This window comes from Hyperoodon ampullatus (assembly GCF_949752795.1).
Source record: "Hyperoodon ampullatus genome assembly, chromosome: 4".
NCBI lineage: Eukaryota > Metazoa > Chordata > Mammalia > Artiodactyla > Ziphiidae > Hyperoodon > Hyperoodon ampullatus.
In genome coordinates, this window is record NC_136917.1 from 4,327,461 (window position 1) to 4,471,639 (window position 144,179).

The window sequence follows — 144,179 nt, forward strand, 5'->3', positions numbered from 1 at the left end:
TTAATCCATCTTCTCACAGTCTATGACTTGTTTTTTCATTTTCTTGATTGTGTCTTTTGATGAGCATTAAGTTTTTAACTTTGATGAAGTCCATTTGATCTTTTATCTTTTACAGTTAGTGCTTTATGTTTTGTATCTAAAAAAGCTTTGACTTCTCCAAGGTTGTGAATTATTTTCCTAAGTTTTCTTCTAGAAGCAGTAGAGTTTTATTTTTTATATTCAGATCTATGATTCACTTTGAATTATATTTTTGACCATATAGAGGTTAATGTCTTTTTTTTCCCAGATGTTTATCCAGTTGTTCCAGTGCCAGTCCATACTCTTTTTGAGCTGCTTTGGTGATTCTTTGAGGGATATTAAGCAGAGAAGGAATGTGATGTATTTTTTAAAATTAATTAATTTATTTATTTTTGGCCGTGTAGGGTCTTTGTTGCTGCGCGCGGGCCCTCTCTGCGGCGAGCGGGGGCCACTCCTCGTTGTGGTGCGCAACCCTCTGTGGTGGCTTCTCCCGTTGCAGAGCATGGGCTCTAGGGCGCGCAGGCTTCAGTAGTTGTGGTGCACGGGCTTAGCCACTCTGCGGCACGTGGGATCCTCCCGGACCAGGGCTTGAGCCTGTGTCCCCTGCATTGGCAAGCGGATTCTTAACCACTGCACCACCAGGGAAGCCCGAATGTGATGTATTTACTGATGTGAGGGAAGTGGATGGGAAGCAGTGGGGAGACCCATGAGGAGGCTACTGCCAGAAGTCCAGACTTGATATGATAGTGGTCACAACCAAGGCAGCAGTAGTGAAGACAGAAGAACTAGAACTGTTTGCCTAGACTAATAGTGACTGATTTGTATTGATCCTGCGTGCTTCCGACTTTTTCCCATCTCTACAGTTTCAGCACACAAAAAGGGACAGCATAATATGTTAGACAATAATGAGTCAAATGTCAGGAGTTTTTTGTTCAGGCTCTGCCACTGAGACTTAACTAATCTTGTGATTTCTCATTGAAACCTGTTTTCCTATTAAAAACTAGGTCATCAATGATGTCCTCTTCTACCCTAAAATTATGATTCTCTGCTGTTCTCTGAATACTCCAGGAAAGGTGGCCAATGAATTCCTGATGTCAGTAAACTCTCTTTGATCCTTACCGTATTTGAGCTCTCTGTGAAGTGTAAACTTCATTAACTACTACTTTCTTCTTGAAACTCTCATCTTGCTGGGCTGCAATGCCTCCACTCTCCTGATTCTCCAGTTTTCTCTCGGGCCAGTTTTTCTCAGTGTCCATCAGTGCCTCCTCTCCCTTTGTTCAATTTCTGAATGTTGACTTCACCACAGTTCTTGTTATGGCCATCTTCTTATTCTGTATCTCTTTTGGGCTGTCTCACTTATATTCATGACTTCAGGTGACTGAGATGCTATTGACTCACAGATTTCTGTCTCCAGGTAAGGGCTTCCTCTCTTGAATTCTAAACTTCGTCATCTTTTACATGGTCATCTGTACTCGACTATCTCCGAAGTCCAAAACTTCACTCATTAACATCTCCCCCTAAACCGTCTTCCCTCTTAGATTCCGTGATGAATGACACTTATCCAACCTCTCAATTTCAGATGCCTGCGAGTCATCCTAGACTCCTCTCTCCTTGACTCTCCACAGCCAATCCCCCAAACCCTTTCTTTCCTTTCCTTATTATTTTTCATGCTCCTGTCTCAATTGGAACACTTCAAGAATGAAGGGGGCACAGTTAGTAGTTAATCCAGGACTACTGGTGTAAATCAGGACTGCTCTAGGCAAACAGAGATTGTGATTAGCCTAGAGCTGAGACACAGGAAGAATTTCCAGAGTGGTATGAGAAAGCACATTGCTTTCGAAGAGCTGCAAGAATTGCAGTCTGGCTAGCCTAGGGTGTGTGTGTGTGGTGGGGGCGGGTAGAATAATGAGAGATGAAGCTGGAAAGGTAATTGCAATGTCAGGTTCTGCAGGTGTAAAATGTCTTTTACCTTTAGAATTAACCATGAGTGGTAGATGTTATTGGGAGCCTGCTTAGCATTCTTTTCCTCCCCTTCCTAACAACAGCCATTCCCATGTAACCGCATGCTTCAAGAGAAGCTGATCCTACCCCAGCTCCACTGGTGGATTTAATTGGTCTAAAGGTCACAACTGTCCCTTTGCCAGGATTTGTTTCATGGAGCACATGACCCTACTCTAGCCAATGGTATACTAAGGGAATCTCTTGAAGGGTTTCCAAGGAAAGTTTTCTCATTCCTAACAGAAAAGCAAAGGAATTGCCATGTCTCGATGTCATGCCTGTAATGGCTGCAGCCATTTTATTTCCAAGTCTGAGGTTGAATCAGTCATTGATGGTAGAGTGAAGAGATGGAAAAAAAGCAGGATTCTGGATGACTGTGTGAGCTGCTAAGCAACCAATCCCTTCCCTACCTCTGGACTTCATTAAATATGAAGTGATACTTGCTTTATTACCTAAGTCCTTTTTGAGTTGGAATTTTCTGTTACCAATAAAAGAATAACCAATAATGCTCTGAGATTCTGAGAAACTTAAGGATGTGAGATAATGGCCTTGATTTTGTGAGAACTGGGGCAAGTGTGACCTGCCTGTCACTTCCTGTCTCTGTCACTTGTTTGACAACTATTGCTGCGATTTACTTTCCCTGGTATTGTTGTCTTTCTGTTATTTTTTGAATAACCAATAGTCTGAAAACTTTTTATTTTTTTTTATTTTTTTTTATTTTTTTGTTACGCGGGCCTCTCACTGTTGTGGCCTCTCCCCTTGCGGAGCACAGGCTCCGGACGCACAGGCTCAGCGGCCATGGCTCACGGGCCCAGCCGCTCCGCGGCATGTGGGATCTTCCCGGACCGGGGCACGAACCCATGTCCCCTGCATCGGCAGGCGGACTCTCAACCACTGCGCCACCAGGGAAGCCCCTGAAAACTTTTTGAATCAAGGACAGAGATAAAGCCTTTTACTACTTTGTAGCCCAGCAGCCTTTCACATAATCCACACATTTCTGTTTATTTATTCCACTCACACAGATTCTTTCAGAAGATGACTAAAATGTTACCTCTAAATGGAGATAATAATTAGCCTCATCTTCACTGGCTTCCTCCTGAATGTGGAGGGAATTACTGGATGAAAGAATAGGCACGTGGTGGCCATGTGGCCTATTGCCCCGGAGTACTATTTGGAGATCAGCCTGGTATGGAAATGACCAGATGTTTGAAGTGAGCCACTGGTGAGTGAAAGAAATAAGTTAGCTGTCATACTTCCCATTTGCATGGACAGTTTCTGCATTGCAAAGCCACTGGTGCCAATTATGTCACAAGCCTGCAGCTGATCACTTAACCTCTTCCTAAACTTGGAGCTGGAAGACCCTGGAAGGTCAATTAGACCTCCTGAGTGTGGGTACACTAGTGTCCATCTGTTACAGGCATTCCTGGGAGCGGTGGCTCAACTCAAATCACTACCCAGGTACACAGGTGTTCCTGGATCTGATGGAGTCACCTGTAGTGCATGAGGAATGGCCAGGTAAAGGTAACAAGCAGGGAAGTAGAGGGGTTTATTAGGCAGCTCTGAAGAAGCAGAGGAAAGATGATGGTCTAAAATTTGGGGTGTACCAAAAATAGGCATCTTACAGCTTAGTTGAAGACAGAAGCAGAGTCTCTTTCTTCCCTCCTCTTTTTCTTTGGACATTGATTATTTTTTTTGAGGATACTAGTAATATACTTTTTTTGTGAAAAATTTGAGAAATGGAAGAATGTATAAAAAGAAAATAAAAATCACCTATATACTTACACCTATACCTAATGTTTCAGCATATATCCGTTTGGGTTTTTTCCCTAATTGTGTGCTCACTTATTCAGTCAACATTTCCACAAATATTTAATGCTTCTGTGTGTACCAGGCACCTTGCTAGGCACTGGGAATACAGTTGTGATGAATACTATGCATGATCTTTTACCTCATGAAACTTTGGGTCTAGCAGAAGTGACACACAACTGCACTAAGAAGTATTTAATCTCGGGCTTCCCTGGTGGCGCAGTGGTTGAGAGTCCGCCTGCCGATGCAGGGGACACGGGTTCGTGCCCTGGTCTGGGAGGATCCCACATGCCGCGGAGCGGCTGGGCCCGTGAGCCATGGCCGCTGAGCCTGCGCGTCCGGAGCCTGTGCTCCGCAATGGGAGAGGCCACAGCAGTGAGAGGCCCGCATACCACAAAAAAAAAAAAAAAAAAAAAAAAAAAAAAAAAGAAGTATTTAATCTCGAATTCGGCAAACTCGACAAAGGACAAACCCTGAGTCTTTTGAGAAGGTGGGGGTCCTAACCTAGCCTGTGGTGCATCAGGGGGATCACCTAAGGAAAGGACCCTGAAACTGAGACCAGAATAGTGAGAAATTGCTGGCCAGAAAAGGCAGGCATGTGTTGAGCCAAGGAGATAAGGGCAGTGGGCAGGCAGGAAGCAGAAGGGAACAGGAAGACTCTTTGTGGAGGGAACAGCTTTCCTGGGGTCCTGATGAGGAGACAGTGACTAGATGGGGGATTTGTGGAAGTTGGAGAGGGAAATAGGAGTCAGATCCTATGGGGCAAGTGTCAGCAAACTACTGTACTTGGGCCAAATCCAGCACACCACCTACTTTTTAAAATAAAGTTTTATTGGAACAGAGACATGAGTACTCACTTATGTAATGTCTATGGTTGTTTTCATGCTGTGATGTCAAAAATGTATAGTTGCTACAAAGACTGAGTGACCTGCAAAGCCTAAAATGTTTACTGTCTGGCATTTACAGAGAAGTTTGCTGACCTCTGCTTAAGGTCTTGCAGTTGGGAATGTGGTGAAATTTTTTAATCACAAATACAGTGGGAAGGCTTTGAGAGGAAAGCAGGGAAGGAGCCTAGTCAGATTTCCTTTTAAAAGGAGAACTCTATGCACAGTGGTGACCCTTTGCAGATACAGGGAACCTAAGAGTGTCCAGGAGAGAAGAGCTGGTGGTTTGGACTAGGGTCCGGCCAAGTGGATACTGGCAAGTGCACACAGAGAGAAGCACATGCATACCTTGGGGACGTTGGGTGTTTGGTTCAAGTACACCACAGTAAAGGGAATATTGCAATAGAGAGTCACATGAATTTTTTGGTTTTCTAATGCATATAAAAGTTATGTTTACACTATACTGTAGTCTAATGCATATACTAAGTTTTCAGTAACATTATGTCTAAAAAAACAATGTACATACCTTAATTAAAAATAGGTTATTTCTAGGGCTTCCCTGGTGGCGCGGCGGTTGGGAGTCCGCCTGCCGATGCAGGGGACACGGGTTCGTGCCCCGGTCCGGGAAGATCCCACATGCTGCGGAGCGGCTGGGCCCGTGAGCCATGGCCGCTGAGCCTGCGCGTCCGGAGCCTGTGCTCTGCAATGGGAGAGGCCACAACAGTGGGAGGCCCGCGTACAGCAAAAAAAAAAAAAAAAGAAAAAACACATTTTTAAGCTCTTTGATCTGTATTACTTAATTGCTCTCCAGAAATGTCATTTTAATTTATACTTCTGCCCATCTGTGTGGCTGAGGCCAATTTTGGTTCAATAGGCACCATATTGCCCAGAATTGGGTGTCAGAATGTGTCCTATGACTTAAAAAAAAAAATCTATATTGCTTCCAGCTCAAGGTATTACTGCTTGAAAAAATTTCCATGTTTGAAGGGATGTTTGTAGTGCTGGCCTGTAAGTTGAACTTTCTCTGGTAGAATAAGAGCTGTGGTTGACATCCAAGGTAGGAATCCTGGCACATGAGCCTTTCCTGTTTTACCTCTCCTTGGTGTGATAAAAGTTAAGTTACAACCTGAGTCACTTTATACCCCTAGTATTTGTTAGCTGGTGTTCTGGTCCACATCTCCTGCCTCCAAAGAGGCTTTTGTTTTATGTGGCACTTCCATCTCCTGCCAAGCTCAATAGCCTTTATCCAGCCTAGCAGTTTCAGCTGCCACCCACTAGCAGCTGGACTAATGAAAAATTTGGCAGAAGGAGCAGGTTTATATCATCAAGGAAGCTTTCTGGGATCATAGTGTAGTGAAGTGGGAGGTCTGGCTTTGGAGCCAGGTAGCCCTGGACAAGAACCCCAGAATCACCTATTACTGGTTGTCTATCTTGAGAGGCCACGTGACTATTCTGACTTCACTTTCTTATCTGTAAAATGGACTTTTAGTAGCTAGCTCATGAATTTTTGTGAGGGGTAGCAATGAAGCTGGTCAGGTACTGAGTCCAATGCCTGGCCCTGAATGGGATAAATGATACTTTGTTAAAAAATAAAGCAGGAGTGGTGGTGTCTGTGGAATTTGAGGGGGCCGCTCAGCTCCCTAAACTCTGAAACTGTAAAATCTCTTAACGCACCAAATTGATCACAGTTCCTTATTTAAGATTGAGGAATGATGTCTGAGAAGAGAGAAATGATAAGTGAGGTTAATTTTCCAATCCCTGGTCAGCTCCCAAACAGAAGTAAGATAATCATGGATAAAGTGCAGTGCAGGACCTGTCTTCCCCAGATGCCTTTCTCACCAGCTGGATGTACCACCTGAAATTCCTACTGCATATTTAGGTTAAAATGTTACTCCTGTTAAAATCCACGTATCTTTTATGGGAGGTGGAAGATGAAGTGGATGTAAGCTCTGACACTTATTAGCTGTGTGACCTTGGGCAAGTTACTTCATGTCTCTGTGCCTCAGTTCCAGCATCTGTAACAATGGGAATAATAAAAGGGTTTGGGGAGGAATAGATAAGATAATGCGTGGGACATAAGTGCTCAATAAAAGTTTGTTTGTGTTAGAAGCTATTACTAAACTCAGAAGATGAGGAGGGTGATGAATGACTCTACTGGGAATATATTTAAGTTGCTTTCTCTTTCATGTAGGTCAGCCTTCATAGGCTTTCCAAAATAGTCACTGTTTACCATTCCTGTTTCACCTAGGAGGGCAACTCTCAAAGAGATTAATTGGACCTGAGTCACATAGCTTCTGCAAGATGCCCTCAAGAAACAGGATATAATGCCCACCCCCTTTCAGCTGTGATCCTCACAATCCTCCCAAATAACTTTTCAGCCTTCGCAAGAGAGAGCTAGAGGTGGTAGCCCTTGAAATCCACCTTGGCCACTTTCCAAGACAGTCGTATTGGAGAGCTCCCAAATGCTCTCCCTTTTGTAGGAAGACAGGGCCCTTGGCTTGCAGAGCAAACTGCAAAAGCAAGGTCAGATCCTAAACCCAGAGGCCATAGAGATTTTACATCTCAGCTCCTATGGCTATGACTTGGCATTTAGAGATGAAAAATCATCTCCAAAACTACGTAGGCGACTTATTTACAGATTATTGATCCCATTGTGTACTATGGCCAAATCCACTTCTGGCCTTACTCCTGGTAATGTGGGGGAAATACCATGGTTGCTGTATCTTGGGTACATTTCCATCTGCCAGGCATTCTCTTGGTTCCCAGGGGCAGTGAGTCAACAGTCTGTCAATACTATGGATTTAGTGTCTTGATGTGGGTTCTGGTATGAGAGTTTTTATAATGCTTTACACACTTTCACCCCCACTGGCCACAATTATGATGTCAAACCCAGAGGCCAGACACAGAAGTCTTCACTCTCCTCCAGCTCTAGATCTTCTGCCTGATGGAGTCAGGGTATCCTTATTTCATTCAACAGGTAGTTTATGAGTTCCTACTCTGTACCCAGCACTGTCCCAGAATAGAAGAAAGGAAGTCTCCAGAAAATTTGGTGTAATTCAGATGAAACTGAGCTTAGACAATAATAATTATAATATCTCCTATTTATTAAGTACTTACTTTGTGCTCTCCACTCTGCTGGGAACATTAGAGTTCATCCTCCCCAAAGCCCTCAGTTGTATGTCTACTGTCATTCCCATTTTACTCTTAATGAAAATAAAACAGGTTAAAAAGCTCGCCCCAGATAGCACAGCTGGGCAAGTGGTGAATTGGATTTCAAACCCAGTACAATTGATTCTTGTTATTTATGATAGTTATATTCTATAAAGTCTCCAGTCTCTTAGTGAATACTGAACCATTGCTTTTAGGGGAAATACAGAAGTAGGGTCCCCTTGTTGTCCCACACCAGCTGTAAATGTGTGTGCTGGGTGACTCAAATTGGTCACTGCTTTGCACATGTCTGTAAACAACTGCAAAGTGCCATGAGTATTGATTTTGGAGTTATAAATAAATTTTAGCAAGCTGGCAAATTCAGAAATATGGAATCTGTTAATAATGAGGATTGGCTGTAATCTTATTCCAGGGCATCTTTCTGCTCTTCTTCACACTTCACACTGCGGTGGTTGACAGCCCCTAAGATAACCCCCAGTGGTTCTCACCTCCTGGCCTTCATGCCCTTGGTAATCCCCTACCCTTGAGAGTGTCCTAGACCTAATGATTGATTTCTAATAAATAGAATGTGGCTTAAGGTAATAAGATGTCACTTTCAAGATTCAATTACAAAAAGACTATGGCTTCCGTCTTGGACATTCTCCCTCACTCTCTTGTTTACTCTGTGGGAAGCCAGATACCGTGGTATGAGCTGCCCTATAGGGAGGCTAACATGTCAAGGAATTGATAGTTCCAGCAGAGAAATGAGACCCTTGATACAGCAAAGAACCAATTCCTGAGTGAGCAGATCCCTCCCCAGTCAAGCTTCAGATGAGACTGTAGCCCTGGCCAACATGTTAATTGTAGCCTTGTAAGAAATCTGAGTATCAGAGGCAATAAGCTAAGACAATTTTTAAAATATTTTAAAATGTTTTATTAAGCCACTAAGTTTTAGGGTAATTTGTTACCTAGCAAAAGATAACTAATGCAACCAACTGCTTGTAAGCTAGATTTGTTATATTGCATAACATTACCTACTATGAGCTGAGTTCTTTATCTGCTCTATTGCATTTGATATTCACAGTGACCTGGTAAGTAACTAATGCTACTCTCATTTTATAAATAAAAGCAACTGTCCATCAGAAGGGTTGGGTAACTTGTCCAAGGTCACACAGCTAAAGGTGGAACAGGTTTTTGACCTCAGATCTGATGAACCCCAAGCTAGACTTAATTTGCATAATAATGTGGAGCTGACATTGGAATGCAGGCCTCCTGACTTCATTTTTTCCACTTACTTGTCATAGAAACAACGACCAGGTCCATCAACCCACAGTCTAAATAAAGTTAAGATAAAACCGAACAAGACTGGGGGTGAAACACAGTGATAGTACTCAGTGTCTGCCACTACTCCTTCCTAATCTTCATCTACTGAAAAATCCCTTTGAGCCAAGGACTGTGTCATTGTTATTCCTTACAAAGTCACCAAGCGGGGCTTCCCTGGTGGCGCAGTGGTAGAGAGTCCGCCTGCCGATGCAGGGGACGCAGGTTCGTGCCCTGGTCCGGGAGGATCCCACATGCCGTGGAGCGGCTGGGCCCTTGGGCCCTGGCCGCTGAGCCTGCGCGTCTGGAGCCTGTGCTCCGCGGCGGGAGAGGCCACAGAGGTGAGAGGCTTGCGTACCGCAAAAAAAAAAAAAAAAAAAAAAAAGTCACCAAGCCTGGAATCTAGCTGTATTAGTCTGCTAGGGTTGCCATAACAAAATACCACAGAATGAGTGTCTTCAGCAGCAGAAATTTATTTTCTCACAGTTCTGGAGGCTGTAATTCCAAGATCAAGGCACCAACATGGTTGGTTTCTGGTGAGGTCTCTCTTCCTGGCTTGTAGACAGCCATTTTCTCTCTGTGTCCTCACATGGCCTTTCCTCTATGCAGGCATGGAGAGAGCAAGCTCTGGTATCTCCTCCTCTTCTTAGAAGGACACGAACCCTATTAGATCAGATTAATTACCTCTCTGAAGGCCTTGTCTCCGGTACCTCACGCTGGGGTTAGGGCTTCACATACAAATTTGGTTGGGGGTAGGGGACATAATTCATAACACTAATCAACACTTGTTTAGTGTTGATATAATGACCATTATGTCCAAAGGTAGAGGTTAAGAATGCCATTCCCAGAGCATGAGCCTGAACCCTGATGCTGAAAGGAGCCAAGGGGATATCCAGTAATCCAATCAACTCCTTACCTCTCAAGTCCTTTGTCTCTAACAGAAGCATAAAGACTATAACCCCTGCATGGAATGCCTGTACTTAGCGTATGTTTAGCATTAGTAAATAGCCCTATGATCCCAACATCCTCATTTTACAAATGAGGACCCTGAAGCTCAGAAAGATACAATGACCTGCCCAAGGTCATAGAGCTGGTTAAATGGCAGGGGCAGGACTGAGTCTAAGTCCTCTGGCTCCCAGCTTTGTGCTTCTTCCCTTTGGCCAGACTGGGAGATGGGTGTCCTGAGAAACCCTTAAAAGGAGAATACTGAACAATCTCCTGGAAGTGGGTGGTGTACTGTGTGGAGGGGACTGTGGACGGTGTCGGAGGAATGCACTTCCATCTCGGTTGGGGGAGTGTGTTTTGTGTGGAGTGTGTGGCATGTGTATGAGACGTGGGATGTGTGTTGGGTGTGTGGGGGCATGTGGAATGTGTAGGAGTGTCTGGGGAGGTGGAGTGTTTGCAGGTGTAGAGGCTATGTAGTGGGTTTGTGTGTGTCACGGGTAGTAAGCGTGGGGTATGTTGTGCTTGTGTGTGCAGGCACATGTATGTGTGGTCTGTGGTGTGTGTGGAGTTTTGGTGGGCGGCACAAGTCAGCTCAGCCTGCACTTTTGTCTTCCTCGTTATTCAGTGTCTTCTCTTGGGCCCCCTCTTCTGGCATAAAAGCCCCTCTTGCAACCCACAAGGGTAGGGATTGGCAAACTTCTTCTGAAAAGGACCAGACAGTAAATATTTTAGGCTCTATGCACCATATGGTCTCTGTTACAACTATTCAACTCTTCCATTTTAGCTTGAAAGTAGCCACAGACAAAATGTAAACACATGGGGTGGCTGTGTTCAAATAAAACTTTATTTACAAACAGATAGGCTCGATTTGACCTAAGGGATACAATTTGCAGAACCCTAGAATTAGATTCCAAACCCAGATTCTCAGATTCCAAACCCAGGACTCCTCATGGCTTTGTCAGCGACCCTTCCTTCTGGCTGTGAGCCTCAATGTCACCACCACCGCCGCCAACACTGTCATTATCCTGCTCCTTTCAAGCACTGTACTCGTCACCTTGCAGGCATTATTACATTAATCCTTTCAAAAATACCAAGAGGTAAGTATCACTCCCCATCTAACAGATGAGTGGACTGAGGCTTAGAGAGTTAAGTAACTTGTCCAAGGTTACTGTAACTACTTAGTGACAGATTTGGATCTGGCTCTCCTGAGTTATAAATCCCAAGCTCTCAATAAATTCTCTACTAGCTCTTAATAGATGGTTTTATTCTAGCACAATGAGAAAAAATCACCAAAGTGAAAAAGAACATAAAGTAACAAGTTAAATCTCTTGATCTCAGTTGTAGGCTTAGGGATCTAGAGCCGTGATTACTAGGCTAGTGGTTACCTGAAGGGTCAGCATCAGACTCCCCTGGGGAGATTGTTAACATGCACACACATTCCTGGGTTGAACCCTCAGAGATTTTTTTTTTTTTTTTTGTGGTACGCGGGCCTCTCACTGTTGTGGCCTCTCCTGTTGCGGAGCACAGGCTCCGGACACGCAGGCTCAGCGGCCATGGCTCACGGGCCTAGCCGCTCCGCAGCATGTGGGATCTTCCCGGACCAGGGCACGAACCCGCGTCCCCTGCATTGGCAGGTGGACCCCCAACCACTGCGCCACCAGGGAAGCCCCCAGAGATTTTGATTTCATAGACATAGGATGTGGCCTAGGAATCTGCCTTTAGACCAGAACCCACAGTGATTCTGGTCTAGGTATCCTAGGTCCAGTGGGAGGCATCACAACTTCTGAGATTCTGCTGGAAAACCCTGTAATCAGTGTTGTAACTGAGATGCTTTGAGATGTCCATCTCTGGGTCTCTGGTCCTGTTGAATGACTCAGTGGCAGCACAGTTTTTGCTGATATACTGCTGATAATGACCTGATATTACGCCCTTAGCGTAACTGTTCCGCTTGAAGTCTAGCCCTCGGAGGACAAGAGACGAAAGGTCTGTTGTTCTTTTTTCCATTCCTGTGTCCTCTAGACCAATTCCTGGCATGTCTGTGCATACCAAATGAGTTAATTTTATCAGAAACCTTTAATACCTTAATGTGGACATCTCTAGCTGCACTGTGGCTTTGGAGGGGGAAAAAGGGGATCATCTGCATTTGAACCTTCTATAATATCACTAATACAAATAAGTAAGGGATGACTCTACTTAGCACACAAAAGTTTGGCATTTATGGGAATGTGGAGGTTAATGCAGATTTTGAACAAATGATTTTTTTCCTGCTTGGTGATTTAAGCACTCACATCTATCTCCTTACAGCAGCATCTTAGCTACAGCGCGAGGCAGTGAGAGCTCTGTTTTGGAAGGTGGTCCTATCCTTTCAAGTTGACAACTTGCTTGCCTTTTGGTCAATCCCCAGTGGCCTGCTCCAGGCCCATTCTTTGCAGAGGTGTCCCACTCTCCCCATGAATGAGAACTGATTGTGCCATTGCGGTCTTGCAGGTGCTGTGCATCATTCTGAGCAAGTGCAGGGCTCCTTGGCTTCCACTTCAAGCATGCCATGAGTGCTCAGTTGGGACCACTGGCTTTCTCCCACCTGACTTCTCATCTAGTGGATATTGCTTGTGTAGGGGTGGTGGACAATGAACAATGTCCTGTAGTTTCATGAAGATACTTGTTCTAATCAAATATTTCAAGGTCCAGAGTTCCGAATCGCATTGCCATATGTGCTGTGGGAAGAAATTATGTAAGTGTGTGTGTGTGTGTGTGTGTGTGTGTGTGTGTAAAACAGATCAGGTCTATCTCCTCATCTGTTAGAATAACAGAAAACAGCTCAGGCAGAAACAGGAAACAGAGGTCAAGAAGTCCCATTTGTGACACAGAATAACCTCTGCCTTCGGGTATTTCATGTAATGACTTTAAATCACAAATGCTGGGTGAATCTTGGCTCCACCACTCACTGCTCTGTGGTCTTGGCCACCTGCCATAACCTTGCTAAGTCTTAGTCTCCTTATCTGTAAAATGAAAGCAAGAAAAGTGCTTCCCTCATTGGGTTGTTGCAAAGAAGAAATGAAACAGTATTTGTAAAAGTGCTTACATGCCTGGCATGCAGTAGGTGCTCAGTAAATGTTAGCTTTCTATTCATTGGATTTTCATTCACAAAATATTTATGGGCTGCCTTTTATGCACCAAGTACTGTTTTTAGGTACTGAGGCTAAAGCAGTGAACAAACAGATAGGAATCCCTGCCTTTGTGCCTAAAGGGTCAGACAAGTAAATGGAACTTACATGGTAATAAGGGCTATCGCAAGCACAAAGCAGGGGAGGGTGCTGTGGAATGGTAGGGTGGGCTCGGCTTAGTTTTCTGACCTCCCACCTGGGAGCTGTGTGAGGACTGCAGTGGGGGATACAAGGAATGGCTTGGGAGTATTGGCAGGTTGTGATGACTGGAGAAATCTTGAATAGGAGGCATAAAGAGATTAGTTCTGACCTGACAGCGTTGAGGCAGAGAGCATTCGGGGACGAGATGGGGGTGACGGTCTTTCAGGAGCACACAGAATTCTGGGGCCCTCTCTTTATCCCTACGATTAGTTAGTGGAGGCTAGGGAATGGGTGCTTTTATAGTCCATGATTATTATCTTAGCTATAAAAGTTTCCTAGCTTGGGATCAATGGATGGGGGTGAAAGGGGCTTCTGGAGGTCCAGAAGTTTTATGCCAAATCATGTACGTTTGTGCAGGGAGAAAGTTCATAAATTTAATCTCATACTCAAAGGGGTCTGTGACCAAAACAGGGTTGGAACTGCTTGTCTCCATGATTCGTAGGAAGGATGAGCACACCAGACAGTGCCAGTTTATGGCTGAGGTCCTCACGTAACTATGAACAGTGCTTCCTTTCACTCTCCAAGCTGTCTAGATGACTTTTTGGTCTTTCAAGCTTTCAGGCCCCTACCTTACTTCTTTGTCTAACATAACGTCTACATCTCTCAGATGACTTTCAGCCCTGGATTGAAAAGAAGAGTCTAGAACTCTGTTCAAGGAGGTTGGGGTTACTAGTTATACCACTCAGTAACTGCCTAGGCTGATGTCCCCAGGTGCCACCTGCCTGGAGAGGAAAGAACATGAGCGGCTCTAGTTTAGGGACCAGCGGTAAGCTTTCAGAGGGCTCCTTCCAACGTTGTGGAGGGTGTGTTTTTGCTCTTTTCCTTAAAGCCCCTCTCCCTTGCTTCCTCATTTGCCACAGACTGTGATAACCTGACATTGTGCCGATTCAGGCATTAGACAGGATGAAGCAAAAAACCCAAAGCACCTTGGTAATCAACAAGATAAATGATTAGAGCTGACAGCCCCTAACACTGGGGACTTAGGTGGCGAAAATCCTTAATCTCTTTCCACTGAACTGAGCTTGAGATATGTGTCTGCATGTCCGAGGGGCTTAGCTACAAGGGTGGCTGAAATATCCTTCCCTTAAGGCACTGAAAACATCTGAATTTTGCTTCCTAATCATTAAAACCAACAGAAGTAAAGGGAAAGTAAATGTTCAACAGCATAAAGAACCAACAGAATTAAATATAGTTGATTGAGTTAATTTTAGAATGCCCACCCCCTGATTTTCTACCACTTATTTATTTATTTATTTATTTATTTATTTATCTATCTATCTATCTATCTATCTATCTGGTCTGTTTATGAGTTTACCATTTTCTCTGCACAAGAAAAATTTTGGCTAATGATTTTGAACTCCTTTGGGTCTTCTAACCTTGGAGAGCCAGGAAATAGAGTTGGGTTCAGGCTAGAGGGAGAGAAAGAATAAAAGATCAAGAAACTGGGAATCAGAGTGTCCATTGAGACACGTACTCCAGCCTCATTTCTCTTTGTCCTTTTTGTGGGGCTTGCTGCTTAGGTTTGGAGGTCTAAGGCCTTCTGTAAATAACATTACATTTGCTCCATGGTTTTGGAGTAATAAGAGGAAAACAACTGAGGTATGCTTTCCAAATGACTCCTATTTCTTATAAAATTATTGAACGTAACAAAAGATTATCCAATATGAAACTATCTCATTTAAACCAAACCTTCCTCTTAAGGTACACCGTCACATAGGCACATACACATTCCTTTGGGACAGGGGGAGGCCACAGTACCTCAACCTTTCCATGGGAGCTTGCTACGGTCCATGTGAGGGTGGATTGAAGCTCTCTTTCCAGCAGTCACCTAGCCTAGCACTGGGGATTGGATCTAGGGTGAAGTCCAGAGTCCCCAGGCAGAGACAGGACCCTCAAGCACCAGGAGAGCATCAGGACAGCATGAGCCCTCCATGGGGAGCAAGTGTCATGGCGCTATGGAAGCTCAGGGTTCTCATACTTGGTACACCCTACTAGTTTGGCTAGTATACATGCTGGCTCCATCAGTTCCACCTGTCAAGCTGTAAAGGCACAGACTTTACATTTATGCAAATCAGGCAACTCTAATGTGTATATCCTGGTAGTACATGGTGGCCCTCCTGGCAACATTGGTATGATAAGGTATTACATGACTTTGAGTCATAATTTAACATGTAAACCATACTTTGAAAAGGCCGTGGTTCATGTTCAGTCTGCAGGCATACTTATTTGTTGTTGTGTAATTTTTGCCCTGAGAGTGTTTGGGGTTTTTTGTTTTGTTTTGTTTTTTTGTTTTAATCTTTATTGGAGTATAATTGCTTTACAATGTTGTGTTAATTTCTGCTGTATAACAAAGTGAATCAGCTGTATGTATACATGTATCCCCATATCCCCTCCCTCTTGAGCCTCCCTCCTACCCTCCCTATCCCACCCCTCTAGGCGGTCACAAAGCACTGAGCTGATCTCCCTGTGCTATGCAGCAGCTTCCCACTAGCCATCCATTTTACATTTGGTAGTGTATATATGTCAGTGCTACTATCTCACTTCGTCCCAGCTTCCCCTTCCCCCACCCCATACCCTCAAGTCTGTTCTGTACATCTGTGTCTTTATTCTTGCCCTGCCACTAGGTTCATCAGTACCATTTTTTTTAGATTCCATATATATGCATTCGCATATGGTATTTGTTTTTCTCTTTCTGAGTTACTTCACTCTGTATGACTCTAGGTCCATCCACCTCACTACAAATAACTCAATTTCATTCCTTTTTATGGCTGAGTAATATTCCATTGTATATATGTGCCACATCCTCTTATCCATTCCTCTGTTGATGGATATTAAGGTTGCTTCTGTGTCCTGGCTATTGTAAATAGTGCTGCAGGGAACATTGTGGTACATCTATCTTTTTAAAATTTAAAATAATTTTTCACTTATTTATTTTTTTAACATCTTTATTGGAGTATAATTGCTTTACAGTGATGTGTTAGTTTCTGCTTTATAACAAAGTGAATCAGCTATACATATACATATATCCCCATATCTCCTCCCTCTTGCGTCTCTCTCCCACTCTCCCTATCCCACTCCTCTAGGTGGTCACAAAGCACCGAGCTGATCTCCCTGTGCTATGCGGCTGTTTCCCACTAGGTATCTATTTTACATTTGGTAGTGTATATATGTCCATGCCACTCTCCCATTTCGTCCCAGCTTACCCTTCCCCCTCCCTGTGTCCTCAAGTTCATTCTCTATGTCTGTGTCTGTATTCCTGTCCTGCCCCTACGTTCTTCAGAACCACTTTCTTTTTTAAGATTCCATATATATGTGTTAGCGTATGGTATTTGTTTTTCTCTTTCTGACTTCATTCTGTATGACAGACTCTTAAGTCCATCCACCTCACTACAAATAACTCAATTTTGTTTCTTTTTATGGCTGAGTAATATTCCAATGTATATATGTGCCACATCTTCTTTATCCATTCATCTGTCGATGGACACTTAGGTTGCTTCCATGTCCTGGCTACTGTAAATAGAGCTGCAGTGAACATTGTGGTACATGACTCTTTTTGAATTATAGTTTTCTCAGGGTATATGCCCAGTAGTGGGATTGCTGGGTCGTATGGTAGTTCTATTTTTAGTTTTTTCAGGAACCTCCATACTGCCCTCCATAGTGGCTGTATTAATTTACATTCCCACCAACAGTGCAGGAGGGTTCCCTTTTCTCCACACCCTCTCCAGCATTTATTGTTTCTAGAGTTTCTGATGATGGCCATTCTGACAGGTGTGAGGTGATACCTCATTGTGGTTTTAATTTTCATTTCTCCAGTGATTAGCGATGTTGAGCATCTTTTCATGTGTTTGTTGGCAATCTGTATGTCTTCTTTGGAGAAATGTCTGTTTAGGTCTTCTGCCCATTTTTGGATTGGGTTGTTTGTTTTTTTTATATTGAGCTGCATGAGCTGCTTATATATTTGGAGATTAATCCTTTGTCAGTTTCTTTTTTTTTTGGGGGGGGGTACGCGGGCCTCTCACTGTTGTGGCCTCTCCCATTGCGGAGCACAGGCTCCAGACATACAGGCTCAGCGGCCATGGCTCATGGGCCCAGCCGCTCCATGGAATGTGGAATCCTCCCGGACCGGGGCATGAACCCATGTCCCCTGCATCTGCAGGTGGACTCTCAACCACTGCGCCACCAGGGAAGCCCCTGTCAGTTTCTTCATTTGCAAATATTTTCTCCCATTCTGTTTGGGTTTTTATTGTTGTGGTTGTTGTTGTCTTTGACACTTACTTTTTAAAGGAGTGAGATTTCACATGATGATCTGACTTTTGTTGTTTGTTTTTTTAAATATGTTGTCTTTTGCCTTTTTAAAAAAATTTATTTATGGCTGTGTTGGGTCTTCGTTTCTGTGCATGGGCTTTCTCTAGTTGTGGCAACAGGTGGCCACCCTTCATCGCGGTGCACGGGCCTCTCACTATCATGGCCTCTGTTGTTGCAGAGCACAGGCTCCAGATGCGCAGGCTCAGTAATTGTGGCTCACGGGCCCAGTTGCTCCGCGGCATGTGGGATCCTCCCAGACCAGGTCTTGAACCCGTGTCCCCTGCATTGGCAGGCAGGTTCTCAACCACCACACCACCAGGGAAGCCCTGTTGTTTGTTTCTTTTATCACAAGATCTAGTTTCCCTAAGTCCTTATTAGCAGCAGCTAAACAGGAGCAGCCATTTGCTCTCCATTTAGCCCCCATTTCTGCCTGGCACAGTTCTCTGTCCTTGCAGCCCTGTCACTCTGCCACCTGGATTTGGAAGCCCCTGTTCTTCTCCTTGGTAAATTTGGTAGCCCCTAAGTCCCCTCCTGTAGAGTCTGGCTGGTCCAGACTGGTGATATCCAAGGCTGTATCTAAGGAAGGAACTTCCCAAGGACCACCTCAACTCTTCCCAGATAGTAGATCTGTACTGGTGGCTGCCATCTACAGAGCTTGGCACACTGCGAATGAAGTAGACCCGGGATGAAGATCCAGGTTCTCTGATCTTTGGCCCAGACTATTCTCTGCTCCTTTTTATCTTGTTATCATTTTGAGTGTGTTACCTTGGTGTGACATCTATTTCTCCCCCTCCCAGTGGAGGCCCCTTAGTATGTTTTCACTCTCCCAGCTAGTCAGTGGTCATGAATTTCACAAGTACTGCAAATGTGAATTGTCTGGGTTGCATCTCCCAGTTGGAGTCTATGGCAGTCAGTATTTTCCCAGGATGTTATCTCTCAGCAAGACTGAAACCAAAAAGTGGCAAGCAGGCAATCAACAGGTATTTATTAGTCCCCTCATCTTTGTTCCACTTTCTGAAGAAGTATTACATTTAATTCCTCTTAGAGCAGGTGACAGACATCTCCTTAAGTAAAGGGAGAATTTATTGGCTCCAGAAATCCAAGCATGAATATCAAGTCATGGGAAGGGCAGGGTCACAGCTGGGCCTTGGAAAAACTAGAAGCAGAAACTCAGCAATATCAGGACTCTTTGTTCGGTCCTCGCATCTACTATGCCCTGCGTTGGCGTCATTCTCAACATGGTAGAAAAATGTCCACCAATGTTTCCTCATTTTACACTTTCTGCTTCTGTCCCTGGGGAATGACTTCCTCATTGTGAGTTCTCCAGAGCCTATGAAAATTCTCTGATTGGTCTAACCTAGGTCAGGTGCCTGTCCCTGAGCCAGTCAGCCATGGTGTGGGTGGGGAAGGAGGGAGGTACTCATTCAGTGTGAACCAGTCAGCTGTGACCTGGGATAGCTTCTGTTGTACTATGAAGATAGCTTCCCCTTGTGGAAGGGGGTAAAAATGCAGAGCATAGTCCCAGAAAAGGAGGGAGGGAAAGCCTTGGAAAACTGTCTTAATCTGCTGGTGTTGCCATAATGAAATATCATAAACTGGATGGCTTAAACAACTGACATTTATTTCTCATGGTTCTAGAGGCTGGAAGTCTGAGATCAGGGTGCTGGCATGGTTGAGTTTGGGGGAGAGCTTTCTTACTTAATTGCACACAGCCACCTTCTCTCCGTGTCCTCACCTGACTTCTTCATTGTGCGAGAATCCAGGAGGGGAGTGAGAGAGAGCACTAGATCTCCAGTGTCTCTTCTTATAAGGGTACTAATCCCATCATGAGGACCCCACCCTCATAACCTCATCTAACTCTCATTACCTCCCAAAGTCTCCATCTCCAAATACCATCACATTGGGAGTTAGGGTTTCAACATATGAATTTGGGAGGTCACAGACATTCAGTCCATAACAAAGAGTAAACATTGCATCCAGTGTATCTGCCCACAGGATCTTACAGTTGAGTGGGGGGTTAAGATTTATGTATAGAAGCATTGGTGATAAAAGACTGCACTGCATATAGCTGATGTGTCATTGATTATTTGGAGGCGGCATGTGAAGAGGGAGCTCGTGTAATCAAGGATGACACCAGACACCGTGCTGGCCTTCTCAGATTGGGATCTTGGGATAGAGGGAGCTTGAATTAAAGCTGATCATTTTTCCTGGTGCCTCAGTTTTACTCAGAATTGGGTGTGGGAGGAGTACATTAAATCCAACGTACAACACAGATACGTTATAAAGGATAATATGAAATTTGTATAACCTTTAAAATAAAAGTACAGTTTACAAGATGAAGAAATTCAGGCTTTTTGGCCTGGGGTGCCAGTCCCCTTCCCAATACAAATTGATACTCTACTGTGTCAATAAAACTTTGTTGAAGAAGTTTAAAAAGCCTGGAGGGGGGCTTCCCTGGTGGCGCAGTGGTTGAGAGTCCACCTGCCGATGCAGGGGACACGGGTTCGTGCCCCTGTCCGGGAGGATCCTGCGTGCTGCGGGGCGGCTGGGCCCGTGAGCCATGGCCGCTGAGCCTGCGCGTCTGGAGCCTGTGCTCCGCGACGGGAGAGGCCACAACAGTGAGAGGCCCGAGTACCGCAAAAAAAAAAAAAAAAAAAAAAAGCCTGGAGGGTAACTGGGAGTTCTTGAACATTGTTTATTAAGAACTATATGTTCTTGGAGTACTTAGTAGCTCCTCTGGCCTAAAAGAATTTGAAGTGGGTGGGGAGGGATGAGACAGGCTATAGAAGGAGATCCCTGAGTTCCTTCTGATGACAGCATACTGTGTTGATTTTGTTTTCTGTTTTACTCTGGGAAGCAGGATTTCTGCAGTGGCACGGCAAACCAGATGAGGTTTAATTAGCTTATAGTTCTATAACCTCAGTTTTGGGATCTCCAGACTGTCCTTGTGATTTGCATATCACCTTCAGGACTTCCTAGGTAAATGTTGCTTAAGTAATGCAAATGAGTAGAGCTATTTTGCTAATTAGAGGGATTAGATTTAAGGACACCAGGCCTCAAAAAAGACAGACTAGAGAGACGGGTAGCTTTTTTTTTTTTTTTTTTTTTTTTTTTTTGCGGTACATGGGCCTCTCACTGTTGTGGCCTCTCTCCTTGAGGAGCACAGGCTCCGGACGCTCAGGCTCAGCGGCCATGGCCCACAGGACCGGGGCACGAACCTGTGTCCCCTGCATCAGCAGGCGCACTCTCAACCACTGCGCCACCAGGGAAACCCACGGGTAGGTTTTTTAGTGGAGAAAGAATTAGTTTGGAAACTTGAAGATCTCCCGAGGATGGCTCAGCAGCACCTACTTTGTTGTTTTTCCACCTATTCCAGTGGAAGCCACAGCCTTCTCATCTAAGGCACACCTCTTCACATGTGCCCTGAGCACCTTCCTCCCATCCTTATGTTGGATCAGTTGATTGCCGGTAATTGTCACTTCTCTTGTATACTTGCAGCCTCTCCCTCTCCGCTGGTATCTTCTTGCATCTACATTAAAGGTGGAGAGGCTCTTCTCAGCTGTCTCCCATGCTCTTGTTCATTCCCCTCCAGCCACACTAGCCTCCTTGCTTCCTGGCTCACTCCTGCTGCAGGACCTTGGCAGTTACTGCTTCTTGCTGGAATGCGTTTCTCCCAAATATTCATAAGTTTCCTTTCTTCCTTCAAGATGTTGCTCAGTTGTCATCCTCTTGATGAAAACTTCCTTGGCCTTGAAATCAAAAATTTCTACTCTCCTTCCTCCAACTTATACACATTCCCGCCTTTTTATCTCCTTGGTACTTATTATTATCTGCTTTACTATATATTTTTCACTTTTTAATCTTTATTCTCTCTCTCGCCCACTGGAATATAAACTACGTAGGACAGGGGTTTTTTTGGTTTGTTTGTTTGTTTTTGTCTTCTGTTTACTAGTGGATTCCTAGGCCTGGCACATAATAGGGACTCTATAAATGTTCACTGAATGAATGAATTTAATCATTTGAGTATCACCGCTACCGTTTTTGCCATTATGTTTATTTTAATTGGCTCACTTTTTAAACTCAAATTAATTTTCTTACATGGAAACTTTATATCACTGTTATTAATGGAAAAACCAGTATCATTTTTTATAAGTAAAAAGTATGCCTCAACATGTTTATAATAAACACATAGCTATTAAATAAACAAAAGTTTATTTCTGTATCACCCAAACTAAACTTAATTCCAGTGGTATTGAAATGACATTTTGGGGAACATTGCATTAAATGCCCATATTTCTTGAGGTTCTGCCCTAAGTGGCCTTTTCTATATAGTATCCACGGGTAAACTTATCAGTAGCAAATGGTCTCATTTTCCACATTGTTCAGACAGCAATTCTCTGATACCAGCTGGGTGTCCTGCGATTTATTTCAATTCTGACCCTAACTACCTGGAGTTAGTGCAGACCCCATACGTTAAGGGCAAAGTCTTTGAGAGACTGCCCCCACTTCATACACCAGCCACAAGTCTCAGGGACTACCCACACTTCTGAATGGCTGTAAATTTAGGGGTTCCCATGACCCCCTCATATTCAATAATTAGCTAAAACAAATCACAGAACCCACTGGAAGTGCTATACTTATGATTGTAGTTTTATTATTAAGGCTATAACTCAGGAACAGCCAAGAGATGCATAGGGCAAGATCTGAGGAGGGGGGAGGGACACAGAGCTTCTATGTCCTCTCCTCATGGAATCCAGGCACGTCAACCCCCCATCACGGCAATGTGCTCACCAATCAGGAAGCTCCTCTGAGCCTGGGTGTCCAGAGTTTTTTTTTTTTTTTTTTTTTTTTTTTTGCGGTATGCGGGCCTCTCACTGTTGCGGCCTCTCCCGTTGCGAAGCACAGGCTCCGGACGCGCAGGCTCAGCAGCCATGGCTCACGGGCCCAGCCGCTCCGCGGCATGTGGGATCTTCCCAGACCGGGACACGAACCCGTATCCCCTGCATCGGCAGGCGGACTCTCAACCACTGCGCCACCAGGGAAACCCGTCCAGAGTTTTTAATGGAGTTTTATTATGTAGACAGGATTGAGTAAATCACTGGTCATGTGATTGAACTCAGTCTCCAGCCCCCTTCCCTCACTGGGGGTTAGGCTGGCCCAAAGTTCCAACCCTCTAATCGTGTGTTTGGTCTTTCTGGTGACCAGCTCCCATCCTGACACCATCTAGAGCCCACCAAGAATCACCTCATTAGCATAACAAAGACATTCCTGTCATTCAGGTAATTCCAAGTTTTTTTTTATTAATTTTTATTGGATTATAGTTGATTTACAATGTTGTGTTAGTTTCTGCTGTACATCAAAGTGACTCAGTTTTACATACAGCCATTCTTTTTTAGATTCTGTTCCCATATAGGTCATTACAGAGTATTGAGAAGAGTTTCCCTGTGCTATACAGTAGGTCCTTATTGTTATCTATTTTCGATATAGTGGTACATATATGTCAATCCCAATCTCCCAATTTATCCCTTTGTGCCAGGAACTGGGGACAAAGACCAGATATATTTTTTATTATATCAGACACCTATATACACATGAATCACAAATTCATTATCTCAGCTCATATCTCTCCTCTGAAATTGAGACTCTCAGATCCATTTGCTACCTGGGTGTCTTTTTTAAGGATACCACGGTTCCTCTAATCTATCAATGTCTAAAAATAAAGCCCTCTCCCCATCCCACCACCCTATCCAACAGATATACTCTTCCTCCTGTATTTCCTCTTAGTAAATATCATATTGCCATCCACCCAGCTGCCCAAATCTGAAACCTGGGTTTTACCCTTAATTCTTCTAGCTCACATTCTATACTGTTCACTCATCTTTGAATGTTAATTCTCTGTCTCCCTTTCCTGTCCTACTTATCTAGATTTCAACTGAAAAGTCATGGTGCCCAGGAAACCTTTGCTGGTCTACCAAGACTGGTTAGGTGTTCCCACACTTCCACAACCATGCCACTTATCACTCAGTGTAATACTTTCCTGTTTGTCTTTCTTGCCCACTAGCTTGGTGAGGGCAGTAATTGTGTCCATCTTGCTCACTTTTGTATCCTTGCATCTGGCACATAGTTAGCACTCAGTAAATATATACTGAATGAATGAATGAATGAATGAATGAAATGATCCAAAATTGGAGCATTTCAAAATAAGATTTCTATATAATTATTTTCTATACTAGTGATTACCCACTTGCTATAGGTGATGCTCTGGTTTAATCTTATTTTGAGAATTAAATGATTTATGTATTTCATAATACCTGGCTTATAAGTGCCTTCACTCATACATTTATTACTTGGCTATTTATTGAATATCTGCTGATGGGGGAAGCAGTGCCCTGGGGCTGGGGATGAGTGGTGACCCCGTCAATCTACTAGGAGAATCATATGTAAACAAATTGGAATAAAATATGATAGATCCTATGAAAGAGATACGAGCAAATTGCTATGGGAAATACTGAGTGTGGTAGATTGGATTATTATTCCCATGCCCTCTGCCACATAGTTTCCAGTGCATGTCACAAGAGTAGGCAGTATATATATTCTCATCCCATTCACTTGGGACTTGGTTATGTGACTTGCTTTGACCAATTAATCTAAGCAGAAGTAAAGTCACAATGTGCCAGTTCCGAGCAGACAGTTTAAGAAAATAATAAGTTTTTGTCAGATATCTCACAATTTGCCCATAAAGAGTAAGTTCCAGGTAGCCATTGCTCTCTTGGCCTGAGTCCTGGAATAAAGACACATGGAGCAGATTTAAATTTAAGCCATAGATTGCAGTTTAGCTTAGGCTAGCTGAGAGGAGCCACTCCTCAGGCAACCCACATTCCCATAAACATGAAATAGATACTTTTTGTAAGCCAATGAGATTGCGAAGGGTGGTGCTTTTTTGCACAGCATTGTCACAGCAGAAATCTGACATACACTGAGTATTCATCTAATGACTTTGGTGAGGGTATGAGATGTAAGGAAAAGGCTATGTGGCTGTAGATATTTCCCAGGACACAAAATGCCCCCAATCCCCTGCAGGTTGCAGACTGTTAAAGAAAAAGTCAATGCAGTGAACTCAATACTTTATTCCATACACCATGAAGCCCGGGATCCACACATGGCAAGATTTAAACAAGGGGGCTTCCTAAAGGGATCTGACCTATTCATACTGGAAAATCTATCTTGTGTTCACAGATATTTCTCCCACAGCTTGAATTTTCATAACGCAAACTAGACGGTGTGGCATTGATCAATTAAAACATACTGTTTGTGCAGAACATTAGGGCTCTGATGTAACCACAGGGGAATTGGTACCACTTGAATGAGAAAAGCTGGTCTCCCAAGGCAGGGAAGCACATTGCTACTGGTCAGGATATTGAGTTTCTCAGTGTGGGTTTTCTTTTGTTGGCCCTTCATAGTTGTGAATTCAGGTACAATTTATTTCATTTTGTGCTAACAATGGATAGCAAGGGGATAAAACTGTGTAAAAGAAGCTCTTTAATTCCTAATCACTTTTTCTCCACTGCTACAACTTTCTTGTGTCTTTGTTTTTTTTTTTTTTTTTTTTTTTTTTGTGGTATGTGGGCCTCTCACTGTTGTGGCCTTTCCCGTTGTGGAGCACAGGCTCCGGATGCGCAGGCTCAGCGGCCATAGCTCACGGGCCCAGCCGCTCCGCGGCACGTGGGATCCTCGCAGACCGGGGTACGAACCCGCGTCCCCTGCATCGGCAGGCGGACTCTCAACCTCTGCGCCACCAGGGAAGCCCGTGTCTTTGTTTTAAATGGGAAGCAGGGGAAGCAGTCAAGGATAGTAGTTATGAAAAAGCCCTATGAATTAGACTTCTTTGAATTAGACTTTGAATCCAGGCCCCATCAAGAATAGCGTAAAAATAACTTAAGCTCTCAGCATCTGTTTCTTCATCTGTAAAATAAGGATAATAATAGTGCTTATCTTGGGATTATGAAGAGTCAGTGAAATAATCTTGTGAGGTTTAGCACAGTGCCTAGCAGACAATAAACAGTCAATAAATAATAGAATTTATTATAGGGAGAATTTTGTTAGTGCAGTTTTTCTTAGGAAAACAGCTGTTCATTATAGAAAGACAGGCTGTGGCATGGCATTTACTTTGACTTTTTTACTATCGAAGAAAAAAACCTCAGGACCCAAATCATGATTAGCTTTCTCCACTTTGGTTCTCTGAGAGGAATAAGGGTCAGTGACACAGAAAGTTTGGACTCACCGCAAAATGAACACTTCCGGAAGCTTCACTTGATGGAGATCAAAATAGACTGGGCTCTCTGGTAACGAACTGTGGGCAAGTTTCCAAGTGCACTTGGGATTCTTCCACACATACCACACTGGAGTGACAGCAACTGTGCTGTGGAGCGGCCAGGGTGAAATGTTTCTCCAGTGAATTTGCCAGGAAGATAGGAAGAACATTCCAACAGCTAATGTGTTGCCCAAATGGCAGGTCACCTCATTCTCAGGTCTACTTTTTTCCTGACTGCAGAGAACACCAGGGTGGACAGCCTTGGGTTTATGGAAAATGTGGTTGCCAAGGAAAGTTAATTCTCTTCAGAAACTACAAGTTGATAACGGTTCAGATTTTCAAGAAAGAATTTGTTATAAGACATATTTGACTGTTTATCTCGAAAGATTCTACAGCGTGTGCAAGTGTGTGTGTGCGTGCATGCACATCGCTGGTACCTCTTGTTTGAAATGACCAAGCAATTGTAACTTACAAATTACATGAATCAGCCATTTGAAATATGTCTCAAATTCCTCCCCTGGAGAAATAGATATTTTTCCCACCACCCAGGCATTCTGTTTCCAATTCCGTTTACTTTCTCTCAGCCACTTCAGAATGCGTTGAACTCAAGTGAAGCTAGAGAAATTTACAAATTTATTGTCTTTAATACAGAGCTTGGGACTTGCTCTCATTGCGGGGGGAAAAGTATGTATATGTGTGTATGTATGTGTGTGTGTGTATATATATATATATATGTATGTATATATATATGTATATATATACACACTCTTGAGTTCACTCAGAAAAGAAATAATTAATTTAATGTGTAATCCTAGAGCAAAGATGAATATGACTCACCTGAAAAATTAACAAAGGGTCACAGTAAAATTCCACTTTATTTTTCTAAATGAAAATGTAAGACATTTTACCTCTCCAAGAAAAAAAGGATATATATGTATATATATATATATATAATTATTCAATAAATAAGATAAATTTAAAATATATACATAGTAAGCATACCTCATGGAAGAGAAGTGGGAGAGAAAGTAAAGAATAAAAGAAAAAGAAAAAGTTAAGAATAAAAGAAAAAAAAGGGGGAAGAAAAAGGCATAGGGAGAAAGAGTAAAAGTGAAAAATGAGATGGATACAGATGACACAAATGCATAAATGTAACACCAGACGTTTTCAGAGGGTAGCATTACTCTCTAATACTATTCTAAGGCAGCTATTAAATTTTTTAATGCTGGGCCCCAATTAGGACATTTAATTTGGGGCTCATGCTCTGTGGCCTGATGAAATTTAGTAAGTGGTCAGACCCAGTCCATGGTCCAGGGTTTCTCCTGCTCTGCAGTAGAATCTGATTGGAGATGGATGGTATTCTCTGAATTTAGTAACTGAGTAGGGCCGAGAGCAGTTTGTATCCGTCTTTAAAGAGACCGGACTGAATGGCAGATGAGATTAAAATTTCTTTATACATAACCATTTTGTTTTATTTGTTACAATAAGCAGGAATTTCTCTTAAAGAAAATAAACGTATAAAACAAAAGCATCTCACACATACACACACCTAGAAAGGCAATCAATCGGAGAAGACCTCATAAAAGAGACTAAGAAGGAATGTCTGGGGTCGAGGCAGGAGGAAATCCAGAAGGAGTGGTGTCACCAAGGGAATAGTTTACCTACATCACCTGTACTTCTACTTAATTTTTTCCTGTAGTTTTACTGAGGTATAATTTATACATAGTAAAATGCACACATCTTGAACATACAGCTCCATGTCTTTTTATCAAGTAAACCCATGTAACCACCACCAAGATCAAGATGTCGAATACTTTCATCTCCCCAGAAAATCATCTCATGCCCCTTTCCAGTTAATATACTCTCCCCCTCACTCCCCAAAGTAGTCAATAGTATTCTCACTTCTATCCCAATAGACCAGTTTCCTCTGCTCTTTAGCTTCATGTAAGTGGATTCAAATAGTGTCTAATCCTTTGTGTTTCACTTCTTTTGCTCACCCTACACTTAAAAAATTCATTCCTGTGGCTGCAGGTATCAGTACACTCCTTTTGCTGAATAGTAGTCCATTGTATGAATATGCAACATTATTTATTCTCCTGTTAAGGGACATTTGGGGATGTGATGAATAAATGCACTATGAACATTCTTTTACGTCTTTTTATAAACAGTATTTCTCTTTGGTACAGACTAAGAGTATAATTACTAAGCCATAGAGTTGGTGTCTGTTTACCTTGTGAGAAGCTGACAGTTTTCCGCAGTGTTGTGTTAGTTTATGCTCCCATCAGCAATTTGTGAGCATTCCAGTTGTTCCATGTCCTTACCAACATTTGGTACCATTAGTCTTTTTAAGTTTATAGTCACCCTAGTGCCTGTGTAGAGTGGTTTCTCATGGTGGTTCCAATTTGCATTCCCTTGATGGATAATATCACTGATCACCCTTTCATCTGCTTATTGGCCATTCAGATACTTACTTTTGTGAAACGCCTGCTATAGTTTTTTTCCTATTTTAAAATTTTGTGTTTTTATTTTTAAATTATTCATTTGTTGGAATGTTTACTACATTTATGTTAATACAGTTACCAATAATTTATTATCTTGCTATTTGTCCATCCACTTTTCCTGCCTTCTTTGGGGTTGGTCAAGTATTTTCTATTTTTCCATTTCATCTTCTCTAGTGGCTTTTGCCTATATGTCTTTGTATTATTTTTAGTAATTAAGTCATCTAGAGATTATAATATTTATCCTTTAGTTTATCACAGTCCACCTTAAATTACTAGTATACAAATCTGTAAACAATGTGAGAACCTTATAAAACTATAATTCTGTTTATCCCTCTTCTGCCTTTTGTCATCTATTTTACTTCTGATATAAACCTGAGGCTATATTGTTATACATGCTTTAAACAAATAGTCTTATAGAGAAAAAATTTTAAATCTTCCTCTATATTTATGCACATATTTATCCTTTTAAGCACTTTTCATTTCTCCCTGCAGCTGTGGACTTAATCTGGATCATTCCTTCTTCAGCCTGAAGACTTATTCTAGCTTTTTGTACTGCAGGTCTGCTGATCTGCTGATTGTAAATTCTCTCAGTTTTTGATTATCTGAACATGTTTGAATTTTTCCTTCATTTTTTGTTTGTTTTAAATTAATTAATTTTTTTGGCTGCGTTGAGTCTTCATTGCTGCGCGCGGGCTTTCTCTAGTTGCGGCGAGCGGGGGTTACTCTTCATTGCGGTGCGTGGGCTTCTCATTTTGGTGGCTTCTTTTGTTGTGGAGCACGGGCTCTAGGTACGCGGGCTTCAGTAGTTGTGGCTCACAGGCTCTAGAGCACAGGCTCAGTAGCTGTGGTGCACGGGCTTAGTTGCTCTGCAGCATGTGGGATCTTCCCAGACCAGAGATCGAACCCTGCATGGGCAGGCGGATTCTTAACCATTGCGCCACTGGGGAAGTCCCTTGCCTTCATTTTTGAAGGATATTTTCACTGAGTAGAACATTTTAGATTCACAGTTTTCTTTTTCTTTCAGCACATTCAAGATGTTGTTCTATTGTTTCCAGTGAGAAATCAGTTGTAATTGATGTTGATATTCCCATAAATGTAATGATTTTTTTCCTCTCACTGATTTTAAGATTTCCTACTTATTTTAGATATTTTAGCAGTTTGACTATAATGTACCTAAGTGTGGTTTTTCTTTGTATTTATTCTGTTTTGTGTTTGTCATGCTTTTAAACTGTATGGGTTGAAGTATTTCATCTGTTTTGGAAAATTTGGGGCCATCATCAATTCAAATATTTTTTCTTCTCTGTTCTCTCTCTTTACTCCTGAGATTCCAATTACACTTATGTTAGTTGAACTGATATTTTTCCACAGGCCTTTGATATTGTTATTTTTTTCTCTTTATTTTTCTCCCTTTACTTAAGTAACCTCTGTTGACTTACCTCCAGTTCACTAATCCTTTGTTCTGCTCTTTCCAGTCTGCTGTTAAGCCCATCCAAAATTTTCCTTTTCCTAAGATACAGTATATTTTAGTTACAGAATTTCTATTTGGTTCTTTTGTAGAGTTTTCATTTACTTGATGACATTCTCAATCTCTAACCCCATTAACTCATTTTTTTCCTCTAAATTCTTTAACATATTTGTAATAATTATAAGTCCTTCTCTGAAAATTTCATCACATGGCTCATCTGTGGGTCTGAGTCTGTTGATATGTTTTTTTTTTTTTTTTTTTTTTTTTTTTGCGGTACGCGGGCCTCTCACCGCTGTGGCCTCTCCCGGTGCGGACCACAGGCTCCGGACGCACAGGCCCAGCGGCCATGACTCACGGGCCCAGCCGCTCCGCGGCACGTGGGATCCTCCCGGACCGGGGCACGAACCCGCGTCCCCTGCACTGGCAGGCGGACTCCCAACCACTGCGCCACCAGGGAAGCCCTGTTGATATGTTTTTACGTCTTTTAACTATGCACCTTTCCCTGCCTCTTCACATGTCATAGTTCTTTTATCGTATGCCAAACATAGTAAGTAAAAGACCAGGAGAGACTGAAGTCGATGATCATTTCCTCCAGAAAGGGCTGACCCTTTTGTTTCACATGCAGCTGTTATTAGAGGCTGACCTCATCAATCTAATTAACATTTGAGCTGAATTGGGACTAGATAGCCGGTAGAATGTTTTAGTTCACCTCTGGTTTAAATGTCTTCAGGGAGACTGGCACCCCCACACACTCAAACAGGGTTTGGGGATGTAAGCACTATAAGACCTTGGGATCTCTCTCTGCTTTCCTCACTTTATTCTAGGCTTTCTGATAATTCCACTTACTGAATGAAATGCCCATGGGGGAACATTGGTGGTGGGGAGGGCTAACTCTGAGTCTGGGGCTCTTCCAGATTCCAGTGTGCCATGCCAGCCTTTGCACAGCCTTTAAACGCTTGCCTGATTTCTCCTTGTTCCCACAAAGCTGCTCTGCCTATAGCAGTCCTGCTTCTCCCCCAGACTCAGCAACTCCCTATAGATCGAAATGGTCTCCAGTCTGTGCTCATCTAAGAAAAGTTTTTCTCCCTGTCTGCATTTCAGTTTATTTAGATCTTTCTTTTCATTTACAGACTTCACAGGCTTTAAAGAGAAGTAAGTTTTTTGTTTTTTTTTTTAGTATACCTGGGTTTTTGTTGTTGTTACGGAGAGATGGTATTTTATGAGCCTCAGTATGCTAACTGATAGTCGAATTCTCGTATTTGATTCTGTTGAGTTAAACAACAGACTCCTTTAACAACACATTTTATTTTAAAAATAAGGTGATTAATGATATATGAAATTATAATCCACTTGCAGATGATTTTTCCCAACTGTAGTGCCCAAAGCCAGCTAACCTTCAAGATCGTACTTCCTTGCCTCCTTGAGAGGTTGACATAGAGATGATATGAAAGACCTAATTTATAGAAGGACAATGAAGGGTAACTAATATTTGTTAAGTGCTAGGATGTCGTGTGTCCCTAAGAGCTCTGCTTGGCCCTTTACATACAATACTTAAATTTTTTTAATGCAAAAATGTTTATTGGGCATTTACACTGGGGTGGAGGAAACTGGTAGCGCTGGAGTTTGCATGGGAACCACAGGATCAAGATTCCAGCCAGGGAACACGGATAGAGACGAGGAATAGGTCTTTCTGAGGGGGGAGGGGAGCCAAGTAGTTAGTGCTGGACTTGGGAATGAAGTGACTTGTTCCTGATTTAGCGTGTACCAGGAGCCAGGAAATGAGGCATCTGGCCCCCACACGTATGATGTACATGCTGATGCCTGCTTCCTTGTTCAAAAATAGGACCCCGTAGGCGCCACCACAGTGGGAATCTCAAACGTAGGACAATCTCACAAATGTGGAATGCTTAGCCACCCTGAATTTCTCACTACATTACGGACATTTCCCTTACTTTCTCTCTTCTGTTTCCTGGGAAAGATTTTGTTTGTCATGGAAATAATGACACCACATGGCAGTGCCCTAAGGTGAAGGGCTGACTTCGATGCTTTTAATGCAGCTTGGGCACAACTGATGAAATTGTGGGGAAGCTACATTATTCTCGGTGGGAAATGGTACATTCTGAATGATGTTCTCCCATAGTTACAGTGATGCCTGCTGAAGAGAAAATGAGCAGTTTCTTCCTGCTCTTGTCACTTAGCCCTTATTTCCACTCTGCAATTTCACTTGAGGTACATTTTCTCTCCTCTCCTCTTCCTTTTCTTCTGACGTCCCACCTCCTTCTCTTCCCTTTCTTTTTTTCTTTCTTTTCCTTCTTTCCCTATAATCATAAGTCCTGTTGGTTTCACTAATATTCCTTTATTCCTAACTTGGGGTGATCAGTGTTATCTTATTATCTTATGTTTTCCATAGTGCACTTATATTTTTCAAAGCCCTTTGAGATGTAATAATAATAACTATGATGATGATAGCTAATACTAGTATAGTGCTTACTTCTGTTGGTTGCTGTTTTAAGTGCCTTACATGTATTAAGTCATTAAAGCCTAACACATCCTTTTGAAACAGGTATTATTTTTATCCTCTCTTTGCAGATGGGGAAACTCAGACACAGAGAAGTAATTTGCTCATTCAGTTTACAAGTGGTGGAACTGTGATTTTAACTCAGGCAGTCTAGCTCCAGGGTACATGCTTCTTAGCACCATCCTAAACCATCTCTCATTTAAACTACCTTATAATTCTTATCCTAATCCCATGGGAAGATGCTACTCTCCTTACTTTAGAGATGAAGAAACTGAGGCTAGAACTGACCACAACATTCTGAAATGAGGGACTTGCAGTAACTTTCTGAGGAGAATAGGTCTTCAGCCTTGGGGGCGGGAGGGAAGTATGTGTGTGTATGTGTATGTGACCTTGGCGCGTTAGTTGTTAAGGAAAGATCACTCCCTTACATCTTTATTCCAGGCCAAATGTAGCAGTTGGGGTACTTTGGTCTGAAAATAATAGAAAACCTAACTAACAACAACTGAAATCATAGTCAGATTTATTTCTCATGGAAAAAATGTGGAAGTCCCAGGGATGGTTGGTAACTCAACAAGGTCATTAGAACTCAGGCCTTTCCATCCTGCCATCCTCAGCATTTTACTTTTTCACCCTCATCCTGGAGGCCTCATGAATGTAAGGTGGCTGCCTCAGCTACAAGCATCACATTTTCTTCTAACCATACAAAGACAGAAACAAAGGCAGCTAAGATGTTGAGAAATTGCCTTGTGTGTCTCCCTCTCTTTATCAGGGAGAAAAGTATTTCTCGGCATACTTCCCCTTCCATTTCATAGACCGGTACTCGATTATGTGGCCTCAAGGAGAGGCTGGAGAGTATCTGACAAAAAGAGGCTGAGTTTGCCATGATTGAATTAGCAGAAGCAATCATGATTCACTTCTCATGGCTGGGTACTTCACAACCCAAACAAAATCAGGGTTCAATTAGTGCTATATTGTGTGCATGGTAATTTACTTTAAAATACTTCAGTATAAGTGGTGTGATGTATATGTGTGCAAGTTAATATTAATCAGCACTCTAGGAATGAGTGGTTAATTAGTATATGAAGAGTCCTTATCTGAATGATTACCTTGGGTTAGTTAATTAGCATAAGGAATGTTAGGAATAATATTTTATTGGTGAAGTGAGTTGTGTTTAAGATCAGTTAGGAGTGAGGTAGCAAGACCCACAAACTGTGCACGAACAAGGTAGAAGAAATCAACATGCTCAGCTGTCAGTACCAGAGGTGGAAGTTCTGGAACCCCTTGGCCTGCATCCTCCTGTGGAGGAGCCCCCTACCTGGTCTGGTAATGAGGCCTCTGATTATGCTTGAAGGGCATCTGTTTCTGAGGGAGTCGCTCCTGCAAAGGGCTTGCCAGGGAACCTAAAGGCAGAGAGAGGAGTAGTCTCTCCTTAGACACAGAGTGTTTGCCTTCTCGCTAATAAACATCTGCATGCTTGGTGATTTTTGCCTGAGACTTGGTTTTACTTGAAGATGCCACCATGGAACAAGGTTGCAGGAATTGGATTATTTCACCTCCTCTGGCCTCTAACCACCAGAGGCTACCAACACGCACTAAAAGGAATCTGATATTTGCCAAACGGTCAAATTAGCTTAGGTCTGTTCACTTGAGTCTGCCAGGGAAGAAAAGGTGATGGCTGTTGACAAGACCACCAGACCAATATGTCATATATAACAAGGTTTTAAACAGAGATCATTTCAAGGAAGGACCACAATACAAGAGAAATGAAATTCCAAAGTGAGATGATAAACCAAAATACAACATAAAAAAAATAATCGGTTTCAGGGTACTGAATGATCAAGAGTAGAGTTGGAAGAAACATTTGTGACAAACCATCTTTGGATTGATCTGACGCTATTTGATGAGTCCCACCTTCCAGAGGGAGAGGTGGGGGGTGATTTACCCCTTACCTCAAGTGTAAGGAGAGAGCTTTGTCAGAACCTTTTGGCATGGTGGTGTATGTCCCTTGGAGATGTGGTAGGCATGACAGACTAATGTTTGATACACACTTGAGAGATCTGAAGGATTTCTAGGGGGAGATGTCAAGGCAGAAGGAAATGGGAGTTGCTACTGTTTTGGGAGCAACCGCTGTCTCCACCGTTGGCAGGTGAAAGGCACATGGATACTGGGGACCAGATGTAGAATCCATGGTAGGAATGTTTGCATGGGGCTATCGAAAAAGGAATCTTGCCCCAAAAAGCTTCTTCCAGAAAGTAAGTTACCCCAAAAGAGAGCCTGTATGATGTGTCCCTTCAGAAAATAAACTGAAGCTGAGGAGGGCAGTGGGGAACAATCACATGAAGGAGAGAATTTGCCTGAATCATGAGAATAGCAGACAGAGGGACACAACTGGAGAACCAAAGTGCTCAGGAAATAATGAATGGGTGTAAACCTCTGGCAGGCCCAGAGATCCCAGAGTCATCTTACAACAGTTCCAGAGAAATAAGTACTTTCCTTCTTCTCCTCCATCTACCTCCTTCCATCCCTTTCCATACTCCAACCGTGGGGAAAACAGAAGCCACGGTTAGCCGTTTGAGGAAAGAGAAGTAGAGAAAGAAATGAAAGGGTGACCCCATGCCTATTCAGGAGGCAGGAGGCTGGCCTGTGGCTGGCCCCATCTGAAGGAAAGGAGAAAGAAACCATGTCTCGTTTATAGTCCACTTTTGATGATCACAAGGGAGTAGGCATCTTAAGTACCCAAATGAGACCATGTTTTCTAGTTAAGGTGGTGTTAGGACTTGTATTTACCCAAGAGTGTTACAAAAAGTCATGGACCTGCTGGAGTTTCCATCTGGGTCACTGAGTATATTTAAAAGGATAGAGGGAGACTCCTCAGATGGCATAAAGGGACACCCTCTCCTATTCCTTCCCCAGGTCTTTATTACCTCCTTTGCTCTTCACCCCAGCCTTCCATTTCTTCTTTGTCTTGGTTTCTAGATCAGTTATCTATTGCTGTGTAACAAATTACCACAAACTTGGTGACTTAATAAAAGCACATATTTGTCATCTCATCATTTCTGTGGGTCAGGAGTCCAGGCCTGGCTTAGCTGGGTGCCTTTCACAAGGCTTAAACTGAGGTGTGGCGGGGACTGTGATCTCTTCTCAAGGTTCCACTGAGGAAAGATTGGCTCTTAAGCTCATGCAGCTGTTAGCAGAATTCAGTTCCTTGTGGCCTATTGGACTAAGGGCCTCAGTTTCTTGCTGGCTGATAGATGAAAGCTACCCTCAGGATCTAGCCATTTTTTTGTAGAACGCTGCCCTCAATTCTTTGCTGCATGAGCCTTCTGACCATGGTCACTTGCTTCACAAAGCCTGCAGGACAGAGTCTGTTTTGCAAGACTGGTGTTACAAGCTTTTGTAATGTAATTGCAGATTTGACATCCCAATACCTTTGTCATAGGTTCTATTGGTTGGAAGCAGGTCACTGGAGAGCTTATACAGGGTGTGAATACCAGAAGGCAAGGATAGTTGGGGGGACATCTTGGAGTGGGTCCACCACAGCTTCTACTGTCTGTATCTTGTGCAGCAGTAGCTTGGGAGACAGGGATGGGAAAAGTTGCTAAAACAGCTTCAAGGTGGAATGTCTATTAGTCAAGTATACTGTCCTATTGTTGAGGCCAAACAACTCATGCAGTGCAACTCCAGTGGATGATTATGGTAGAAAGTGTCTGTCCCATCTCTCAGTTTACTCCAAATCTCCTGCTGTGCCAGCTTGGAGTATTCCAAGGCTCAGAAAAGGCTGGGTGTGGGCTCCAGTCAAAGCAAGGGCTGAGAGGGTAAGAAAAACCATCCCAATACACTGACTTGTATGAAGCACCTGCTAAAGGCCAGGCTTGTACAATGCACTTTACGTGTATTCTTTTAAATAGTCCTCATAACCTGATGAGGGAGGTACTCTTATTAGTCCCATTTTACAGATGGAAAAAATGTAGGCTTAGAAGGTCTGAGTAACTTGCCTGTGGTGAGTGATGGAGCCAGGACTTGAAATGAGGTTAGTCTGCTTCCGAGGCTGCTCTTACCACAGCCTTACAGAAAGTGCAGGCACCTCGACAAGTGGAGGGAGCATGCAAACCGCTCTTGACTGAGAATCGGGAGGTCTGGGTTCCCATGTAGCCCAGTCTCTTATAATCTGTGTGATTTGGAGCTCCTTACTTGGCCTCCTTGGTTCTCTTTTTCAGTCTGTATAAAGGGAATCATAAACAATTTCATTTTCCATATGCAGAATAATGAACCTTGACCCTTACCTTACACTATGCAAGAAAATTAACTTAAAATGGACCAAAGTCCTAAATGTAAGAAATAAAACTATAAAACCTAAGTCAGGCAAAAATTTCTTAGATGTGCTATCAAAAGCAAAATCTATCAAAAAAATTGATAAATTGGACTCCATAAAAATTAAGAACCTTTGCTTTTAGAAAGACACCATTAAGAAAACAGAAAGATAAGTCACAATCTGGGGAAAATATTTGCAAAATATATATCTGATAAAGGACTTGAATCCAGACAGTATAATAACTTCTTATAGCTTAGTAATAAAACAACCCAGTAAAAAATGGCAAAAGATTTGAATGGACACATTACCAAAACAGATACTGGAATAGCAAATAAGCATATGGAAAGGTGCTTAACATCATTGGACATTAGGGAAATTCAATTAAAGCTGCAGTAAGATATCACCACAAGTTCACTGTGCCATAGATTAATTATATCTTTGACTCTTTACCAAGACCTTTTAAGTGAAGCTCTTTTTATTTCCATTTTACAGATAAGGATACTTCCTTGTGTTAAATGGAGACTCAAGTTCACATAGCTAAGATGCAGGGCAGCAGGCTTAAAACTCAGCAGTCTGGTTCCAGTGCCCAAGTGCCATCATGACTCTCTTATTCCACTGCAGTGTCAGTTCCTAGAGGACAAGGACCTTGTCTGTCTTGTGCACTGCTGGAGCTCCAGCTCCTTGCAGGTAGTAGACGCTCAATGTTGCTTACTGAATGAAAGCCGGTCAGTGCATATGGTGGGGCTCAGGCAGCACTGTTTCCTACCATCAAAGAACCTTTGTGAACAGGCAAGTCATACCCACTATGGTTTGTGATGCCCTTTTATGATACTGTTTGTTTTGTCTCAGAAAACTCTATACCTAGTCTTGGGTACAGACTTTTCCCTTCCTCCCCCTGCGTTCCCCTTCATTCATCTTCTCCTTCTTCTTTTCCTTACTTCCGATGGGGTAGTGTGACTTCACCTCACTCTGTCCATTGGCAGAGGACGCATGGTGACTCTAACCTGCAGGACCAGCCGTGGGGCTCCCTGGATCAGCACCACCAGGGAATAAGTGTGCATACCCTTGAGACTGCCTGGCCTGCCCCGAGGCCCTGTTCCACGCGTGGCAAGCCTCTGTGGGCCTTCACTGCCCTGAACTATGAGGGAGCTGACTGGCCCATCTCTTTTGATCCAAGGAAGGTTTGTCAGCTCAAAGGCCATCCAATGAGGAGCACAAAATGCTCTTTTCTAAGAGAGGGCACAGAAGGGTCTAAAAACAGCCCTTGTGGAGAAGGGAGGCAGCAGGATCCAGGTCAGGTGGGACCTGGCACCATGCAGCTAGCTGGGAACTGCCTTTATCTGGCTGAAGATAGGAGAGATGGGAAACAAAGTCTGCTTCCTCCCCTGCTAAGAAAGGAGGATGGGGGTTAAGCTGGATTTGCTTTTAACTCTTGAATCAACATTGAGGCTGCCTTGTCTGCCAGGCCATATGGTTTGCAGAGGGACAGCCGCAGACTGGGTTTTGGCAGATGGAGGGAGCTATGCTGAAAATGACAGAGTCTAGCAACTGGGGAGACAAGGGGGCTGAAAGGCGAGAACGTGGGGAGGAGGCTGGGAGCAGGAGGAAAACCTCAGGGAGAGGCAGGAGACAAAGCAAAAGGAAACATTTTTGGATAAAGCTGGTAAAGAAAGGGGGAAAATTTTATTTGTCTTAGAGGGGAGAATATCAAGGAGCCCTGAATAAGGATGCTTGCATGGCTACACAATAATTCCCAAGCTGCTGCTGCTTTTTTTTTTGCCACATTTCTGTGCTACCTATACTATATTTCGTTAGTTTGTCTTTATACTGACTCGTGAAATATTTAAGTAAATTTATTTAAACAGGAAAATGTCATCACTGCCACATGTGGAAAGTTTGTTATAATTGGATGGTGATCATAAGGAAAAGGAAGATAATAGAGTAATATTAAATTCTAACTAGATACTGTTGCCTGCTGAAGACTCTGGTCTTGGACCTCCTCTTCCTTAAAAAAAAATGGGGGGTATTACAGTGTTAAAAACAATAGCATCAAACTGGGACTTCTTCTCTGATACGATCAGAAAGTTTGAAAAAGTAACAATTTTCCTCACTGTGTGAGTCAGTGTTGTTTAATGCAGTAGTATATCAGTGATTCATGTTTCACTGGAGCCCTAGGAATTAGGACATGGGGGTTTCAGTTCTAGCTCTGTCACCATCATCTTGGACACATTTCTTTACTATGGGTCTCAATTTTCTCATCTGTTGGGAGGAATAGAGTTGAATGTCCCAAGAAATAGCAAATTGGTTTCAGCTTTTGGAGTTACATATTGAGAAAGATTCTGAAGCTATATCCAAACTTAGTGTGGGAAAGAATGCCATAATAGATTAGTGATGTCTGCACAGGTGCAGAGCTGGAAATGGTGAGATGCATGTTGGCCATCTGCTATTCCTAGGTTAGAAGATCTCTAGGGTACCCCCCGGTTCTGACAGCCTGTCACTGCATGATTTATATAATCAACCAAGAACATACTAGGCTTGCTTATTTGCTCATATTTGATGGCAAAGTATGAAGTAAGACAATTTTTGTAAGTGGTAGTCACACAATTCAGTTCAGTCCAAAACTCGTTGAGCACCTGTATTATGCCGGGCCCTGAACTGGGGATATAAAGATGAATAATAAGATTTAGTTCCTATCCTGGAGGAGCCCACAGTCCTGCCCAGTGTAGGGAGGGTTGGTGACAAGACACATAAATAGATTTCATGTAGGTTTCAACATGATGTAGTAAGTACTGTGTTAGAGGTACATGGGAGCTGCTAGAGCACCTCAGAGCACTCGATCAAACGTTCCCTAGAATCATATCCTGACCTGAGGGGTAATGAGGTCAGCACTCTGGCAGTTCTCAGGGGTTCATGGAGTCTGACTGTTACAGGTTGAATTGTGTCTCTCAAAAAAGGTATGTTGAAGTCCTAACTACTGGTACCTGTGAACGTGACCTTAATTGGAAATAGGGTGTCTGTAGATTGTTACGAGCTGAATTGCTGTGCTCCCCTCCCGTCAAAGAAAAACAAAAAGGTATGTTGGAGTCCAAACCCCCAGTACCTTAGAATGTGACCCTATTTGAAGATAGGGTTTTTATAGAGTTAATTAAGTTAAAATGACATCATTGGGGTGGGCCCTGATCCAATATGACTGATGTCCATATAAAAAGGGGAAACTTGGACACAGAGACAGACATGTATAGAGGGAAGATGATGTTAAGAGACACAGGGAGAAGATGGCCATCTAGAAGCCAAAGAGAGACCTAGAATATATCCTTCCTTCATGGCCCTGAGAAGGAACCAATCCTACTACCAACTTGATTTTGGACTTCTAGTCTCCAGAACTGAAAGACAGTGCAATTCTGTTGTTTAAGCCACTCAGTTTGTGATACTTTGTTACAGTAGCCTTAGCAAATTAAAACACTAAGACTGGTGTCCTTCTATGAGAGGAAATTTGAGAGACACACACAGGGAAGAATACCATGTGACAGTGGAGGTAGAGATCACAGTGATGCATCCACAAACCAAGGAATGCCACTGATTGCCAGCAGCCACAAAAAGCTAGGAGATAGGCATGGAACCAATTGTCCTTCAGAGCCCTCCAGAAGGAACCAGACTTGCCAACACCTTGACGTCACACTTCAAGCCTCCAGAACTATGAGAGAATACAGTTTGTTTTAACCCACCCACTTTATGGTCATTTGTTACGGCAGTCCTAGAGACGAACACACCGACCCTTTATCCTGCCCTCTCCTTCCACGCCATCCCACCTCTTATTCCTCCTCTTCCTTTGGAAAAGGTACTCACAGCATAGATTATGCAGGCCATCAAGATGAACACAGTGTTTAGTAGATGAGAATGTGAGGAGATTGTACCTTCGGAATGTTGATCTATAGTTTTACCCTGTGTTTTATGTAACCACTACCACCTTTCCCTGTGCCACCCCTCACATTTGGACAGCTGGATGCCAGCTGTCATTGCTTCAGAAGAGTGCACAGGTAGGTCTTGGTTTTGAGTTTACAGGGTGAAGCAGAGAAGCCTTACAATGGGAGGAAGAGAACAGAGCAGTGATCTGTGTGGGCAAATAATCAGAGATAGATGAGAACAGGGCCCTCTCAGTGGGTGCCACCTGGGTGCCGGGCTGTGGCGCTAGGTTGAGCTCTCCTCAGCCCTCCTGCGGCCTGTGCAAGACCCCTGAAGCTCAGACACAATCCAGGGGAGACCAAGGGAGGAGACAGATGCAGGCTTGACTGATACTGCTTCCACCTCTAGCAGAATGAGATGTGTATTGGAGGGCAGGGTGAGAAGAGGGACCCAGAATACAAATGAAGTTCAGTTTAGAAAACCCAAAGTGGCCTTTTTTACACTCAAAGATTGAGCAGAGAGATGTATACCTGCCACAAGAAAGTGACTCTTTTCTTTCCCCAGAGGGGAAATATGCTCAGACATGATTTGCATATTTGAGCTTGTATTTATTTATTTATTTTTTTGGTAAATTTATAGAAGTAGAACATGTATCAAAGCAAAAGTACACAACTCGACTAATATTCACAAAGTAAACTCACCCATGTAACCAGCACCCACACAACAGAACATGACTAGCATTGCAGAAGCCTTCGCACACCCCCTTCCAATCACACTAATTCCCCCTAGTGGGTAACTACTCTCCTGACTTCAAACAATCGTTCAGAATGTTTTCTTTTCTTTTCTTTTTGGTTGCGCCACACGCCTTGTGGGATCTTACTTCCCTGACCAGGGATTGAACCCATGCCCTCGGGAGCGGCAGTGAAAGTGCGGGGTCCTAACCACTGGACCACCAGGGAATTCCCTAGAATGTTTTCAAACTATGTATACATGAGATCAATCAAAAGGGTAGTCTTTTGTGTCTGACTTCTTTTGCTGGACATGTTTGTGAGGTTCATCCATGGTGTCACACGTAGCTGTAGTTCATTTCATCCTGTGACTATAAGGTGTTTCTTTGTATGACTATTCCAGGATCTGTGTTTCCACTCTTCTCTAGAGAGGCATTTGGGCTGTTTTCAGTTTTTAGCTATTACATATAGTGCTGCTATGAACACTCGTGTACGTATCTTTTGGTGTACATAGGTGGGCATTTCTGTTTGGGATAATATGAGGAGAGGAGTTGCTGGGTGCTAGAGTATGGTTCCATTTTAGAAGACACTGCCAAGCAGTTTCCAGACTGATTGTATTAATATACAAGAGTGCCATTGTCTCCATATCCTTCCCAATACTTTTATTGTTTCTTTTTCATTTTAGTCATTCTAGTTTATGTTAGGATTTTAGCCAGCTTGTTTCTTGGGTGAACACAAGTAGTGAGTTCTAACACACATTAGTGAGGTACTAATTCCAAGACTGCGTGGCATTTTCCTGGTCACTTCCTGTTGTAGGTGGCCCCATCCTCTCCTCTACTGCCTCTGCTGGGGAATTTGGGAACACAGGGACAACTCTGTTCTCACCATCATAGAATATTGGAACTGAAAAGGTATCTTTCAAGATCATCTATCTCACTTCTTCTTTATACAAATGAGGAAACTAACTGAGCAGGAGGAGATGAGTTTTCCAGAATTTTCCAGCCACTAATACCTGAGGCAGGACTAGGACTCAAGCCTTCTGATCCCGAATCCACTGGTTTTTCTGCCTCCCTGTGCTGTTTCTTCATTATAATTTCCAAACTTAACTACCAAACTGGACATTGGATATTCCTTGGAGAAAGAAATAAATGCATATCAGACAGTGTCTGGACTATGTATGAGCCCATCCCTTTGGGTGGTGAGGACAGCCAGGGTGAGTGTTCCTAGATAGAATGGATGAGCTGCATTCCTCAGCCTAGTCATCTGCCCGGGGATTGAGATGAGATTGCATTTCAGAGCTTCCAGAAGCCTCCCTAATCCTCATTTCTCATCAGCCTTGGCATCTGCCCTCAAACTCTGTGTCCTAGTTCCCAGACAGAGCCATGACATCAGTCAGGACAGAGTGTGGTGATTGTGCTTTCTCTCCCTGTCTCCCCATGTCATGTGTCTTTTTATGTCAATAAACTGATTTAGTCACTTGTTCTTATGTGAGGAGAATACTAATACTTATTGGGTGCATGATCACATCATCTAATTCTCACAACAGCCTTGTGTGGCCAGCACTATTTTATCCCTATTTTACATATGAAGCATGGAAGTGTTATAGAAGTCAACTTGTCCAAAGACTCAAGAAGTGACGTGGTTGAGTCAGGACCTGGTCCCGAGAATTCAAGGCCACACTCTCAACCATGGCTCTGCAGCCTCCATTGCTGCAGACCATTAACATGGGAGTGAGTAGGGAGAAAATGATGCTCAGGGCATGCCTTTCTTTAAGAAAGCCATGTAAAGGAAAATCTGAAGCTGTAAGGTAGATGTATTTCCTTGTAGTAGAAACACAGTGTTGTTTAAATCCAGCACTCCACTGGGAGCACTTAAAGTGTTTGTTTTCATGGAATTTACTACTTGACTTAGGGGTTTGGCAGCGTCAGAGAAATTCAACTAGAGTGTTAGGGAACTTCTAGCCTCCAGTGATCGTTGGGAAATCTCTTCATCGGAAGAGGGCAGGGAGGCACTGTGTAATCATAGATTTTGGAGCTGCTTCACAGGCAGAAATACCTCTGGGTATAAAAGTTAGTGGGGAAAGAGAATTGCATTACACAGGACAAATTCAAGAGGACTTCCTTCATCAAAATGGAGGTATACCTGCCATTCTTTTCCTGAGAGTAGAGAGGAACCTATGTCAGAAATAAGGTTCTACAGGGAGAAGTCCAATGTGCATCTTGCTCTGATAGGGGAATAGAGAAATAGTCAGATCAACTTCCATTAATTAGAGAGGATGTTTAGGAAACAGAGTCAAAAACATATAAAATTTACATGGAATTTTGCTGAGGGTAGAGTTCAGTGTTGGATATTTTGATTTTAAACTTCTAAAGTCTGCTTCCCACAGCATCCCTCATTTCACTGTCCCCACTCTTCTGCCTAAAACCTGCCAATGGTCTCCTGCTACACTTAGAATAAAACTTAAACTCCTTCCCATGGCCTACAAGTCTGTACCTGAACTGGCTACCGTCTGCCTTCCCAGCCTTTTCTCATTCCACTCTCCCCTCTATTCCTCCAGCCACACTAGTCTGGTTTCTGTTCCTTGAACATGCCATACTTGTGCCCAACTCATGTCCTTTGCATTCATTGGTTCCTCTACCTGGAATTCTCTTTCTTGGCTTTTGCATCACTGGCTCCTCATCTTTCCAGTCTCAGATCCTGTTCCTCAACTTAGACAGCTTTGCACTTGTCAGGTGATCCTACTTCCTTCGTAGAACTTAACATAATCTCTAATTACCTTGCTTATGTGTCTCTTTATTTGATTATTGCTTGTCTTCACCCACTAGATTTCAAGCTCCAGAGGTGAAAAGAACTTGTCTTTTTGTTTGTTTTAAACTTGGTGTCATTAGCATTTAGAACAGTGCTAGGGATTGCTGGACATTGGACATCAACTTGCTAAATGAACAAATAAACTGCTGGTAGAACTAGATATCTCACTAACCATGTAAAGAATATTCAGACTCCTGGTTCCTACTAATAAACCCAATTTTAAAAAAGAATAGAATCAGTCCTTGTTTGAAAACCAGCCTAAGTCTTCTCTAATGATTAAGAGTACCATATCCTAGATGTAAACCCATCAAATACAAAGATCTGAAATGCAGATGGGATCTGTTTCTTTAGTGGCAGCATGAGGGGCTTTGTGAACTCACTCCCCAGTGAATCTGGTGAGAATTATTTGAAGACAACCATTTAAAGCCTCTGGAAATGGTCCTAAGAGTATATAACAAATGAAGAAACACGTGTTCAAGAGAACCTATGAAAATTTTGTAAGAACAGTGAGAATCTTTGGTTTTTGGAAAAAAACATTGCCTCTATCCCCATTCCAAGGTCAGTGAAACTTCACTCCAGACTGGTACAGCCAAGAACCCAGGACTCCTTCTACCCCCATCTCCCAGCTGGAGGGCTTTCTTCCTGGGAGGAGCATTTCAACATTTCTTACCGTGTCCCCAGTGACCTGTTGCTGAGACTAAGTCCCAGTGGAGTGTGGTATAGAGGTGGAGGTTCCTCCTTCCGCCCTTTCCCCACTCAAGGAATGAAGCTCTAGCTTGGGCATGGTGTGCACCCTGGTTGCCCTTGCCCTGGCTCATAAGTTTGGGGTTTCATGCCAAGAGACGCAAACTGAGAAGACCTGAGACTGTGGTACCCCTCCACTGAGTGCTCAGCGCCTGAAGGGGGAGTGTTACTCTGAAAGAAGCATGCCATTGTCTCTATTCCCAGCTCCAGAGCTCTGGTTTCAAGATTCTCCCTGCGGTAGAAACAGGCTCTAAAACAGATAGCATCTAATCTCTTCCCAAAGGAATCAACTTTGTTTGCAGCAAAGTGTGGCGTTCAAGCCAAAGGGTCCTCTGAAAAACAGTGGAGGTAGTGGTGAAAAGCAATTGGGAGGAGATTTCTAGATTCAAAGAAGATATAGGCTAAACTGTAGGCTGACTATACCTAGTGGGAGAAAGCTAGGCAAGGAGGCAGCTGGGAGGAGCCATCCTTTCGTCAGAACAAATATCAAACACTGACCTCAGGAACTGTTGCTTCAAGGGAGCCCACATCTGATCGGATTAGTCTGCAGAGCGATTTATGCCCAAGGGCTTTCTTGAAAAAGATAGAGTAATCAGCTAGCAATCAGTAGAGCCTTACTGGGCATGGTCAGAGAAGGAGATGAAGAGCGCTCTGACAGATCATAGTCATCCAGCGTGACTGTGTGTGTACCCCAAACTGTGCTTCCCTGAACTGTAACATCAGAGTCTTCACACTATGACAGAGTCGGGGTACAGGGGGATGGACTTCACTAAAGTAATCCAGCCAATCACTAAATCAATAAATAAGTAAAATTAATAGCACCAGGGGGTAAGGAAGTACCCAGAGCTATTACAGTGTATTATCTAAAATGTCCAGTTTCCAATAAAAAACTATGAGACATCCAGAGAAACAAGGAAGTGTAGTCCATTCACTGGAAAAGAAGGCAGGCAATAGAAAGTACCTGAGAAAGTGACCAGATGTTGGATTTAACTGAAAAAGTCTTCAAAGTAGCTACTGTAGATGTGTTCAAAGAACTAAAGGAAACCATAATTAAAGAAGTAAAGGAAGATACGACATTATTGCACCAAATAGAGAATATTGATAAAGAGGTAGAAATTATAATAAAGTACTAATGGAAATTCTAGAGCTGAAAAGTACAATACCTGAAATGAAAAATTCGCTAGAGGAAGCAACAGTAGATTTGAACTGGCAAAAGTAATAGAAAACTTGAATATAAATCAATAGAGATTATGCAATCCAAAAAATAGAGAAATGAAGAAAGGTGAATAGAACTTCAGAGAAATGTGGAACACCATTACGTATACCGACATATACAGGATGGAAGTGTCAGAATGAGAGGAGGGAGAAAGAAACAAACATTTGTTGAAGGATAATGGCTGAAAACTTCGCAAATTTACTGAAAAACACTAATGTACACATCCAGGAAGGACAATGAATACGAGCAGGCTGAACACAAAGAGAGTGACAAACAGACACATCATAGTAAAAATGCTGATGGTCAAAACCAAGGGGAAAATGTTGAAAGCAGCAAGAACAAAATGATTCTTACTTACAGGGGAACCACAGTAAGATTAACAACTGTTAATCAGTTGTTAATCTACTGTTTCTCAGCAGAAACAAAGGAGGCCAGAAGACAATGGGATAACATATTCACAGCAGTCAAAGAAAAAACTGTCAACAAAGAGTCCTATAGTTAACAAAGCCATCTTTCAAAAAGATGAAGGCAAGATAAATAAAATGCTTAAACAGTCCCAGATATACAAATATGGAGAGAATTTGTTGCTAGAAGACTCATAAGAAATATTAAATGAAGTTCTTCAGGCTGAAAGCAAGTACATCTTGAGTGGTAATGCAAATCCACACACAGAAAACCAAAGAGCACCAACAAAAGTAATTATGTAATTATCAGAGACAGTATAAATGCTGTCTATTTTCTCCTTTCTTCTGTTAACTGATGCATATTGAGCAGGACAATCCAACTACCAATCCCAAGTAAGGATTCCTACTGTGTGAAGAATGGCAAAGACCGTAACAGTGCCAGTCATCAGTAGTAGGAGCCCACAAATCTTGGCCCACTGCATCTTCTATGTGTTTGGAGTCATCAAGGAGGAGTCAGTACAAGTTCTGGTTGAAACAACACTTTACTCACAGAAAGGAGAAGAGATGCAGCAAGATCATCATCTGCAGTCTGCCCTGTCTTCCATGGCCAGTGGGCCCTCTGAGTAGCTGATACAGAGTGATGGCCTACATGCACACCTCTCATGCTTCAGATGAAGACCTGTTCTCTCCCCTGGGGGAAGATATACTAGGGGAGCGTTCCAGGTGCTATATGATGTACACACTTAATACAAGGAAGTTCACTGTATAATCAGAAGAAAAATTTCTTCTCATAAGGAAGAAGAATGTGAGGCCAAGCAATAGCTTGGCACCTGGCCACCATGTAAGGGAATGTTCCAGACTTAGGGCGTTGTTTGGGAAATCCCAGGGAAGGGCAACACATCAAGCAATGGCTGCTTTCCCAACAACTGAAAAAGCAGTTGTACAGCCTAATATGTATATAATGTATTCTTGGCCTATAATATATAGAAATGTAATATATTTGAAATATATTTGCCAATAACAGTACAAAGGAAGGATGTGGGAGCAAAGCTGTATTGGGCAAAGGAAATGACTATAGATGGTAAAGTAATAATTATAATAATATATTGTTAGGTTTATAACATTAACAAATACAATGTATATAATTCTAGAGCAGGATTTACCATATAAAAGACAAAACTCAAAAAAATTAAAAATCATTAAATGCTTCATTAGAAAATACTTAATGCAAAAGAAAGCAGTAAAAGAAGAAGAGAGGAACAAAAAGACATGAGACACATAGAAGATAAAGAGTAAAATGACAGACATAAATCTGATTATATCAACAATAACCCTAAATGTAAATGGATTAAGCAATCCAATCAAAAGGAAGAGATTGTCAAATTGGGTAAAAAAAAAAGCAAGATCCGGGGCTTCTCTGGTGACGCAGTGGTTGAGAATCCGCCTGCCGATGCAGGGGACACGGGTTCGTGCCCTGGTCCGGGAAGATCCCACATGCCGTGGAGTGGCTGGGCCTGTGAGCCATGGCCACTGAGCCTGCGCGTCCAGAGCCTGTGCTCTGCAATGCGAGAGGCCACAACGGTGAGAGGCCCATGTACCGCAAAAAAAAAAAAACAACCAAAAAACAAAAACAAGATCCAACTGTATGTTATCTATAAGAGGCACACTGTAGATTCAAAAACATAAATAGATTGAAAGTAAAAGGATGGAAAAATATATGTCATCAAATAACAACCACAAGAAAACTGGAGTGGCTATACCAATGTCAGACAAAATAGACTTTAAAACAAGAAATGGTACTAGAGAGAAAACAGGGACAGTTTATAATGGTTAAAGGTTTAATATGCCAGGCAAATATAACAATTGTAAACACATATGCATGTAATAACGACACAAACTACATGAAGCAAAAACTGACAAAAATGAAGGGAGAAACAGACAATTCAATAGTAATAGGTTAAGACTTCAGTTCTTCACTTTCAATAATGAATAGGACAATTAGACAATAGATCAACAAGGAAATAGAAGACTTGAACAACATGATGAACCAACTAGACTTAATAGGCATCTATACAGCACTCAACCCAACAGAATATATATTTTTCTCAAGTGTACAGGGTCCATTTTCTAGGATAGACCATATGCCATATGAAATTAGAAGTCAATAACAGAGATTGGTTCAAGATGGCGGAGTAGAAGGATGTGCGCTCACTCCTTGCAAGAGCAGCGTGATCACAACTAACTGCTGAACAGTCATCAACAGGAAGACACTGGAACTCACCAAAAAAGATACTCCACATCCAAAGACACAGGAGAAGATACAATGAGAGGGTAGGAGGGGCGCAATCACAATAAAATCAAATCCCATGATGGCTGGGTGGGTGACTCGCAACTGGAGAACACTTACACCACAGAAGTCCACCCACTGGAGTGAAGGGTCTGAGCCCCACGTCAGGCTTCCCAATCTGGGGGTCCGGCAACGGGAGGAGGAACTCCTAGAGAATCAGACTTTGAAGGCTAGCGGGATTTGATTGCAGGACTTCGACAGGACTGGGAGAAACAGAGACTCCACTCATCGAGGGCACACACAAAGTAGTGTGTTCATTGAGACCCAGGGGAAGGAGCAGTGACCCCATAAGACGCTGAACCAGACATACTTGCTAGTGTTGGAGGGTCTCCTGCAGAGGCAGGGGGTGGCTGTGGCTCACCGTGGGGACAAGGACACTGACAGCAGAAGTTCTGGGAAGTATTCCTTGGCGTGAGCCGTCCCAGAGCCCTCCCAGAGTCCGCCATCAGCCCCACCAAAGAGCTGAGTAGGGTCCAGTGCTGGGTCGCCTCAGGCCAAACAACCAACAGGGAGGGAACCTAGCCCCACCCATCAGCAGACAAGCAGATTAAACTTTTATTGAGCTCTGCCACCAGAGCAACACCCAGCTCTACCCACCACCAGTCCCTCCCATCAGGAAGCTTCCACAAGCCTCTTAGATAGCCTCATCCACCAGAGGGCAGACAGCAGAATCAACAAGAACTACAGTTCTGCAGCCTGTGGAAGGAAAAACACATTCACAGAAAGACAAAATGAAAAGGCAGAGGACTTTGTACCAGCTACGAACAAGGTAAAACTGCAGAAAAACAACTAAATGAAGTGGAGACAGGCAACCTTCCAGAAAAAGAATTCAGAATAATGATAGTGAAGATGATCCAGGACCTCTGAAAAAGAATGGAGGCAAAGATCGAGAAGATGCAAGAAATATTGTTTAACAAAGACCTAGAAGAATTAAAGAACAAACAAACAGAGATGAACAATACAATAACTGAAATGAAAAATACACTAGAAGGAATCAATAGCAGAATAACTTAGGTAGAAGAACAGATAAGTGAACTGGAAGACAGAATGGTGGAATTCACTGCTGTGCAACAGAATTAAGAAAAAAGAATGAAAAGAAATGAAGACAGCCTAAGAGACCTCTGGGACAACCTTAAATGCAACAACATTCACATTATAGGGGTCCCAGAAGGAGAAGAGAGAGAGAAAGGACCCGAGAAAATATTTGAAGGGATTATAGTCGAAAACTTCCCTAACATGGGAAAGGTAATAGCCACCCAAGTCCAGTAAGCACAGAGAGTCCCAGGCAGGATAAACCCAAGGAGAAACACGCTGAGACACACAGTAACACAAATTGACACACAAATTGACAGAAATTAAAGACAAAAGTTATTGAAAGCAACAAGGGAAAAACGACAAATAACATACAAGGGAACTCCCATAAGGTTAACAGCTGATTTCTTACCAGAAACTCTGCAAGCCAGAAGGGAGTGGCACAATATATTTAAAGTGATGAAAGGGAAGAACCTACAACCAAGATTACTCTACCTGGCAAGGATCTCATTCAGATTCAACGGAGAATTCAAAAGCTTTACAGACAAGCAAAAGCTAAGCGAATTCAGCACCAACAAACCAGCTCTGCAACAAATGCTAAAAGATCTTCTCTAAGTGGTAAACACAAGAGAAAAAAAGGACCTACAAAAACAAACCCATAACAATTAAAGTGGGAATAGGAACATACAAATCGATAATTACCTTAAAAGTGAATGGATTAAATGCTCCAACCAAAAGACACAGGGTTGCTGAATGGATACAAAAACAAGACCCATCTATATGCTGTCTACAGGAGACCCACTTCAGACCTAGGACACATACAGACTGAAAGTGAGGGGATGGAAAAAGATATTCCATGCAAATGGAAATCAAAAGAAAGCTGGAGTAGCAATACTCATATCAGATGAAATAGACTTTAAAATAAAGTATGTTCCAAGAGACAAGGAAAGACATGACATAATGATCAAGGGATCAATCCAAGAAGGAGATACAACAATTATAAATATATATGCACCCAACATAGGAGCACCTCACTACATAAGGCAACTGCTAATAGCTATAAAAGAGGAAATCGACAGTAACACAATAATAGTGGGGGACTTTAACCCCTCACTTACACCAATGGACAGATCATGCAGACCAGAAATTAATAAGGAAACACAAGCTTTAAATGACACAATAGACCAGAGAGATTTAATTGATATTTATAGGACATTCCATCCAAAACCAGCAAATTACACTTTCTTCTCAAATGCGCACAGAACATTCCCCAGGATCACATCTTGGGTCACAAATCAAGCCTCGGTAAATTAGAAAACTGAAATCATATCAAGCATCTTTTCAGACCACAATGCTATGAGATTAGAAATCAGTTACAGGGAAAAAACTGTAAAAAACACAAACACATGGAGGCTAAACAATACAGTACTGAATAACCGAGAGTTCACTGAAGAAATCAAAGACGAAATAAAAAAATACCTAGAGGCAAATTACAACAAAAACACAATGATCCAAAACCTATGGGATGCAGCAAAAGCAGTTCTAAGACGGAAGTTTATACCAATACAAGCCTACCTCAAGAAACAAGAAAAATCTCAAATAACTTTACACCTAAAGGAACTAGAGAAAGAACAAACAAAACCCAAAGTTAACAGAAGGAAAGAAATCATAAAGATCACAGCAGAGATAAATGAAAAAGAAACAAAACAATAGCAAAGATCAATAAAACTAAAAGCTGGTTCTTTGAGAAGATAAACAAAATTGATAAACCTTTAGCCAGACTCATCAAGAAAAAAAGGGAGAGGACTCAAATCAATAATATTAGAAAAGAAAAAGGAGAAGTTAAAACAGACACCACAGAAATACAAAGCATCCTAAGAGACTACTACAGGCAACTCTATGCCAACAAAATGGACAACCTGGAAGAAATGGACAAATTTTTAGAAAGGTAGAACCTTGCAAGATTGAACCAGGAAGAAATAGAAAATATGAACAGACCAATCACAAGTAATGAAATAGAAACTGTGATTAAAAATCTTCCGACAAACAAAAGTCCAGGACCAGATCGTTTCACAGGTGAATTCTGTCAAACATTTAGAGAAGAGCTAACACCCATCCTTCTCAAGCTCTTCCAAAAAATTGCAGAGGAAATAACACTCCCAGACACATTCTATGAGGCCACCATCACCCTGATAGCAAAACCAGACAAAGATACTACAAAAAAAGAAAATTACAGGCCAATATCACTGATGAATATAGATGCAAAAATCCTCAACAAAATACTAGCAAACCGAATCCAACAACACATTAAAAGGATCATACACCATGATCAAGTGGGATTTATCCCAGAGATGCAAGGATTCTTCAATATACGCAAATCAGTCAATGTGATACACCATATTAACAAACTGAAGAATAAAAACCATATGATCATCTCAATAGATGCAGAAAAAGCTTTTGACAAAATTCAACACCCATCTATGATAAAAACCTCCAGAAAGTGGGCAGAGAGGGAACCTACCTCAACATAATAAAGGCCATATATGACAAACCCACAGCAAACATCATTCTCCATGGTGAAAAACTGAAAGCATTTCCTCTAAGATCAGGAACAAGACAAGGATGTCCATTCTTGCCACTATTATTTAACATAGTTTTGGAAGTCCTAGCCATGGCAATCAGAGAAGCAAAAGAAATAAAAGGCATACAAATTGGAAAAGAAGAAGTAAAACTGTCACTGTTTGCAGATGACATGATACTATACATAGAGAATCTTAAAGATGCCAACAGAAAACTACTAGAGCTAATCGATGAATTTGGTAAAGTTGAAGGATACAAAATTAATGCACAGAAATCTCTTGCATTCCTATACACTAACAACTAAAGATCAGAAACAGAAATTAAGGAAACACTCTCATTTACCACTGCAATAAAAAGAATAACATACCTAGGAATTAACCTACCTAGGGAGACAAAAGACCTGTATGCAGAAAACATAAGACACTGATGAAAGAAATTAAAGATGATACTAACAGATGGAGAGATATACCGTGTTCTTGGATTGGAAGAATCAATATTGTGAAAATGACTATACTACTCACAGCAATCTACAGATTCAGTGCAATCCTTATCAAATTACCAATGGCATTTTTTACAGAACTAGAACAAGAAATCTTAAAATTTGTATGGAGACACAAAAGACCCCGAATAGCCAAAGCAGTCTTGAGGGAAAAAAACAGAGCTGGAGGAATCAGACTTCCTGAGTTCAGACTATAGTACAAAACTCCAGTAATCAAGACCGTATGGTACTGGCACAAAAATAGAAATATAAATCAATGGAACAGGATAGGAAGCCCAGAGATAAACCCACGCTCCTTTGGTCAACTAATCAATGACAAAGGAGGCAAGGATATACAATGGAGAAAAGACAGTCTCTTCAATAAGTGGTGCTGGGAAAACTGGACAGCTACATGTAAAAGAATGAAATTAGAACAGTCCGTAACACCATACATAAAAATAAACTCAAAATGGATTAGAGACCTAAATGTAAGACCGGATACTGTAAAACTCTTAGAGGAAAACATAGGCAGATCACTCTATGAGATAAATCACAGAGGATCCTTTTTGACCCACCTCCTAGAGGAATGGAAATAAAAACAAAAATAAACAAATGGGACCTAATGAAACTTAAAAGCTTTTGCACAGCAAAGGAAACCATACAGAAGAGGGAAAGACAACCCTCAGAATGGCAGAAAATATTTACAAACAAATTAACGGACAAAGGATTAATCTCCAAAATACATAAACAGCTCATGTAGCTCAATTTAAAAAAAAAAACCCAATCCGAAAATGGGCAGAAGACCTAAATAGACATTTCTGCAAAGAAGACATACAGATGGCAAGAAGCACATGAAAAGCTGCTCAACATCACTAATTATTAGAGAAATGCAGATCAAAACTACAATGAGGTATCACCTCAAACCTGTTAGAATGGGTATCATCTGAAAATCTACAAACAACAAATGCTGGAGAGGGTGTGGAGAAGAGGGAACAGTATGGAGGTTCCTTTAAAAACTAAAAATAGAATTACCATATGACCGAGCAATCCCGCTACTGGGCATGTACCCAGAGAAAACCATAATTCAAAAAGACACATGCACCCAAATGTTCGTTGCAGCACTATTTACAATAGCCAGGACATGGAAGCAACCTAAATGCCCATCGACAGACGAATGGATAAAGAAGATGTGGCACATATATACAATGGAATATTACTCAGCCATAAAAAGGAACGAAATTGGGTCATTTGTAGAGATGTGGATGGATCTAGAGACTGTCACTCAGAGGTAAATAATTCAGAAAGAGAAAAACAATTATTGTATATTAATGCATGTATGCGGAACCTAGAAAAATGGTACAGATGAATCGGTTTGCAGGGCAGAAATAGAGACACAGATGTAGAGAACAAAAGTATGGACACCAAGGGGGGAAAGTGGCTGGGGGGTGGTATGAATTGGGAGATTGGGATTGACATGTATACACTAACATGTGTAAAATCGATAACTAATAAGAGTCTGCTGTATAAAAAAATAAAATTTAAAATAAAAGAACCTGCTCTATAAAAAATTAAATTAACAAATTCAAAAAAAAGAAATGAATAATAGAAAAAATATGGGAAACCCATAAATGTGAAAATTATACAACACTCTTAAGCAGCGGGTCAAAGTAAAAGTCAAAATGACAATCAAAAAATACTTTGAGATGAATGAAAATGAAGACATAACATACCAGAATTTATGAGATGTAGGTAAAGCATTGCTTAGAGGGAAAGTTATAGCTATAAATGCCTATATTAAGGGAGAAGAAAAATCTGAAATCAGTAACCTATTCTTCAACCCTAGGACACTGGAAAAAAACCACAAACTAAACATAAAGAAAGTAGAAGAAAGGAAATATTAATTATCAGAGCAAAATAGAGAATAGAAAAACAATACAGACAACCAGTGAAACCAAAAGCTTGTTTTTTCAGAAACATTGACAATATTGACAGAGCTTTAGCCAGATTGACTAAGGTGGTGGTGGTGCGCGGGGGCAGAGCCTCAGATTACTAGAATCAGAAATGAGAGAGGACATCACTATCAGACTTACAAAAATAAAAAAGATTATAAGGGAATACTGTGAACAGTTGCATGCCAATAAATTAGGTAACTTAGATAAAATAGACAAATTCATAGAAAGACACAAATGACTGCAAAGGACTCGAGAAGAAATAGGCAATCTAAATAGACCTATAACAAGTGAAGAGATTGAACTATTGATCAAAATCTACCCCAAAGATAACCCCAGGCCCAGATGGTTTTGCTGCTGAACTCTACTAAACATTTAGAGAAGAATTAATATCAACTTTGCACAAACTCTTCCAAATGACAGAAGAGAAGGAAACACTTCTGAACTCATCTTATGAGGCCAGTATTACCCTGACACCAAAGACATACAAAGACATCACAAGAAAAGAAGAGACTAATATCTTTTACAAATATGGATACAAAAATCCTCAATAAAATGCTGGAAAACTGACTCTCCCAACATAGGCAATGAAAGAGATCCAATTTTATAGTCAAAACAAGTTAAGTTCCTATTTTCTATGCAGTTTTGCCTCCATATCTGATTTATAAAAACACCGTCTAGGGAAGAAGACCTCCCCTGCAAGTGTGCATGCAGCTTGAGACGTCAGCTGCATGGAGTGGGACTGGTGGAAATGAAAATTTTCCTGAAGGGTTCTGAGAAAAGGACGTGTAGCGTGCACCTGTCACTTTGCACGGTGGTCCTTGGCCTCAGAAAGTCATAGAGAAAAATCATTTTGGTTGGCTTTGAGACTTTCTTGGAAGATACAATATTTCTTTCCTCTTATATGCATACATGTTAAGAATTCCTAGGATTTCTCAGAATTCTATCCAGAATTCAAAATTACCTAGCCATAAGTTGCAGGCTCTCACAACTTTGGCTTAATAAGAGTTCCTAGAGCAAAGTGATAATACTTACGTCTCACATTGGTGTTCTATCAGTTAGGATACTTTTGTCCATACACAACAGAATACTGGATCAGCAGTGGCTGAGACAATACAGACATTTGTTACCTCACCTAACAAGAAGCCCACAGGTAAATGGCTCCTGAACTAGTTTATGAGCTCAATAATGCTGTTAAAGATTTAGTTTCTTTCTATTTATTTCATCATCCTTAACTGTTGGCAAGTGCCCTCGTGCTGGTTGCCTCACTATTGCAAAATGGAAGCTACAATTCTAGACGTCACATCTGTGCTCAAGGCAGGAAAACAGAAGGGCTAGTACCAGCAAGCTCTCTTCATTTCCTTGTATCTTTTATAAAAACCAAATTCTACTCCAAAAGTTTCCCAGCAGACTTTCACATATATATTGCTGGACAAAACTGGGTCTTATGGCCATGCCTAGATGCAAGTGAAACTGGGAAAAAGGCTGACTAGTAAAAGTGACAGTGTGTCAAGATTGGCTTACAACAATCACGATTCTTTTTTCTTTTTCCTTTTTTTTTTTTTTTTTTGAGCCTGGAAAAGGTGCTTCCTTGAACAAAATCAGGATTCTCTTACCTGGAAGGAAGCTGAGATGACTGTGGGGTGGGCTCCTCATAGCATCTGCCACAACTGCCATACAGTGTCCTTTCCCAAGCCCTTTTGTTCTCATATTCTATCCTGTTTCATCCTCATAACCTGCCAGGTAGCCAGGTAGGTTCTGTGTGTTAAAGATAAATGAAGTTAGACCCTAATAGGTGAGTGGCTCAGAGCGCTCTGTAGAGCTTTCTACAATGTGTTTCTTAGAATGAAAACTGGATTCTCTGGTCAAAATCTTTGGGGGAAATACTCTGTTTAAAACTTGCTGCTGAAACTGTTGAAACTATGTTTAACTCTTGCTTAGTACCTCATAAGACAAGAACTGTGTGAGGTGCCTTAGATGTACTGTCTCATGTAATCCTCTCAGCAACCTTGTGACATAGGTTCTGCTATGATCATCTCATTTTTACAGGTAAGCAATCCAAGTTTTGACAGTTTAAATAACTTTTCCAATGACACACAGCTGGTAAGTGGCAGAACTAAGATTGAGATCAAGGAAGTCTCTTTCCAAAGCCAGCCCTCTTTATGAAAGAATGCTACAAAGCTAAAAAGATTGCCTTGCCCTAGGACTTCTCAGAGCCTTTACTGTACTAGAATGTATTGTATAAAATAAAATGTATTAGAACCTCCGAGAGGGGGATCTAAATCATTGACCATGGAACTCTCTATTCATCAAATATCTAGCAGGACTTTGAAGGATTAGTGTCGTGACGAGCAGAGCTCTGCAAATACTGGTGTAGTAAAATAATAGATAGATAGACAGATATATAGAACTTTATTTTATTTTTAATTTTTTTTATTTTAATTTTTTTTATTTTAATTTTTTTTTGTGGTACGCGGGCCTCTCACTGTTATGGCCTCTCCCGTTGCGGAGCACAGGCTCTGGACGCGCAGGCTCAGCGGCCATGGCTTACGGGCCCAGCCGCTCCGCGGCATGCGGGATCTTCCCGGACTGGGGCACAAACCCGCGTCCCCTGCATCGGCAGGCGGACTCTCAACCACTGTGCCACCAGGGAAGCCCGATAGATAGAACTTTAAATTAGGAAATGTGGACTCTCTCTGCCATTCCCCAATCCTATAGCCCTGCTTCTTCCAGCTAATTCCTACTTGCCTCTCAAAACTTCAGCATCTCATTTCAGTATATCGTCTCCAGGTAGCTTTTCTGGGTCTAAAGTCCTGATTTTGGTATTCTCTTCTGTGATTTCATATTGCTGTATGCAGTGATTTCCCAACAGGGAGCAAAATGTCCCCTCCCCGGGAGACAGTGGCAATGTTTGGAGACATTTTTGGTTGTCACAACTGGTGTTGGGGCAGGGTGCTGTGAGCATTTAATGAGTAGAGGCCAAGGATACTGAGCATCCTACAATCCATAGGGCAACCGTTCCTCTTCCACAACCAAGAATTTAGCCAGCCCAAAATGTCGAGAGCAATCCTGATCTATGATTATTTGAAACATAGTACTTACCATGCTGCTTGAATCTTCCATTTATTTGTCTGTGTTTGTCCCTTGCTCAAGTGTCAGCTTCCTAACTAGAAACCAGGATTTCTCAGGTCACAGGCAGGTCTCAACCTCAACTGTTGAAGGAAAGAAATTAGTAATAGGTTGTAGTAGGTTCATTTGGGGGTCTCTACCTTGCACATGGCCCCCCATTCTGGAGCACTGCTGCATATTAAATGGGTGGGTCCCAGAAGCCATGTTTGTACTACAGTACTATGCTCCTTTGTCCTAGTTATTGGAGCAGAAGTAGACACCAGCCCCCCACCTTAGGCCATCTCATTTCCTCTACAGGGAATCTATAATTGATCCTGAGAGGCACTAGTCAGTCTCTGATTGTTCTTTGAACTTGAGGCCTATAGAGCAGCCATCTTTGCCATGGTGCCATGGCGTGTGGAACAAGTCTGACCAGAGGAAGAGGATGAATCCACTGCAGATGGGTACAGACACAAGAGAATGTGGCATTCTGGAGACAGTAACCCTGGTGTCCAATGGCTTTCCATTTGCTGGTTGCACTTGAGCCCATGAACATTCCTCTGGAACTTTCTTTCTCAGGGTTTCATTTCTGCACTCCTATAATAAACTCCCTCTTATTTTATTTTTGTCTGAGTGGGTTTCTGTTTATACAGTACCAAAAAATCTTGTTTTAGCTACAGGTCAGGAAACATAGTCCAATTTTCTTAACCTTTAATATAAGGTTCTTCCTTACCCCCAAACATGAGAGTTTGGAGGAGAAAAGAAAAAATAGGGTCAGAGAGAACCTATGAAATGGACATTAGAAGGCACCTCTGTCATCATATTTTCAACTACAAAGGGTAGCTGGAAAGACCATTCCTATTTTTAGATATTACCCAGAAAGAGTGACTAATGCCTGGGGGGGCTTGCTTTAGACTCTATAAACTATAGAATGCTACAGAGGCTTGAGTTCCTCTCTGTAAATGAAAGGCATTAACAATCTACTTCAGTTTCAATACATCAAAAGAATCTTGGGCTTCCCTGGTGGCACAGTGGTTGAGAGTCCGCCTGCCGATGCAGGGGACACGGGTTCGTGCCCCAGTTTGGGAAGATCCCACATGCCGTGGAGCGGCTCGGCCCGTGAGCCATGGCCGCTGGGCCTGCGCGTCTGGAGCCTGTGCTCCGCGACGGGAGAGGCAACAGTGAGAGGCCTGCGTACCGCAAAAAAAAAAAAAAAAAAAGACATAGAGTCTTGTGGAGACAATTATTTGCTGAAGGGCACATGACCTTGTTGGACCTGACATTTATTTTCTCTTCCTTTGAAAACAATTAAAATTACACAGTTGATATTTTGCATTCTAGTCTTTTGCTTCTTGATGATTACCACAAAGAAATAATGATGATGATGATAATAATAATGAATGATTAAATCTATCTGTTAGCTTGAAATAGACTTTGGAGTCCCTTTTTTAAAAAGGAAAAGAGCCAAATAGAAAACTTCTCTGGCTGTACTAAGGTTTCAGGGATATGGCTGCACAAATGTGAAGCACTCCTAGCTGTGATGGCTGGAGAAGTATAGGAAACAGCAGCTACAGTTACTGGTATCAGTCCGGCCATGAAGCTTGAGTTCTGTGGCTGGCTCCAAGTTGGCTTGAGAACAGATTCGTCAGTGGTGTGTTTTCATATGCAGGGCCAGCCATTTCCCTGATGTACACCGACCCTCCCTCTGCTTGTTCCTTGACCTCCTCTCACAAATCTGGGATAATTTTCTAGAGAAGTAGCTGTTACGTTTCCTCACCTGTTTTGTCCTTGATTTACCCAGCACAAATGCCAAGTAACATTTACATGATGGATTAAGGACCCTCTGAGATCATCACTGTGCTCCATGATAGACAGTATATTTGCGAAAGCTTGACTAAAGTCTGGTTAACAACGGGCCATTTGTTCTTTATCTTTCAAAATGCTACCCCTTATTATTTGGCGCAAGGGGCACGGGGGGGACCTGCTCACCTTTGTTTCCAGATCTCAGAATAATTTTTTCCTAATCTGTTTTCTGTGGTGATCCCCAACTCTAAACACCTTTCTCCTTGGTGCTGGTTGAATTACAAATTTTTAAAAATCCTGTTTTCTTACAGCCTTTACTTTAGGCTATAGGTCTTCATTGGTGCAGAGTGTACTAGGCGAGCCCTTGGTTTGGCAAGTCTTTGCTTTCTGCTCCCTAAACCTTCAGTGTCAGGATTAGATGTGGAAAAAAGAGTTTAAAACATTTTATTAACTTCGTAGTCAGACAGTAATCTCAGATTCAGAAAATTTTCTATTGGCATGAAAGGATTTTATACATTGATTGAAAGAAAAAAAGAATAGGAAAAAATAAGATGATGTCTTAAGATGTAAGGTCAGGATTTCTTTGACTCTGGAGAAAAATTCCATGCTAGCTCACTCACATTTTTTTCTTTCAGAAGCCTGTACTAGAATGTAGAAAAGCAGTGGCACGGGTTGGGCGGTGGTGGTGGGGAGTCTGTAATTTTAATGGGACTGCAGAGACCACTTCGAAATTTTGAACGTTTCCATGAGAACAAATATAATAGCTTCCACCTGATGTCACAGCTGCTTGTTCTCTTTAAAAATCTAAGCGTGTAGGAGAGTTTTCCTGACGTAGGATATGACTGGGTCCTTCAGGATACTGAAGGGTGTCGCTTACAGGGCACTGTTGGCTCCCTGCTTTGTGACTCTTCCATGAGTCTAGGCTTTGATTTCAGTGTTCCTTCTCTAAGCCACAGCCACTGCAGCCGGGCATTGACTCAAGCAGATGGCTGACTGTGACAAGCCTCTTCTGACTGGTAATAAAAATATCAGGAGATACACTGCATTGACACTGCATTGTGCACAAATACATGAGGCTATTGCAGATTCCTTTGTATCTCTAGATTCTATTTTGAGAGCGGGTTGATCTTTTCCACGCAGAACCCTCACAGAATGAGCAATCATGCCAGGTGTGTGTTTGAAGCATCTACTGCAGTTTGTGAGAGTCAAGATTTTTTTTTTAATCAGGTTTCTAAACAATATCCTTCCCCTCTAAGGTTTCTGACAGACTGCGCCTGATTTTGGGGTAGGGGAGAGAAGAATTTCTATCTTCTTACGCAGAAACCATCAGAGGCACTCCCAAATTGAAAGGCTAACCCAGATTATAATGCCTATCTCTTCCCTTCAGAGATGCTGCTAATGAACAAAACAATGGGAAAATGTAGAATTGAGGGTGGGAGTGAAAGTGGGGACAGAATCTAAATGCTGAGGAAACCATTCCCTGGGTAATGGGTCCAGTCGAGAGTTGATTTTGCTTTTCTTAGTTTGTTGCATTGGGTCACAAACATTTCAGCATCAGAATCACCTGGAGCGCTTTTACAAAACTGCAGATTCCCAGGCCCCACCCTCAAGAGGTCCTGACTGAGCACATTTAGACTGGAGCCAGGGCATCTGCATGTTGAACAGAAGCCTGGGTGGTTCTAACCTGCTACTGCTGCATCAAAGTGTGATATTAATAAGTTTATAAGTCACGGGGCCAGTTGCAACCTGAGTCAGCTAACTGCTAACTCTGTGGCTTCAGTCTGCCAGGCATGAGGATTCTGGGTGGGGCAGTGAGGAGTAGTGGGATGGAGAGAAGAGATAGCAGATAAGGTATCAGAAGGTTCAGTTTCCAGTCCTTACCCTGTCATTTATTAGCCATGTGACCTTGGGCAAATGTCACTGGGAGGCTCAGTGCCTCATCTGTAGAATGGGGCCCATAATTCACACCCTGTTTACCTCACTGGATCAGGAGGATCCAATGAGAAATAACCTTATAAAACATTACATATTAGAAGTCACAATCTTTTTATAAAGAGGCAGTGTTTTCCCCCTTCAGTCTAATGATGGCATACTCACAACAAGCATCCCCAGACCCAAGCACCTTTGCTCAGTGAACCAAAGGAAGCCCAGTGCATTGTAATGGCTGATTCCAAACACAGTTGTCACAACCTGGAAGGCAGTGGTTTTCAGAATTGCCAGCTGCATGCATAAAAAGGGAAGATTCTGGAGCTCCATTCTGAATCAGAGTCTCCAAGATTGTGGAGGGAATCTGCCATTTTAATAATGCCAGAGATCATGTGTATTATATTAAAAGTAGGGGAGTTACTGGGCATGGTAGTAATGGAAGTTGGGGGCCTGCGAGTTGAATGTGATCTTGCAGGCCTTTTCCTTACTTCCTGTGGCCCAAGAATGAGCTGTGTCTCTGTGTCCTTATCCTCTCCTTTATCTCCCACCCTTCTCCTCCATCCCGTCCACTCTTTTTACCTGGCCCCTGGCCTGTCTAGCTGCACACCACCGCAGCCTTTGACCTCTGCTCTAGAATCATCACCCACCCTTTATCAAAACTGGTTCCCCTCCTGCCAGTTCTTAAGCTACCTGTCCCCAGGGCACTTTCCACGAGGGTGTTGGTATGTTCTGGCACTCTTAAGACTCAACTTTTGTTTTTAAACAGAATTTTTGCATTTTATCATTTTATCAAAGCATTCTGTCAAGGCATTCCTAGAAAAATTCCGGTAGAGGAACATGAGTCATCAGCACCAGGTCAGCCAGGATAATATTGGGGAAAGGATCCCTGCCCCCCAGCCTGTGTAGCCATCACCAGCCAGGCCAGCAGGCCTCCATGCCGGTCAGCCTGATTCCTAGACTCCTTCACTCTCTCTTCTGTGCTCTCCCTTCCTTTACTTTTCAAAATAGGGCAACAGGGTGTTTCTGCAAGTGGAAGGTCTCCTTCCTCTGGCCTTTCGTCACTTTATTACGCAGCTCCAGAGAGTGTCGACCTCGACTCTGATCTGAGATGGCTGCCATGGGTTTCCTAAATGCCGCCAGTTCCTTTTGCAGGGAGCTGGCAGCCTCCCTTCTGGGCAGGGCCTGACCCAGGGAGCCCTGCTTTTCTGTTTACGGATTTCTGGTGTGACATGCGACTCATCGTATTAGAATTCTCAAGGCGGATGTTTCCCTAAAGTAACATTAATGAAAACTCATTTCATGTGTACTGTGTTTGATGAGGGCAGTGTGTCTTCACCCAACATTTTGAAAGATTGTTTTTGTTTGGTTTGAGGGAACGATATTTTTCTTTAACTTCCTTCTTTTAAATTGAGAGGAAAAATAAAATGGACAGTAGGTCGAGAAGATAAATGGGGTGGGCAGGGTTGAGAAAAAGACTAATGTTAGCAATCTTCAGTGGGGGATGGAAGGTGACAGACCCTCCAGTTGGTATGACTGCAAAGTCAGGCAGCTAAGGGTCAGAGAATGCTGGAAACTAGCAAAATTGAGGGGCCACGGCATAGTTACCCTTTTATGATAGCCTATGTCTTATAGAAATACTTTCAGGAATAATCAGCTGAAAAGTCATGCTGCATCTCGTCAAAATCTTGAACAGGGGTCAACAAACTGCCATCTGCCTCCTGTTTTCGTAAATAAAGTTTTGTTGGAACAGAGCCATGCCCATTCCTATTGTCTAAAGCTGCTTTTACTCTACATCAGCAGAGTCGTTACAGCAGACCGTATGGTTCACAACACCCAAAATATGTGCTATCTGCTCCTTTGCAGAAAGGTTGCTGACCCTTGGTCTAGAATGTTGTATCCCCTAGAGCACTACTTTATAAACTTTTCACTTGGCGACAGTGCATTTTTGCAAAGAATGTTTTAAATGTAGACGCCCACGAGAAAGATAAGGGGTGATATGGGAGGGATATGAGTCACGGAGTCCACGAGCTCAGCCTTTCCTGATTCCCCTCCTACAGTGGTGTCCCCAGAACCCAGGGTTCCATGGAATGGAGTTTGAAAATCACTCGGCACACATGCTTCTTGAGGGCAGGGTTCTGACTTAGTTTTTTGTGTGTCTATTTCTTTCTTTTTTTTTTTTTAATTTATTTTATTTTTGGCTGTGCTGGGTCTTCATTGCTGCGCATGGGCTTTTCTCTAGTTGTGGCGAGCAAGGGCTACTCTTCGTTGCGGTGCACAGGCTTCTCATTGCCGTGGCTTCTCTTGTTGCAGAGCACAGGCTTTAGGCGCACAGGCTTCAGTAGTTGTGGCACACAGGCTCAGTAGTTGTGGCTCGTGGGCTCTAGAGCACAGGCTCAGTAGGTGTAGCGCATGGGCTTAGTTGCTATGCAGCACATGGGATCTTCCCGAACCAGGGCTCGAACCTGTGTCCCCTGCATTGGCAGGTGGATTCTTAACCACTGCACCACCAGGGAAGCCCTGTGTATCTGTTTCATGACTGACAAATAAAATATGCTCAAGATAAGTGTGGTGAATGAGTGATGGAATTAAATGCCTCCAATCCAGACCCCAAATCCCCATGGCCACTGTCAAATCTCTCTATGACCTCTGTTATCTAAACTACCCCCAAGAGTGATTTCTGCCCACTGCCTCTTTTTCCTATACTGTCATGTAGCTGGTTCCTGACGTCTGCCACATCACTCTGCTGAAACTGTTACTGAGGTGCCCAATGATATTCTTAATCATCATGGTCCTGGATGGTCTTCAGTTCCTGTGTTCTAGTGATATGCTGGACGTTTGACAATCTGAATCTACCTACACCCAGCTTCTTGTTATACATAATCTCCTGGTTATTTTTGTCTCTCTCTAAACTTTGATTCCCTGTATCTGAAATGGGCTCTGTCTTCTCTGACTTTAAAAAATGGTGTACATGTGGCGTTGACATCGCCTCAATCTAAATCTAAATGTTGAGTACTCACAAGTCACTACTGCCTAAATTTCAGACATTTATCTAATCCTCTGCTGGATAGCTCCAGCTGGCATCCCAAACACATCCTGTCTCAATCTGAATTCCCTGTGGTTGTCATGAGCTGCTTCCTCTTCAGTATTCTCTCTTTCACTTGATAACACCATCACCTGGTTTTGTCAACTTCAACCCCATAACTGTGGCATTTCCAATCAAACACCAAACACCAAATCATACTCACTTCGTGATCTAAGGATTTCTTGACTCCATCCCCTTTCTCCATCTCTTATCATCCCTCCTCACTGGTCTGCCGAAGTTTATAGCATAACCCATTCTCCACCGTGCAGCTACAGGATTATGTCACTTATCCCTCCCTCAGCACTCACACACTTACATGCTCTGAATGGCTTCCCAGTGCACATGGGGTATAGGTCAAAATCCATTAACATGGCTTACAAGGCACTACAAGGGCTGGTGCCTGTGTGTCTCTCCAATCTCATTAGGCATACTTTTCTTCACTCACTGCCTTCTAGCCACTCTGGTCTTTCTTTTAGTCAAATATGCCATGCTCCTTCCAACCAAAGAGCTTTATTCATGCTATTTCCTCTGCCTGATACACTGTTCCCTAAATAACTCCTTTTCATTCTATGAGTCTTATCTCAAACACCAGTTTCTTGGAGATACTGCTTTCCCTGACCAAGCCAAGTGCAGCCATCACAGGTTCCTAGGGCATCACGAACATCTCCTTCCTAACTCTTGTCACAGCTGTAATTTTACACTTGTTCTTACAATTATTACTTTATGTGTATCTCCACTCAGTAGACCCTAACCTCCAAGAAGGCAGGAACCACGTCTGATTTTGCTCTTCCGCATATCCGGTGGCTATCCTGGTACTGCATATCTATAGCCTCTAGAACAGGGCTGGCACCTGAAATTGTTAAGTGAATGAAATTGCATCACTTCATCCAGAATTGTTCCCCTTAAATCTTCCCTGAGCACATTCTCCCTAAAAGACCTACCAGATCTATCCCTGCCTGCCCTTAAATGTGTCCTCATTGGCTGCAAGATAAAGTCAAGCCTCACACTATGCAAACCCTGTCATGATCTTGACCTTTCTCTGGGCTCATCTCCTGCCCTCACTGCTGGGTATTTTATACTCCAGCGACCCTGGCCCTATTTCCTGTCTTCAGCATACTGTGTCCTTCCTGGCCTATGTCACACCTACAGGCCTTTGCTCCTTGAATAGGCTTCATCAGGAATCACAGATTGTTAACATTTAAGCACATTTGAGCTCTCCCTCTCCCTCTCCCTCTCCCCCTCCCCCTCTCCCTCCCCCTCTCCCTTCCCCTCCCCCTCCCCCTCTCCCTCTCCCTTCCCCCCTCCCTCTCCCTTCCCCTCTCCCTCTCCCTTCCCCTCTCCCTCTCCCTTCCCCTCTCCCTCTCCCTTCCCCTACCCTTCCCCCTCTCCCTCTCCCTTCCCCTTCCCCTCCCTCTCTTCCCCTTCCCCTTCCCCTCCCCCTCCCCTCTCCCTCTCCCTTCCCCTCCCCCTCCCCTCTCCCTCTCCCTTCCCCTCCCCCTCCCCCTCCCCTCTCCCTCTCCCTTCCCCTTCCCCTTCCCCTCTCCCTCTCCCTTCCCCTCCCTCTCCCCCTCTCCCTCTCCCTTCCCCTCCCCCTCCCCCTCTCCCTCTCCCTTCCCCCCTCCCTCTCCCTTCCCCTCTCCCTCTCCCTTCCCCTCTCCCTCTCCCTTCCCCTACCCTTCCCCCTCTCCCTCTCCCTTCCCCTTCCCCTCCCTCTCTTCCCCTTCCCCTTCCCCTCCCCTCTCCCTCTCCCTTCCCCTTCCCCTTCCCCTTCCCCTCTCCCTCTCCCTTCCCCTCCCTCTCCCCCTCTCCCTCTCCCTTCCCCTTCCCCTCTCCCTCTCCCTTCCCCTCCCCCTCCCCCTCTCCCTCTCCCTTCCCCTCTCCCTCTCCCTTCCCCTCCCCCTCCCCCTCTCCCTCTCCCTTCCCCTTCCCCTCTCCCTCTCCCTTCCCCTCTCCCTCTCTTCCCCTTCCCCTCCCCCTCCCCCTCTCCCTCTCCCTCTCCCCTTCCCCTCTCCCTCTCCTACTCCCTCTCCCTCTCTTTCTGTACATGCACTTGGAGGAGCATTTGAGAGTAAGTTGAAGGCATCAGTGGTACTTCACCCCTGAGTATTTTGGGAGCCACCATCTAAGAATAAGGTCATTCTCCTCCATAACCACAACATAATTATCACACTTGGGAAGTTTAGCATTAATATAATACTATTACACAGGAAAACTTCATATTTCCCCAGTTTTCCCAGTAATGAACTTTATAGCTTCTTGTTTTCTTTTTCCTGCCATCTCATTTCATCCCCCCCCCCCAATTCTACGTCTGGTTTGCTGACTCTCCCTCCTCATTTCCACACTGATTTCAGGAAGGGTGGAGATTGCAAGCTGTACATCAAAACCTGTTTCTTTTTCCTGAGCAAATAGCTTGATCTCATTTCTGAGTCTCCCTTGAAATTAGGTGTGTGATTATGTGGCCAAGTTCTAATGACAGTGATGGGTGCAATGTCAGGGTCAAGGTTTTTATGAAGTAGCGAGATCTCATCCATGCTCTTCTCTTTTGCTAGATGAGTGCAGACAATCAAGACAAAGCTTTAGGGAACAGTGAAGCCACATGATAGAAGGAGTTCTGGGTCCTCAAATCACTGGATGGGAGAGAGTCTCATGACAAACAGGAATACCTGCCTTGGGTTGTTAAGTGAGCAGAAATACACGACTATTACGTTACAGCCGTTATGTAACATAATAAGCTGTGATCTGTTTGTAATTAGGGTTCTATTTGTTAGAGCAGCTAACATCATCAAATGAGGTTAATGATCCTTCTATGGAAAGGGGACTATAGCAATCTTCTTATTCAGAAACTCAGGAGAGAATGAGAAGTACAGGGGAAGGTTTGGACCTCACAGGCTGGAAAATAGGTGGTCTCAGGAGCTATTGCCCTGAGCCAGAGAAGCATGCAGGAGCTCAGGACATGGAGACTCGGGTCCTAGATCTCTGTCTTCCAACATGTGGGTGTGTGCTTATGTCTAATTATGCCTTCGTGCAATGAGGAGTCCGTTGAAATCTTAAGTAGCATCAGAGAAAATAGTCGACACGGGCTTTTTATAAATGCAGAATAACTAACAAAATAGCAAGAGAAAATCCATGAAAGTTTGGTTTGACAGTATGAAAGTAATATGACTAAATAATTACAGTCATTATGTGAACTTCTCATTTTGTCTAATTACTGCACAGCACAATAAAAAGATTTATCATTAAATATGTCAGATTTGCTTTTTGTTGTTGATTTATTTGATCACAGTTCCAAACTTTGTTCTTGAATGTACAGTCTACATTGTTTGTTCATGTTGCTGCTCACAGCTTAAAAAATTGGAGGGAAACTTTCTACTCTCCTGTCGTAAACAGCTTTATGGCTGAGTAAAATTTAAGAACATTTGTCAGTATCAAAATTTTATGGTTCTTATTAACTTGTTTTAATTTTCAGCTTTGTGAACTGGATTGGAAAGGTGCTGAGGAGTAAGAACTATTGCCAAGCCAGGGATCTGAGACTTTTGATGAATCCTCTGGTCCGGCCAAAGCCTGGCTGCTTCATGTAGCCAGTCAGACCACACCTGTGGTCAGTTAGACCAGCTGGGTTTAATCAATCTGACTTTGTTTCCAAGACATCAGCATCTCCAAACATTTAGTTAATTGTATGTATTACTGGCAATATTACTTGTGTATATTAATTGCATAATAATATACCAATGACATTAAAGTGTCCAGGCAAAGTTACTCCATATGAGTAAAAATGGAAAATCTCACACTCAAATACCAGCTGATGCTATAAAATGATAACAGCATCTGACACTTACTGGGCAGATACTGTGTGCTAGGCACTGTTCTGTTTTACGTCTTAATGAATCTTTACAACAATCCCATGAGGGAGGCAGTGTACTTCACCACTTCCTCACCTAAACTTTGAGAGGATATGGAACTTGCCCCAAATCACAAAGCCCGGGTAACTGGGTCTGTCTTGTAGATGAGGTCAGTAAATGTGTCTACCTTTCTAGCTTCTCTCCATCACTTTTTCTCCTTGGTGTATCCTGAGAGAATGCGAGTCCTGGCTTAGACAAAACTGTGAAATAGGGAAATTTGTGTTCACTGCTCCTCCACTGTGCCTTGAAGATTTGGGTCATATTGACCTTGATTTGGGTGAGATAAGAGAGCTCTCATTACAACTATTTCAATAAATATATATTCAACAAGTGTATAGTATACTCAGTGTATGTATGTATATAGAATATATATATATATTAAAAAATATATACCATGTGCTAGGTAGTGAGGACAACCCTATTTTCAACAAGCTTATGATCTACTTGGGAAAGACTGAAGAGTGAACTAGATAATTGTAATGCAGTGGGATAAATGTTGTGATGGGAGAAGTACAGGATTTTGTGGGAGCTTCTAATCCAAATTTGGGGGGAATCAGGGAAGTCTTCCTGGAGGAAGAGGCATCTATGCTGAGGTCTATAGTACAGGAGGGAATAAACCAGGAAAAGGGGAAAGGTAAGAAAAGAGGGCCCCAGGCAACAGAACCAGCAGTGCTGTGTGGGCCAGGAGAGACTGTTGCATACAGCCTGTTGATAGTACACAGGCTTCACCAGGTAAGACTGAGTGATCCTTTCTAGAAAGTTTTCCCCTGTTTGCTACAGTGCCTGATTTTCTCAACGTTGTGCCATTAACAAATATTTCTATCAATAAATCAATCAGATTTATTAAGTATTTACTATAGAAGGCATTGGGTGAGGCATTGAGAAGAATTTGAAGAACTCTGAGGCCCTACCTCTACCTTCAAAGAGTTTACTGAGTGTGTTGTTGAAACACTGTCAGAGGAAAAAAGAGGAAATTTAAATAAAAATGCAGACATTTAAGTAGGAGGAAGAAAAAATTGAGGATGAAACACTCAGGCTCTTGATTCAGACCCTAACTCCACCACTTTCTAGCTGTGCAACCTTGCACAAATTACTTAACTTTTCTGAGGTTCATTTCACATCTATCAAATCAGAGTAATAAAAGGTCCCTTTCCAGACCATAGCAGGGATTAAACAAGTAATGCCTGTACAGCACTTAAATGCTGCTTAGCCCAGAGCAAGCTCTCAATAAATGTTTTAGCCATTAAGATATTGTTATAATTAATTCACTACATAAATTCTTGAGTGCCTCCTCTGTAATGCCTTTTATACTTTTCATTTCAGGCCTTCTGGCTTCATGCCACACCAGCCATTGCCCTAGCATGACTCTCCTCCTTCCATTGGATTCTGCTCTCAAGTCAGCATCATCTTGCCAAAGAAGCATAAACCACAAGCTCTGGGGAAGCTGGTTTGTCTCTCTCACAAGCAGGCCTCAAAGTCTCCTGGCTACCTTCCTAAATTTCCCTGGATGGTATGTCTCACCACACTGTCAGGGTGGGAGGGACCACTCTCTCCTGACCTCTCAGCTCTCTCTCTGCTTTCTTAGCCTTCTCTCCTTGCTCGCTTGGCAGCTAATTGCATACCATCCACTGACATCTTTTACCATGTTATGATATATTTTTATTTATTATTATTTCTATTAACGCCTAGCATTTGTTGAGCCCTACTATGTGCTGACAGGACTTGGCAATGGCCTTGCTTAGGGGATAGAAGATTATTAAGTTGGGTTGAAACATCTAGTCGTAAACTGTTATGGAGTGCATGCTCAAATAGAATCAGTAACCAAAAGCATATTTGTTTAAAAAAACAACAACAGGGGCTTCCCTGGTGGCACAGTGGTTGGGGGTCCGCCTGCCGATGCAGGGGATGCGGGTTTGTGCCCCGGTCCGGGAGGATCCCACATGCCATGGAGTGGCTGGGCCCATGAGCCATGGCCGCTGAGCCTGTGCATCTGGAGCCTGTGCTCCGCGGCAGGAGAGGCCACAGCAGTGAGAGGCCCGCGTACTGCAAAAACAACAACAACAACAACAACACTAAGATCTAATCTATTTACCCATTGAAGAACAAGTAAGGATTTGTTATGTGATGGTTTTGAAATAACAACACTAAAAGCAACTCCTATTTATTTATTTACTTATTTGATGGATGATGTTGAGGATGTCTGCTACGTTTCCCCCTGCCCAGTGCCTGGGAAAATTGGGGCACCATTAGGAGAAACTGGGGAATGACAAGGGAGAGCAGATTTGATGGTACTGGCAGGAAATGGTAGGTTTAGAATTGTAGGCAAGTTCACTTCAAGGCTGTGGCAGACCATGCAAATGAAAATGTCCAATCAAGCAGTTGACAGTTTCCGAATGGAGTTGAAGGGAGAGGACGAGGCAGAAGTAGATTTGGGCATTCTTCCCAGGGGAGATGGCCACACTTTAAGTAAAAGTCTTCTGGTGTCAGAGGTCCTAGTGAGGGGACACACATTAACCACGGTGAGAAAGGCATCACCAGGACTACGTATGCTATGCTTCTTTGCCCAAGATGGAGGTAATTGACTTGAGACCCAAGGGGCCTGGGGCTGCAGCCCCCAACAGGCGTACCTTTCAAGTCTCCTCTTCTGTCTTAATACATCACGTGAATTTTCTAGTTTATTCTGCAGTATACAAATAAGAGTTTAAATTATTCCTGAGTAAAACTGACTCCGTAGGATGACAGGGAGCGTTTAGTCTGTGGCTTCCCATAGGACAAATTAACCCCGGGCGCACCCACATGGAAGGGAGCTCGCACTTTGGCTTATGCAGTGAGGAGCTTTTTTTTTTTTTTTTAATTTTTTTTTGTTGTTGCTTTTGTTGTTTGGGAAGAAATTTGATCATCAGATTGGCTAGTCAATTAATAGGAGAAGCCCTAGGGAGTGAGTGGGGCCTCACATAGGGATGTTTTGATGAGGGTGAGACCATCAGGAAGGTCTGGCTGCCGAGTGGCTGTATGGTGGAGAGGGTGGCCTGGGGGATGTCAGGTCTTAGGGCCGTATAGGATGGAGTGAAGGGCCCTGGAAAGGAGGAAGAAGGGTTGGGAAGTTGAGTCTTGTCAGGACCTTTGACCATAAGTGGAAGGAGGGAGAGAATGCCTTGGGCCTGGGTGATCAGGGCACTGTTTGCTTTGGGGCTCTGTGAACTAAGGACGCTCTAAAGTTCTCTGTAAGGCCACTAACAAGCTGAGATTTGTCTCCAGAGTGGAAACAGATTGCCAGAACTTCAGTCCCACAGCATATTTCACTGACAGATTGGGTGTGATTTTTCCCAAGATGGGGGTGTTTCTTAAAGCAGAGGAGGAAAGGGAGGCTGAGAGGGGGGAAGTGGGTGGGGGAAGACAGCTGTCAGCTTCTTTGTGGCTTCAGGACAGCTCTTGCAGATGTGGGCAGAGCAACAATTGCCAATTCCCTGAGCCACCTGCGATTCACCAAATCCCAGGATGCAGGAGGGTAAAGGCAATCCAGATTAGAGGGATCCCAAGAGGCTTCTGGTTGAAGAACCTAACCTCAGGACGGGTTCACTTTGCATGTGAAGGAACATCTCTCCCTGCACCAAATTAAATCAATTTGATCAAAATTTGTAATGCAGAAGAGCATAATTAAATGGAAGATTTTAATTAGGCACAGTTTTGATGAAACGTAACAGGAGCCACAGCAGGAATACTCTTGCTGTCTATTAAACATAATCCTGCCTGGTGAAGAGCTCTGTAGTTGATGATCTTTAATGACTGCCCATGTCTCAGCTTCCTCGCTGGCATTCCAGTCAGCCTGGAGGAGGATGGGGAAGATGGGGAAGGGCATAGGGATTGGTGGGGGGGAGGGAGGGAGGGAGGAGGGGGACATGCAACCCTCGGGTGGCGTCTCTTTCAAAGCAGTGTTGGTGCTAAACTTTCAGGGTACACAATTATTCGCTTTTCATCTGCCTAAGTGGAGAAACAGTGAAGAGTTGTGGGGAGGGCTGTTTCAGGGTAATGAGTCAGGGCAGAGAGGGCAGGGCTCCCTTCTGGTTGAGAGGCAACCCTGCTGGCCTGTTTTACTAATTGCTTTGGCCTCTCAATTTCACTTCACAAAGCTTGAATCTTGCACTGGCCTCCCAGCAGAAAAACCAGAAAGAAGGCTTCTGGGAGCAGAGATCTGGGAAGAGCCCTCAGCCTGCCATCTTAGATGTTAGTAAATACTGCATTGCTGAAGAAATGACGGAATGAACAAAGCAATAAATGAATAAGTGATTCACCCAGGAACTCTGTTGAGAAAGGAGTTAAAAAGTACAGGCCAGACATGGCTGCTGCCTTTTTACAAAAAGTACTTGGGCTTCAAAGAGAAATTCTCCCTTCCTTCCTCAACTGTCCTTTTCTTCCTTTATCCGACCAGTGTTTACTGAGGCCGCACTGCGGCAAGCACTCTACCAGGAACTATATATTTGATGGGGAATACATAAGAGCCTGAGCTTTCTGTCCTCATGGAGCTAAGAGACTAGTGGGAGACACAGGCAGTGGGCACATGTTTAGGACTTATGAGAAGCTCTGAGAAAGAATAGCAGAAGAGTCATACTTTGGTTTAGGTCAGGAATTAGCAAACCACAGCCTAGAGGCCAAATCTGCCTGTTCCCTTTTTTTGTAAATAAAGTTTTATTGAAACACAGTCACGCATATCATTTGCATATTGCCTATGGATGATTTGCTACCAAAACAGTTGAGTAGTCATGATAGAGACCACATAGCCTGCGTGGCTTAAGATATTTCCTATCTGGCTCCCTACAGAAAAGGTGTGCTGAATCTTAGCCTAGATGAAGAGGGCAAACCTCTTGGAACAGAGATTTAGCTCAGACTGGAGGACGAAAATCTATCCTGGTGAGGAGTTGCATACATTGGGAGGAGGAGGAGTGATGGCTCTGCAATGGGGAGCAGTTGGCTGTGTTCAAGGACCTAGAGGAAGGTCCATTTGATTGGAGGGTAGTGATGGAAGGACACAGGGCCTGGATGAGATGGAAGAGAAAGGAAACCCTGAAAAGAGGTTTGGATATGATTCTGAGTGCACTGGAATACCACTCGGGGGTTGTAAGCAGGGGCATGAGGTGCTGTAATTTTTAAAGAGCCCTCTGGCTGCAGTGGTCAGAGTGGCTTGGAAGAGAAATGGTCCCAGCTTCTGTTAGATAAAGCAAAAGATGGTGGTGGCTTGGATCAAGGTCATAGAAGTAGAGGTGAAGAGTCACGGGCAGATTTGGAATACATTTGGGAGGTAAAATTCACAAGATTTAGAAATAGACGTGGAAAGGGGTGGTTAGGAAGAGGGAGGGATCAAGAATGATCTCCCCAAGGATTTTGGCTAGAGCCACTGGGTAAATGGTGGTACCATTTGCTGAGGTTGAGAAGATTGGAGATGGGGAAGAAAAGGTTAGGTGGAGTGATTTAAGAGTTCAGTACTTTTCAGCTTTCTTAAAATCGAGATTGGTATGAGACGCCAACTAGAGATGACAAGGAGACAGTTGGATATATGTCCCTAAAGTACAGATGAGAGATTCAGGATGGAGGTAAAAATTTGTGAGTCATCAGCATATAGATGCTATTTAAGCAACAGGACTGGATGAGTTCACCTAGGGTGGGAGGTAAAGAGAAAAAGAAATAGGACTTACATCTGAATATTTTCTGCAGACTGCTTAGCTTCAGCTTGGCCTGTTACTCATTGATATCTATCAAAACATTAGGCTGAGGGTAAACTACCGAAGAGACTAAATTAAGGAATATGCCGAAAGAAATCCAATAAGCTATCCTAAAGCGTATGCAGTTACTTTGAGATGAGCCCCCCCCGAAAAGTGGTATCAAATGGAGGGCCTTTTGTCTCTTTGTATAATGAAAATATTGGTAGTGTATGCATTCTTGAATGTTGCATGAGAGATGTACTCTTCTGAGCATTTGTACATCCTTCTTCAAGTTGGCTGATAGTTGAGTTGTTAAAAGTGGTTGTTCCCAATCACAGCTTCCCAGCAGAGTCGTTTGACCAGATAGTTAAAAATATGAATTCCCTGGGCTCCCACCCAGAGTGATTTGTTAGATCTGTGGTAAGTTCCCAGGAATCTGTTTTTAATGAAGACCCCAGGGGATTCTAATATGGAAAACCCATTGTCTGGCATTTGGTAACCACTGTTTTCATGGATATTTCAAAGGCAAACTTGAGATTGTGCTACTCAAATAACCATATCTTCTAAACTGACAAGGATCTCAATATGTGAGGTTGGGATAAGATATAAGTATTGTGCTTATACATACAATGAAATTACTGAGTTTCTTCCTCTTCCTTCCTCTTTCTCAATACCTCACCAAGGCCTAAAGATCTTAGTTCATAAAAATATTTCAACCAACACACATATGTACAACACACACACACACACACACACAATATCTCTCCTTCTCTTTCCTTCTCTCTTCTTCTTGCACACATGCATACCCACGTGCACATACACTCCTATTTATCTTTGCCAACACGGCCTTGGTTCAGGTCCTCATCATCTTGCAGTCGGGCCATTATAATAGTTTCCTAACTGCTTGCTTTGCCAGTCCAGTCAACACCAGCTCTAGTTCATCCTCCAAATTGCTGCTGGAGTTAACTTTCATAAATCTGATTCCTTCAAGCTCCTACCCTGTGAGAAAACCCTCTTATAGGCTCCTCATTACCTATTGGGAAAAAATCCAAATCCCCTGGTATAGTGTTCAAGGACTGCTGTAGAATTACACTGATCTCCTTGTCAGCACGGCTTCCTCCATTCCTGATCCTAATTCATTCCTGCCCATCCACACTTCACATCTGTACTCACCTGTGCACATCTGCCCCTCACACCTGCTCAGCCACCTCTGCACATACTCACCTGCCTATCCATACGTGCTCATATATATCTGTCCAAACTCCACTCCATGTCTCGGTCTGAAATTCATTCATCCCTATAACTACCTGGTCAATTCTGACTCATCCTTGTAGATTCAGCTCTGTTATTACCTTTACTCTCTTCCTAGGCTCTAAAGGCAAAGCCTGGTATTTCTTCTTTTGTTCTCAACGTAGCAGTTTGTACATATTTTTACTGAAACATTTACCATGTTGCCTTTTGATTACTTGTTTCTTTCTCACCAATCCCCAATTCTTAAATCAACCCGAAATTATTCATCTTTCTATCCCTAGCACCTAGCTCAAAGGCAGGCTTAAAGTAGGCCCTTGACAACACATTGAGAATTTTTTCCCCCTTTATCCTTGCTGTCAGGTTCTCAACAAGTTGAGCTCTTGAGGCTGCCTGTCTATAGCAGCCCATTTTCCACTGTTTGATTTGCTGGTGGCTAGGAGAGCAGATAGTTAATCTTACTAGAATTTTGTGAAAAACAAAGAGTTAATGGGTTCCTGCAGGCACCAGAGTAACTCTTCAGGTTTAGTGCATGGTCTTCCTATAGTTTTGTATCTTGCTTCCTTTTGGGTTCTCAGTTGTGTTCTGGTAATTTAGGCTGCTACATACTAATCTTTGGACAATCAAGAAGTGTGTGTTACGTACACACACCATGCTGTTCATCTGTTCATTGTTCTCATACTGAAAATTAAAATGGAGAACAATGAAGAGGAGAGGCCATGAAAATTCATGGACAGTAGTAGGTGTCCTTATGGACATAGTGGTATCCTTAACCTAGAGTCCACAGATGGGCTTAAAGCATTCCATGAGTCCTTGCTATGTTGTATATGACATGTGTGCACGTGCATGTAGATTCTTCTGGCCATAGGTTCCATAGTTTTCTAAGATTTTCAAAGGTGCCTGAGACCCCAAAGAGTTAAGATCCACCAATGTAGAATATGTTTTCATGCTTTGCTTTTTTTTTTTTTTTTTCGGTATGCGGGCCTCTCACTGTTGTGGCCTCCCCCGTTGCGGAGCACAGGCTCCAGACACGCAGGCTCAGCAGCCATGGCTCACGGGCCCAGCTGCTCCGCGACATATGGGATTTTCCCGGACCGGGGCACGAACCTGTGTCCCCTGCATCGGCAGGCGGACTCTCAACCACTGCGCCACCAGGGAAGCCTCATGCCTTTCTTTTTTAATGCCCATCTTTAAAATTAGCACATGAATCTTAAAAGGCCTTGAGAATGTGAATGATGTCTGTGCTATATGTTGACTTCCTTGTCCTCCAGTCTTGTCAAGAATCTCCAGACTTGCTCTGTGCACCCATTATTTTAGCCTCAAAGCCAAGGAGCGAGAAGGTGGAATCATTTCTAACAAATCCTGTAAATAAACCCAGCTTCTGCTGTATTAGATCACTGTAAAACAATTCCCTGAAGCCCAAGGGATTAAATAATAGAAGAAAATGCTTTCCATGAAACCATGCAGATGATAGAAAATATTCTCGCTATGGTAATTTACACAGATTACTTCATGACAAGTGGGTTGTTTGAGCTGATCATGTTGATCACTGAAACCCTGCAGATTTTCTCCTGAGTTTGGAAATGTTGCAAATGCACTGTGAGGCCCAGGGCCTTTGTTACTGACTCACCACCGTGCAAATGAACTTTAAGAAGTACTTGGTGGTCTTATAGCCAGAGCGACCGTGTTTTGCTTATGAAACAGTGGACTTCAGTCTTCCATGTCAACATGTAGAAATTGCCAGGGTTCATTTAACATTTTTTGAGTGGTGCTGCCAAAACAGTCTGCCGGGAAAGGGACATGTGATACCACTTGGTAGTGAATGGCCTTGGAGTCTTCATCTCTCCTCCATCTCCCGCTGTCCCCAACCTGTTCTTCCCCATGTATTTCCATCTCATTAAATTGATACTCATTCACCCACTTGACCAGAGAAGAAACCATGGGCACCATCTGGACTCCTCTCTCTCCTCATAGCCTGCTCCTAAGTGCTGTTGAGCTTACTCCCTATCTTCTCATATCTGTCCACTTCCGTTGGTTCAGGACACCAAAATCTCTTGTCTGGATGACAGCTATGGCTCCTAACTGGTCTCCCTCACTCCAACCTGTAACACCTTAGCTCTGATAAGGTATCCTTTTCTGGCGTCTAGGTGCCATGTGCCCACAGGGTGGGATGGGTAGTATTTCACATAGTTGTTCATTCCACCCCAGCCTGCATTTTATAATCCACCTGGGATAGAGCCCACTTTTCTGCTGCAAGTTATGAGCCTATGGAATCCAATTTGAGGCCATTATCTGAGGATTCAATCACTGGTTTCTGTGATTGATTGGCAAGAGGTTTAGAATACTCAATTCAAGAAAGTCCCTCTTTGATAGCAATAATTTTTTGATTGCCTATTCACAGTCTTCTTTTTTCTCTGGAGGAACTCTTTTATTCTCTGAGGCCTTGGTGTGGCTGTCAATTATGGTGTCCCAGCCCCACCATAGAAAACACCTGTGACCCAGACTGGCCAATCCACATGTCCCTGACCTCCTGGGCCACAGTGACAGGCTCATGTCTGTGCATAGAACCAGGCCAGGCCATTTAGAGTCTCCTGAGATTGACAGTCGAACACAGACAAAGAGAAATCCTCTTTCCTTGGAGGATGCTACGCTCAGAGGATGTAGGTGTATGGCTGCTGGTAGCCATTTTGCCATTGATGAGATTTTATCTGCAAAATGTAGTCAACAAAGGCAAGTGATGATGGTGGTGGTGGTGGTGATGGATAACATTTACTGAGTGCCATACATATGCCAAGGAGTAATCTAAGTGCTTTACGTATATTAACTCATTCAATCTTCATAGACCTTATACTTAATGATCATTATTATCATTATTATTGCTATTATTATCCCTATTTCACAGATGAGAAAACTGTGACATTTAGGGGTTAAATAACTCCAGGTTAAAAAAAGCTCTTAAGTAGGGAAGGCACAATTTGAACCTAGGCAGCCTGGCTCCTGAGCCTGTGCTCTCAACCATTTCACTCTGTGGCCTCTAGCACTACTGACAGAACAGGAAGCAGGGGACAGGAGGAGGAGAGGGAGAGAGGGGAAGGGGGAGGAGGAGGGAGACATGGGTCCCTAGGACACTGCTGGAGTCCTTGGATCCTGAACCCAGGGTTCCTGGATTCCTAGTGGTAACCCAATATTTTTAATTTTTTTTTTACTTAAGTCAGTTTGAATTAGGTTTCTGTTCTTGCCGCTTGCCTAAAATATTCTGCCTCCCATCCTCTCTCATTCTGTCTCTTGTCTTACTGCCTTGCCTTAAATAATAATACCTTAAGAAAATAATATTCGAACATGGTAGAAATTTGGAGGATGTAAAAAGATAATATAAAGAAGGTACCTTAAATGAAGATGTCATAACACTTGTATGGGACACAACCAATTCAAGACTATTATTTTTGTTTTCTTCCAGTCTTTTTTCTAATCATTTATATATACATATATACACAATAACGTTCTACATATATAAGGTTCTTTCCTTTTTCTCTTAGCACTATATCAGTTGCATTCCCCCATGTTATATATTTTTGAAAGCAGGATCTTAATGGCAGCACAATGTGCATGTGTGTGTGTGGTTACGTCTTTCCACTGACTTCTCTGTGCTTCCTACTGCTTGACATCTTTCCTGATTGAACCTTCTGCTGTGGAACCAGGAAGGATACCAAGGGCTGGGGGGCTCATGCTTGGCTTCTACCTGTATTCCTTGGCCTGTGTCTCAATGTTCAGGGCCCTGGTGACCAGCCCTACACCCCACAGCTCAGCTTCTAGCCAGGAAGGAGGCTGTGTCAGAGATGTTGGAAGCAGAGGCCATCTTGCCGATGCTCATCCCTCTGCGCATGAGCCAGGAGGGCTCTGCAGCCTGCAGACTGGGAGTAAGACGCACTCAGGAAAAGGTCTAAGCCTCTTCACAGATCAGCAAGCAGAAAGCCAGGATGGCTTGGCAGTTCCAGGCATGATTTATTTTAAGACATACAGAGTTACCAGTTAGCACAGTAAGAAACCTCTTGTTCCTGCCTTTTTAACTCCACACATTGATAACAATTTACTTGGCAAAACCCTGGGTGCTGGACTTAAATATGCACACCACTGGGGGGGGGAACCACAAGGATAACACTGAGAAATTAGATTTAAGATACCAAATAAACTCTTTTCACCGTATCCCTCTCAGTGAGTGCTGTATAAAGCCTCATAACATTTATGAGGCATTAAATGCCACATAAATGACTAGTTTTTGATGTGTAGATGAAAAAAGAAGGTGAATGAAGGAGTAAAAATAGCACAACTGTATATAATGCATATGTTGGTCTCCTATTTAATCTCTGGATGTTACCCCAAGCCATGAGCAGTGGTAGATTAAGAAAATAGACTTTAAGCCCCCAGAAAGGTACTGAAGGCAAAGGCTAGAGACAGAAGGGGTGTTCAGTAGTCAACAGCCAAGGAGAACACGAAGCCAGAGGAGTTCAGAACAGAACAGTCATTCCAAGTCAAGTACAATCACAAAAGCAGAAACATCTACCCATCCATCCATTCACCCATATTTCATTATCTATCAGCTGTACTACTGCTATCGCAACTATTAATTGTTCAACTTCGGACTTACTATTAATTACTATCATTTATGGAGGGCTAAGTTTGTGTCGAGTATTTTACAAAGTGTTTTGCATGAATCATCTCATTTAATCCTCATAACCATCCTGTGAACTGGGTTTTTGTCTTTACCTTAAATTGATGAGAAAACTAGCTCAGAGAGCTTAAGTGATCTGTGGAAGGTCAAGCAGAGAGCATGTGTCAGACCCACAGACCCACTGATCCAATCTTCCTCTCCTCCATATTGTAGCTGTTGAGTTCCTGCTATGTATCATGCTTTGGATTAGGCATTGGGGCTACAAAGGAACCTTCAACAAGGCCCCTACAGCACTAATTCTGGGGTAGGTGAAGCTGAAATTGACTAGAAGCTTTGGAGTCAGAAACGCAGTGATCTAAGAGGTTGTCACTGGAACACCCAAAAAACAGTGTGCAGAGGGTCATGGTGACCTCAGGAAGAGATACCTAACTTCACTTGGGTGGATTTGGTATAACTCAACCTGGATCTTGAAGAATAAGTCACGTTCATGAGATAGAGAAGAGGGAAACATAGTCTAGGTGGGGGAAACAGCATAGGAAGAGACAATAATAATGATAAAATACATAGATTGAAACATTGTAGAAATTTGAAAAATACACACACAAAAAAAAATCCACGAAGAAAATAAAATTTGCTGAGAAACGTGAGGAATATGGCTATAGCATGTGATACAAAGACCACACAGCAGAAGTGAGCGGATTTGGGAACCAAGGCATCTCCTTTACTAAGCTGTGCATCTTGACATACAGCTTATTGCAGCTGAGAGCCTGAGGGTACAAATGTATCAGTGTCATTGTGAAGTTGACAACTGGACAACCAGACCTTCCCTCGCAACCCCTACCTAAGTCTCCACCTCTCACCCTGCACCCCAGCCCCATTGCTAGATCCCCTTATTTGCTTGACTTTTTCACAGCACTTAACACTGAAATATTATATGAAATCGTTTGCTTCTTTACCAGTTTATTGTCTTTCTTCCCACTAGAAGATAAACTTCAGGAAAGCAGAGATTATGTCCATCTTGTTCTATGCTCCTTCCTTAGTAGGTAGAATACTGTTTGGCATGTGGTATTTGTCAAGTAAATAAGTGAGCACAACAGAAGAAAAGAATAAGATTCTTCCACTAATGAGAGGTGGGAGCAATGAAGACCCGTTATTGGCCAGGCTGCTGTCACTCACCTGGGACTCATGGTTTCTCCCTAATCACTTTTAAGTGGTTTGGAGTCAAAATCACTTCTATTGCCCTTGAATGCCTTGGGGAACATCAGAACCAATGGCCCTAGACCTGCTATCCAAATGCTTCCTTTTACCACCTTCAGATGCTGGCGGGCAAATTGCTTGCACTTGGTCAACACTTCCCCTCCTGTGCCCACAGCAGACTTTGTAAATCAATCATGGCAATTTTCTCGTAGCCTTAGAATCCTTGTCAATACCACACTCTAGCAGACACTGCTAATCGATAGGGGGTGGCATTAGAGATGACACTTTTCATCCTGAGCATGAAAAAAACTAACAGATGTGAGAAGGGAGTAATGTAATTAGATATAAGGAGGAAGGGACAAATCTATATTCTGAGAAAATATTGTGAGCTTTATGTCTTCAGGCTTCTGCAGCAATGACAAATAGAACAGCTTAGGGACTATATAGCACAGTGATTATGAACATGAACACTGATGTCAAGCTAGCTGGGTTGCAGTCCCTGTTTTACAGTTTTCTATCCATGTAGTTGTGAACAAGTTACTTAACCTCTCTGAGCCTCAGTGTCATCATCTTTAAAATAGAACTGATAACCCTATCTAACTCATCAGATAGTTGCAGAGGATACAATAAAATAATCCATGAAAAGCACCTAGTCCACTGCCTAGGACACAGTAAGTGATCAATAAATACCAGTTATTGATTGTTTTCAAAATTGGCAGATTTATAAGCATAAAATTAACCACAGGCTGGATCTTGAACTCCAGAAATATTTGAGCTGAAATTGGTCCCCTCCCTCTCAGGAATACAGAAGACAAGACCACTTTCCATGCAACTTCAGCAAGTTTTCTATTTCCTTTTTCTGATTTTTATTCATTCATATTTAAACCACCGTTATAAAAACATTAAAGTAAATGTTTTAAACAATAGGCACTTCCACAACTCATTTCATTTTTCCCGTTCTTTTCCAGTCTTTTCCCAAATGCAGGGTAATTTTTTAAAACATGGTAATCTAGGTCTTCCTGGTTTTTTTTTTTTCATTAATGCTCTGAGCCAGGAGATTTAGTTTTGGGGCCTTTCTCGACCACTTTGTTGCCACATGGAAGTCACTTGGTCTCTCTCAGGCTTAGTGCACCCATCTGTCAAATGAGATAATAACAGAAGCACTGCTCACCTCATAGATTTGTTGGACGGAGTAGATGAGAAAAGGGGTGTAAAAATAAGGTTTAAGGGACAGTTGTCTTAACCACCTCAGAGGGGAATTATCTACAGGAGCAAATGAAATGATACATGTGACGGAACTTATATAAAATGGTTAAATTAGTAAATGAGCGGGGCAGGAGGAAAAGTTGAAGTGTAAAACTGAAAGGAAATTAGGAAATAGTTCCGTAAATTGAGGAATAGAAGTCCTTTCGGGCTTCCCGGGTGGCGCCGTGGTTGAGAATCTGCCTGCCAGTGCAGGGGACACGGGTTCGAGCCCTGATCTGGGAAGATCCCACGTGCCGTGGAGCAACTTGGCCCGTGAGCCACAACTACTGAGCCTGCGAGTCTGGAGCCTGTGCTTGGCAACTAGAGAGGCCGCGATAGTGAGAGGCCCGCGCACCGCGATGAAGAGTGGCCCCCGCTCGCCGCAACTAGAGAAAGCCCTCGCACAGAAACGAAGACCCAACACAGCCAAAAATAAATAAATAAATAAAATTTAAAAAAAAAAAAGTCCTTTCAAAAATAATAGTCAATCTTAAAGTAATTTTCTTTGGTGATTATGGTAAATTGTTGGATTTTCTTGTTTGGTTTTATTTTTTTCTCTTTTCTACAAAACACTTTAGGTTCAATGGCAGTTTTTCTTCATAAGTAATACAGTTTCCCCCAAGGTCCTCAAATATTTAGAGAACCTATTAAACAAAATGACCTATGTTACACTAGGTGGAAAAGAAAAACTGTCAAACTGAAATCACAGGCAAAAGTAGATAAGCATACAAACTATGTATGAAATCCAGACATCAGCAGTTCCTTCATCTTTCTGGAGTTTCCCCGAGGAATCCCCTCACAACAAAGGGTTAGTGAACAATGTTGGATTAACTGAGGACCTCACAGGAGAGATGACAGAGAGACTTTAACCACAGTGAACAAACTTGAAATCTTCTATATCAGTCAGGAAAATTTAGGTGATGTTGCAGTAACAAATAATCCCCACATCTCAGGGTCTGAGCACAGCCAAAGTTTATTTCTCACTCACATTGAATGCCCAAAATGGGTTGGCAGGGAGATTCTGCTCAGTGTGCTTACTCAGGGAGAAAGACTGATAGAGATTCCATCTTGATATGTGCTTCCATGATCACCTCAGCAAGGGGAAAAAAACAATGCCCATCAGTAACACGTGTCTCTTCTCGCTTCTGCACACATCGCGCTGACTGAAGTCAGTCGCGTGTCACACCTGACTTTAAGGGATGTAGGGAAATGTGACTGCGTATGGCTGGGAGGAGAGGCGGAGATGTTTGGTACACAGTAGTAATGACCATCCTTACTACTTAGATACTCTTCATCTCTGAGGTCCATTTATCTCTTTGTTCCCAAGGGGGATTGGGGAACAAGGGAAAGTAAGAGAAGAGGTGGAGGGAATCTTTGTTTTTCCTCCATTTCTTATTTGCGGTGTTCAGTTTTCCTGGCCTTTCTTTCCAGATCATTCCTTGGCCTCTAAATGCCTCAACCTTTTACCACGAGGAGCAATTCCACTGTGGCTTATAGTGTTAATTGCTCTCAAATTTTCATTTCAATCCATCTCTGGCCTCAGATAGTAAATAGACCTTGTGTTACCAGATCCCATCTTCTTCAGAAGAAAAATGTGTTTTTTTCAAATACATATGTACTGGCAAGGGGATATTTCTCTGAATTTTACATTAGAAAAGTCTTAAGAGGACCAAGCAGTTCAGCTTTGAAGTCAGGAACGTGGGATCTGGGGCCAGGCAGTCATGGATGCAAATTTGGCTCCTTCACTGACCAACTGTGTGACTTTAAGGACATTTCTTAGCTTCTTTAAGCCTCAGTTTCCTAATCTGTAATATGAGAAATAATAATTCCTATTTCTACATAGAGTTGTAATGAAGATCAAATGAGGACAGTACCTGGCACAGAGTAAAGCTTCAGGAAGTACTGGCTCCTGTTGTAATGCTCATCTCCTCCTACAACCAGGAACCCCTTTCTTTTTTTAAAAAATTTATTTATCTATCTATCTATTTATCGATCTATTTATTTATTTATCTGTTTATTTATCTATTTATCTATTTGTTTGTTTGTTTATGGCTGCGTTGGGTGTTTGTTGCTGCACCCGGGCTTTCTCTAGTTGCAGCGAGCGGGGGCTACTCTTCGTTGTGGTGCGCGGGCTTCTCACTGTGGTGGCTTCTCTTGCTGTGGAGCAAGAGCCTAGGCGTACGGGCTTCCGTCGTTGTGGTGCGCAGGCTCAGTAGCTGTGGTTCTAGGGCTCTAGAGTGCAGGCTCAGTAGTTGGGGCGCATGGGCTTAGTTGCTCTGTGGCATGTGGGATCTTCCCGGACCAGGGCTCAAACCCATGTCCCCTGCATTGGCATGCGGATTCTTAACCACTGTGCCACCAGGGAAGTCCAGGAATCCCTTTCTTAACCTTAAACTTTGTGACTAGCACAGAAAACAGTGGGACCATCACCTCCTTGAATGTGGTGTATTTACCTTTATTAAATTACAATATTTAGGTTTCTTTGGTTAAAAGTGTCAGGAAACCAAACTCAAAATGTCTTAAAAGCAAAAAGAAACAAAAAGCCACCTCATATGACTGAAAGATCAAGGATAGAAGGCTTCAGGCACAGTTGAATCCAGTTGCTTAAATAATTTCATCAGAGCTCTCTGTTTCCTTTATTTTCTTCTTTTTGGTTCTATTTTCAGGCTGCTTGCTCCCTCATGGTGATAAAAAGACTGCCAAGCAGCTTCAGGATCACTTCTTACTTTCCCCATAACCATGCTCAACAGAGAGATTTCCTTTTGCCCAACATTTTAAATAGAAACCTCAGAATTGCCTTTTGATTCATTCTGCTGGAAACCTGATTATCTTTGAAATAATCATTGTGGCCATAGGGATGTGATACACTGATGGAGCAAGCCTGGTATTCTCTATACCAGAACTGGGAGTAGAATCAGCAACACTGGAATCATTTGCACTGAGAGTGGTGGAGGGGTGTATATCCAGAGAAAAACAGGTTTCACTTACCAGCAGAAAGGTGAATGGATATTGGGCAAGGAAAAACAACAGATAACTTTACACATTTTATGGATACACATCAATTTTGTCCCACTATTGACAAATAGGCAATATCAGTATCAGTGCCCTCCCATTCCTTGCCCACAGCCAACAATGGAAATCAGTCATAACCCTCTTGTCCAGTGAGCTCAGCATATATTTCAGAATCCTGCTCAACACAGTGCTCCTGGAAGCTGGTACAAACTGACAGCAGTTTCCATGAAAGATGAAACTATTTTCTCTCTCCAGGTTATTTTCAGGTGAACTGTTAAACCTTGTTATTCCTTCCTCATACATTCTAGTTGACTTTTTTTTTTGCGGTACGCGGGCCTCTCACTGTTGTGGCCTCTCCCGTTGCGGAGCACAGGCTCCGGAGGCGCAGGCTCAGCGGCCATGGCTCATGGGCCCAGCTGCTCTGCGGCATGTGGGATCTTCCCGGACCGGGGCACGAACCCATGTCCCCTGCATCGGCAGGCGGACTCTCAACCACTGTGCCACCAGGGAAGCCCTAGTTGACTTTTTTTTAACTTCATAACATGATGTTTTTAGTCATAACGTTTTATCTTGCCACATTTGGCCTATCGTCCTAATCTGTTGGGATCTTATTCAGTCTTGGTTCTCTCATTCAAGTTTCTGTTATACTTCAAGTTTCATGCCATCCATAAGGGCAAGCCATGTCTGTTTTGATCAATTAAAAGTGGAAGGGCCAAGAACTGAGTCCTTGGTACATCTCAAAACATCACTCTCTAGTCGATTCCAGTTGTGAACAACAAAATTGATTCTGGAATGGGAAAATACCAAGTGCAATATAGTTACACACACGTATACATTCAAGTGCTATTACATCTCCATTCTCTTTCTTTCTGTTTTTGATTGACCTGGTAAAATAAACCAGTCATACCTAAATTGATTGAACCTGCAAGGTTCAATCAGGACAAAGAGCAATTCTCTAGCAAAGAAGAGAAAGAACTTTGATCTGTCTTAGCTAAGTCCATCTTAGCTCCAAAATAAAATACTTTTCTTTTCCCAACATGGCAAGTTGCAGGAAGCACCATGCCCCGGCCCTGGAAAACAATGTGCTTGGGTGAAGCAGAATCAGTTTGGCTCATGTCAGCAGTTTGTTTAGCTTGATGTAGGAAGAATTTAGGGGCATACATGGAGTGGAGCTGTATCCTGTGTCCCATGGGAATCCAGATCTGCAGGGCGGGAATATAACTCTACATCAGAATACAAGCTCCTCCTGGTATTTGGGAATTTGCCTCTTGCGGCTTAACACGGACTCTGTTCTCACACCCCAGCCTGGATGCCAAGGGACAAGGCCTCCATGGAACATTTGATTCCTATTGTAGAAGTTTAACCAAGAAAGGTCATTGGGTTTTGTTTTTTGTTTTTTATTTTAGTAATGGAAGAGCACATGGAACCAAGGGCTGGGCTGGTTGTTTGTACAGTACAGACCCCATCAGTCTTTTTCTTTGGTCCCCTGCTGTTTGGAGAGGTCTTCCAGAGTATCATTGCTGGGACTCAGGAAGCCAGAAGCAGAATTGACATCGCTTCTTGTTAGTTGGGCTTAAAACATCCCTGTATCCCCCAGCTGATCCTGTAGTCTTGTTTCTTGAGCTAAGACTCTTTCTTACATTTTCAACAATGTTATGTACTTTCTAGCCCTCTCCCTCATTTCTACCACTGAGATCATCCTTTCCTACAGTGTGCAGAGGCCTCCAATATTGGAGAAGCTGTCCTAAGCACTTTACATCTATTATAGCTTATATAATATTCACTCGGGCCCTAAGAGAGAAGCAATATTATGGATTTATTTTGCAAACGAGGACACTGAGGCTCAGAAACACCAAGGTCTGGATGCACAGGAACAGAAGTGTGAATCTAAGCCAGGCCTTGCCTCAGAGCTAACTGGTACCCAAACGTTCGGCAGCCTTCCCTCCTAGTGGGTAATTCAACCATTGTTGACTGAGCGCCTACTATAGCGTGCTGGCCTTGTGGGGACATCATGAGAGATATGCCTCTGTCAAGTCCTTCAAGAAGCTGTCTGTCATCACTTCAAGCACTGATCAGAGCAAGCAGTGTGTAGCCAGTTGGAAATTGTTTCATGGTCAAAAGTAAAGCTCCACCCCTGAGTGGGATCCAGAGCCAGCCTTAAATGTGCCTGAATGCTGGTCACCACACACCTTCGAACTCCTCTCCAAAGGCCTGATGATCCTCTATTAGAGATATGGTCCTTCAGCCAAAGATGTCTGTGACAGCACTAGGCACAGGGCCTTGGGGAGGGCCTCTGATTGCTTGAGCCAAGTCCAGAGATGCAAAGACTGTGTCTGCACAGTTGACATGATTGAGGGTTTGCAAGTAGGCTTGAAGAAGACACTAGTGAGCCCTGGGTGTTATTTGGGTGGGGGTGGGCAATAGAAAGCCCCTATTAAAGTATTGCCTCTGAGGAGGGCGGAATGGGAAGTGACTGTTTAATGGGTATGGAGTCTCCTTTGGGGTGATGAAAAAATTTGCAATTGGATTGAGCTGATAGTTGTATAGCATGGTGAATGTACTGAATACCACTAAAATGTGTACTATAAAGGGGTTACGTGAATTTCTCCTCTATAAAAATAATAAGAAAAGTAAAAAAATATTGCCTCTGCCAAGTGCCATAGTGCCTACAGTACTGTTCATGGTAGGGCTAACCATCCTCTACCACCACCTCCCTCCAGCCCCTGTTCCCACCTCGACCCATTAAACAGGACCTTCTGCTTGTCTGAAGCATCAAGAAGGTAGCTTCCAGAACTTCTTTTCTTTCTTCCCTGTGAGAAGAGGTGCGCCTTCCCAGATTGGTGGGGTTGGGGAAGTGAAGTAAACTGTCTCATGTCTTTGTCTTAAGGTTATCCACAGACCTAGTTAGCAGCTCCGGGTTTATAGCGTTACCAGTTTTACTGCATATACACAAAGGGACCTAAGGCCTTTCTAGTGCTGCCCAGAGCCACCTCCTTCACCAGCTGCTCCCTGAGTCACTGCCCAGCACCAGATCAATGTGTACCTCTCCATCTGTGTTCACGCTCCCGTCTGCAGGAATACATTGGCTTCATTTCTCTGGGAAGAGTTTTTCTATAGGGAACATCTTACCTGCTTTCTCATCTACCTTGAAGATCTCAGTGTTCAACGACAACCACCAAAAAGTGACACGAAGCTATTTGTGTACTAAAAAATGTAGTTACTGATTTCCTTTACATCAGTTTGCATTTTAAATTCAAGTCAAAGGGCCCTTTTCACAGTCAGTCACTAGCTGCTTCAGTTCCATTTGCCCTTCTAGGCCGATAGACACGTGACTGAAGGTTTAGAAGGACAAGTTATCTCATTTTTGTGAAATCTGTCACGTTCAGAAATCCGGAACTTCAAAGGAAAACAAAAGGATCTTTTCATCCCTTTCCTTAGTTTGAGTTGCTTTTTCTTTGGAAGCTAATTTCTAACTGTAATCACAAGAGAAAGGAGGTTTGAGTAATTATGCTGTGAATCTGATCTACAGAGGCAGCCCACTGGGATGCTGTTTTCCTCAGGAGCTATAATTTTGGCCAAAATCATCTGGGAAACTTTCCTCTTCTTCTATTTTATTCTGCCTTTGGAGACATTGTTAACCATGCCAAAAATGCTTCACATTTGTATAGCCATTTTAGATTTTTTTCCAAACCGTTTTCACATTAATCATCTCACTTGATCTTTACAAATCTCTTGAGAGGTGGATAGAGAAGGGATTGGGATTCATACATTACAGATGAGGAAAGTGAATCCCAGAGAGGTTAAGCAACTTGCCCAGGGTCACACAGCTTTCAGTCAGGGAGCACCAAGTCTAGAGACCATATTTCCAACCCTCTAGCTTTACGCGTAGAGTGAATCACAGACATGGATTGCTGCCCTGTTGGCCTACCTCAGAAACCCAACTGTAACAGTTCTAAGAGGTGAAATTCCATCCTCGGACATATTTGGTTCTCCTTCCTCATTAATACTTGACTTAGGCATCACAGTTCTTTCGGAGTTACGTTTATCATGAGGTGACGTGTTCTCTTTGCTGTCTGCCTGATGCTTGCAGAACTCAGAGGGTGGGGGGAGTGATTTGGGTAAATCTTCCTTTGGTCTGTTTTAAATGAAATCCTATTTACAAGGTAAACTTCACTTCTTTTGATGTGCAGCTCACTAATTAGCTCACATCTGAGAGCAGGTTCCCTGGGAGAAAAAAAAATTAATTAGTTCATTCCATCTCGAAAAGACACAATTCTTGAACTAATTATGGTATCTGAATGATTAATCTCCTTTAAATACACATATGTTCAGGAATTTTACAGTTAGGAGGAATGTGTAATGAGAAAGAAGACAGAAAGCAAAGGGGAAAGGAACAAGGTAGAGATTCGAGGCAAAAGTCCTGTTGAGGACCAGGGAGAAAGTTTGGGTATCCTTTATTATTCAGGTAGAATATAATTAATTTGCAAAATGATGGAGTAAGCAATATTTGTTCCAAAACCTTCTCAGGTCTCTAATTTTTTCTTCTTTACCAGCCCCTGGAGGCCAGCATCTTTAAGGCCAATAAAACTGCTGTGAACCTGCTATCAGGGAGGAAAAAAAAGAGAGAGAGAGAGTTATTTAACTTATACTAAATTGTTAATGGCTGATATCGCCTTCCATCTAGCTTTACTCCTCCCACAATTATTTACTCTTTAATAAGAAGCTTAAATTGTATCACGATGACTGACCTTTTATTTGTGGATGTTTGGAGATGGCATATATTCCTTTTTGATAGTCAGTGGCTGTCTGATTCATGTCATATCCTGTATACAATAGGGTTGTGAAGAATAATGCTATGATACCTTGTGATATCTGCCATGGGCACAGAAATTGGGAGTGGCCATATATAAATCATGTATCTACCCTCCTGATGATAGCTCGTAGGAGAAAGCAGTATTATTTAGCGTAGCAGGGAGACTTCTTCACAGTTCATGATGTCACACTGTAAAGGGTATCACCTGCTCCACTCAAAAGGTGGGCTGCCACTATAGATTATATTTCCGGCGGGTAAGTGATTTTCTTCACTTTGACATTTATATTGTACATTCCTTGAGAATAGAAACTATTTCTTTTTGTGTTTCAAGGTTATGGCTCTTAGTTGGCCCTAAATAAATATTTGTTGAAAAAAGCACAAAGGAAGTAACAGTAAGTGTGGAAAGAAATGTGCTAGTAAATAAAAGTTGGGTGAGACTGAAGGAAGGGTATAATGTAATAGACCTGTAGTAGTCAGGGTTCTCCAGAAAAACGGAAGCAATAGGATATATATATATATATATATATATATATATATATATATATATATATATATATCTCCTACTTGACTCATTCAATTATGAAAGCTAAAAAGTCCCAAGATCTGCCACCTGCAAGCTGGAGACTCAGGAAAGCCGATGGTGTAGTTCAGTCCAAATCTAAAGGCCTGAGAACCAGGGAAACTGATGGTGTAAGTCTCAGTCCGAGGGCAGGAGACTGATGTCCCAACCAACAAGGAACAATTTCTCCCTTCCTCCATCTTTTGTTCTATTCAGATTGGATTGTGCCCACACACATGGGGGAGGGCGATCTGCTTTACTGAGTCCGCTGCTTTCAAATGCTTATTTCATCTGGAAACACTCTCATAGACACACCCAGATATAATGTTTAGCCAAATATCTAGACACACCATGCACCAGTCAATCTGACACATAAAATTACCCATCACAAGACCCCTTGGATGAGCTAGTAACTGAAATTAAGCAGGTTTAGCTCCAGTCATCCTGGGAGCCCACACAAAATGAGCAACATATTGAGTTATAGAATTCTCATTCTATTATTTAAAAACCTATGCGAGTCCATCTGGAGGGACAAAATTTTTCCTTTCTCTAAGTCCTAGGAGAAATATGTCATGTGGTTTATCCTTATTAAAAACCATTGAGTAATATAAGGGTCAGATCTTTGAAAAGGGTTTTGTAAATAATTCAGCAATATTTTTTAACTGGAGTGGAATTTTTTTTTTTTTTGTATCAACTCTCTAAGATGTAGTGGAAATAGCACTAATCTGTGACCCAGTGAAGATATTTCTGAAATAACATGAAACAAAGTAGTAGTATGGTAGGAGAGTTAGCCTTGGAACTCCCACCAGCCCCACAACCCCAAGGTGGGCTCGTGCCTTGTCTGTGAGCCTTTTCCTTGTGCCTTGCTTTTTTGTTCAGGGCCTTTCTGTGCCCTGGGATGGAACTGAGTCTCTCATTGTGAAGTGGAGGCTGAGTTCATCCTCCTACGTGGAATAACTTCCTCCATCTCAGCCCCATCAAGTAAGCTGAGGCACCGTGTAATGCAAGGAGGAGGAACAGAGGCAGCCCTGCCTCTGCCTCACGTGTTCACGGGCCTTGGGTTAGTCATTTTCTCCTTCTGGGCTTTGTTTTCTACCTTGGAAAATATAGTTGGATCATCAGGAATCTGCAAACTTTTTCTATAAGGGTCCAGATAATAAATATTTTAACCATTATAGCCCGTACAGTCCCTTTGCAACAACTCAAATCTTATAGTATGAAAACACTCATATAGACAATACGCAAAGAAATGGTGTAACTGTGTTCCACTGTAACTTTATTGACAAAAACAGATAGTGGGCTGGATTCTGGCCCACAGGCCGTAGTTTGCTGACCATTGGATTAGATCATCAAAAGACAGAGCTATGCAACAGCACTAGAATGCAAGCCACAAATACGAGTCATATATGTGATTTTAAATTTTCTGATAGCCACTGTTTTTTAAAGTTCTTTTTTTTAAAGTAAAATTAATGTCAATAATATATTTTATTTAACTTAGTATATCCAAACATGACCATTTCGGCATATAATCAACATGAAAACTTATCCATGAGATAGTTTCCCTTCTTTTTTTAATACTAGTTCTTCAAATTCTAGGCTGTACTTTACATGCCAGCCCATCTCAGTTGGACTGGCCACATTACAAAGGGCTCAGCAGCCACGTGTGGTTAGAGACTACCATGCTGGACAGCACAGTTCTAAGAGGTTTTTTTCCTACTCTGTACCTATTTCCCATATTCTGTCAAAAAACACAAAGCAACAGCCTATTGTTCTGTTTCCTCATCCCTGATAATTTAATATACAAGTCTGCAAAAAATGTGATAATGAATGTCGTAGGCCAGTGCAGCTTCTGGGTGACTTGATTACTATCTCCACTACAATTAGTAAATAGCTGATAATGTCTTCATGCAGAGCTGCAAGGAGTGCCTCCTCCCACCCACCCTGAGCACCTAATAGGAGGGACGTGTGAACATTCATTCCTGGAGGTGGTGGAGAGTGGAGGTGGGCTGGCGGCTTTGCTTGCAAAAGCCACCACAAGTGAGACGTTTCTTTGAAGTCTCAGGTTATGCTTTAATACGTATTCAACTTTGCTTTCTACTCCACAGTATAATCTTGTTTAATTTTTAATTTGTATTTCTTAACAGGTAAAGCAGTCAAACCCCAACCCTGTACAGCCCTCCTCCAGTCCCCACCCTTCCCACCACAAATCTGTGACTAATATTCGTGCTCTGAGAAGACACACCACATTTACCATGGTGCCCTTGGGGATAGGTTTATGTAACAATGTGTTAAACTAGAAGTTTTAACTGAGACCTCAAATGCTACAGTCAGTTGAGGCAGATGATAATGCAGAAATTTTCTTTGGGAATTGGTTAGGTGCCTCTTAAATCCCATAGTGAGGGTATAAAAGTGCTGGGAGAGAGGATTTGTGGTGAGCATTTTTTTGCTGAAAGCTGAGCTGCAGTCTTACTCTCCTCTTCAGTCCACTTTCCTCTAACCTGAGGCCTTTACCTGCAGCTTGAAAGGTAGCCAGGGGGCTTGACGGCACACAGGGACTGAATCTGAATGGTGAGAGAAGGACTGGTTAGAACCATGGGTAAGCTGAGGAGAGGTGGCTGTGCTGGGATCGTCTGGAACTCCCAGAATTTTCCAGAGTCAGGGATCCCTGTGGACCAGACATGGGCCATGAGTGAGGAAAACCAGGTGGGCAGTGGGGAGGATGGAGAAATAAAGACACTGGTCCCTCTCCCACAGCCCCAACCTAGTTGAGGGTGGGTGAGAAATACGAGTGAAGGTCGGAGCTTTGATCTTTTGACCTTCTTAGGACCAAGCAAGACTGCATTCCAGGAGTTAAAGTCATCAGGGCACTTTGTATTGTCTAAGAGTAATCAGAAAAGCACTCCTCCCCCAGTACAAGAAAGAAAATAGAATAAAACATGACTGTGTAATGCAGGAATTGAGATTCTTGGCCTTAGGATACTATAGACTCTTGGATAATATATTTATATTAAATGACAAACAGGTAATGGAGGAAGTTTCCTGCCCATTGGATTAACTCCAAAGATGGGAATTTCAGGCCCCATTCACCTGGCTGGTCAGGGAGTTATTTGGTGGAGGTGGTGGTGGTTTTTCTGCTTCCTCAAATTATACCAAATTATCACCTATAACAATAATAGTGTCTGTGATGTGTAGCTAGCACTCAGTCTTAGAAAAACAGGAAGATCCAATCTAGAGGAAGGGATAATCATAATAATAACGTAATAATTTACTAAGAGATCAGTCAGTATGTTTTATGCACTGCACTTTTCTTACAGCAGAATGATATTTTTATATCTTTTTTTTTTTTTTTGGCTGTGTTGGGTCTTTGTTGCTGCATGTAGTCAGGCTTTCTCTAGTTGCTCCTCTAGTTGAGTGGGGGCTACTCTTCGTTGCGGGGCATGGGCTTCTCATTACAGTGGCTTCTCTTGTTGTGGAGCATGGGCTCTAGGCACGTGGGCTTCAGTAGTTATGGCATGTGGGCTCAGTAGTTGTGGCTCGCGGACTCTAAAGCGCAGGCTCAGTAGTTGTGGCCCACGGGCTTCCTGTCCCCTGCATTGGCAGGCGGATTCTTAACCCCTCTGCCACCAGGGAGTCCCTTTTATATCATTTCATAGAAGAGGAAAGTGAAACTAAGCAACTTCCTCTAAGTCCCACAGGCAGGAAGGAGCAGTGCTGGGATTTGAATGAGGTTTTGTTTACCTTAACCACTACCCCTTGCTGATCCTCTTTCCCAGCCCAACCATGGCCTTGGGGCTTTTACTTTGTTGGCTCTGTTGTCTTCTTCCTTCATCCTCCTCCCTCTCTCCCATGTGATGAGCTTTGGTTCTCAGCTTAACACAAGTCCCTCTAATTTCCCCTCACCGGGACACTTGAAATGAACAGAGAGTCGACAACATTGAGCCAGCAAATTCTCTGGCTCCAGGGAGTACACCAGGAATCTTAACCCAATCCTGCAAAATGGTGGCCAGGCAAGAAAACAAAGATGGAGAGAAGCAAGTTCTCACTACTTGGTAGAATCAGGTCAGAGTTCTGTTGACGTGGGATTGGGTTAAGGATGAAGAGGGATCTATCTGAGGATTCCAAGAAAATATCACAGTTGGAGCTTGTAGGATAAAAGCAAAAATGCCACCATCTCGTTAATTTATCCACCCTTGCTGGCTATCCTGAGAAAGCATCTGTTCAGTGTCCCCCACAATAAAGCGATTTGCCCTTGGAAAATGGGTCAGTAGTTTGGCCCTAGTGTCTTCCTTGTTTCAGGGCAATGCTAGAACACACCCATTCAAAACTGCAGGAGCACCCCACGGCAGTTGCTAGACACTCTCAAAATAGCTGAGCCCCATTAAAATTGTCTCTCAAAATAGCTGAGCCCCATTAAAATTGTCTCTCAATGTGGGCATTGTCTCTTGCTTGCTCTTCCCTGACTCTGCTGAGTTATTTTTCTTAGGTTTCCAATAGTGGAACTGTAAAAGCTAATGTTCAGACAGCCAATATAATCAACAGTTCAGTAGGCCACATGCTAAAGCAGCAGTAGATTCAAATGATATTTTTTGACGGGTAGCATCAGATTTGAGATTTACATGGGACCCCTCCCAGAATGAGCTTCTTGACCTGGGAGGAAGCCAGAGGAGCATTTTTTGCCTCGGGGTCTTCTTGTGAACTCTGCCCTTGGATGTACATTTGAAAGAAGGGATTAGAAATTCCTCTCTGCAAGGAGCTGATCTGATTAAAATATGTTCAACTCTGAAATTAGTAGAGATCAGTGAAAAGAAATGAAGGATGGCTTGATCCCAAATGCTGGAGCTTCTTGACTGGGAAGGGACAAGACCCAGAGCAGGAAGAGGTAACAATTAATCATTGCTGAAACAGAACCAGGCAAGGAAGATGCAAAGAGATTCATCTACAAAGTCTTTCATGGATCTACTGATTAAAAAAAAAAAAGTTTATTTAGCACCTAGTAGGTTTGACACTGCTTAAAATAAGAAGATGGATGATAACAAAAACAGAAAATAGTTTCTGAGCATATATATACATCTCAGGCAATTTGGGCTGCTATAATGAAATACCATAGACAGTGGCTTAAACAACATTTATTTCTCTTGGTTTTGAAGGCTGGCAATCTGAGATCAGGGTACCAGCATGGTTAGGTTCTTGGTGAAGGCTCTCTTCAGGGTTATATTCTTATATGGCCTTTCCTTGGTGCATGCACAAGATCTCATGTCTCTCCCTCTTTTTAAAAGAGAGCTCATGTCTCTTTCTCTCTTTACTAATCCCATGATTCCCATTAAATTAAGCGAAATATAAGCTCACAATTTAAAAAATCACCAAAAACACAAGAGATAAGCCACCATGAGTAAAAAGTAATCAAAATCACCAAATTTAATTTTAATTAGATTCCCAAGGACTTTAGATTTTGAAATTACCATATATAGGTTATAAAATAACTATGTATAAAATATATTTTAGGGCTTCCCTGGTGGCGCAGTGGTTGAGAGTCCACCTGCCGATGCAGGGGACGCGGGTTCGTGCCCTGGTCCGGGAAGATCCCACATGCCGCGGAGCAGCTGGGCCCGTGAGCCATGGCCGCTGAGCCTGCACATCCGGAGCCCATGCTCCGCAATGAGAGAGGCCACACGGTGAGAGGCCCGTGTACGGCAAAAAAAAAAATATATATATATATATACTTTTTTTAATGAAATATTTTTATTTGATGTATTAGCTATCAGTGTGACCAAGCCACTATGAAAAAAGTGAACATTTTAGAGATTATAATTATTGCTATTAAGCCTGTGTTAGGGCTAAATAGTATAGTAAGTATAGCTTGAAAGACAATAAGTAAACTTATCTTACAGACGACGGAGCTGAAGAAATTACCTAGAATACACCATAAAGAGACAAGGAGGGACTTCCCTGGTGGTCCAGTGGTAAAGAATCTGCTTTCCAACGCTGGGCACGCAGGTTCGATCCCTGGTCGGGGAACTAAGATCCCACGTGCCGCGGTGCAACTAAGCCCGCGAGCCACAACTACTGAGCCCGCAAGCCTCAATGAGAGAGCCCATGTGCTACAAACTACAGAGCCCACGTGCTCTGGAACCTGTGTGCCACAACTATGGAGCCCACGAGCCCTGGAGCCCGTGCGCCATTAGAGAGAGAAAACCCACACGCCACAACTAGAGAGAAGCCCACACACTGCAACGAAGGGCCTGTGTGCCACAACGAAGATCCCGTGAGCCACAACTAAGACCTGATGCAGCCAAAAATAAAATAAAAATAAATAAATAAATAAAATTAGACAAGGAGATGGGAAATATAAGTGATTAAAAGAAACGGAAAATAGAAAGAGAAAGTATCATTGCATTGTCTAACAGAGACCCAGGACAAGAGAATAGAGGAGGGGATTATTCATAGAGATAATGGCTGAGAATTTCCCAGAATTGATAACCAACCTGAGTCTACAGATGCAGGAAGCACAGTGTATAATAAGTAGGATAAATAAAAAGAAACCCATATCTACATGTGCTACAGTGAAGCTGAAGAAAAATCAAAAACAAAGAAAAAAATCTTAAAAATGGCCAGAGAGAGAAAATATGTGCTCCCCATAAAGACTGATGTTGATTTCTCAGTAGGAACAGTGGGTATCAAATCACAGAGGAAAACAGTTTTCAAAGTGCTGAGAGTAAATACTGTCAGACTAAAATTTTGTGCTAGTTAAAAACTATCTTTCAAGAATGAGGGATAAACGAAAAATATTTTCAGATAAACTGGGGAAATTTACCTTCAGCACATCCTCATCACAGAGCCACTGTTGTCTTTCAGGGGGGAAGAAAAATGACCCCATTCATAATAAAAACTTTCAGCATATGAGGGATAGAAGGGAATTCCCTTAAGCAAATAAAGGATACCTCTCAAAACCCCTACTGCAATCTTATTCTTCGTGGTGATATACTAACATTCTCTTGCAAATGAGGACCCAGGTAAGGAAGCTGTCACAGGCTGTGTTCCACAGGAAGCAGAACCTGAGAGAGGTCAACCTACAAAATGCTTGTTGAAGAGTTCTCCTGAGATCAATATATGTGGAAGGGAGAGGAAGAAAGCTGGCTTAGGCAGAGGGAGAAATTGAGCTAGGACACATTTCTAATGAAGACCTCAACCAAACTCACAGAGTTCTGGAGCCAGGATGGCCCTTTAGAAGTGTACCCAATTGGGACAAAGAGGCTAGGCCTTTATACCATCTTGTCAGTCAGTCATTGGATGAGGGTTGGTCCTAGGAGGAACCGTACCTTGAGTGTGATAGGTTTCTTCAACCAAGGCGATCCCCAGAAAGGACTCACAACTGAGGGCCGTTTTCCAGCAGCACTCCCAGCAGCTGTGAAAATGAATCTTTGATTCTCAAAGGGTTGTCTGGTTAGTACATTACATCATCCACCACAGTCTACCTATTAACACAGTTTCTATTCAATATTGTCTGGAATTGTTCCAAAGAAGACATACAGATGGCCAATAGGCACATGAAAAAATGTTCAACATCTCTATTAGTGAAAAACAAAACGAGATATCATTACCTTACGCCCATGAGAATGGCTATTATCCAAAAGACAAGAAATAGCAAGTGTTGGTGAGGATGTGGAGAAAAAGGAACCCTCGTACACTGTTGGTGGGAATGTACATTAGAGCAACCACTATGGAAAACAGTATTAAGATTCCTCAAAAAGTTAAGAATAGGGCCTCCCTGGTGGCGCAGTGGTTGAGAGTCCGCCTGCCGATGCAGAGGATACGGGTTTGTGCCCTGGTCTGGGAGGATCCCATATGCCGCAGAGCGGCTGGGCCCGTGAGCCATGGCTGCTGAGCCTGCGCATCCGGAGCCTGTGCTCCGCAACGGGAGAGGCCACAACAGTGAGAGGCCCGCGTACCACAAAAAAAAAAAAAAAAAAAAAAAAAAGTTAAGAATAGAACTACCATATGATTCAGGTATTCCACATCTGGGTATTTCCCTGGAGAATATGAAACACTAATTCGAAAAGATATATGCACTCCTACGTTCATCACAGCACTACTTACAATAGCCAAGATATAAAACCATATAAATGCCCATCGATAGATGAATGGATAAAGAAGATGTGGTATATACATATATAATGTAATATTCCTCAGCCATAAATAAGAATACAATCTTGCTGTTTGCAACAACATGGTTGGACCCAGAGGGTATTATGCTAAGTGAAATAAGTCAGATGGAAAAGGACAAATACCATATGATCTCATTTATATGTAAATTATAAAAAATAAACCAACCAAAAATAAATAAATAAATAAACAAACCAAACCAAACAGAAACAAACACATAGATACAGAGAACAGAGTAGTTGTTACCAGTGGGGAAGGGCGGTGGAGGGTAAAATGGGTAAAAGGGGTCAACTGCATGCTGATGGGTGAAAACTAAATTTTTGGTGGTGCACACCTGTAGTGTATACAGAAGCTGAAATATAGTGTTTTACACATGAAACTCATATATTCTATACATCTAAGCAAAGCCGTAAGACATGAAGAAAACAGAGTTATAGGAAGATAATAACAAGTGAATAAGAAAGCGGCCGGACCTGAGATTAAAATGTAAAAATCAATTGCATTCCTAAACACCAGCCAAAACAGGGAGAATTCTTACATCAGGTGGTAGGTTCATGGACTTTTTTTTTTATAATTATGCTTTACAAGTTGCACATATATTACAAGTACTCTTTTGTATGCATCCAACATTTTGAAATTTAAAAAATCTTTTTTAAAGAAAGAAAATCCTGCATCATGAGAGATACTGGATACGTGCTACAGTGGAAAGACTGGAAAGAGCTTCCTGGAGAAGGTGGATGAGAACCTGGCCTTGAATTACAAATAGGATTTGAAGAACAATGAAACTAATCTGAGTAGCCAGTGACTGAAGGGGAGGTGGAGTCCCTCCTGCCGCCCAGTGTAGTGACAAGGCAGTACTTAAAACTTTCTTAGGGCCAAAGGGCAACCTTTTCCAGAATGAGGAGAGAAACCTGCCATTGTTTCTGCCTGTGGGGGCTTTATGAAGCATTGGCTGGAGGTGCAAAAGGAGGAACAGTGGAGAGGCTGCCCAGGATGACAGTATTAATACACTACACCTGGGCCCAAGTTCCGGTACCAGGAGAAACTCTAAACTTCTAGAATTTGACCAGAGCAAAGCTTCTAACTGCTATATACAGCATGACCACAAGGCCAGTTCTTTGGGAATATTGTGGTGTTGCATAGATACAAGTTTAGTGAGTGGACATCTAATGTTTTCGCCTGCTTGGTGATACCCATCCACTTTTCTTCAAGACACCATACCTGAAGTTTGCTTAGGAGAATATCCCCTCCGAATTTTTAGCCCCTGCAATTTGGAGGTGTGTTTCTCCCATTACCTCCAGGGATGCACAGTTGACCCAGGTCTGGACAATCAAGTCATTTCTTTTCAGTTGGCCATAGTGATGCTTCAGAGGTAGGGACTCTGGAAGCCAGGCCAAAAAGACACAATCCCAGGTTTTTACTAGGACCAAGGAGAGAGAGAATCATTTCTCCTATTGGGGTTGCTGAAGGCATAGGATCTAGGTCTGGTGCTGATGGTAGCCATCTTGCCACCATGAAGAGACAGATTGCCTAAGAATAGAGTGAAAGCAGAGCCAATAGATGAAGAAGAACAGTTTCCTGATACTGAGTATTCTGTTCTTTACACTGAACGAGACTTGACTAATGCACCTGAGGTGGTTTGAGAAAGTTCTTCAGTGTTGAATTGGGAGAGTCAGTGTGGTATGATGGAAGAAGTCAGAGAGACCTGACTCAGATTTCCCTCTATAACAAACACACTATAGCACCCTAGAAAAATTCATTAACACCCTGTGCCTAAATTTCCTTCTCTGTAAAATGGAGATTAATGATGGTACATATCTCCTAGGTTGTCAAGATTAAATGTGATAATGCAGTGCTTGACACACAAAAAGCACACAATAAATATTATGTATTATTCTTCCTATTAGCATTCTTACATACTGACTTTTCTACCCTCTGCTGCTCTGCCCTTTGCCTTACTTTTCTTCATATAAAATTATTTCAGATCTACAAGCAGGGAGAGAGAGAGAGAGATTGAGATTATTGATCATTGATCTAGTCTCCAGGACAAATACAAGCAATTTAAGGCTGAAACCAGACAAGAAAATGCAGTTTCTTGCCAAGGAAGATGCTAGCATTGACTGCTTAACAGGTGACAGCCCTGTGGGTTTTCTTTGACTCTGTCAGTCAAGCTTCACTTGAGTTTAATCTGATTGTTACGACTCCAGAGAATTTGTCTGGGAGTTGGGGAGGGTTAATAAATGATACCTCATGGTCCCTGCAGTTGTGTGGACACCTAACACTTGTCATGTTGGATGTGTCTAGATACAGTCCAGGTTGCCTAAATGCTACCATGTCATGGAGAAGCTGAGCTTTGGGATAGCAGTGTCACATAAATGCTCCTATTTTCCAAAAGAGGTGAGAACTTCTAGAATCCCCCAAACACAGAATGCTTGAATGGAGGGGACTAGGCAATTCTCCATTTACACATCAGAGCCCAAAGTAAGGAACTTGCCCAAGGTCCCTTATTTAGTGAAAATTACAACCCTCTTTGTAGTACTTCTCTTTGCCGGAATAAGGAGGAAATTTGAGCCCAGGATGGCAAATAGATCTCAGCTGACATTCCAACTCCAAACAGTTGTTGGCGTTTGGAGCAGCACTGTGTTGTGAAAGATTCCCAGTCTGGCTTTAGAAGAGAATAGTACTGTAATCAATTAGCAGTGTCTGCCATGGACAACAGGCAGAAGAAGTTTGGTGACCTTGAAGACTGGGCCAACAGGTGGTTGCAGCAGGGGTAGGGGTGGGAAGGTCCAGTGTTAAGTTGGACCTATTGTACTCTCTCTCCTTCTTCCTAGACAGGCCCTGTATTTCTGTTTATTCCATGGTGTATTTGATTTTGCACATGGTCAGAACGACTGTGAATCATCACTCCAGGTTACTCCCCATCCTACCTGTGATAAGAAGATAAGCTGCAAAGTCAGGTCCTGGGCTAGCCAGATAACAGCTTTATGTTTGTTTTTCCTCTTCCAGTGGGGTGATCACCTGGTCAAACAGATATCTCTCCAGTGCACGAGACCAGACTGCTGCAGAAGTCTATTGTTGCCTTTTCTTTGACTTCTTTGAGGTAAAGATATCATAGATTCTAGAACATAGGAGAGGCTTCTGGGATCATCTGGTGAAATCAGATTTTACAAATGAGGAACCTGAGGCCCAAAGGAGGGAAATGGCTTGTCCAAAGTTACAGAGGGAAAAGCAGGCTGCCAGTCTTTCCACAGCGCCGTATTCATTTGCTTTATCCTTTCTCCAACCTTATCTCCCCAGTTATGGTCATCAAATTTTCCACACGGGAATCTTCTGAAAAATAACAAATAAATTAATGGCATGTGACATACTGCAACTTTAGCAGAGAAGAAGCAACATAAATACAAAGTGACCATGACTAGCTTATATTTCAAAGGCAAGTAGCAGAAAGTGACAGAAGACTTGAAATGGTGGTGATAGTATTATTCTACTAAGGAGTGTGTCCCATTTCCTAAGTCACATCAGAAATTTTTTCTAAGAATGTAAAACATTCCTTTATTTGTAATATCTGCTAAAGACAATATATGAATATATTAATAATTGTACATTTTGGTAATTTTGAAAGTTTTGATAGTTTTGCATTTGAACAAAAAATGAGCCCCTGGTCTGTGCCGAGAATGTTGCTGGGTGTTAGTAAGACAGAGATGAATAAAGCACAGTCCCAGATTTGCAAAGCTCATGGTCTGGTTGGGAAGACAAGTGGACCAAAAAAAAAAAAAAAAAAAAGTACAGCGCAATATGAAGGAAATTATAAATGTGTTCAGAGGGTAAAATAATGGCACAGAGGAGGGACAGATTAACTTTGGGAGGCAGCAGGAAGTTTTTACAGAAACAACATCTGAGCTAGGCTTTGAAGGATATACAGGAGTTCTTTAGTAGCTCTTGTGCACTGATCCACTCAATAAACTTAACAGCTCAGGGCATGCCAGTTACTGTGTTCGGCACTGGAGGGTGAGATACGTAAGATAGAGTCCCTGGCCTCTCAGAACTCATAGACTAGACAAGAGGTAAATATATAAACAAAGAATTACATTGCAATATGTTGAGAGCAAGAGTCATTGAATGAGAACCCAAGAGGGTCATAAGGAAAGTCCATGTTGAGGAAAGGACTCGGGGGGTATTTTCTCTCTATGTTTGTAATCCTCCTTTTCAGCACATACTTATGGGTCATCATGACAGCAATGCAATATCCACAGGAAAATAACTATTTACAAGATAATTAATGAGAAGATAAGGAAACTGAAAAGGTGATAGAAACCTAGCCAACAACATCCATTTAACAAAAAATTTTAAGCCTCTACCATGTGCTAAGCACCATACTAATTTGTGGGCATACAAGAGAGAGAAATACCAGGTGGGCATAAAATCAAGGGGTTAATGGCATGGGTGATGGAGTCAGCCTGCCTGGGTTCAAATCCCAGTTTCCCAGCCTGTTAGCTATGAGATTTTGGACTAGTTGTTGAACCTCTCCGTACTTTAGTTTCCTCATCTGCAAAAAGTGGATGACAAAATAACTCTGGTTATTGTGTTATTAAAAACAGTAAAGCAGGCAAAGGGCTCAACTTAGTGCTGGACACATGGTAAGTGTTCAATAAAAGTGTTACCGTGAAGAAGATGAGGAGGAGGAGGATGATAAACAGATGCTGAATATGAAGAGCGTTGTGATGAATTTGGACTTCCTCTTCAACCACCAAAGCCAATAAAAGGTTTTAATCAAAGAAGTGACATGACCAGATTAAATTTTAAAAATATTTTTATTAAATAAATTTAAAATATACACAAAAGCAGAGAGCATACTTTAATATACTCTCATATACATACCACTTAGATTCCATAAATATCTAGATTTTGCCACATTTGCCTCATCTATCAATTTTTTCTCTGCTTAAGAATTTTAAAGTATTATAAAACAATCACAGACATAACTGAATCTTTACATGCCTATGAATGCATATTGTAAAAATATGGATATTTTCTTAACAAGACTACCATGACATTATCATTCTTAACATTACTAATCCCTTGGTGTTATCTAACACTCACTCTATATTCAGATTTCTATAGTTGTCTCAAATGTCTTCTTAGTTGGTTGAAATCGGGACCTAAAAAATACCTACATATTACATTCAATTTTAAGCCTCTTGGTCTTTTTAATCCTTTTTTTTTTCATACCACAGGTTTTCTGAAAAGAATTAGATTTGTCTTTTTGCTTATTTGTGGTGTCATTTAACTTGTTCCTCTATACCACAGTTTTCCTATAAATTGGAAGGTAACTCTAAAATTTTGATTAGATTTGGGTTCAGCAGATTTTGGCAGGAATATTTCATAGTAGTGTGCCAGTTATAAGCACTTTTCACCAAAAATGTTCAGGTCTCCTTCCCAGTGTATGGTAGAATAGCACTTCCTTGCCTCATTAAAATTAACTGTGATCATGAGACTTGTTTTGGTTAATTAAATGAGTGGAAGCAAAATGTGTTATGTTCCTGGGAAGAACTCTAAGAGCCAGTATATGATTTGCCTTTTTCCTTTTCCTCTGCCAGTGTGATCATGGGAAGGCATGTTGAGATGCTCTTCTATCAGCCTGGGCCCTGGTTAGGTAAGTAATCACTGAAATTTAGGTATATTTGTTATTGCAGCATAATCTTGTCCATTTTGACTAATATATTGCATCTGATCATAAGATGCATAATGTCTAGTTGCCCCACTTGTAGTACTGGTTGGTATATTCATGCTTTTCAATCATACATGGAACATTCTCCAGAATAGATCATATACTAGGCCATAAAATGTCTCAGTAAATTTAAAAGAATTGAAATAACACGAAGTATGTTCTCCAACCACAACAGAATTAAATTAGAAATCAACAGCAGAAAGAAATTTGAGAAACCACAAATGTTTGGAAATTAAACAACACATTTCTAAATAACTCATGGATCAAAGAAGAAACCACAAGGGAAATTTGAATTGATTTAAAATGAAAGCAAAATACATAAAAATTTATGGGATGCAACTAAAGCAGTGCTAAGAGGGAAATATATAGCTTTAAATACCTACGTTAAACAAACATAATCTCAAATCAGTAACCAAATCTTCCACGTTAAGAATCTAGAAAGTGAAGAGCAAAGTAAACACAAAGTAAGGAGAAGAAAGTAAATAATAAAGATCAGAGGGCAAGTCAGTGAAATACACAACAAATAGTTAAGGAAATCAATGAAATCATAAGTTCAATGTCTGAAAAGATCATCAAAATTGACCAAACCTTTAGCTAGAGTAAGGAAAAGACACATATCATCAAATCAGGAATGAAATAGAGGATATCACCATTAACTCTACAGAAATTAAAAAGATAAGGGAAAACCATGAATAGCTTTATACCAAAAAATAGACCAAATGCAAAAATTTTAAATTCTTAGAAAGACACAAATTACCAAAACTGACCCAAGAAGAAATAAAAAATCTGAATAGATCCATAACAAGTAAAGAAATTGAATTAGTAATTAAAAATCTTCCTGGAAAAAAAGCCTAAGCCTAGATGGCTTCATTGGTGAATCCTATCAAATATTTAAAGATATAATAACAATCCTTCACAAATTCTTCCAGAACATAACTGGAGGAAGGAACACTTCCCAACTCACTTTATGAAACCAGTATTACTCTGATACCAAAGCCAAAGACATAACACAAATAAAAAATTTAGGCCAATGTCCTCAATATAGACATAAAAATCCTCAAAATATTAGCAAACCAAATCCAATGTCATAAAAGATTAGACATTATGATCAAGTGAGAATCATCCCAGGAAAGCAAAATTGGTTTAACATTCAAGGAGGTAAAAGTCTACATCCCTTCATTGTAAACTTCCTCATCAATCTTTAATCCAGTGATTTCATCCACTGATGATCACTGTCTGAATCAATTATTTCATTAAGAATTGCAGAATGATGAATTTCTAATGCTATCCTTCCTAACACATTTGTTAGTTAGAATCCCTCTGTAAAAGACAAAAAATTTCCCGCATTAACTAGGACTATTACGCTACTCTGGAATACACTTCCTCCAGGAAAAGCAGGATATATATTTGTTTCTTTCCCTTTAATTGCAAGTTTGCAGAGTAAGGTGTTGGTGACCTAGTTACTGCTAATTGTGTCCAATGACGTGTTTTTCTCTTTCTTTCCTTTTTTTCCCTTCCTTTTCTTTTCACTTTCTCTTTTTTTGAGTATCATTTTGAATGTATGGTTTTTATATATTCAATGTGTTTTAATCAATTTTAGTCATAATTCTCTTGAGGCATAAAATGTCTTGTTTTAGCCAATGCAAAGTCCCTCATGTCAGATCTTTGTTTTTTTAACTGGACCTCATTACTCTTTAATAGTTTCCTTGCTTCCTTATACAGTAACATATCCCCAACTCAGTTATTCTATTTCCTGCCATTTCTACATGCATCTCTGCTTCCTTTTAGCAGGAAGGTATTTAGAGCCCACAATCTGGGTCCTGGGCTTACTCATTATTCCTGGGTCACCATTGCTTCTAGACCTTTTTAGTGGACAATTAGGAATAAGTATTTTTGAAAAAGAATCATGAGTTCACACTGATATTTGCAATTTATTTTTAGAGCATTATGCTAAGTGAGATAAAGACAGGTACTGTATGCTATCACTTACATGTGCAACCTAAAAAAGTTGAATGTGTAAAAACAGAATAGAATGATGATTACCAGGGGTTAGGGGGTGGGGAACTTGGGAGATGTCGTTTAAGGGTACAGATTTGCAACTAGTAGACAAGTAAGTTCTGGAGATCTAATGCACAGCTTAGTGATTGTAGTCAACAGTGCTATAGCGTAAACTTCAAAGTTGCTAATTAGACTAGATTTTTACTGTTCTCAACACAAAGAAGAGATGATGATTACTATGTCACTGTAGTAATCATATTGCAATATATAAATGTACCAAACCAACACGTTGTACACCTCAAACTTATATAATGTTATATGTCAATTATATCTCAATTAAAAATTAAGGTATTTATTAACTTCTAAAATAATAGTTGTCTTATTTTGCTAAAAATCTTTGTTCTAACAACATTAATATTATTAATAATTTGTTTTATCCTACAATATATACAAAATATTTCTAAAAGTAATACCAATATTGCTGTAATTTATACTATATTTAGAATATGTTTATATGAATTATATTACATGTAAAATATGTTAGATTTATAGTGTAAAATAATATTACTATATTTATAATAACATATTAGTATACTTGCAATATAAGAAATTGTCATTTAATAGGTCAAAAAGGTAAAATATTGGCAATTTCATATGGTTCAACCTAATGCTAACAATAAGACTACTGAATGAAGTTTAAGATTTATTTGCAACTTTTCTTGGTTCTTAAAATATATTTCATAAGAATGTAAAGTCAAAATACTTTTATGAAAGTTACTTGAAATAATTATTTTCTTCGTGTGGTTAATAAAAAGTTGTTTTAATTTTTTTCATTTTAATTTGGTTTTAAGTTTTAGAAATCTCTTATTTTACTTTTACTTAATGTTATTTTTTGAATGTGTAAACATTTACATGATTCCAAAGTCAAGCTTTATAAGAGGACACATTCAGACAAGTTTTGCCGCCAACCTATGTCCTCAATTGTGCACTTCCTTCTCTTGTATTTTGATAAGTTTTTGGTTTATCTTCCAGAATTTTCCTTTGCAAATATAAGCAAATAGTATATACATATGTGTGTGTAAGCATGTATGTGGTTTCCCCTTTCTTATACAAAGTTATGTATACTGTTCTGCATCTTGCTTGTTTCTCATGAGAATATCAGATTAGCATTTTGAAAAGATCACTCCATCTCCTGTAGGCAGAAGAGATTGGAAATGGACATCCTACTGGAAATAGGGAGGCAAATTTGGAGGCCACAGCAGTTGTCTAAACAAGCAATGTTGGTGGTGGTCAGGACTAGGGTAGTGGCAGTGGAGATGGAGAGAAGTGGACAGATTGGAGATAAAATTTGGAGGTTGGAGGTATAGGACCTAGAGGTTGTTTGGATGTAGGTAGAACCCACAACTTTGTGCAGAAAATCCAGGCCATCCCCCTGCTCACATTTATATTCCCAGTGGGATGCAATTTTCTATGGAATAGAATACTAGACCATATCTATACTCTTTTCTTTTTAAAAAAAAGTTATAATAGAAAATTTCAAACATACATAAACTAGAAGAGTATACTGAACTACAACATACTAATCACAGAGATCCAACAATTATCAACCTATGGCCTACCTAATTTTATCTATACTCCCAGCTACTCTTATCATCCTCCCCCACCCCTAACAATATTTTGAAGCAAATACTGGGAATCTTGTCATTTTATCTCTCTGTTCAGTATTTTCCAGCACCTTGGGGAGACATTGTTATCTAAATCCCACTGTTCCTTTCTCTGATACCTGCCACTCTACTAACTGACTCATTAAAGTTCATTGCTTTATTGTAAGGCTTTGATCCCTTTAAAATTTCAACATAGCTTGTGTTTCACAGAGATACCCAATGCACAGTTTGACTTAAAAATGGAATCCCTTTGCTTGCTGGATGGTAGTGGTGGAGAAAAAGGTCAGGTATAAAGGTGACTTATTCATCCACAAACACTCCTCCCGACTTCCCCATGAAAACACTGCAGTGTGGTTGGCAGTAGAAGCCATGACCAAGTGCCCTTGTGCCGCAGGGCACGTGGCATGTGGTTTCTCGTAGAGAAGCTCCCTGACCCGTGGCAACCAGTCAGCCTCTCCTTTTTGACTTCCCCCGAGCTGTGACTCAGATATAACTTTCTGCTCATGCCACCAAATACTTGGACTGAGTGTGTTACAGCCTATTTACTTGCTGAAGTGGAAGGCCTTTCTTCCCACTTGGAGTCTTCATTGTCATTACTTGCAGCCTGAAGCTATCCTGACTTATTTCAATGTCCTTTGCACCAATATCTGTTTTATTGTACAAGCGCGTCTGTAGGAGTTACCATGCAATGCTCAGTTACTGGCAATTTTCCTAACCTCTCTCAGAACTCCATTTTCCCAGCTCTAAAATAGAGCCCATTTTACCACCTACTTCCTAGCCTTGATGTGATGATTAAAGATGGTACCTAAAGATACCTAGCACTATGTCTCAGACACACTTGTTACTGCATTAACTCATCTCATGGATACCAATTTTGTCTTCCACATTTACCCTGTGTTCTGAACCCTCTTTCCTGTCTGCTTTGGTTATTATTATAGGGAGTAGAACTGTCTGACAAAGGTAAGATTCTTGATCATTGTGAGTAGAACTGTCTGACAAAGGTAAGATTCTTGATCATTGTGAGTCTCAATATTCTCAGGTGTAAAATGGGATTTTAATATGTGTAAAACGTTTTGTGGGTTAAACCAAAAAATGGATATAAAAGTGACCAGCACTGTGCCTGGCACATAATAAGTATTTGACAAAGACTTGGGGGATTGTCAGAGCCTGGGCTGGGTCACCGATTGGGATGGTGTATGTCTTTCTGACAGATTCTTCTCAGGTTGAAAAGATTTAGGTGTCATTCCTCAGGTGGGCAGAGAGAAACAAGCTTTTCCTGCCAGTCTAACAAGTCTCATGTCAGAGGGCTATAAACAGTAGTTGTTCTCCTTGGAAACTATTTGGGCCTCAAAGCAAGCTCAGCTCCAAACATAAAATTATTTGAACTAACCTGAATTGTTTAATAAATGCCACAAATTTCCAGAGTTCTACAGGTATCTTAAAATGAGCTTGTTTCATTATTTATCAATTCTCTCCACATTATCAACTGTATGTAGTCAACTAATTTATCTTGTCCTAGAGCTAAGAAATCAATCCATTTTAGGTAGATTATGACTATAGTTCTGGAACTCAGTAGCCTTTGTGCTACTAAACTCAGTTGAACAGGCCCCCAGGGATGAGGGGGTGGGAAGGAGACAGCACCATAGTGGAAAAAGTGGTTTTAATTTTAACTTTTATTCGGTATTAACCATTTTCCCACACTGCTTTGTAAATCAGAGAGAGGAAAAAGAACAAAGCAGTAAAAGCAAAATATGTTCAAATAAAGCCCCACAGTGTAGCATAGTAGTAGGTGGTGAAGCCCTTGGGGGCTTAATTTTTTTTAAATGCCTCATTTGCTTCTGAATTTGAAATTTCAGAAGGCAGAAGAAAACCTCAGTTTTGACTTTTTAAAAATATAGTTTAGATTGCTTTTGAATAGAGACCAAAAAATGCCCCCTCAAAGCTCTCTTCCAGGACACGATTCTTGATTATTATCTCACCCAATTTTTTATTTTATTTTTAAAAATTATTTATTTATTTATTTATTTATTGGTTGCATTGGGTCTTGGTTGCTGCGTGTGGGCTTTCTCTAGTTGTGGTGAGCTGGGGCTACTCTTCATTGTGGTGCACGGGCTTCTCATTATGGTAGCTTCTCTTGTTGCGGAGCATGGGTTCTAGGTGCGTGGTCTTCAGTAGTTGCAGCACGCAGGCTCAGTAGTTGCAGCATGTGGGCTCAGTAGTTGTGGCACGTAGGCCCTAGAGTGTGTGGGCTTCAGTAGTTGTGGCGCACAGTCTCAGTAGTTGTGGCTCGTGGGCTCTAGAGCGCAGGCTCAGTAGTTGTGGCACACGGGCTTAGTTGCTCTGCGGCATGTGGGATCTTCCCAGACTGGGGATCGAACCCATGTCCCCTGCATTGGCAGGCGGATTCTTAACCACTGCGCCACCAGGGAAGTCCCTCACCAATTTTTTTAAACAAGGGAGATACTAGCCTCCTACTTCTAAGGTTTGCGTAGGGCTGTTGTATTGTTTAGGTCATTGTATTAGTCCATCTCTGGTGTACAGTGGAGTTGCATCAAATACACATTAAACTCTGTGAATTCAGCTGCCTGCATTTGGCAAAAGAGGAGAGAGGCAGACAGTATTTGAAAAGTGTGAGCAAGTCCACCCTCTATTCCACTGGCCCGTGAGCAAATGTTTATTGGTTTCATGGGATGCAGTAATTGCAAAAGTTCTTCTCCAGGCTAAGCGTGAGTTTAGTGCTGGAAACTCAAATTGTTTATAGTGTGGTCTTAAAACTTCTTTATTTGGTGATAAAAAGAAGAAAAAGCAATATCTTCCACCCCTAGAAAGAAGCGTAATGGACTTTGAAGGGTAGTTACAGGTTTATGCACCAACTTCAAACCAGCCCCCACAAAGGTGGGACTCTACCGCAAGTCAGACGTAGGAGACGTGAATCAGTGTGGCTACCCAGATCGTAGCAGTTTCCTCAATAGCACCTCTGTCCTGTCTTCCCTGGCTGAATAATCCTGGGGCAAAGACATGGCCTAAGCAAGGACAACCAGCCTCTCCATCCCAGGAACCTGAAATCTGAATGAAAAGATGCAGACAGAGACATCTCCACAGCAGAGTTATTTAAGTGGCAGCTTCAGTGACTCCCAGGGCTGAAATCTCACAAGCTGCCCTCGTCCCTGCTCCTTTCAAATCCTAATCGTTTGGCAACTCTTACGATTCTGTGAGTTTTCCTAATATCTTAAAGGAAGTTAGCCAGAGTTGCTTTTTGTGTTTGCAACCAAAAGAACTTTAATTAATACACCAAGTTATCATGCCATTAAGTTAAAAGCTTCTTGGAATTAGAACTGAATCATTAACAAAAGCTCAAAGGGCCTGGAGGGTGCCCGCTACACAAACAGCTCTGGATGATGCAAAATGAAGATGCCAAAGGACAGAACCATTGCAGTTCAAGGCTATAGGCCAGTATTTCCTAAACTGGGTTCCGTGGGACCCTAATCCAGCAAAATGATTTCTGATTTAAAAGATTCCATGGTCAAATCAGTTAGAGGAATGCAGTATACTCTATTCCTTACCTAGAAAGGCATGCAAATAAGCCCCTCAGACTCACTTAAAAGCCCAGCAGTAAAGACATTTAATTTGCTAAACCAGAATTTCTACAATGTATTAAATAGCATCCAGTCTTCTCCACCTCCATCCCTCCACCCACCCCTCAGAACACCTATTAACACATATTAATAGAAACTATGGGGAGACAGCTGCTAGTGAGATGTTTCCTGGGAGCTTTGACTTTACACTCACACCTCTCTGGTAAAGAGATCTGGTCTCTCCATCATTCCTCAGGTGTTTACTGAGAACTGTAATGTGCCCAGCCCCGTGCTGGGTGTTCTAGAGGCAGCCATGGTACGGTGGAAGGAGCCTTGTAGGAGGAGTGAGAAGACCTGGTTAGAGCCCCAGCTCTGATCTGGAACTCAGAACTGGCTTTGTTCACATGGGTAATCCTTGACCTCATTCTTAATCAATTTCTTTGTCTCTCAAATGGGGCTAGTAATATGGGCCTCACCTTACAACTAGATTGTTAAAAAGATCTAATAGGGTAATGGATGTGAGGGCACTTTGTAAATTGCAAGGCATTATATGAATATTAGCTTTTAGAAGGAATAAATAACTTAGAAAATGATGTCAGATGTTTAAGAGAGAGAGCACGCAAGCCATAGGATCACAGGCTTATAGCTGTGATTTTCGGATACAATAAATATTTTAATATCACAGTTGAACACTAAGTGTGTCAAGACAATTTACTAATCTGATGAAATATGAATTTTTCATTTGTACCTGTATTTGTTATTTTATATAACAAATTACCCCAAAACTCAGCGGCATACAATAATCAATATTTATTTCTTGTTTGTGTGTCTGAAGATTGCCTGGGATTCAGCTGATCTGGGCTGGGCTTGGCTGTGTTTGGCTCTAAGCTGTGAGTTGTTCCAGGTCTGCTCTACATGTCTCTTATCCTCCTTGGACATGTGACATTGATAATGGCAGAGTACAAAAGAGCACACCTAACCACACAAGTACATTTCAAGGCTAGCTTGGTCAAGTCCATTAACATCCCACTGGATGAAGCAAGTCACATGACAAATCCCAACATCAATGGGTAAGGGAAGAAGACTCCTCCAATGGAGGTGGAATAGGGGTAGGGGAAGAGAATATTCACTGGACAATAACCTATCTTGGACAGTCTCCATGTTCTTACCTTCTTCCATTTCAAGCAGGTATTCAGCCCCATAAGGGATTACTTCCTCAGGGATTATTTTGTGTCTAAGAGGCAGCAGGAGTAGGAATACTTGAAGACAGAAACTTTTCCTGTTCGTCATAAAAGCCTAAAACTTACTGAAGCAACTATATGTTTGAGGTCAACCGGAAGTGAAAGAATGCCTTTGAAGTTAACCAGAGGAAAAAAGGAAGAGAGTTCATAGAATTTAAGTAGAAGTCAGTGAGGATGGAAGAATCATTGGCCAAAACGTGGCTCCTAAGTACAGAGATGCTGTGCCTCAAAAAAAAAAAAAAAAAAAAGTTCCCCTAACCCCACAGGGAGCTCACAATAGAGCCCCCATACCTAAAGTGACCACTGAGTGACTGGACACCATGATAGCCTGGAGTTTGGAACACTACCCCTACTCTTTGGACACCACCTGAGGTTCTGGATTGACATGGGGCCCTGGAAAGGTGCAGGGTCCATAATGACTGAGGCTGAATTTCCTGCTGGCTTGGGCACTTGGAAGAAGAAAAGGTTGCTCTTTAGAAGATGAAAAAGATTATATAAGTTGCACAACTGTATTTACAGCCTAAGATTCTTACCTACCACATGGGTTATTTTATTTGCTGTTATAAATGATGTTACGAACTTTTGGGGTGATTTGAAGTTTGTTGCCAGGTTTAGTAAATCAAAATACAGATACCCAATTAAGTTTGTGTTTCAGATGAACAACAAATAATTTTTTTTTAGTATTAGTATATCCTAGGCAATATTTGAGACATACTTATACTAAAAATCATTCTTTATTTCTCTAAAATACAAATTTAATTGGGTGTGCTATATTTTATTCAGTAACACTATGTAGGGCTCTGTAAGCATAAAGCATATTTGGACCAGTAAAGGGTGACTTTTGGATGTCCTGGCCATTTCTGACCTGTTGTACAGCCATCCAACATACTCTTTGAGAACTGGGGTTACTCCGAAGTAGAAGGTGGGCTTCCCACTGGGGACACTCAAAGGGTGCTGAGCTCCCCTGACCCTGATATATCGAGTGCTTTGCCCACGACTTGCCTCTCTGTTCAGAAGACATGTCAGGCAAGAGCAGCAGGAATTCTCATATCCAGCCTGCTTCTTCCCTGCCCTTACTAATTTAGGATGGTTTCCACAGTTTTGTGCACATAACTGTGTAATCTAATAAAGGTAGATTAAATTACAGTTGAGTATTTTCAGATCTGAACGTGGGAAAAATGTATCCTGTTTCAAAAAAATGATCAACTGCCCCGCACTCGTTTTGTTTTTCTTTTATCTGGGAACTGGACAAGCAGGAACTATCTTGGGTTATTGTATGTGAAAGTCTCAAAGCTGTGTTGGTTTTGTAACAAAAAACAAAACAAAACAAGAAAACCCTCAAATCCACAAAATTTTGTTCTACCACATACCAAAGATAGGAGGAACCTGAACTACGGCTTTGGAAATAGATATTTCACGTTAAGAAAAATAAAAGCACTCATCTTGGTCACCACCACATAGCACACACACACATGCACGCACGCACCATTTCTGAAGACTCTTCAAGTGAGAAATGCTGGCTACTAAATCACTTCGGTAATTCTGTGAGCAGAAAAAAGAACATGAATTTGAACCAAATGAAATATTGGCTCTGTTCAGGTTCAGCTGGCAGCATATTTAGATACAGAGATTTTGATCTGGTTCAATAGGTTTAGAGTATTAGGGTGGTGAACTCTGGTTTTTGGTTCACAGTGGAGGTTGAGTCCCAAGAGAGAGAAAATGATGTTCTTCCCCACTTCACATCTTTAAAAAAAAGACCTCTTGTTTCCATTGATTGATTGACTGATTTTTTGGCACTCTTAGCTTTGCCCAGTGGTCTAATGCCTAATAGCACATCTCCAGTGAAGTAGACTTTGTTTGCTAAAAACTTGTGGTTGTTTCTTGGCCATTTTCTCATTAGTAGAGTGAGATGGGCAGAACCCATGGCAAATCAAAAAGGCTAGCGTTGAACATAAGACCACTGGAAATGCAGTCTAATTCTATTTCAGATACCCTCCAAGAAATTTTTTCTTCTTCTTGCCGCAGCAAATGGATTTGGAGCTTTCCAGAACTCAGAAGATTCAACATGAGATGCTCAAAGCTCCAGAAAGCATAAGAAGCTTTCCTTAATTCATACAGTACACATATTTAATCTGTTGGCTGAGGTTGACCTCTCCATGTTTTTAAGAATAAAATGTCTGAAAACAAAGTGAGAATATATGCAAAAAAAAAAACCCCAAACAAAAACTCTTTGGAGGAATAAAATTAAAGTGTCCAAGAGAACAAACATTTTAACACCGTAAAACTCTTTAGAAACACCTAAATATTCAGTGTACAAATTACAAACAATTCTTAGTTGTTTATTTTAATTTTTTAAATGAAGTATAGTTGACTTACAATGTTGTGTTATTTTGCTGTTGTACAGCAAAGTGATTCAGTTATACATAGATATACATATTCTTTTCCATTATCGTTTATTACAGGATATTGAATATACTTCCCTGTGCTATACAGTAGTACCTTGTTGTTTATCTATTTTATACATAGTAGTTTATATCTGCTACTCCCAAACTCATAATTTATCCCTCCCCACCCCCTTTCCGTTTTGGTAACCATAAGTTTGTTTTCTATGTCTGTGAGACTGTTTCTGTTTTGTAAATACGTTCATTTGTGTCATATATTAGATTCCACATATAAATGATATCATATGGTATTTGTCTTTTTAAAAAATTTTTATTCTATTTTTTATACAGCAGGTTCTTATTAGTAAAATAGATATATTATTTTACTAATTAGTAAAAATATATTTGTATATTAGTAAAAATAGATATATTTTATACATATTATTGTATATATGTCAGTCCCAATCTCCCAATTCATCCCCACCACCACCACCACACCCACCCTGCTTTCCCCACTTGGTGTCCATACTTTTGTTCTCTACATCTAGGTCTCTATTTCTGCCTTGCAAACTGGTTCATCTGTACCATTTGTCTACGTTCCACATATATGCATTAATATATGATATTTGTTTTTCTCTTTCTGACTTACTTCACTCTGTATGACAGTCTCTAGGTCCATCAATGTCTCTAAAAATGACCCAATTTCATTCCTTTTCATGGCTGAGTAATATTCCATTGTATATATATACCACATTTTCTTGATCCCTTCATCTGTTGATGGGCATTTAGGTTGCATCCGTGGCCTGGCTATTGTAAATAGTGCTGCAATGAACATTGGGGTGCATGTGTCTTTTCGAATTATGGTTTTCTCTGGGTATATGCCCAGTAGTGGGATTGCTGAGTCATATGGTCATTCTATTTTTAGTTTTTTAAGGAACCTCCATACTGTTCTCCATAGTGGCTGTATCAATTTACATTCCCACAACAATGCAAGAGGGTTCCTTTTTCTCCACACCCTTTCCAGCATTTGTTGTTTGTAGATTTTGGGATGGTGCCTATTCTAACTGGTGTGAGGTGATACCTCATTGTAGTTTTGATTTGCATTTCTCTAATAATTAGTGATGTTGAGCAGCTTTTCATGTGCTTCTTAGCCATCTGTATGTCTTCCTTGGAGAAATGTCTATTTAGGTCTTCTGCCCATTTTTGGATTGGGTTGTTTGTTTTTTTCAATATTGAGCTGCATGAGCTGTTTATATATTTTGGAGATTAATCCTTTGTCAGTTGATTCGTTTGCAAATATTTTCTCCCATTCTGAGGGTTGTCTTTTCATCTTGTTTATAGTTTCCTTTGCTGTGCAACAGCTTTTAAGTTTCATTAGGTCCCATTTGTTTATTTTTGTTTTTATTTCCATTTCACTAGGAGGTGGGTCAGAAAGGATCCTGCTGTGATTTATGTCGTAGAGTGTTCTGCCTATGTTTTCCTCTGAGAGTTTTATAGTGTCCAGTCTTACATTTAGGACTTTAATCCGTTTTGAGTTTATTTTCGTGTATGGTCTTAGGGAGTGTTCTAATTTCATTCTTTTACATGCAGCTGTCCACTTTTCCCAGCACCACTTATTGAAAAGGCTGTCTTTTTTCCATTGTATATCCTTGCCTCCTTTGTCATAGATTAGTTGAGCTTAGGTGTGTGGGATTATCTCTGGGCTTTCTGTCCTGTTCCATTGATCTATATTTCTGTTTTTGTGCCAGTACAATATTGTCTTGATTACTGTAGCTTTGTAATATGGTCTGAAGTCAGGGAGCCTGATTCATCCAGCTCCGTTTTTTTCCCTCAAGATTGCTTTGGCTGTTGGGGTCTTTTGTGTCTCCATACAAATTTTAAGATTTCTTCTTCTAGTTCTGTAAAAAATGCCACTGATAATACGATAGGGATTGCATTGAATCTGTAGATTCTTTTGGGTAGTATAGTCATTTTCACAATATTGATTCTTCCAATCCAAGAACATGGTATATCTCTCCATCTGTTTGTGTCATCTTTGATTTCTTTCATCAGTGTCTTATAGTTTTCTCAGTACAGGTCTTTTACCTCATTAGGTAGGTTTACTCCTAGGTATTTTATTCTTTTTGTTGCAGTGGTGAATGGGATTGCTTCCTTAATTTCTCTTTCTGATCTTTCATTGTTAGTGTACAGGAATGCAAGAGATTTCTGTGCATTAATTCTGTATCTTGCTACTTTACCAAATTCATTGATTAGCTCTAGTAGTTTTCTGGTGGCATCTTTAGGATTCTCTATATATAGTATCATGTCATCTGCAAACTGACAGTTTTACTTCTTTTGCAATTTGTATTCTTTTTATTTCTTTTTCTTCTCTGATTGCTGTGGCTAGGACTTCCAGAGCTATGTTGAATAATACTGGCGAGAGTGGACATCCTTGTCTTGTTCCTGATCTTAGAGGAAATGCTTTCAGTTTTTCACCATGGAGAATGATGTTTGCTGTGGGTTTTTCGTATATGACCTTTATTATGTTGAGGTAGGTTCCCTCTGTGCCCACTTTCTGGAGAGTTTTTATCATAAATGGGTGTTGAATTTTGTCAAAAGCTTTTCCTGCATCTATTGAGATGATCATATGGTTTTTATTCTTCAGTTTGTTAATATGGTGTATCACATTGATTGGTTTGCCTATATTGAAGAATACTTGCATCCTTGGAATAAATCCCACTTCATTATGGTGTGTGATCCTTTTAATGTGTTGTTGGATTCTGTTTGCTAGTATTTTGTTGAGGATTTTTGCATCTATATTCATCAGTGATATTGGCCTGTAATTTTCTTTTTTTGTAGTATCTTTGTCTGGTTTTGGAATCAGGGTGATGGTGGCCTCATAGAATGAGTTCGGAAGTGTTCCTCCCTCTGCGATTTTTTGGAAGAGTTTGAGGAGGCTGGGTGTTAGCTCTTCTCTAAACGTTTGATAGAATTCGCCTGTGAAGCCATCTGGTCCTCGCCTTTTGTTTGTTGGCAGATTTTTAATCACAGTTTCAGTTTCATTACTTGTGATTGGTCTGTTCATATTTTCTGTTTCTTCCGGTTTCAGTCTTGGAGGGTTCTACCTTTCTAAGAATTTTTCCATTCTTCCAGGTTGTTCATTTTATTGGCATAGAGTTGTTTGTAGTAGTCTCTTATGATGCTTTATATTTCTATGGTGTCCATTGTAACTTCTCCTTTTTCATTTCTAATTTTATTGATTTGAGTCCTCTCCCTCTTTTCCTTGATGAGTCTGGCTAAAGGTTTATCAGGTTTGTTTATCTTCTCAAAGAACCAGGTTTTAGTTTTATTGATCTTTGCTATTGTTTTCTTTGTTTCTATTTTATTTATCTCTGCCCTGATCTTTATGATTTCTTTCCTTCTGCTAACTTTGGGTTTTGTTTGTTCTTTCTCTAGTTCCTTTAGGTGTAAGGTTAAATTCTTTATTTGAGGTTTTTCTTGTTTCTTTTTTTTTTTTTAATTTTTTTAATTAACAAATTTAATCAGGTATACATATACATATGTTCCCATCTCCCCTCCCTTTTGCGTCTCCCTCCCGCCCTCCCTATCTCACCCCTCCAGGCGGTCACAAAGCACTGAGCTGATCTCCCTGTGCTATGCGGCTGCTTCCCACTAGCTATCTGCCTTACGTTTGGTAGTGTCTATATGTCCATGCCGCTCTTTCGCTTTGTCACAGCTTCCCCTTCCCCATATCCTCAAGTCCATTCTCTAGTAGATCTGTGTCTTTATTCCTGTCTTACCCCTATGTTCTTCATGACATTTTTTTCCCTTAAATTCCATATATATGTGTCAGCATACAGTATTTGTCTTTCTCTTTCTGACTTACTTCACTCTGTATGACAGACTCTAGGTCCATCCACCTCATTACAAATAGCTCAATTTCGTTTCTTTTTATGGCTGAGTAATATTCCATTGTATATATGTGCCACATCTTCTTTATCCATTCATCCGATGATGGACACTTAGGTTGTTTCCATCTCTGGGCTATTGTAAATAGGGCTGCTATGAACATTTTGGTACATGACTCTTTTTGAATTATGGTTTTCTCAGCGTATATGCCCAGTAGTGGGATTGCTGGGTCATATGGTAGTTCTATTTGTAGTTTTTTAAGGCACCTCCATACCGTTCTCCATAGAGGCCGTACCAATTCACATTCCCACCAGCAGTGCAAGAGTGTGCCCTTTTTTCCACACCCTCTCCAGCATTTATTGTTTCTAGATTTTTTGATGATGGCCATTCTGACTGGTGTGAGATGATATTTCATTGTAGTTTTGATTTGCATTTCTCTAATGAGTAAAGATGTTGAGCATCCTTTCATGTGTTTGTTGGCAATCTGTATATCTTCTGTGGAGAAATGTCTATTTAGGTCTTCTGCCCATTTTTGGATTGGGTTGTTTGTTTTCTTGTTATTGAGCTGCATGAGCTGCTTATAAATTTTGGAGATTAATCCTTTGTCAGTTGCTTCATTTGCAAATATTTTCTCCCATTCCGGGGTTGTCTTTTGGTCTTGTTTATGGTTTCCTTTGCTGTGCAAAAGCTTTTAAGTTTTATTAGGTCCCATGTGTTTATTTTTGTCTTTATTTCCGTTACTCTAGGAGGTGGGTCAAAAAGGATCTTGCTGTGATTTATGTCATAGAGTGTTCTGCCTGTGTTTTCCTCTAAGAGTTTGATAGTGTCTGGCCTTACATTTAGGTCTTTAATCCATTTTGAGCTTATTTTTGTGTATGGTGTTAGGGAGTGATCTAATCTCATACTTTTACATGTCCCTGTCCAGTTTTCCCAGCACCACTTATTGAAGAGACTGTCCTTTCTCCACTGTACATTCCTGCCTCCTTTATCAAAGATAAGGTGACCATATGTGCGTGGGTTTATCTCTGGGCTTTCTATCCTGTTCCATTGATCTGTCTTTCTGTTTTTGTGCCAGTACCACACTGTCTTGATTACTGTAGCTTTGTAGTATAGTCTGAAGTCAGGGAGCCTGATTCCTCCAGCTCCATTTTTCGTTCTCAAGATTGCTTTGGCTATTCGGGGTTTTTTGTGTTTCCATACAAATTGTGAAATTTTTTGTTCTAGTTCTGTGAAAAATGCCAGTGGTAGTTTGATAGGGATTGCATTGAATCTGTAGATTGCTTTGGGTAGTAGAGTCATTTTCACAATGTTGATTCTTCCAATCCAAGAACATGGTACATCTCTCCATCTATTTGTATCATCTTTAATTTCTTTCATCAGTGTCTTATAATTTTCTGCATACAGGTCTTTTGTCTCCTTAGGTAGGTTTATTCCTAGATATTTTATTCTTTTTGTTGCAGTGGTAAATGGGAGTGTTTCCTTGATTTCACTTTCAGATTTTTCATTATTAGTATATAGGAATGCCAGAGATTTCTGTGCATTAATTTTGTATCCTGCTACTTTACCAAATTCATTGATTAGCTCTAGTAGTTTTCTGGTAGCATCTTTAGGATTCTCTATGTATAGTATCATGTCATCTGCAAACAGTGACAGCTTTACTTCTTCTTTTCCGATTTGGATTCCTTTTATTTCCTTTTCTTCTCTGATTGCTGTGGCTAAAACTTCCAAAACTATGTTGAATAAGAGTGGTGAGAGTGGGCAACCTTGTCTTGTTCCTGATCTTAGTGGAAATGGTTTCAGTTTTTCACCATTGAGGATGATGCTGGCTGTGGGTTTGTCATATATGGCCTTTATTATGTTGAGGAAAGTTCCCTCTATGCCTACTTTCTGCAGGGTTTTTATCATAAATGGGTGTTGAATTTTGTCGAAAGCTTTCTCTGCATCTATTGAGATGATCATATGGTTTTTCTCCTTCAGTTTGTTAATATGGTGTATCACGTTGATTGATTTGCATATATTGAAGAATCCTTGCATTCCTGGAATAAACCCCACTTGATCATGGTGTATGATCCTTTTAATGTGCTGTTGGATTCTGTTTGCTAGTATTTTGTTGAGGATTTTTGCATCTATGTTCATCAGTGATATTGGCCTGTAGTTTTCTTTCTTTGTGACATCCTTGTCTGGTTTTGGTATCAAGGTGATGGTGGCCTCGTAGAATGAGTTTGGGAGTGTTCCTCCCTCTGCTATATTTTGGAAGAGTTTGAGAAGGATAGGTGTTAGCTCCTCTCTAAATGCTTGATAGAATTTGCCTGTGAAACCATCTGGTCCTGGGCTTTTGTTTGTTGGAAGATTTTTTATCACAGTTTCAATTTCAGTGCTTGTGATTGGTCTGTTCATATTTTCTATTTCTTCCTGATTCAGTCTTGGCAGGTTGTGCATTTCTAAGAATTTGTCCATTTCTTCCAGGTTGTCCATTTTATTGGCATAGAGTTGCTTGTAATAATCTCTCATGATCTTTTGTATTTCTGCAGTGTCAGTTGTTACTTCTCCTTTTTCATTTCTAATTCTATTGATTTGAGTCTTCTCCCTTTTTTTCTTGATGAGTCTGGCTAATGGTTTATCAATTTTGTTTATCTTCTCAAAGAACCAGCTTTTAGTTTTATTGATCTTTGCTATCGTTTCCTTCATTTCTTTTTCATTTATTTCTGATCTGATCTTTATGATTTCTTTCCTTCTGCTAACTTAGGGATGTTTTTGTTCTTCTTTCTCTAATTGCTTTAGGTGCAAGGTTAGGTTGTTTATTCGAGATGTTTCCTGTTTCTTAAGGTAGGATTGTATTGCTATACACTTCCCTCTTAGAACTGCTTTTGCTGCATCCCATAGGTTTTGGGTCGTCGTGTCTCCATTGTTATTTGTTTTTAGGTATTTTTTAATTTCCTTTTTGATTTCTTCAGTGTTCACTTCGTTATTAAGTAGTGTATTGTTTAGCCTCCATGTGTTTGTATTTTTTACAGCTCTTTTCCTGTAATTGATATCTAGTCTCATAGCATTGTGGTCAGAAAAGATACTTGATACAATTTCAATTTTCTTAAATTTACCAAGGCTTGATTTGTGACCCAAGATATGATCTATCCTGGAGAATGTTCCATGAGCACTTGAGAAAAATGTGTATTCTGTTGTTTTTGGATGGAATGTCCTATAAATATCAATTAAGTCCATCTTGTTTAATGTATCATTTAAAGCTTGTGTTTCCTTACTTATTTTCATTTTGGATGATCTGTCCATTGGTGCAAGTGGGGTGTTAAAGTCCCCTACTATGAATGTGTTACTGTCGATTTCCCCTTTTATGGCTGTTAGCATTTGCCTTATGTATTGAGGTGCTCCTATGTTGGGTGCATAAATATTTACAATTGTTATATCTTCTTCTTGGCTCGATCCCTTGATCATTATGTAGTGTCCTTCTTTGTCTCTTCTAATAGTCTTTATTTTAAAGTCTATTTTGTCTGATATGAGAATTGCTACTCCAGCTTTCTTTTGGTTTCCATTTGCATGGAATATCTTTTTCCATCCCCTTACTTTCAGTCTGTATGTGTCTCTAGGTCTGAAGTGGGTCTCTTGTAGACAGCATATATATGGGTCTTGTTTTTGTATCCATTCAGCCAATCTGTGTCTTTTGGTGGGAGCATTTAGTCCATTTACATTGAAGGTAATTATTGATATGTATGTTCCTATTCCCATTTTCTTAATTGTTTTGGGTTCGTTATTGTAGGTCTTTTTCTTGATTGTGTTTCTTGCCTAGAGAAGTTCCTTTAGCATTTGTTGTAAAGCTGGTTTGGTGGTGCTGAACTCTCTCAGCTTTTGCTTGTCTGTAAAGGTTTTAATTTCTCCATCAAATCTGAATGAGATCCTTGCTGGGTAGAGTAATCTTGGTTGCAGGTTTTTCTCCTTCATCACTTTAATTATGTCCTGCCACTCCCTTCTGGCTTGTAGAGTTTCTGCTGAGAGATCAGCTGTTATCCTGATGGGGATTCCCTTGTGTGTTATTTGTTGTTTTTCCCTTGCTGCTTTTAATATGATTTCTTTGTGTTTAATTTTTGACAGTTTGATTAATATGTGTCTTGGCGTATTTCTCCTTGGATTTATTCTGTATGGGACTCTCTGTGCCTCCCGGACTTGATTAACTATTTCCTTTCCCATATTAGGGAAGTTTTCAACTATAATCTCTTCAAATATTTTCTCAGTCCCTTTCTTTTTCTCTTCTTCTTCTGGAACCCCTATAATTCGAATGTTGGTGCGTTTAATGTTGTCCCAGAGGTCTCTGAGACTGTCCTCTGTTCTTTTCATTCTTTTTTCTTTATTTTTCTCTGCATCAGTTATTTCCACTATTTTATCTTCCACCTCACTTATCCGTTCTTCTGCCTCAGTTATTCTGCTATTGATCCCATCTAGAGTATTTTTTATTTCATTTATTGTGTTTTTAATGGATGCTTGATTCATCTTTAGTTCTTCTAGGTCCTTGTTAACTGTTTCTTGCATTTTGTCTATCTATTTCCAAGATTATGGATCATGGAAATAGAATCTTGGATCATCTTTACTATCGTTATTCTGAATTCTTTTTCAGGTAGACTGCCTATTACCTCTTCATTTGTTAGGTCTGGTGGGTTTTTATCTTGCTCCTTCTCCTGCTGTGTGTTTTTCTGTCTTCTCATTTTGCTTATCTTACTGTGTTTGGGGTCTCCTTTTTGCAGGCTGCAGGTTCGTAGTTCCCGTTGTTTTTGGTGTCTGTCCGTAGTGGCTAAGGTTGGTTTAGTGGGTTGTGTAGGCTTCCTGTTGGAGGGGACTAGTGCCTGTGTTCTGGTGGATGAGGCTGGATCTTGTCTTTCTGGTGGGCAGGTCCACGTCTGGTGGTGTGTTTTGGGGTGTCTGCGGAATTTTTATGATTTTAGGCAGCCTCTCTGCTAATGGGTGGTGTTGTGTTCCTGTCTTGCTAGTTGTTTGGCATAGGGTGTCCAGCACTGTAGCTTGCTGGTCGTTGAGTGAAGCTGGGTGCTGGTGTTGAGATGGTGATCTCTGGAAGATTTTGGCCGTTTGATATTATGTGGAGCTGGGAGGTCTCTTGTGGACCAGTGTCCTGAAGTTGGCTCTCCCACCTCAGAGGCACAGCACTGACTCCTGGCTCCTCAATTTGGGATGATTTGTTGTCTATTCATGTATTCCACAGATGCAGGGTACATCAAGTTGATTGTGGAGATTTAATCCGCTGCTTCTGAGGCTGCTGGGAGAGGTTTCCCTTTCTCTTCTTTGTTCTCACAGCTCCTGGGTCTCAGCTTTGGATTTGGCCCCGCCTCTGCGTGTAGGTCACCGGAGGGCGTCTGTTCTTCGCTCAGACAGGACAGGGTTAAAGGAGCAGCCGCTTCGGGGACTCTGGCTCACTCAGGCCGTGGGGGAGGGAGGGGCACGGAGTGCGGGGCGAGCCTGCAGCGGCAGAGGCCGGCGTAACGTTGCACCAGCCCGAGGCGCGCCGTGCCTTCTCCCAGGGAAGCCGTCTCTGGATCCCGGGACCCCGGCAGTGACGGGCTGTACAGGCTCCCGGGAGGGCGGCGTGGACAGTGACCCGCGCTCGCACACAGGCCTCTTGGCGGCGGCAGCAGCAACCCCAGCGTCCCACGCCCGTCTCTGGGCTCCGCGCTTTCAGCCGTCTTTTTCTTGTTTCTTGAGGTAGGATTGTGTTGCTATAAACTTCCCTCTTAGAATTGCTTTTGCTGCATCCCATAGGTTTTGACTCATCGTGTTTTCATTGTAATTTGTCTCTAGGTATATTTTGATTTCCTCTTTGACTTCTTCAATGGTCTCTTGGTTATTTAATAACGTATTTTTTAGCCTCCATGAGTTTGTATTTTTTGCGTCTTTTTTTGCTGTAGTTGATTTCTAATCTCATAGTATTGTGGTCAGAAAAGATGCTTGATATGATTTCAATTTTCTTAAATTTACCGAGGCTTGATTTGTGACCCAGGATGTGATGTATCCTGTAGAATGTTCCGTGTGCACTTGAGAAAAAAGTGTAACCTGCTGCTTTTGGATGGCATGTCCTATAAATAGCAATTAAATCTGTCTGGTCTATTTTGTCATTTAAAGCTTGTGTTTCCTTATTAATTTTCTGTTTGTTTGATCTGTCCATTGGTGTACGTGAGGTGTTAAAGTCCCCCACTATTATTGTGTTGCTGTCGATTTCCTCTTTTATAGCTGTTAGCAGTTGTGTTATGTATTGATGTGCTCCTATGTTGGGTGCATATATATTTATAATTGTTACATCTCCTTCTTGGATTGATCCCTTGATCATTATGTAGTGTCCTTCCTTGTCTCTTGTAACATTCTTTATTTTAAAGTCTATTTTATCTGATATGAGTATTGCTACTGCAGCTTTCTTTTGATTTCCATTTGCATGGAGTATCTTTTTCCATCCCTTCACTTTCAGTCTGTATGTGTCCTAGGTTTGAAGCAGGTCTCTTGTAGACAGCACATGGGGTCTTGTTTTTGTATCCTTTCAGCAAGACTGTGTCTTTTGGTTGGAGCATTTAATCCATTCACATATAAGGTAATTATAGATATGTATGTTCCTGTTACCATTTTCTCAATTGTTTTGGGGGTTTTTTTTGTCGGTCTTTTTCTTCTCTTGTGTTTCCCACTTAGAGAAGTTCCTTTAGCATTTGTTGTAAAGCTGGTTTGGTGGTGCTGAATTCTCTTAGGTTTTGCTTGTCTGTAAAGCTTTTGATTTCTCCATCAAATCTAAATGAGATTCTTGGCAGATAGGGTAATATTGCTTGTAGGTACTTCCTTTTTATCACTTTAAATATATCATGCCACTCCCTTCTGGCTTGTAGAGTTTCTGCTGAGAAATCAGTTGTTAACCTTATGGGAGTTCCCTTGTATGTTATTTGTCATTTTTCCCTTGTTGCTTTTAATAATTTTTCTTTGTCTTTAATTTTTTTCAATTAGATTACAGTGTGTCTCGGCATGTTTCTCCTTGGGTTTATCCTGCCTGGGAGTCTCTGTGCTTACTGGACTTGGGTGGTTATTTCCTTTTCCATGTTAGGGAAGTTTTTGACTATAATCTCTTCAAATATTTTCTCTGTTCCTTTCTCTCTCTCTTCTCCTTCTGGGACCCCTATGATGTGAATGCTCGTGCATTTAATGTTGTCCCAGAGGTCTCTTAGGCTCTCTTCATTTCTTTTCATTCCTTTTTCCTTATTATGTTCCGTAGCAGTGAATTCCACCATTCTGTCTTCCAGGTCACTTATCCGTTCTACTACCTCAGTTATTCTGCTATTGATTCCTTTTAGTGTAGTTTTCATTTTAGTTATTGTATTGTTCATCTCTGTTTGTTTGTTCTTTAATTCTTCTAGGTGTTTGTTCTTTAATTCTTCTAGATCTTTGTTAAGCATTTCTTGCATCTTCTCTATCTTTACCTACATTCTTTTTCTGAGGTTCTGGATGATCTTCATTATCATTATTCTGAATTCTTTTTCTGGGAGGTTGCCTATCTCCACTTCATTTAGTTGTTTTTCTGGGGTTTTTGTCTTGTTCCTTCATCTGGTACATAGTCCTCTGCCTTTTCATTTTGTCTGTCTTTCTGTGAATGTGGTTTTCATTCCACAGGTTTCAGGATTATAGTTGTTCTTGCTTCTGCTGTCTGCCCCCTGGTGGATAAGGCCATCTGAGAGGCTTGTGCAAGCTTCCTGATGGAAGGGACTGGTGGTGGGTAGAGCTGAGTGTTGCTCTGGTGGGCAGAGCTCAGTAAAAGTTTAATCTGCTTGTCTGCTGATGGGTGGGGCTGAGTTTCCTCCCTCTTGGTTGTTTGGCCTGAGGCAACCCTCCACTGGAGCCTGCAGGCTCTTTGGGCTCTGGAAGGGCTCACACCAAGGAGCACTTCCCAGAACGGATGCTGCCAGTATCCTTGTCCCCACTGTGAGCCACAGCCACACACACCCCCCGCCTGTGCAGAAGACCCTCTAACTCTAGCAGGTAGGTCTGCTTCAGTCTCCTATGGGGTCACTGCTCCTTCCCCCTGGGTCCTGATGCACACACTACTTTGTGTGTGCCCTCCAAGAGTAGAGTCTCTGTTCCCCCCAATCCTGTCAAAGTCCTTCAGTCAAATCCCACTAGCCTTTAAAGTCTGATTCTCTGGGAATTCCTCCTCTCGTTGCCGGACCCCCAGGTTGGGAAGCCTGACGTTGGGCTCAGAACCTTCACTCCACTGGGTGGACTTCTGTGGTTTAAGTGTTCTTCAGTTTGTGAGTCACCCACCCAGCAGTTATGGGGTTTGATTTTATTGTGATTGTGCCCCTCCTACCATCTCATTGCAGTTTCTCCTTTGTCTTTGGATGTGAGGTATCTTTTTTGGCGACTTCCAGTGTCTTCCTGTCGATGATTGTTCAGCAGTTAGTTGTGATTTCAGTGCTCTTGCAAGAGGGAGTGATCATACATCCTTCTAATCTGCCATCTTGAACCAATCTCCTTGTCTGTCTTTCTGACTTACTGCACTGAGTATGATAATCTCTAAGTCCATCCCTGTTACTGCAAATGGCATTATTTCATTCTTTTTTATGGCTAAGTGGTATTCCATTGTATATATGTACCACATCTTCTTTATCCGTTCATTTGTCAATGGACATTTAGGTTACTTCCATGTCTTTGCTATTGTAAATAGTACTGCTGTGAACCTTGGGGTGCATATATCTTTTCAAATTATAGTTTCCTCTGGAGTGAGATTGCTGGATCATATGGTAGTTCTATTTTTAGGGACCCTCGATACTGTGTTCCATAGTGGTTGTACCAATATACATTCGCACCATTAGTGTAGGAGGGAATTCCTCACCTTCTCCAGCATTTGTTATTTGTAGACTTTTTTTTTTTTTTTTTTTTTTGTGGTACGTGGGCCTCTCACTGTCGTGGCCTCTCCGTTGCGGAGCACAGGCTCCGGACACGCAGGCTCAGCAGCCATGGCTCATGGGCCCAGCCGCTCCGCGGCATGTGGGATCTTCCCGGACCGGGGCACGAACCCATATCCCCTGCATTGGCAGGCGGACTCTCAACCACTGCACCACCAGGGAAGCCCTGTAGACTTTTTAATGATGACCATTCTGACCAATATGAGGTGGTAACTCATTGCAGTTTTGATTTGCATTTCTCTAATAATTAGTGATGTTGAGCATCTTTTCATGTGCCTCTTGGTCATCTGTATGTTGCCTTTGGAGAAACGTCTATTTCGGTCTTCTGCCCAGTTTTTGATTGGGTTTTTTTTTTTTTCTTTTGTTTTGTTTTTTATTGAGTTGTATGAGCTATTTGTATGTTTTAGAAATTAAGGCCTTGTTTGTCACATTGTTTGCAAATATTTACTCCCAGTCCATAGGTTGTCTTTTTGTTGTGTTTATGGTTTCCTTTGCTGTGTGAAAGCTTGTAAGCTTGATTAGATCCCATTTGTCTATTTTTGCTTTTATTTCTATTGCCTTGGGAGACTGACCTAAGAAAACATTGGTATGATTTATGTCAGAGAATATTTTGCTTACGTTCTCTTTCCAGGAGTTTTATGGTGTCATGTCTTATATTTAAGTCTTTATACCATTTTGAGTTTATATATGTGTGCAGTTTGTAGGTGTGTTCTAAATTCATTGATTTACATTTGTCTGCCCAGTTTTTCCAGCACCACTTGCTGAAGAGACTGACTTTTCTCCATTGTATATTCTTGCTTCCTTTGTCAAAGATTAATTGACTCTAGGTGTGTGGGTTTAGTTCTGGGCTCTCTATTCTGTTCTGTTGATCCATATGTCTGTTTTTGTGCCAATACCATGCCATTTTGATTGCTGTAGCTTTGTAGTACTGTCTGAATTCTGTGAGGGTTATGCCTCCAGCTTTCTTTTTCCTCAGGATTGCATGACAATTCTGGGTCTTTTATGCTTTCACATAAATTTTAGGATTATTTGTTCTAGATCTGTGAAAAAATGTCATTGGTAATTTGATAGGGATCACATTAAATCTGTAGATTGCTTTGGATAGTATGGCCATTTCAACAGTATTAATTCTCCCAGTCTAAGAGCATGGGATATCTTTCCATTTCTTTGAATCATCTTTAGTTTCCTTTATCAGTGTTTTATAGTTCTCAGCATATAAGTCTTTCACCTCCTTGGTCAAGCTTATTCCTAAGTATTTTATATATTTTATGTGATTTTAAAAGGGTTTTTCTTAAACTTTCCCTTTGTGATATTTCATTGTTAATATAAAGAAATGCAACAGGTTTCTGTATGTTAATCTTGTATCCTGCTACCTTGCTGAATTGATCAGTTCTAGTAGTTTTTGTGTGGAGTCTTTAGGGTTTTCTATATATAGTATCATGTCATCTGCATACAATGACAGTTTTACCTCTTCTTTTCCAATTTGGATACGTTTTATTCTTTTTCTTGTCTGATTGCTGTGGCTAGGACTTCCAGTACTCTGTTGAGTAGAAGTGATGAGAGTGGACATCCTTATCTTGTTCCAGATTTTAGCAGGAAGCCTTTCAGCTTTTCACTGTTGAATATTATGTTTGTCATAAATACCTTTTATTATGTTGACATATGTTCCCTCTATACCCACTTTGGTAAGAGTTCTTATCATGAATGGATGCTGAATTTTATCAAATGATTTTTCTGCATCTAGAGATGACCATGTGATTTTTGTTTTTTGTTCTGTTGATATGGTTATCACATTGACTGATTTGCATATGTTGAACCATCCTTGTGACTGTGGGATGAATCCAACTTGATCATGGTGTATGATCTTTTTTATGTGTTGTTGGCTTCATTTTGCTAATATTTTATTGAGAATTTTTGCATCTATATTCATCAAAGATATTGGCCTGTAGTTTTCTTTTTTGGTATTGTCTAGTTTTGGTATCAGGGTGATGGTGGATTTAGAGAATGACTTTGGGAGTGTTCCCTTCTCTTAAATCTTTTGGAAGAGTTTGAGAGATACTTAGTTGTTTATTTTTAATGATTCCCCAAAATCTTTAAGAAGAAAGAGATAAATGCCCTTCCATCACCACCACTCCACAAATATGCATCTCACAGCTAAAATATATTTTAAAAGCCTGAGAGGTGTCTGTCCTGGTTTGATTACATACTCAGCCCAGTATTCTAAAATTGCTGTAAGGGCAGACTTTTAAAGTCAGGAACATAGAAATTTCAAGCTATCCAGAGCATAATACCTTGATTTTTCAGATGAGTAAACTGAGGTTCAGAGAGGTGAAGTGATTTACCCAAGGTCACATGATTCATGCTTTATGGAGCCAGAAGCAAAGCTTGAATCTCCTGTTCTCAGGTCAGAGCATAAAAAGAATTAATAGTCACAGTACTGTTCCCAAAGCCTCACAACAGCTCAGATCATCCCAGAATGACTGTCCTGGAATGACTGACCTTTAGCCATTCTGCAGTCCTTACTGCAGGTAAGAAAGAGAACATGGACATTCTGGAAAGATGTTGAACTATCCCAGGATTGGAGCAAAAGGATTTTCTGCCTCACCCTTAATTACACACAGAAGTTCCCAAACAACCCAATTTCCATAAGCATTCATTGTTGTTTTGCATCATTTGGGGGGCCCTTACATTCTCTGTATCCCCTTTTGCCCTATCAAAAAAAAAAAAAAAGAAAAAAAAAGTCTTGGCTAACTCAGGCTTAAGCCACAGGATTTTCTAAGCTGTCCTAAGAGGGTCCTGCATGCCTAAAACTTGTTTTTCCTTCAGTACCTAGGGTCTTGACTTGTAGGACACTGCTATTTGTTAAGCATCATGGGATGATTAATCAGTATTTTGTCCTCTCTCTTTTCAACTCCATGAGGGAGGACATAGTTGTTTAGCTTCCATTCTTCCTTTATGGCACCTGCAAACTCTGACTCTTGGTTGACAAAGAAGAAAAAATTTGTAAACATCCTGGGATTAATTACTCCTGGGATCTCTCTGCCCATCCATGCTAATAAAGTATGAGACTTCCCTCTATTTATCACCTTTATTTCCTCAGAGACACCACAGAACAGCCCTCCCTAACAGAGTGGAATGAATCTGATTAACGCAGGATCCCAGCATCCTTAGTCCTTCATCAAACCATCAGAAATAAAAAAGGTGTTTGGGGGGCGGGGGAGGCATACGTTACAGAGTATCTATGTGACCTTTTGTCTCCTGTAGACCACTGTCACCAGCCAGATTAGCATCTGAGGCAGGTAGTGGAAAGGCCTAATGTTCAGCCCTGTGTTTTTGCTGAAACTAATTTCCTTACCAGCATTTGAGGCCTTGGCCACCGAGTCTTCCTGACAGGTCTGGCTTTTTTTTTGCCAAAGAACAAATGTCAGGGTCTTTCTTGTCTTAGAAGGGAAAGTGCTGTCTCACTGGCCTGCAGCAGGTTCCTGAGACACCAGATGCCAGGTCGGAGCCTTGTATGTGCTGGTTGTTGACTAGTTGCAATGAAGATTGTCCTGAAGCTATGTCAAGGCCCTCAGCGTGGTACCCCTTTAGTCAGGCCTTCCCATTCTTTTGAAAGAAAAGAGGATAGCAGGGTTAGGGGAACCGGTTCCTTGGAAAGGAGAAAGGCAGAAGTCAACACAAAGAAGTCATAAAATCAGGAAAATGTTAGATACCTAAGGACTCTTACATATCCTTCAAGGCCCTGCATGGTTCACCTCTAATTCTTCAGCTTCCTCTCCCTCCACACCCCCTAGTGTGTTCCCTAGACACACTTGCCTTATTTCAGGGCCAAGTTCCCTCCCTCCACTGGGCCTTTTGCACAAGCTGTCTTAGCTCCTGGAACATCCCACACTGCACCACTGGTACAACCTGCCCTTTATCTATCTAATTGCACTTAACACTCAGCACTCAGTTCTAAAGTCACAGACTCAGGTCGCCATGCCTGGACTTTTGGGCAAGGCAGGGCCACCAATGTAAGGACTCAGAACACCTGCTTTCACTGTAATTTTATACTTATTTGTGGGATCATTTGAATAGTATCTATTCCTTTCCCATGATGGTAATCTCCATGAAGCCAGCTTCTCTACACTGGTTCCCTGCTATCTTCAGCCCCCAGCACACTTCATGGCACAAGGAGACATCTGTGGAATGGATGCAGTCTAATTAGACTAAGCAGGTATCATGAGCAGCATTTTCCCCCATAAAGTAACTAAGCCCTTAGAGAGGTTAAGCACCTCACCCAAGGTCATGAGCTAGTTAATGGGAGAGCAGAGACTAGAGACTAGGCCACTTAACTTCTAATATAGCAAACTTACTATATTTATATGTACGTAGTTCAGAGGACCTGGGTTTTAATCTTGACTCTTCCATTTCCTTGCCTTGTAACCTTGATGAAGTAACATAACTTTTCTAAGCCTCATTTTCTTCATTGGCAAAATGAAGTTAATAATGTACCCACATTGTAAATCGATATAACTAATATAGTAACTATCAACTATTACCACTCTAGGAATGCCTCAAAAAATCTAGACTTTATGAATTAAAAATTTGTGATAGTTCAGGTAAAAACTATGAAGAACTCTAAGCTCTTAAGAGCTCTTCAGAACTTATTTGAGGGGAAGAGGGAAAGAAGAGACAAAAGATTTAGAATGCAAATGGAAGGTCTTAACATTTGGAAAACAGTGTGTTTAAATTACTTAAAAGGACAAATTGTTTTTAAAATGTCAAATTAGGCGTTCTTAGAAACATTTATTTACAGAGAACCCTGTTATGATAATTATAAACACTTCTTCTCTATTCATTAAAGTAGGTTCCCTAAGGGGTTTCTATGGTACAGTTATTTATTAGCCTGCTTCCAAATAGTATTGGTGCTTAAAAGTAACAACACTGCATGTCCCTTAAAATATTTTGTAATTGATCTTCTCACTGGTTCCAGCAAGCCCATGTCTCCCAGCTCCTGTGCTGCCATTTCTTTGTACAGAGCAAGCTCTTCCATGCCTCCAAACCTTTGCATTTGCTGTTCCCATTGCCAGGAGCACCCTCCCCCAGATCTTCACAGAAAAGTTTCCTTCTCATTACTGGTGCCAGGGCATGTTCATTCCTCCGTGTGCACCTTGCTAAAAGAGCCCTCTCCCCTCACACTGCCTCACTCGGCTTGGTTTAAACTACTTCATTCCCAACCCTCATTGGGAATTAATCTGGACCTCTGTGGGTGTATTTAATGCCTGTCCCCACCTTCTAGGCTGGAGGCTTCATGAGAGGAAGGCCTCTCCTGCTTTGTTCCAGCATCTGGAACAATGTCTGGTATGTAGCTGGTGCTCAGGAGTTATTCAGTGAATCAATGAAATGTGCGGTGTCTAGACCAACTTGGTGTCTGGGTTAGGAAAAACCGATCAGAGTTAATACCGATAGATACAAACAAATAAACAGGCTGTCCTTAAATCTCTCTAGCATAAGAGCTCTTCCTTTCAGAAATAGCATACAATTTCAGCATTTTTACAGAGAATCAGCTGCAGTATTGGCAAACACTGGTAGTCAGGGAGATGAGAGCTGTTTAAAGGGTGGTTAAGATCGATGCTTTAATGAAACAACATACAATAAACCTCACCTTTCTCTCTCTCCTTACCCCACCCACACAACTCGACCACCCTTTTGAAAGCTTTAACCTAGAAATGCTTGAGACCAAATGCCTTGTTTTGTAAAATTAATGCAAGCTGGAAGAAAGTAGTAATGGTAACATTTATATGGGTGCACAAATTCTAGGCTTGATAAATATTAAATCAGTCGTCCAGGGAAGCCAATATAAACAGTGTGTTATCGTTGATTAATTTATTTAAGAATCACCATCTGATTTACTCTCAGAGGAGCTCCATGGAAGTTTCATTATTTGATGATGAACATGGTGATGCAGCCTTGTGCTAATGAGGAGAATTACTGACCCACAAAGATTACGTGCCTTGTTTAAGGAAATCCAGGGAGCCAGTGGGGATGGATGAGAAAGCAGAATTCTGACTCCTCCCTCTCTCCATTTGTCAAACCTTCCTCTCCTCATCCTGGATTTTTTTCCTTTCCCACTTGCAAATTTTCTCTCCCTTTTCACCTCTACTCTCCATCTCCACCCTTCTCTATTCTGCCTTTCAAAACCATCTTTCACTTATTGCCTTTGCCCTCAGGTCTGTATTTTGGGGGTAGCTGGGTAAGAAGGAGGTGGTTTCACCAACTGGTACTAAAAAATGATACGTAAAAACTAAAGCTCCCGGGCTTCCCTGGTGGCGCAGTGGTTGAGAGTCCGCCTGCCGATGCGGGGGACACGGGTTCGTGCCCCGGTCTGGGAAGATCCCACGTGCCGCGGAGCGGCTGGGCCCGTGAGCCATGGCCGCTGAGCCTGCGCGTCCGGAGCCTGTGCTCCGCAACGGGAGAGGCCACGACAGTGAGAGGCCCGCGTACCGCAAAAAACGAAAAACAAACAAACAAAAAAACTAAGGCCCCCAAACTCAGGTACCTATGGGGACTTAGATAATTTAAGTAAGTGAACCAGGCTGAATGCCACACAGTAGAGAGTGGTGGAGACTGTGGCAAATAGGCCTGACATATGCCCCTTCTAGAGGAGAGAGTGACTCTGCAGCTCCAGTCCATTGTTGCCATGAAATGTGAACCCTGCATGACCAGGTTCTTCAAGCTGGATATTTGGGTTTTCATGGGAAATTTTTCAAATTTTAAAACCCCCAGATTTTTAAGGGCTGGATTCAGCCCATAGGCTGGCTATTTGCAAACTTGATGTTAAGTGTACTTGGCTCAGAGTCCTTGTCGATGGCTGAACCCACTCCACCTCCTGGGACCTCATCTTCCTGTCTTTCTCTCCTCCTCCCTTCCCACCCCCCGCCCCCCCAAAAAACACACAGCCCAGCATGTACTCCTTTTTTTAAAAAATTTAGTTTAGTTTCTCTCTCTTTTGCTCTCTCTGTGCTCTGATGTTTACAAAGTTGCGTTCCCTCGCAAGGCAGAGTTAGTGGAGAGAAGAAAGGTGGGGCAAGGAAGCGTGGTGACCCGGTTACCAGGCTCAGGCTGGGGGCTTGCGGTGGAAGGCAACAGAGTGCAGTGAGGGAACTTGGCTTGGCCATAGCCCCTGAGTACTTACGAAGATCCAGTTTAGTAAAATGTGGCAAATAAACACCAAGGCAGGGGCCCCAGCAACCCCCATGCTCTTCTCTTATTTTCCTCTCAGCTTCTCCCTCATCAGTTCTCCAGTCTCATGATAACATTGTCTGAAGGTTCCAGAGAGCTTTCCACACGATCTGAGAACAATAAGTAAACAACCAAAGAAAGCATTTCTAATACCTTCCGAAGCAAAATTCTGGGCTAAAGTTGTGAGGCCAGAGTGGACACCAGTCCACATTCTGTCTTGGTAGGAACCTGTCTGCTAGTGGTCAGGGTCCAGGATGTCAACCTTGAGAAGGAGCTGACATTAGTCACAGCTCTGTCCCCACATCCCAAGGTACCATTTAAATAGCCTGTCTCCCAGAAATAGAGAACAGGCCACAGTACACAGAAATAACAGTCCCCATGGAAAGACTCCAATGCTTTACAGGTATTATCCATTAATTCTTCCTCTGTGGGGTAGGTACTATTAATTTCATTTTATAGATGGGGGAACTAAGGCAAAGAAAGGTTAAATATTTTACCCAAGGTCACAAATACACCTTTCCCAAGAATACTTTGAAAACTAAATGGGATTCTGCATGTGCTACATTAATAAGATGCAAAGTACTAAAGAAGTGTTCATTTTAATTTTAAACTAATTTGCACAAAGCTATTAGCAGCAGATAATATGTTAATTTATTACCCTTCCCAGGGGACTCATTCACTCAATAAATATTGATTGAGCATTCACTATTTCACCCTGGATGTAGGGATGCGTGTAGGAGGTTCTAGAATCTCCAAGACTCAGTCCAAAGTGGGGTCATGAGAGATGAGGAGTGCCCCCTCCTCCTACCACATGGCCCTAGACTAGGCACACCACTTGGCTTTGTTCTTAAGCTAGGTGGTTCTTTCCAGAGAATGCACAGTTCAGTGGTAAAAGCCTACCCTGAGGGCCCCCATGCTTTGCAGGACTGCTGAGGCCCTCTGTTCAATCTGTTGTCTGCCTGTGAGTGGATGATAAATCCTCAAGCCGTTGTGTCACTCAACACCACCTTTGCTGCCTTTGCCTGCTCTGCGCTAAGGCCCCTTCCCAGACTCTCTTTCCTCCTCACATTCCTATTCCTGTGTCCAGGGTCAAGTCCATGACAGGTCACCTTGACATGATTATAAATGGCAAGTTCTAGGAGAGGGCCTGGATGAACCTGCTTCCCTTCTCTGCTCACAGGACAAACTCTTTCCTCCTACTTTGGGGCATTTCAAGGACATCCAGAAAGACCAGTGATGTGGTGGCCCAATAGTGTGTATGGGAAGGTACTGGGATTCAGGCCAGCTGGTGCTTGTCAGCTGGGAGAGTGACTTCCCTCTGGGGAGTCCCATTTTCTCCATGAGTGAACTGGGAAGGCTGGTCAAGATGTTCTCTGGGTTTCCTTACTGTTTTCACTATCATATTCAAAAGATCTTCTTAGACACTCAGACAGATGGAAGGGGATACAGGGTCACTCTAGGCAAAGCCAGGATTTCTTACAAGCAGGATAGACATCCACCGCTATGGTGTAATTCCAGGAATGTGAGGCCCTTCCATCTTCCTGATGACAGAAACTCTCCCAAATTATAATCATTTAGGAAGACTGAATCCATGTTAAAATGAAGTATCATTACAGAATCTTAGCTTTAAGTATCTTTAGCTCTAAAGAGGAATGCATCTTGGGATTGCATTAAAAAACTTTCACTGTGGTGTGAAGCTGGCAGTTGCCAAGGGAAATAAATAAGGTAGGGCTTTTGGGAACTAGCAGGGATAAAACATTAGATGAAGTCTCTGGGGAGGAGAAACAGCATTTGTCTTTTCACTGCTATATTCCTGGTATATCCACGGTCATCTTCTATCTTTAAGCCCATCTTTATTTGACAGAGAAGTAAATGAACAGTCCTTAGCTTTGGATGAAGGAAGGTAGAGAGAAGTCCTGGGAAGAGCTTCATGCTTTCTGGCAGAGGGTGAACAGAACCAACCCAAGATAAGTTGAGTGAGCAGAGACAATTCAGAGCTGCTTAGAGTTGGAAGTCCCATCCACAGGCCACAGAAGAAGGAAACCTGGAGGAGGCCAGGAGGGCAGGGCAGCGGAGCCCATCACCAGTGTCAGTTTCCATTCTTTTGACATTGTTCACATTGGGTGGGGCTCCTGCTAAGAGAGGCAGTCTACTTAATGGCTTTCAGTACAGGCTTTGGAATCAGAGAGACTTGACCTTGAACACTGATCCTGTCACCTACTGGTTGTGTGACACCAAAAACATTACTTCATTTCTCTGTGTCTCAGATTCCAGTATGTTAAATCAGGATGCTAATAGTAACTAGCGCATAGGAGTATAATAAGGGTTAAAGGTGAGACTGTCTACAAAACACCTAGCCTGGGGCTGGCACTGAGCAATGCTCAATAAATGGTATGGTGAAGATGATGAAGTGCAGTTAATTCTAAGGAACTGGGTTTATAAATGTCAGTGTCACTTAGGTTGTGGGTCAGGGAATGAATCCCATCATGTTATCTGATACCAAGGGTCAGTACTCTGGGAAAGTCCCTGACCCGCTCTGTGCCTCATTTTCACCTTCTGCAGAAGGAGTATAATAATTATATGTATCCCATGGGATTTAAGAGAGGATTCATTTATTCAGCAAATATTTATTAAGCAACTGTTACATGCCAGGAGCTGCCCTGTGCACTTGGGATACATCTGTGAACAAAATAGGTCGAGATACCTGTGCTAGGAGCCAACATATAGGCCTTCTGGAGGAGTTCCTGGCACTTAGTAAGCCCTCAGGGAAAGAAATGAAGAGAGTGTCAGTGTCAGAAGAAGACCACCTACAACCTAATACAGCTTCATAGACTCAAAACCCATATTTGCCGTTTTCCCAGCTTTGTGACATTGGACAAGTTCTTAACCTCTCTGGGTGTCAGTCTTTCTCGTCTGTAAAAAAGTGGTAACAACTCCCTTCTTGAGGGTCTTGTAGTACCAAAGTAAAGTGCTTGGTACATGTTAGGCCATCTCTGCAAGTTGGTTACTGTATTAGTTGCCTAGGGCTGCCATAACAAACTTGGTGGCATAAAATAGCAGAAATGTATTCTCTAGAAGTCCAAAATCAAGGTGTTGGCAGAAATGGTTCCTTCTGGAGGCTCAGAGGGAAAATCTGTTCCCTGCCCCTGGTTCTAGCTTCTGAACCAGAACTAGTTGTAGGCAACGCTTGGCATTCTTTGGCTTCTAGCCGCATCCCTCTGATCTCTGCCTCCATTTCCACCTGTTCTACTCCATGTGTCTGCATGTCCTCTCCTCTTTTTTTTTTTAAGCCAGTAATTTTTATTTTATTTTATTTAAATTAATTAATTAATTATTCTTGGCTGTGTTGGGTCTTCGTTGCTGTTTGCAGGCTTTCTCTAGTTGTGGTGAGCGGGAGCTACTCTTTGTTGTGGTGCGTGGGCTTCTCATTGTGGTGGCTTCTCTCATTGCGGAGCAGCACAGGCTCTAGGTGCATGGGCTTCAGTAGTTGTGGCATGTGGGCTCAGTAGTTGTGGCGCACAGGCTCAGTAGTTGTGGCTCATGGGCTTAGTTGCTCCACAGCATGTGGGATCTTCGTGGACCAGGGCTCGAACCCGTGTCCCCTGCATTGGCAGGTGGATTCTTAGCCACTGTGCCACCAGGGTAGTCCCTCCTCTCCTCTTCTTATAAGGACACCAGTCATTGGATTTAGAGCCCATCCTAATCCAGTATGTCCTCATCTTAATTATATCAGCTAAGAACCTTTTTTCAAGTAAGGTCACATTCCAAGCTTCCAGGTGGACATGAATTTGGGAGGGACACTATTCAACTCACTACAGTTCCTTCCTAACCTCTCTCCTCCATTGCAGGGTTTCTGAGCAAAGATTTTTGAGTGAGATATAGCAGGTTTCATGGTCAGAAACTGGAGAGCCTTGCATCCCCCCTTTTTCACCTGTATCACCTCTAGAACCAGAAAGATCATGCTCTCTCTCTGTAAATAGCTATTGAATCATCACAGGGAATGTGCTAGAAGCCTACAACCACTTGGGAATCATTTTGCTGGTGAAGGAGGCAGGTTTGAGAGTTTCCTCACCTGTGTCCACCACCAAGAAATGAGGCATTGCTTACCTTGGAAAATGAGTCCATTCTTTCCAGACCAGTGGTGATTTAACTCCAATGGTTGAATAACTAATGACCTGAGGTATTAATGAATCAATCCATTACATTTCTAGCTATTATATCTACATTTCAGCAGAGACCTTCTGGAGGCAAGGTTTTAAATCAAGGGAGTGACTCTAACAGTAGAACTTTCCTGCATTTTGGTAGGCTGCTGTGGGAAGATGTTTGGAGAAAGGTAGAACTGTGGCCATTCAGCTTAAGTCTGCTAACATTTCTTGAGCAGCTCCCACATGCAGGGCACTGATCTAAATGCCCAAGTGGAACTCACTAAGAGAAATCCCCATTCCTGCCTATCAGGGATTCATGATAAAGTAACTGCACACAAATAACAGTAAAGCAAGGGAAGTGCACTATGAAAGGGATATGAAGGATGTACATGGGAAAGGCAGGGATTAATTTTGATGGCAATGAGGCGATAGGGTAAATTGAAAAACCTCGAATAGGCAGCTTTTAAAGGGTGAATCTACACGTGGAGGTAACGAGGGATGGCATTCCAGACAGAGGACCCAGCATAAGCAAAGGCATGGCGATGGGGAAAGGCAGAGTATGCCCAGCAGCTATGTGTTATCTGGTCTGGTGGTTGGAACACGCTGTGAGGCCACGTGGGAATTTAAGTCTAGAGAACTAAACCCAGTCTTGGTGGTGGAGGGCCTGGACTGCCAGCTTGAGGCTGTGAGGGTTCATCCTGAAGGCCACGGCTGATGCCAGAGAGCAGCATGTTTAGGGGCACCGGTCTGCCTGGCCTCATGCTGCTGTCCTCACTCAGGACATCACTGAAATTACTTCCCAGAACCACAGTCTCCTGGTCTATAAAATGTAGGTGGCATTTGTCCTGTTTCACAGCCTCCGTGTAACATTTTCATAGAGTAATGCATACAACTGCTTAGAACAGTGCTGGGCACACACTAAGCAGTTAATAAATCCTCATTATTAACTATAAATGTTTTGGTAAGGGAAGTGATTAAATTGAGGGGTGCTTGATTTGTTGGTGGGTTGTTTTTTTCAGGATACAGCTTGTGGCTACCCAGACAAGCTGCCTGGCTGAGTGAAGGAAACGGAGGGAGTGGAAGGCAGGGTGGCTGCATTCTGACGTTAGGAGGAGCTGGTCCAGAATTTGGGGTAGGCTGAGGGGAAGGATGGGGACAAGTCTGCAGGTGGGGCTGGGCCTACGGGCAGCACTGCACTGGGGAGCCTGAAGGGAAGCTGAACTCTGTCGGCAGCCAAGGGAGGAATGGTTTGCTTTAGTTGTCTCAGGGAAGCAGTTTCTCTTCTGAAGAGAGGGTAGAGAGGACCTCAGAGCTTCCAGAGTATCCCTCGGGAGCTACTTAACTGAAGGGGACAAGGGTGGAGGAAAGAGCACAGACAAAGGCCCAGAGGTAGGATGCAGTGCATGGAATAGCCAAGTGGGTATTGGGCAGTTGCATTTGTCTTGCAACACCCTGACCCCTGCTCAGAGGTGCCCAGAATGTGAGACTGGCACCAGTGTAGTGCCTTTGTCTCATTTATACCAGAGCCTGCATGCCCTCCCTTCTCACCTGGTTGTATGGAGCCTACTTGTCCTCCACGGCCCTGTTCAGGCTCATGCCCTGCTTGGAACCTTTTCCAACAACTCCAGCCTGTGCTGATCTCTCTCTTCTCTGAACTCAGGTTGTGCTAGAGACAGACTCAAACTGTTTAGCACTGGAGTTATTCTTTACTCTGCCAACCAGGGAAGATGACTACACTAAGGTTTTTCATGTAGAGTAAATGAAACAACTCTAATAAGCACTCAGCACAGTACCTGGCACCTAATCAGTGCACAGTAAGCACTGGCAGTTCTCCTCCTCTTCCTCACATCGATATTATTGTCGCTGCTTGGGGACACATGGTGGGTGGCATCCTTGGGAACAACACACTGCTGGGGATGTGGGTGTGTGGGCGTTCGCTGTTATACCAGCCCTTTCTCTTCCCCTGAGGAAAACATTCTGGGGAACTAAGTGAATGAATGTGACATTATTATTGTGATAACCTTGAATCCACTCTAATTCATGTTTATTTTTTAATCATCTGCCAACATTACTGTAGCTTCATGAGTCACACATTCCTTGTGGCAGACCTCATAATATATGGTGACTCACCAGTGCACTGTGGCCCTGAAGGTGAGAACTTCTGCTCAAGTTTTCACTTGTGTTAGTTCTGCCTTCCTGGCTAGACTGTAAACTCTGTGAGGACAGGGACCCTGGCTGACTTCTTCCCTCCCCACCATGGTACCCAGCATAGTGGTTGGCATGTAGCTGTTGTTAACTAGTCGTGTGCTGATGAACTGATATCAGGCTTAACAGCTTCAGGCTTATATTTCATCAGCAACACTTACAGAAAAATATATGTTGCTCAAATGCTAGAAATTTCAGAGGCATGTCTATAGTTTTGCCCAGTTCCTATGAAAATCTCTCTAAAGGAAAAAAATTATATATTCATCAAGACTTTTGAGGGTATAAGTGACAGAAACCTAACTCAAGCTTGCTTAAGCAAAAAAGGGCAGAAATTGGTTCATATAACTGAAAAAGTCCAAAGGTATAGTTAAGTTCAGGTAAAGCTGGATCCAGGTGCTCAAATTTTATCAGCAGGAATATGTCTCTCTCAGTCCCTTGACTCTATTTTCCTTCTAAATTTTCAAGCATGTTCTACACAGCTGGTGGCAAGGAGCTGCCAATAGCTTCAGGCTTATGCTCTGTCAGCTTGACAACAAAAGGCAAAACCCTGTCACTTTCCCAATCATTTTAACAGAATCTGGACCTGACACTCATAGACTCAGAATGGGCCACATGTCTATACCTAAACCAATTCCTCTGACTCAGCCTGATCAGGTATTGGTTACCTGCTGGGCTTAGGCATAGGGTGGGACAGACATTATCCAACACCACTGGCTTGGATGTTTGGAGAGGATGATTTCCCAAAAGATAATCTTTTTTTTTGTGTGTGTGTGTGGTACGTGGGCCTCTCACTGTTGTGGCCTCTCCTGTTGCAGAGCACAGGCTCCGGACACGCAGGCTCAGCAGCCATGGCTCACGGGCCCAGCCGCTCCGTGGCATGTGGGATCTTCCCAGACCGGGGCACGAACCCGTGTCCCCTGCATCGGCAGGCGGACTCTCAACCACTGTGCCACCAGGGAAGCCCCCAAAAGATAATCTTTATACAGTTCTTAGAGATAGAAGAAATGGGTACTGGGCAGGCAAATATTTTTGTTATTTTGCAAGCCTAAGTAAGGGAAAATGATTATGTGTAGAAGCAGGAACAACTGTTTCCATGTCAATTGCTGTCACCATGGTGAGAAGGATACCAATCCATTGCATCATCTGTGCATGGAGGGGGGCCTTTTGCAGCAAACTCAGGACTCTGACTTTGGTGCTAGCATTTCAAAGTTGCACTTATGAGGCTCGCACAGAGAGATCCTGTCCCCACCAGACTGAAGAGCCATTGATGGCATCTGCTGACTAGCTTAAGAGGAACTCTGCATGTGACTGAACACCTTTTACATAACCAGCATGGGGGAACATCTGGGGACAGCTGCTGGTCAGTTAGCAAGAAGGTGAATGCCCTTTGCTCAACCTGATTGCTCTGTCTCAGGAATTACCTTTTCATGTGGCCCCAGGAAAGACAGTACTTCACCATTCTACTCCTGCACTTGATCTTTTCCTAATTTTTTTCCATTCTCCATTAGCAAGAGTTGACCCTGGCCAGGATTGCAGCTACCTACCACCAAGGAGAAATGTACTGGTTTGGCAAGGAGCATCTTCATGAAGATGAAGGTCTTCTTGGCCAGTGTGCTCTTGAAGAGAAAGAAAATACAACTGAAAGACACATCTTACTTGCTGTGATAAACACCTTTCC